Source organism: Ciconia boyciana, chromosome 4 (assembly GCF_034638445.1).
Source record: "Ciconia boyciana chromosome 4, ASM3463844v1, whole genome shotgun sequence".
NCBI classification, from domain to species: Eukaryota; Metazoa; Chordata; class Aves; order Ciconiiformes; family Ciconiidae; genus Ciconia; species Ciconia boyciana.
Genome location: NC_132937.1, coordinates 19,925,664 through 20,069,842, shown reverse-complemented (window position 1 = coordinate 20,069,842; position 144,179 = coordinate 19,925,664).

Here is a 144,179-nt window from a genome sequence, read left to right as displayed (position 1 = left end):
TTCTGCAGAACTGAAAGGCCAAAGAATCAATGTTTTAAACCTGAGTGAATGAAATTAGGCTTAAAAAAATACACTATTTTTCATGCTTTTAGGCAACTAAAGATTTTCAAAGTAAAAAATAACAAGCTCTGTATTTAACTGTATTTTTGGTTTTGCCTGCCTCATTAATCTCATTTAAGAGACCCAGGAAACCTGGAACTTCAGCCTCACTTTACTAAATATTTCTAGTTAAATTTGAAAGTTTTCCCACCTGGATTTTGGACATTGTAGATGTTTGTTTGAGCTGCAAACAAGGGTCTGAAATGAGCTCCAACTCTGAGCTTTTCCATGACATAAGGTCATTCTCCTGTGGGACAGTTTAATCTTTCTTAAACATGAAACTTGCTCTGCTATCAAGTAAATTATTAACTTACTAACCGATGCTGAAATATGTATCTTATAATTTTAAGAATTTTAAATAGGTAAATGTTCAATTTTTTATTTATTTAAAAATAATTCAAAGTACATAAAAGCTTATAAGTAATTTTAAATTTGAAAAATAGGCAAGCATTCTGCTATCAAGCAGTCAGCTGGATATAATCTTAACATGAACTGCACTGCTAAAAGAGAACAATTCCTTTTTTATTTTACAGGGATGTGATTTCTTCCTCTGACTACATAATAAATACTCTTTTAAAACTATATATAAATTTTGGCAAGAAAAAAAGAAAGAAAAAACCTGCTTAGCTTTTGACTGATCTTGGCATTTCCTTTACTTATTGGATATCAGTGTGAAGAGCAGATTGCAATACTTAACTGTCTAATATATGCTGTGAAAGATTTCATTGATACTGCCATGCTGAATTGTTAGCCATTAAAAGTCTTTCATATTACATGCATTTCTATACATTGTTACTAGAGGTTGCTTTGTACAAGAGTGCTTTATTAGAATAGGGCAATTTGATGGATGTCAAACAACATGGAATATGTATTACATATATTGTATATATCTACAATTAAACAATAAGTACAATTTGATGACATATAATAACACACTGTGTATTTGTGAAAAGTATATCACAATTAGTACTATAGTTTTAGAACATTGTATGCTGTTATAGCTTTAATTCCAAAAATATACACAGTGTAATACAGTAGTTGTCATCCTGGAAATATACATGCCGTGATAGTTGTCATTATAGAAATATACATACTGTGATAGCTGTCATTGTGAAATACATACTCAGTAATAGATGTCAGCAATGAAATATAATAATAATAATAACGTCTAGCAATTTTTCATCCCGGGTCCAAAAGAGCTTTAAAAATATAGTATCATGCCCAATTTTCAGATGGAAGAACTGCTGTCCAGAGAGGATAAGTGATTTGCCCAAGGTCATTCAGCAGACCCATGGTGGAGGTGGGAACAGAACGCAGATTTCTTTTCCTCTGGCCTGGACATTGTGCCACATCTCATCAAAATCACTCCATATGTGAAAGAAATGGATATTCTCCCACAATGGGACTTGAGACTGTTTAGAAACTGGCAGGACTGGCTCAGCACTTTCCAGAATCAAGGCTCATTCCACTTGAACAGAGATAACAGAACAATTCACAACAAATCATTTATCTGACAAATTAGCTTCCTTCTACTTCCCAGCAGATCACAGCCTTCTTAGATTTATTTGCTATCTGAAATGATTTGACAGACTTTTCTGCCTTATTTTTTTTATTATTAAGTCTGTGGAGATACAGTGTTTTTCTGTTTTTTTAAATGTGGTGCTTATTTTCAATTGGTCAGAGAAATTTTATAATCTTAATACAGTCTTCTTTACTGGGTAAAAGGGCAAGCATATCTCACTGAAAATATTTGAATCTTTAAAACTATTACTGCTAATAGTAATAAGTGTTTGATAAACACATTCCTGGCAGGAAACCTCAGTGTCTTGAATGTTCATAGATAAGTGGGTATCAGAGAAATTAATTCACATAGAAATTCACATAAGACTTTTTACAGTGTTTGTTGGACTCCAGAAATTAGCTATATTAACTCCTAGGATTAGTCTGCACAGAAAAGTGATGCAATTAGGAACATTCAGTACAAGAAATACTGGTAACAGAACATGAATGTGTGAAAGTTGTTAGAAAAAATAATATGATTTAATAATAGCAATGATGCCATTACAAGTCTTGGTCATTGTGCAAGGCACTGTACGAGCATAGCATGGAATGATACACTTATTCAAAATAGTCTTTGAGATGTGGATATTTTTTGTCAATGATTTTTGTTTCCACACAGAATACTGCTGCCAGGTCAATTCTTTACAGAACAGGAGTGGAAGTCTTTCTCTCTCGGGAATTTAACAATGTACAGAAAAGACAAGTTCGAAAGGCCACAAATTTCTAAAGTAAATACCTCGAGAATCAACAGGGAGAAAGTTCGAGTAGCAATCGGTCTACAAAATGTTTTTATTTAGTTTTTATAGAACTGTTTAGGTCCAAATCTCAATCTTTGCCCTTTTCCATCTATGTGCAAATCGGTAATGACTGAAGACAACCCTCAGATAATGAGTAAATCAGCCAAAAAACTTACTTCAGCTTTTGCTTTTCCATCTTCACTTTTTAATTGTACTAAACTTCTGAAATTATTATTACTACAAATTAAAAGCAGGTACTTGCATTACTGATACAGACAATAATAACATGAGACTAATACATTACAGTGGAAGATCATAAAATATTGTATGAAGTGATGAAAGTAGAAGAATTAAATACATATGTAAATGTTACCACCAGCAGTAACTATATAATTAAAATGTAGACATAATGGGGAAAAAAATCCCCCTAAAATGGAAAACATTAGCACATCCCCACATTAAACTCCAGAGGAGATGAGTTAGAATCTAGAACAGTCAAGGAACATTTTGCCCAAATAAGGAAGGAGAAAGTTCAGTGACACTTTTAAGTCTTCTGTGCTCTCCTCCTAGGCCATTCAGGAGTGTCCTAGCAGGCTGATAATAGACCAATTTGGTCTTTGGAGACTAAGGGTACTGCAGGTACTTCAGAAGTTATGCTGGGAGAACACTGCAAAGCTTTTTTTTCTAGTAACTCTTTGCTCAGCCATATTGATGTGTGGGATCTAAAATCCTGGTTTTCTCCTGGACAAAGTCTATACAGCATACAAACATTGGACACAACCTTAGCTGACAAGTAAGCTAGGCAGCTTTCAGGTCTAGTGGGAAAAAGAAAGAAAAAAAGTGTGGGGGGAGGAAATCGAACATTTTCTCAGCTCTACTGTGAGTAATACTCATGCAAGGCCATGCTAGCTTTGCACCTGGATTTCTCATTTTCTATTCAGCTTGTCACATTTGTTTACAATTTGTCTTATTTTGTCATTTTCTTTGTGCCTTCTACCCTATGCCAAACACACTTGGAATTTATTTGCAATTCAAGAAATGTATTGCTGGTGAATTGGGACAGTTTTTGATGGGTACCACAAAGGGAAAGGAAGAGACTTCTGAGCACAGCAGAGGTGAGAGAAGTGAGACAACAGGTTGGGCAGAATCAAAATATTCCCCCTTGCTCTTCAGCTGCAGTAAGGGGAAAGCATTTAATGCTTACAAGAAATTTAATCCTCATATGACAGGGAAAAGACAAATTCACTCAGGAGAGGAAAAAGAATTATAAAATCCCTCTTCATCCGCTCATACCTTTGACAATAATCTAGCATGGTCTTTCATGGAATTGGGAAGAACCTGGTACAGGCCCTTGCTCTTCCATGCACGTAGCATATAGGAAAAGACCAGAAATTCTCTATTTTAATACCTTAACATTCAGCTATGCAATGGATTTTCTGAGATATTTAAATATGTTTTTTTGAAGTAGTGTTCTGCCTGAAAAAAGAGAAGAAAGAAACCAACAAAACCGCCAACAAACAACCCAAACAAACAAACAAAAAAGCATGGAATTAAGGGGGAAAAAACATAAAGCCAAATCCCTAGTGGTATTCATTTATTTGAAGTCTGAGAAATATGCCAATTTACACCAGCTGTGAATCAGGCCCATAGGATTTAATACGTTCCAAAATCATTTAGAAACTGTTTCTATTAACTCACTTCTCTGGCATATGTTAGATTTCAGCAAAGAACTGCTCTGTTTTTAGAGTTTATTTTAGGAATTAGTCATGGATTTTATTATTGAATATAAAGGTTACCAGATCTATAATGTAACATGGTAAATGAAGTGGTAAGTGAATTCATGTTTGGTAATTTCCCACTTTAATTAGTATGTATTAAAAGTGGTACTTTGCTCCATATTACCTTTTTTGTATACTGTAATAATATTGAATTTACACAAAAGCCTGTTTTGGTGTATATTTGCATTGTTTTAACTGTTGTGTGTACACGACACATCAGGCTGGTGGAAGGGTTGCTTTACAGGGTCATTATAAAATAGTGGCCTTGGCCTCCTGCGATCATTCCCATCCATCTTTTTGTGAAGGCTGGGGGGGATCACCTCCAGAGCCCATGGCCATGTGCCAGTAAGGCTTAGTGCACTCCTTCCCTCTGAATTTCTTCTGCACATTCAGCTGGCTAAATTATGCTTCCCTGCTGTTAGCTTGATCCAAACTTGCAGAAGTCAATTAAAAGACACATCTATTTCAAAAAGGACCAGGCCCTCAATTTGCTGTTGGTGATTTCACCTCAGAAGTGGCTTCCCTGTCTTGTTCTGAGTTTATCACTTTGCAGATATTTGGCAGTTTATTCAGATTAAAGACACTGCAGCCCCTCTGCTCTCTCCATTTACATGTCTGTGAAAGTACCCTTGCATCATGCTACGTATAGCAACGTTAATTTGGCTGCACAAGGCAGCACAGAAACTCTTTTCCGGCTCCTTCTCCTTCTTTGTGGTCATCTTTTAGCTCTAACTTTAGGCAAACCATTGTGCTAAAGAAAATGCACTTTGCTTGGAATTTCCTGAGTTACCTTCAATATTGCTCTTAATACTGGACTTTGCAAACCATTCCTGTTTCAAAACAGTTGAAGTACTGCACTGGTACCTTCAGTGATAAACTCCTCTGTGGAGTAGAATGCATCACAAAGAAACAGAACAGGCATATGTTGTTTCGTACATTTCTGATCTTATGATCAGGATCTAAAGATATTAATCTGTTTCTGAATGTGTGTGACATCTAGAAAATAAGGCTGGATTTTAAAAGGTGACTCAAACAAATTTAGTGCTATTTAAATGTGTGTGGGTTTTTTCTGCAGAGTAGATCTAGCTGAGTTAAGGTGTGTTTATTTGTATATATATATATACACACACATACATACACATACATGCAGACCTATATATACATTTAAACATATGTTTATATTAAAAAATGCTTGAATTAAAAATATGTCAGAAAAAGTATGTAATGCATCATATAATGTATCATATGTTTATAATATCATTTAGTATATATTTAGTGTAGTTTACATAGTGAAAAGAATAGTGATTGCTTATCAATATTACCATTGTTTATTGTTATTGTGATGGTTGTTCTATTATTATTATTACAGCATTGTTATAGCATCTATTTCACTTCCTGATCCCAGAACAGCTATTTTTAGCTCACTTAAATTAAGATATATGAAGCAGCTGAAGATTCATAAAGTTACAGAAGGATGAGCATGAATGATTTGTGATAGCAAAACAGTTTAGCATTAACCAACAGAGAAATAAGAAACAGAGGTCCTATGAGGCGAGTGGGAGATACACTCTGGAAGTCACCAGTGCAGAGACCTGCAATTTGCCCCTTCGATATATACAGCTGAGAAAAGCAGGACTGCAGAACGGAGTTCAATGTGGAATGGGAACAAGTATTTTGCTGAAGTCTGTTTCTGTTTTTTACTGAAAAGTCAGGAATTGATTTAATAAGAAGTCCACATTTAGAAAGAAAAAAAAAAAATAAAATCTAAATAGAGGAAAAGATCTAAATCAACAGTGAACTAGGAGAGTCAGGACAATCCCTTGCCTCAGTTCTATATCCCTATATATCCTTTGGAGGCCTGTCATCTAGTAAACTCAAGAAAGAAGAAAGCAACTTAATCCAGAGTCTGTTTCTTGAGATTAAGTTTCCCTTAATAGTAAAGGCAATAGCAATGCAATATTGTTAAAAATCTACATTGTGCTACTGAGTGATGCAACATTTAACTCACAGTTTAGCAATAAATGAGCAGGGTTAAGGTGGTTTCAAATTACCTTTTTTTTTCTCACAATCACTAGGTTAAACCAGGGGCTGGAGAAGATTTCAACATAATTTTGAGATGCCTGGATGAATTAATGGGACCCTCCTTATGGTGCAATACAGGCTGCAGCACTGACCAGAAACTGTTAAACCCTAGTTCTTCATCTAATGCAGAAATGATTGTGCTGTTCTAGGTCTGCATTACACTGGAGGCCAGCAAAGATAATCATAATAGCTTCTACTAGTTTTAAAATACAGGATTCAACTGCTTATCTCTCTGCTTATATAAGCTTGCCATATTATAGGGATAGTCTGGGGAACATCTATACACTCTGAAAAGGATCTATCTCCATTGACTTTTTTTATTTAATAATAAAATTATTTAATCTGTAATTCACAGCTATTTCAGTGATTCTATTCTCTCCCCATAAAGCAAACTGAAACAGAAAAGCAAATCTTTTTCCAAAGCCCTCCCTAGCACTTTACATTAGGATTTTCTTTCTCGAAAAAGAAAACATCTCATTCTCTTCCTCCTGACCAGAGTATTTCTACCTGCAGTTTGGCTTGGACCCAGATATTTTCCACCCTGCTAACTTATGTTTTGATATTTTCCTTTCCTGTCTCTCACATGATAATTATCGCTTCAGCTGTACTTTATCTGTCATTTAAACCATAGTTCCTTATTTGATTTCTCTTTTATCAAGCACATGTTAGTTTCCTACTCTCGTCCTCTGTCTCACTGCCTCTCCTTTTCTCTAGCAAAATCTTCAGGGCCAAAAGTTTTTGCCTTTGCTCCTGAGCATTAGGATATTCTACAGAACTTCCCCTCCCCCTTCAGACCTATCCATCTTTATCTTTCACTGAACAACAGCACTGCAAACTGAGTGTGAGACAACACAGCTGAATGATTGATGCTCTCCAAGTCCTGAGTTTCTTTTCCTCGTTTATTCACACGGTCATCCTCCTGAGTTAAGGGTTTCAGTTGGTACCTGCCATGGTGACTAGAAAAACAAGGATAAGCTGCCAAATCCAGCGACTGTTTTCTTGTTCTCATATTGCATTTCCTTATCGGTTGTGACAATGTGCCACAATTAATGATAGCAGAAATACCTATGTTTGATACCATATGCATCATACTTAGTGGTGATGGATTAGCAATCAAGAAAATTAATTCTGCCTTTACAAAGTAACATCTGCACTTTTAAGTTAGGCAAAAGCTTTATAGAGTAGTGGAGAAAAAAAATTCTCCTGGAAATGGGATTGCCGTGTTTCCATTTTACCTACATAATTTGTTCTGGACTGAGCCCAAGCAGAATGGTGTATTTCCCAAGAAACAGCAAGGATCACTTATAAAAAATTGAATTTCATGTAGCTCTCTGATTCTCAGGCAACATTTTAAATATGAAACCAGTCCCAATGAGTAGGAGTCTGAAAAAGGGGTTCAGAACAGCAGAATTTGATGCCAGGAGCACATCCAGGTCTCCTGGATGACCTTGGATAAATAGCCATAGTTATTCTGAGCCATAGTTTTTATTCTACAAAGTAGATCCTTCCACAGTTCATAAATGAATTTTGTGAATAAAATTTGTTAATAAATTTGAGAAACTTCCATATTGTAGAGAGAACTATGCATGTATCTTGATTGCTAGAATAACAAAAACCCAATGATGGAAAAAGCTAGTCAGTACATTCTCCTTACTTCATGGTCTGTAATGTCTTTAAAGAATCCCATATAGAACTAAGCCAGAATGTAATGTGGTGTTGGACACTGATTTATCTAGGTTCCACCAAACACGGGTCATTTACCTTACTGGAAAAAAAAACATAGCAACTTAAATTGTGGCCCAAAATGATGTACAATATTTCTGTTTCCAGATATCACAGTAATCTTACCTCTTTGAATTAAAGTAATGAAGGTTATGACCATTTTATGGTCTCAAATCACTCTAGAAAACAGAATAGATGCTTTCAAGAGGCTGAGACCCCTTGGAAGCTCATTGTCCAATCATGACAATGGTATTGATTCCAAAAAATGCCTTAGAGCTCACTGTGCTCTTTGGCTTGTTGCTGTCTTTCTTTTGATGCTAGGGCTGGAATTAATTTTTACCTTATTTCAGACAGGTACAAGCTAGATATCACCATTGCAGGCAGCTATTCCTCATTGTCTTTGTTCTTAATGGATTAAACCAGTAATTTGAGGAGGGCATAGCATATATATTTGCCATATTTTATACGTGCACTTGAGGATGAGAGGGATCTCATCCTAGACTGCAATAACTGTAATAACAAGATCCTTATTGGTTATAAATGCTGAGGGCTACTTCCTCCAATTAAGACATTCACCTTTCAAGCATCTACACCTGTGGCATAAACCTCAACTGTTGTATCTTTATTTAGCTATCTCTAAAATGAGAGCAATATCTTGCTTTATCAGATATAAATAGAAACACACGCACAGAAATGCAACAAATAAACTGTGCAACATCCAGTATTTTCTTAGGATAAACAGTATTTTTCAAATAAACTGAAGACTGTGTTCATGTTGGAAGTTTTGAGAAGGATCCAAAAGAGTTTATATTGTGATACAAAACTGGTAAGAGTAAGAAGAAATTTTTCCAGAGAGAAAAATATATGCCTGAAGATGGAAGACCAAACAAGTGGATGTGATGCTTTGGCAAATAAGAGGGCGCCTCTTCTCTTTCAAATGAGAGTTTGGGAATGGTTTTACATGAAGATATAATGCCCTTTAGAAAACACTAACAGGAGACTTGAATTTTTCATATGGTGTGACTTCATGTATATATTTATTTATTTGATAAAAAGTCGTTAAAATGTATGGTTCTTTAATAATTAGGCATGCTTTTTTTTTTTTTTTGTCATATAAAAGTTCTGTTTCTGTTCCCTTCCTGACATATTTGTTTAGTCAGAGATTACTTTTATATAGACAGACATATGGTGATTAGAAGTTTCTAAAGGAGTTTCCATTCACTATAAATACTGATAGTTTTAACCTACTGAAAGGTTGTTTATAGCAGTTTATTTTCATAACTGTAGTCTGTAAGTCTGGCTTTTAGAAACAGCAGAGCTGATAAACCATGAAAGAGCAATTTATGGAAGATCATGTAACCTGGATTGCTGGAAAGAAGGGGAAGTAAAAAATTTTAAGAAATGACCATTATTGATGGCTTTATACAGTGGATGGCACTTTGCCTTCATATTTGGGATAATTGGACCAGGGGATTACAAATCCACAGCAAAAGAAGGCTTTCCTTACTAGACAGTTAATGCACCATAAATCAGCTAGTAGGAATAGCTCCTATGTTGCAGTCTATGTTTTCATTCAGCTCATTTGCACTTCAAAGCTGAAGTCGATAATTCAGCTCCAAGTAGGTGCAATTGGAGGATATTTACCTTTTGTAGAATATGAATACAAGCTGAGAAAATCTCTAAATTCATTTGCACAGGACATTACCAGTCAGAGTCTGCTACTCAGACAAGCAACCCAACTTCTAACTGAAGTCAAGAGGTGAGCTTGTAGCTTCTCATAAATCCCTCAAGGTCTGTGTGCTGTGGCTAAACAATGTTTAATCACTATTGGTGATCAATTGTTTTTTGCTTAAGAGGTAAGCATAGCCTTTGTTTTTTAAATGCTAAATAAGCAGTCCCTTTCCGGTCTTATCTCTGGCAGGGTGACTGGAGGTAGGTGCCTTGAACCCAGTTTGTGCAGTGTCCCTCAGAGGGGAGGAGGGAAGGCAGTTCTAGGAAGGCACAAATGAGCTCCTCAAATCATGTGTTAATGCTAGGTAAAGTTCAGCTAGGTTTGAAATCAAGGAAATCAAGCCATCAAGGAGGGGAAAAAAAATATAATTGAAGCTGATTCTTTTTTTTCACCCAGCATTTTATGACATTTCTTCCAAACAAAACTCCCATCATAGCAGCAATGAAGAAAATCCTTAATTTGTCTTTCCTTCTGCCCTCCCTCCCACACATACACACACTCACATATTAGATTACTTAGTCTTATGCAGTACCTGGACAACGTTATATTGCCACACATTGTTTTGTGGGTTTTTTCCTACCTACGTTAGGTCTCAGAGCACAAAGAAATATGCATCCTTTTCAGTGCAGCTTGCAGCTTTGAATGAAGTGAATGTATAGGCAAATTTATCATTCCCATCTGGCTTCATTTTCTACTGTGCTAAAAAATGGAACTGAATCCAGGTTGGGCAGAAATGGTCTGAAGTATCATCTCCAACAGATGAGGTGGGATTTTTTTCCTCTGTGGTGATGCTTTTCAACATTAGAATGTTTCTCAGGTTTAGGGGATGAGAAGGAAGATGAGAATGGGACTTTACTCCATATTTTACAGATGGGAAATGAAGCTCTTCAGCTCAAACACCATACCTTTCCCTCAGAACCTGGCTCTGCACCAGTACAATCTGAAGCTCACTTCAGTCATTACGGCTGGTACCCGAACATTAGTTTTCAACAATCTGTTCTAGTTGCTGGCCTTTAAATTTTTTGCCAGGAGAGCTATAGCTCCCAGTGTCAAGAAATCAAACTTCATGGCAATGAACTTGTTTTTCTTACCAACTATGTAAGGGACCCTTTTTGAATAATCCTCTAACTCTCCCAAGAGCTAAAGGTCACAAACAGAAAACGTCAGTACTGAACTCCCATTACTCCAATCCAGTTTATAATGGAGTGAAAGTATTGCCTACGTCTGGAAGTTTCCCTTAAGAAACAAAAATGGAAAAGTAAAGGAGACAAATTTTCTGCTAGCATGGCATCAGTGAGTTACTGGACAGAGGGCCTTGCCTAATGGATATCTAGGAAGGAGATAACTATGGGTCAAGCACTACTAGCTGGGCACAGAAGAGGAAGGAATTCAAGCTTTGGGAAAAAATACCAAAAACTTAGCGGAAACTGAGTGCTCTCCATCTTGATCCACTGAAGAAACTAATGTCTGTTGAGAAAACAGTTTCAATGCCATTGAGTTTGACAGGGTATAGGTGGCATGCTTAGGTATCTCTGTGGAATCTGGTCTTGAAAAGAAACCCAGGGAAGTCTCAGGAGGCTAAGTGGGTAAGTAATACAATATATTATTAATGTAAAAAACCCCACCAAAACAACAACAAAAAACCCCGCACACCACACAAAACCAAACATGAAAGACAAGTCAGTCAGGTGCCAAAAGAAATGCAGTATTACTTGAAAAATATTCCAGCGTCTACCAGAGATTGCTACACATCAAGTTTTTTTAAACTATTTTGCTACATGCATTTTTTAGTTTTTCTTCCACAGATGTTTGCATCATTCCAGGCACAACTCAGCAGACCTGTTTTAAAGTGAATCTAGATTATGTGGATATGTAGCCATTTGACTTAGTCTCCATTCTGCATCATTTGTAGGTACCTACCAAATGTGCAAATAAAAGCCTTATATTATACTAACCAAAATCAAATTAATTTGAAGCAATTTTGAATCAAAATGGTGTAAAAATGACAAGTAACTTTGTCTCCAAAAGAACTATCTATTTTATTTTCAAGATTGAAATTGTTTACCTATGAATTGCTGTTCAGTTGAGCTAATCTCCATGGGTATCAGTGGTAGAGTTTGTACTTCATTCAGTAAGCCAAAAATATAGTTTTAATCTAATCCCTGTTTGACAGAGATGTCCACATAAAAAAATTAATTATTTCCTATGTATAAAGTGTTTGACAAGAACACCCAGACTGACAGCTTCCTCACAGTCCACATAAAAATGGAGGATAAACTAGCCTGTTATTCCTAAAATCTTTTTGGCAAGGGTCATTTCTGAAACAAAATGTTGTTTCAAGTGCAAATCTAGGAGCCTTGGATACTAAAATCTATCATCTGGCTACTTGTGACAGGTAACATTTCACTGCTCATTAACCATTTTGTCCAATGGTACTGTGACAAAGCTTGGAGGAAGGGAGGGATAAATTTAGGCCAGCTGGCAGTTTATTACTGATTTAGATAAAATTGCAATCCCTGAAGTGTCTTTTTACTAATCTTAACCATCATCCTCAGTGTATCATTGTGAGAAAACAGTGGGGCAATGCACTCTTCGAACCGCCATTATCTCCTCCCTGCCATGTTACATGCACAGGGCTCCAAGTATGAGCAGATCCATCTCCTGTTCTGCAGTACTTTTTATCCAAAAGGGTCTGTAACCTTCAGTGATTGCAGTTCAAGCTCTGGGTAAGCAAGCCCTCTCCAGAGTCAGCCCTGAGCTAGGTTGCTTGTCCTTAGAGCTTCAATCCAGCCAGGGCCAACTCAGCCCAGAGACTCATAGCACTTCCCAAACAGTCTCAGCTCTCTCATAGCCTCTCTGATGGCCTCACACCAGCCTCCAGATTGTGTTCAAAAGTGCATGTAGCATGTTCCTCCTCTCTGAATCAAAACTGACCCTGTATCTTATTTTCCAAAAATTATTCTGTGTCTCAAAAATAAATCACGCCTTGCTCATTCTCCTTGTTCTCCAACAGCAAAAAGCTCACTCTCTTAAAGAATATATATCCGTTTGATATTCCAATCACTTTTTAGACCTCACCCTGTGTTCACCAACCAGTCACAAAGACAGATCTCTTCTTTTAGGGTTCAGTCTTGTAAAGGCTGAGACAGAATAACTTGAAGGGAAGACAGCACTATCATTCTACCAAAGATTTCAGGGTCTGCTGTTTCCAAGACTCTAACCTAATTCTTAACTTCTTCCCCCACGCCGGCTTAGGTTATTTCTCTGATCCTGTTCACATGTGGAGGCAAATTTAGCGAATGAAAGAACAATCCAGATTTGAGCATATGTGTGACTTTCCTAGCCCTCTCCACAGGCTTTGGTTATGGCACATAGTTGATAAAGCTTTTATGTTTTTTCCCAATGGAGTTGCAAGTGAGTATAAAGAAAAAATAAATAGATATATAACTACAGTAGTAATGGAGGTTATTTACTTTGCATAGATCTTTTAAATTTAGGTCCAGATTATTCAGTTACTAACTGCCTGAATTCTGTGTAATTTAATAAGCAGGTTTGCTAAAGTAGGATCCTAATTGGAATGGCCCAGTACAGAAAGGGTAAAAATGCTGCCTTACATAGAAAATGGATCATTTAGTTCCCGATTTTTAATGTGTGGGTTGTTGTTTGTTTTTTTTTTTTTTTTTAAGCAAGAAAGTCCTGATCTAACAGTAAACAAACAAGTTATATTGATTATCTCATAGGACTATGGTACCATTATAGGTATACACATAAAAATCACCCCAATTTCTCTGCACAAAAGAGTAAACCAACATGTTTTAAGCTATTGGGCCGCTATGTTATAACTGAAAAATCTTCTTGACCTTGGAAAACATATCCTTGTTATATAACTTAAAGAAGTAAGGGCACATGGAATTAGAACTTGTTCAAAACTAAAAATTATTTATACAGGTACATTTGTAAAATATATATTATTTTAAACCAACTAAGAATACTTCTTACCTTTTATGGATCCCTTCATTTATTTGCTTCATTCTCCTATTTCCTGTATATATTTTGCTTCTATGTAGACCACATCTCACATGAGACCTCACAAATTCATTTTTTAAAGTGTTTCCATGTATATGATAGATGCCACACTATATTATGGGATACTGCTTTAAATTATAGACTGCATTCTCTCCAAGAATCTCAAATTTGGGGATTTTCACAACTTCCCTGAGAGACTATTTCAAGCCTAATATGCCCGGTTGACGACAGTGTTCTTCCCAACATCCCACTACAATTATCCATTTCTTTGCTATGATGACTTACAGGTTGTCAGACCATCTGCTCATCATTCTAATTATGGGTCCTACCTTTGGCATTTAAAAACTTCAGACATTAAAAATATCTGGTCAGAGCTCATATTGGCAAACTTTCACTCAATCTCTGATGATGGGGCAAAGCTTTCTTTATAAAATCCCCATGAAATCATTTGCGATTGGTTCAATAGAGGTGTAGACAACTATCTGTGAACTTTAGTAGCCTTTGAGAAAGGGTGCAAATATCTCTTTAAAGTCATTCCTTCCAGTGACATTGCTAAAACAATTTTAATACACATAAATGCTGATCAAAAGTATATTTTTAAATATTTATATTCCATTACTAAAGGATGCATAATTATTAATGAGTTATACACACGTCTGTATTAAGATGGTCTAAGATACACAGAAACTATTTTGTTTTAATCCAAAATCTTTAAAATTGTAATCTAATCTATAAACAGATCCTGATAAGGAAGAATTGTTTGGAGGCAATGTACTGGGAAGCAATCCTTACTTTTCACTGAGTCATCTTTAGTGCAAAAATTCAATATTTTATTCTTTTTCATTTTTCATCTGAAAATTATGCTTACATTTGAAAGTTACATTTTAAGAAGCAGGAATACATTTCTGGAAAGAGTTCTACTTCTTTCTTCCTAAGCATCTACTAACACACACACCTTGTAAAGTCTTATTTCAGTTGTCTAGAAGAAGAAAAAAAATTACAGAATCACAGAATCGTATAGGTTGGAAAAGACCTCTAAGATCATCGAGTCCAACCGTAAACCTAACACTACCAAGACCACCACTATACCATGTCCATAAGCACCTCATCCAAACGTCTTTTAAATACTTCCAGGGATGGCCACTCAACCACTTCCCTGGGCAGCCTGTTCCAATGCTTGATAACCCTTTCAGTGAAGTAAAATTTCCTAATATCCAGTCTAAACCTCCCCTGGCGCAACTTGAGGCCATTTCCTCTCGTCCTATCACTTGTTACATGGGAGAAGAGACCGACCCCCACCTCGCTACAACCTCCTTTCAGGTAGTTGTAGAGAGCAATAAGGTCTCCCCTCAGCCTCCTTTTCTCCAGGCTAAACAACCCCAGTTCCCTCAGCCACTCCTCATCAGACTTCTGCTCTAGACCCTTCACCAGCTTCAATGCCCTTCTCTGGACACGCTCCAGCACCTCAATGTCTCTCTTGTAGTGAGGGGCCCAAAACTAAACACAGTATTCAAGGTGCGGCCTCACTACTGCCAAGTACAGGGGGAAAATCACTTCCCTAGTCCTGCTGGCCACACTATTTTTGATACAAGCCAGGATGCCATTGGCTTTCTTGGCCACCTGGGCACACTGCTGGCTCATATTCAGGCGGCCGTCAACCAACACCCCCAGGTCCTTTTCTGCCTGGCAGCTTTCCAGCCATTTTTCCCCAAGCCTGTAGAGTTGCATGGGGTTGCTGTGGCCCAAGTGCAGGACCTTGCACTTAGCCTTGTTGAACCTCATACAATTGACCTCTGCCCATCGATCCAGCCTGTCCAGGTCCCTCTGTAGACCCTTCCTCCCCTCAAGCAGATCAACACTCCCACACAACTTGGTGTCATCTGCAAACTTGCTGAGGGTGCACTCGATCCCTTCATCCAGATCATTGATAAAGATATTAAACAGGACTGGCCCCAACACAGAGCCCTGGGGAACACCGCTTGTGACCGGCCGCCAACTGGAGTAAACTCCATTCACCACCACTCTTTGGGCCCAGCCATCCAGCCACTTCTTTACCCAGCGAAGAGTACACCAATCCAAGCCATGAGCAGCCAGTTTCTCCAGGAGAATGCTGTGGGAAACTGTGTCAAAGGCTTTACTGAAGTCTAGGTAGACAACATCCACAGCCTTTCCCTCATCCATTAGGCGGGTCACCTTGTCGTAGAAGGAGATCAGGTTGGTCAAGCAGGACCTGCCTTTCCTAAACCCATACTGGCTGGGCTTGATCCCTTGGTTATCCTCTACATGCCATGTGAGGCCACTCAGGATGATCTGCTCCATCAGCTTCCCCGGTACTGAGGTCAGGCTGACAGGCCTGTAGTTCCCCGGGTCCTCCTTCCGGCCCTTCTTGAAGATGGGCGTCACATTTGCTAACCTCCGGTCAACTGGGACCTCCCCAGTTAGCCAGGACTGCTGGTAAATGATGGAAAGGGGCTTGGTGAACACTTCTGCCAGTTCCTTCAGTACTCTCGGGTGGATCTCATCAGGCCCCATAGACTTGTGAATGTCTAAGTGGTGCAGCAGGTCACTAACCATTTCCCCCTGGATTATGGGGGCTCCATTCTGGTCCCCGTCCCTATCTTCCAACTCCGGGGGCTGGGTACCCAGAGAACAACTGGCCCTACTATTAAAGACTGAGGCAAAGAAGGCATTAAGTACCTCAGCCTTTTCCTCATCCTTGGTCACTGTGTTCCCTCCCCCGTCTACTAGAGGCTGGAGATTCTCCTTAGCTCTCCTTCTGCTGCTAATGTATTTGAAGAAGTATTTTTTGTTGTCTTTTACAGCAGCAGCCAGTTTGAGCTCTAGCTCAGCTTTGGCCCTTCTAATTTTCCCCCTGCACAGCCTTGCTACACCTTTGTAGTCCTCCTGAGTTGCCTGTCCCTTCTTCCAGAGGTCATAGACTCTCCTCTTTTTCCTGAGTTCCAGCCAAAGCTCTCTATTCAGCCAGGCCGGTCTTCTTCCCTGCTGGCTCATCTTTTGGCACCTGGGGACAGCCTGCTCTTGTGCCTTTAGGACTTCCTCCTTAAAGAATGTCCAGCCTTCCTGGACTCCTTTGCCCTTTAGGGCTGCCTCCCAGGGAACTCTGTCAACCAGTCTCACAAACAGGTCAAAGTCTGCCCTCCAGAAGTCCAAGGTGGAAGTTCTGCTGACCTCCCTCCTTCTAGTTTAAAGCTCTGTTGATGAGCCCTACAAGCTCCTGAGCAAAGATTCTCTTTCGCCTTTGAGAAAGATGAATTCCATCAGAGGCCAGCAAACCTGGTACTGTGTAGGCCATCCCATTATCAAAAAAACCAAATCCGTGGCAATGACACCAGCCATAGAGCCATGAGTTAATAGTTTGGGTGTCTCTGTTCCTTCTAGTGTCACTGCCCACAACTGGAAGGAGAGAGGAGAAAATAACCTGTGCTCCGGAATCCCTTACTAGCCGTCCCAAGGCCCTGAAGTCTCTTTTGATTGCCCTAGGACTTAGTGTTGCAGCTTCATCGCCCCCCACATGGAAGAGCAGTAGAGGGTAATAGTCCAAGGGCCATACCAGGCTAGGGAGTGTCCTAGTGATATCCTTCACCTGGGCCCCAGGGAGGCAGCAGACTTCCCTAAGAGGAGGGTCCATCCAGGATAAGGGACCCTCGGTTCCCCTTAGAAGGGAGTCACCCACAACTATAACCCATCTTCTCTTCCTTGTGGAGGTGGTGTTGATATGAGAGGTACGCTTTTCTGACCTAGGTGACACCTCTGGTGTAGATGGACTGTCATCCCCATCCTCCATTGACTGGCCTTCCACCTCCAGGGCCTCATACCTGTTGTACAGAAACACCTGGGAAGGCGAGGTGGGCAAGGAGGGCATTCACCTATCACCACGAGCATGGACTTGCCTCCATTCACTCTCCTCCTTTGAGCTGCTGCCTTCAGCCCGGTGGGGGGGATACAGGATCCCCTTAATCATGGGTTCTTACTGGTGGCTGCTGCTGCTCCTGTTCCTGTCTCGGGGGGGGACAGAGCATGGCACCACCAGTCTATCTCTTTCTCAGCCTCCCTGATGCTCCTTAACCTTTCTACCTCCTCCCATAGCTCTGCCACCATGCAGAGCAAATCATCCACCTGGTTGCACCTCACACAGCTGTCCTCACAGCTGCCATCCATGAACAGGGAGAGGCTCTGGCACTCCCTGCAGCCTGAGACCTGGACAGCTGCATGCTTTCATGGGAGCTCTGTCTGGGTAGCCACATCCACTCTGGCGAGCACAGAGGGCATAGCTTTCTGCCGAGTGAATACCATAGCTAAGTTTCTTTTGAAAGGATGAGGACTACCGAATGAACTCACCTCTTGAGGTGGCAGGGTCACTTCGCCTTCCCTGCCTGCGTGAACTGCCACGTCACTCCCTATTCACTACCCTCCCTGGGGGCTGCTCTTGTACGGGAAGGGAATTGCCGCCGTCACTCTTGTCCCCGCCCACGCTGAGTCAGAGCCGGGCCCTCGTCAGGAGCTCCCTCCTTCCTGCTCGGGGCGGGGGGGGGGAGTGGCTGCGGTAACCCTCTCTCTCCGTGCCTTAAACCACAAAAAAACCAACAAAAATACCCAAACCCAAACCAAATATCTGTTTAATATCTCTTGAATAAGCAGTAGAATCATTATGTCAGTACTCACTGATGGGTACTGTTGTGGTTTAGCTTCAGTCACCAACTAAGCACAGCCGCTCGCTCACCCTCCCCCCCCCGGTTGGATGGGGGAGAGAATCGGAAGAGCAAAAGTAAGAAAACTTGTGGGTTGAGATAAGATAAGATTTTAATAATCGGGAAAAAGAAAATAATAATAATAATAATAATAATAATAATAATAATAATAATAATAATAATAATGAAAACAACAAAAGAGAGACAGAGGAACAAAACCCAGGGAAAAAAAAAACAAGTGATGCAACTTCTCACTACCTGCCAACCGACACCCAGCCAGTCCCCAAGCAGCGATCACTCCCCCCAGCCAAGTCCCCCCAGTTTATATACTGAGCATGACATCATATGGTATGGAATAGCCCTTTGGCCAGTTTGGATCAACTATCCTGGCTGTGTCCCCTCCCAGCTTCTTGTGCACCTGGCAGAGCGTGGGAAGCTGAAAAGTCCTTGACTAGTGTAAGCATTACTTAGCAACAACTAAAACATCAGCGTGTTATCAATATGATTCTCATACTAAAATGCAAAACACAGCACTATACCAGCTACTAGAAAGAAAATTAACTCTATTCCTGCTGAAACCAGGACAGGTATCTGCAAATAATGAAGACAAGATAAAGAGGTAATAGACTCCAGGGTCTTACATATTAGCCTTCAAGTCAGAAAACCTGACTTCTTGGCTAGACTCTGTTACTGATCTACTCTGACACCATGACTCTGTTTCATCTCCCACATTTTATCCAGTTTGATTATAAATTCTTTGGCCCAGCAGCTCTTTATCCATATATAGAGAGTCCAACAAGCCTGTGAACTTGCATAAGGCCATTAGATACTGTTATAATAATCCATTACTCTTTTGAGGTCAGATTGGTTGGCCTAATGGACCTTCCCAGCCATCAGCTCAATGAATAATGACTGCTTAATAACAATCAGTACCAGTTTGCAAAGGATTTTTAAGGAATAAAAGAGGCTAAATTCATAGCAACTGCTATCTACATAAAATGGTGTGACCAGCACTACCCTGATCATTTTTATTGCTCGTCTCTCCAATGTGATGATGGAATCATTATATTTGCAAAATTGTTGCTGACATTTCCCTTTGCTGTGTCTGACAAGCTCTTTTGTGTCAATACCATTGCTTTTCAGGGATGCACAACCAGTGTTTCCTTTTGTAGCAAGCATGTTTCTAACGTACTCTTTGATGTATCCAATGATAGTGTCATGCATACTGACACATTGTACCACTTCAGCAGTGGAAGCTATATCTGTCTTAAAGTTTTGTCCAAAGCTTTTTGACATTCTCCCTCCCAGTGGTGTTTTCAGATTTTTTGCTTTAATTTTTTCCCATCAGGGTTGCATTTAGTAGGGAGGGGTTTGTTTGTTTGTTTGTTTGGGTTTTTTTAAAGTTAGGTTAGCTTGATGTTGTGTTTACATGCCATGGACAGATGAGAAAGGTGCTCTTGTGGTTCACTCATAGCCTGGCTCCCTCCCAGGAGTCTATCCCTGTCCAAGCAACTGACTCACAAGATGCAGAAGGATAGATGTTTAGAGACTAAATTTAAAGATGTTGAACACTCATTGCCTATTATAAACAATTCACTTGGTTTACAGCTTCTCTATAAATGAAGGGGACATCCATCCCATGATCCATTTCAGGACCTGCAAAATTGTTTAGATAATATAAGCTGCTTAAACGCCTCAGGCAAAGAGGTGAAATCAAGTAATATTTCCCTCAAAAATAATTGAAGTTCTCATAGGAATGAGACTGAACACATCTTAAAAAAGTTGGGGAGAATTGATGGTTGCAGGACTGTAGTAACAAGCAGCCCCTGGGTTTGGTGATCACTGTTCCATACAAGGCTAAAGGATGTTCTGGGTCTACTAGTTTGTTATATAGATAAAGGCCATTTAATTCTCAAATGCATAATGAGACAGTACTTTGGGTAAAAGGTATGTCTGTAGGCATATTCACACTAAGAACACAGCACAGAGGGCTCAAAATTAGCCACCAGAGCTGACTATAACTGAAAGCAGTCCTTGCTGCTTCAGCTACTGAAGAGAAGGCATTTATAACTCAGGTCCAGTTTGTGCTAATGCAACTTCTAGGACACAACCAAATAGATATGAGTTGCACTGCATCATGCACCTGAATCAAGCTGAGTAAGGCTGTATACCTTTACATCACACTCCCCATGGCACAACAGAAACACGTCCTAGAAAACTGCTTCACCAGAAAGTCTACCCGGTTATGAGAAACTTGCCCTACAGCTCTCCTGGAATGGTCCTCACTGCTAGCGTCACTCACTGCTAAGCATCCCTCTGTGAGCCTGAACCACAGAGTATGTGAGTTAGTTACAGTTCCTGATTGTGGTAACTGGTTCTTATTTCAAGCTATAAAGACTTGTGCTATTTTCCTTTCAATAGACCATCCTGATCTAAATCTAGTATCACCCAAAATAGTAGGCAGACACCAGCAGTACTAAGGGACATACCAGAGCTGTCTGAAGGTTACTTTAAAATTTGCCCAAATGCTGATCACTTCTCTGAACCACCCCAGGACTTACAGGGTCTGTCCTATTAACCCTGCTCCAGACATGGAATGGGACAACTAATAATTGTGCTCTGTATTTAGAAACAATCCTTGTGTAATTTCTGCCATTTTTCCCCTCTCGTCCTTTTATTGTTCACAGCATTTGCATGAAGACAGGATCTTCATTTCAGAGGAGTCCATCTGCTCTGGCTGCTCATTCTCTTCCTGAAGTTATAAACCTCCATTTGCAACATCATAATCCTCTCACTACGGCAACCTGCAGTGAGGTCACAAGTGGAGGTTTGCAACTTCAGGTGGGGAAATGAGCAGCAGCGTAGTCTAACAGCGTAGTCTAACAGGAGCTGGTGGAAGGCCAAGGCTTATGTAAAGTTGATAAGAGGGATTCAGACGGGAATGCGGAACGTCTAAATAAGAATTACTGTCCTTGGGAGAGAAGCACATCCTGGAGAAATATGTAAGCTAATTAAGATGTTTTGGGAACCATCTGAAACTACTAGTAGAAGTGTGATAATAAGCACCCTCACGCAAACTATCCTCATTATAATAGTAAAAGTCACACCCCTTGAGCTGGAGACCCCAGCTCAAGCAGAGACCCCTCACCTTTGAGCATGCGCAGAATATTAAAGTAACACTGTAGCTTTAAGTTGAAATAAGAGAAATGTAGACCAATAGAAAACTGCTTTGTGTAATTACTTATGCATATGCATAACTGGACTGTATAAATACTGTACCTGCATGACCGAACTTTGTGCTAGCTTTGTGGAGCTACCACCTGGCACCCATCTCTGTGCAGACATGAAATAAAATACCTCTGCCCTGTGTGTATATTGGCATCTCGCACATCGGGTAAACGACCTCACACTTGTGGGATAACAGCAGGAGCAGATGAACTGTTAAGAAGCAGAGATCCCACTTTCATTGCAAATGTCCTTTGCATTAAAGAATGAGGCTAGGAAAAGGCAGCCAAGGGAGGACACTGAAACAGAAAACCATGCACACAGAAAGCATATTCAAATGCTTTAAACAGTTGCATATGGTGAACTAGCTCTTGGAAGAGCAATATCTTAAGATGTAAAACAATTAGCTTCTTCCAGTCATGCTGAGAATTGAGGATGAACAAAACAAAAAAACAACCCTTCCTTAGAAACCCTCTTCTTTTCTTTTCTTTTCTTTTCTTTTCTTTTCTTTTCTTTTCTTTTCTTTTCTTTTCTTTTCTTTTCTTTTCTTTTCTTTTCTTTTCTTTTCTTTTCTTTTCTTTTCTTTTCTTCTCTTCTCTTCTCTTCTCTTCTCTTCTCTTCTCTTCTCTTCTCTTCTCTTCTCTTCTCTTCCTGGCCTTTCATCAGGGGAAGGTAGCTGATGGACAGAGTGTGAAAGCCCTCCTGTCATGTGGAGCAGCGGTTTAATCGTAGGCAGAAGCCCAGGCTTTTCCCTCACTGCCATGCAACAAACCTTGCACTGGGATCTGGCAGACCACATCTTGGCACTGAGAAATACCACACTGGCAGAGTTTCTTGTAGGGAATAAAAGAGGAACTGCTGCTAAATGAGTGAACATGAAAGACAATAAGTAGAGACCACCTCTGTGAACTATACGGCACCCTAAATTACAAGATAATAATGAGTAAATAGGTTGTGTTATGATCAGGTCCATGATTGTTAATTTTTAGCTGTTTCTTATGTATTTTTGTAAATAGAAATAGTTTTTCTGTGTAGGAAGAAGAGCTCACAGTTGGATTTTCAAAACATTGAATAGTGTAAATATGAAATTCATGGGAACTAGGCCTTTAATATTCAGAAACAATTTTTGTCTGTCTTGCCTGGCTTCTTTTGCAGTCTTGCAGGCCCCATTTGAGTCTAAGCAGCACATGTAGCAAGGTGGGTGTCGGTCTCTTTTCCCAAGTAACAAGTGATAGGACGAGAGGAAATGGCCTCAAGTTGCACCAAGGGAGGTTTAGATTGGATATTAGGAAAAATGTCTTCACCGAAAGGGTTATCAAACACTGAAACAGGCTGCCCAGGGAAGTGGTTGAGTCACCATCCCTGGAGGTATTTAAAAGATGTGTAGACGTGATGCTTAGGGACATGGTTTAGTGGTGGACTTGGTAGTGCTAGGTTAATGGTTGGACTTGATGATCTTAAAGGTCTTTTCCAACCTAAATGATTCTATGATTCTATGATTCTATGATTCTATGTCTAAACCCAGAGTAACTTTAATTCTGCAGAGGTGCGTTGTGTTTACTTTGGTGCATCTGCAGTCCAAATGCAGCCCTCCCATTTTGCACAAGAAATCTGCTCTGCTCGGGAGGAGGCAGGTATCTCTCACATGAGCACACCACAGACAGCAATGCAGGCAAACACTAGCACGTACACATATGTACAAATTCCAAGTCCAAAGCAGCTGGATAGGAGCCCAAACCCACTCTGACAGTAAGGTCAGAACTTAACTGCTTTTCCATTTTACTACTCAAGGACGAGGGAAGTTGATCTATGAGATTCAAGAACCATAAAATGTCCCGTGGGATGTTTACTTCATCATGTCCTGGTACGAGGTGCAGAGTGAACCCCACTTGTCGAGAGTGCTACATGTGAATTTGGTGGCCTGGAAGAAAAGGTTTGCAGCAGGGAATATCATGCTGGGAAGTGGCTCTGCCTCTTTTAACTTAAAAAAGAAGGGGGAGGAGTGGGCCAGAGAACATCTGACATTTTTCCCTGGCTCTTTCGAATACAGGGTACATTACCCCTCGTGAAAACTCACCCTGCTTATGTGAGTCCTGACACACTCCCTGATGGGAGAAGGTGACATGGCTGTTTGTTTGACATTCAGGGCTACAAGGTTGCTGGGCTGTAATCTCTAGTTAAAATTGAATCCTGTACATTGCACCCTGTCAGCACAGCCAGACTCCTGATAATTATTTGGATGCTACTGTCTTTGGATTTTATTTTCCCAGTGAAGAGAAGGGTTAGTTGGATTTATAGTTCATCACTGGTTGCAGATTAAAGGAGGGTAATTTTTTTCTTCTTCTTCTTTAATAGTTAATGTGGCAGAGACAAATAAATCTGTGGGTTGTTTTTTTTTTCCCAAAGAAAAATCCTCTGTAAAGGCAGGGAGGAAGAAATTTTATGTCAACACACTTTTCAAGAATCCACTGCAACTGATGAAAAGAACTTTTTTACTTACCTGTCAATTGGTAACTTACTTGTTCACATGATATAAGGAAGAAGAAAGTGCTATACGGATGCCACAGTCTATAACAACATAAGTAACAGGAAGATTTTAGACAGAAGGAAGGGAAGGTCAAATTCACTTAAGCAAACAGCCAAGGCAAAGAAACTGATTTAAACTTTACATTAAGACCTGGTGTGTTATTGCATTTTAGGTTATTGCCATTTGATGATGGTTTATGTATATACACACCATATATATATGGTGTAAAGGAAAACTTATCAAAAGGAAGACAGGTCTGAATAACTCCTTAGGTGCCACATGTTATGTGTCTTTACAGCAAGGAATTTATATGGTTTGAAAAAGGAAGACCTTTGGTCCAAACCACTTGTATTAATTACTGGGACAGATAAGGATCTTGCCACCGGATTTTTTTCATCACAATACAAGCCTGTTCAAATGGTTAGGGACCTGAGGATCTGATTCTTAAAAGGTTAGTGACAGAGAGGGACTAAGTGATGCAGAAGGGTATTAAAACCACATTCAAAGCATGGTCGAAACTGATAAGCCTTGGTGTTGCTTGTCAGCCTGTATTTGACCTAGTATTAGTATATTGAACTTAACACCTATGAAGGTGGAATCTACATTTGTTTAAGTGGTAGATAATGAATGCTGTTTCTTGACTACAGCTTTCCAAATACGCTGGTAAAGGCAATGCTCCACTGGTGTATGTTTTGAAGCTTGCAATGATGGGCAATATACATTGAACAGCAGGAAATGCTGAGCACAAAGAACAGCCTGAAGTCCTAGAGGCATCCACAAAGGTAGATTTGATCCCTTTATACCACTTGAGTGAGTTAAAGGAGAAATAAAGGATGGAGAAATTACTCATTAAAGAAGCCACTACATAAAGAACTCCACTTTTAGTAGAAAATATCCATAAGAGGCTTGTAACAGCCTTAGCCCCAGTATATGGAAGTTCCAAGTAAATGAGGAAGAAGGAGGGAGATGACATGGAAAGACTGTCATTCAGCTTTTCTCTCTGCCCCAAGGTTTCTAAGAATTGAAAGGAAAATAAAGCAACTCAAATTGGTGTGAAGGCCCATGAGGCCTCTAAATAGCTCTTGAACACCATGAGTACCAAACCTTCCACTTCTCCTGTGGTTCATGAACGAAAGATGAAGCTCAGAATTTCTATTGTCATGTCATACCTGAACAAGCAAAACATATTGTCACGTAAGCAGGTCTCAAGATCTTCCCCTGTATGTTATGCCCTTTCAGTAATGTGCTTTTTTCTTATTCTTTGTTTTAACTTCAGAATAAAGAACCAGCCTCCCCTTTTCTTCCCATCCTAAAATCTGCATTGTTTTGCAGTATAAATCTGATATGTTTAGAAATCGAAATGAAAAACCACTCTTCAGGTGTCTGAAAAAGTATGTCTGGTGTGCTGGTCCCTGCAAAGGGATCCCAAGTCATTGGAAAAAATTTTTCCCAATTTTTTGGAAAATGCCAAGGTGGCCTTTCCAAGGCAGGTTGTCATTGCTGTGTCAGTAGAAGCTTATTCCTTTTTCTGATATACATACAGCACTTAAATTAGTATTGACAGTGACATTTGAAATGCTATATCTCTTTTCCTCAGCTGGAACTGTGCTGGCAGTTCTTCCTGTGGACAATTTTGTAGCAAACTTCTGAAAGCCCTATAAACTCTCTAATTTTTTGACACAGAGTCTGCAAGACACACACACACATGCACATCCTTCTTTTATAATGAAGCCAGTTTTCCCACTCAAAGAGCAATGTTACCAAAATCAACATAATCTGAGTCACAAAGCAGTAAGTTAGCAGGACATCTTCTTCTGCCTCACCAGGGGCTTTTTTTACATGAAAACTTCTAAGAAGTAACTGATTTCTTGTTTCTTTACCGTCTGTTCTATGAGTATATGTGAATATCAGGACATGCTCGTAAGCTTATATGCCCAACAGTACACACATCCCTTCTGGTTTCATGCAAAAGGCACTTCCTACACAAAAACAAAGTAGTCCATCATGCTCAGAATTCTTGCTTGAAATCCTAGAATATTTCACTGATGGGAACAGAAGGTGGCTTTTTAAAATGTATCAAAACATGAAAATAAGCACCTGAAGGTGATCTAGAAATGCAGTTAGAAGAGTTAGGCTCCTAATTCCATTTGCTCTCCAAAAGTGGTTAGGTACTTTTGTAAATCCTATTAGGTGCCTCCCTGCACCTTTGGAACATAAATGCAGCTGTAAATCTGACTGTCAAGGCCTACTTCTTACAGGAAGCTGGAAAACTGCCTCTTCTATTGTATAATTACTTCCATTCCAATCAATGAGGGGGGAAACACAAGTCCCTAATTCTGTCAGTGATACATATCCCAGCTTGTATGTCAGACTTGGGTGACACTTTAAGAGAAAATTAGGAATTCTGTTGGTAGGGGGAAAAAAAAGGAAAAAGAAAAGAAAAAAGAAAAGAAAAGAAAGAAAAAAAAAAAGACAATTGCAGCAAGATTTTTTTTTCCAGGTTAAGTGATCATCTTTTTTATAAATGCATATCTGTCTATCCATCCACCTCTTCATAACTATTTTTGAACTGCCTGATGTAGTGATGACAAAATATTCAATTCCTAGTTTTTATAAAATTGTTACATAATAAAAAGAGTGAGAATGCATTATTTACCCCTTTGAGGGAGAAGCAGCCATGCAAACTTGCCTCTTATGAGACATGAGAAAATCAATGCTGAGATCCAAATTTTATTAATGTCTCATGTTCAGGAAAATCTTCAGTCAGAGCTCATCTCTTGTTAGAGATTGCTACAAAGCTGTAGGAAACCAAGAATCACATGCTCCATCACCAGGGGATGATATGGTTTTCATCTGTTTGAGGTTGTTCAGGATTGTTGCCAGATGTTTTCAGAGCAGACAGGGCAGTCAGAATCAATGCGCTTTGTCCTCTGCTCCTGTGATGTACCTCAAGAAGGTTCTGTAAGGTTCCATTTAAGTTAACATACTTACTTGGCAAACAAGTCAACTTTCATGACTGCCAGAGCAAATATGTGCCATGAATGTTTTTATATGCATCTGCTTTCCATATTCATTCACTGGCCATGATCCTAACTCCACTGGTGTCATTGAAAAGACCTTTATTGTTTGGGACTCAGCTTATCTGTCAAGGAAAGTGGGATCTTTCTCAAGGGTAGAGATGTATCTAGCCTGACTTTTAAAGGAAGTTGGACAGACATCTTACAAAATCCCCCTTCATGCCACTGTGGGAGAGTGGTTGAGTGACAAAGGGCACGATTTGATTGATGTGAGCATTCCAGCCTTTGATATGGCTGAAGAACCAGATGTCACGGTGGAATGTCCTTGAGATAAGGAAGAAAGCAGGAGGAGCACTTGGTAAACAAGATAAGCGGAACCAAGCCTGGGAAATGTCGACGGACCCCCTTCGCGTGAGCAGCGCGTGAACAGCAGCTTTGTACCAACCAAGTAACTGTTTTAGGTGCATGGACAAATGTAGTTATCCAATAGTATAGTTGTTATTAGCGCGTGCTTTGCTTGGTTGTCTATATAAACCTGTCGAATAGTCTAATTAAAGGAGAACGACCATACTCATATTGAGACTCATCGTTACTCCGGGTCCGTCTCCCACTCCGGCATTTCCCCTTTCCCTTTTCCTGTGGTCAGTACTTTCATCAAGAAGTATTACTGTAAGACTAATGAAAGCAAGTCACTCACATTTCTCTTTGGCAGAAAATGGCTCCTTCATGTCCCATCCGATCACCCCCACCCTGCTGTGAAAAGCAACCATTTTCTGCAGATTCTTTATTTTACATTAGCTTGACTCTAAATATTTCGACTTAAGCTTGAAACATTTTCATTAAATAGTTTGTTTCACATATCCCACCTCAGCTCATGCCTCAGTCTGTGTTATAGTTCAAAACTCAGAGCTGTACTATGCCTCTACAAAGAGCAATTGCCATAGTACAAATAGCAGTACAAGAATGGGACGCCATTTTGTGTACTGGAAAGTGTCAGCTGACCTAAAATTTTTATCTAGAAAGAAGTGGAATATTTACAAATGTTACCAAAACTTTTCTTAAAGAATTTTCAGGTAACATTTGGATGTTAAAAGAAGAAAAGAAAAGAAAAGAAAAGAAAAGAAAAGAAAAGAAAAGAAAAGAAAAGAAAAGAAAAGAAAAGAAAAGAAAAGAAAAGAAAAGAAAAGAAAAGAAAAGAAAAGAAAAGAAAAGAAAAGAAAAGAAAAGAAAAGAAAATAGTTTTCAATTGTCTCAGGAAGATTTCCTGTGAGAATGGGAATAAGGAGGAAAACACATCACCCTTTTTTATTACTATTATTTTTAGTAGCTGTTCTAATGTTCAACATTCTGTTTCTCACAGGATTTGGGAGTTTCCCATTCTGTCCTGCTTGAGATCTTAAAGTGAAAATGTACTCTATAAAATGGACAAGAAACAATAAAACACCCATTACAGCAAGCTTTTAGCCTACTGAAATGAGATATTGATAGTACAGTTTATATGCAAATGTCCTTATTGGCATCTGAAATATAACATCTGACCAGGCTCAGCAACCTATATTTAGACTTCAAATCTTCCCACCTTCTGGTGTTTACAAGTGCAACTGGAAACTTATCTATTAATATTGAACAGCATCTAAATGTTCAGAAAAATATTGTTTCGAAACTGCTGAATAAAAAACAAACTAACTCTTAAATTTAGAATTTAAAAAGTCCCAACAGATGGAGCATATTCAAATCTGAAAACACATATGCACAAAGGTGGAATAGGAATGGGGAATGCTGTGTCAGCATATGGAATGGAAAGCTTCCAGGAAAGATTAGTTAAAGTTTTGTAGAAAGTAGAAGAGAGAGAGAGACCAATTCCACATCAGAGACTACTTGTGGGAATAAGGAATACTCAAAAGACTAAACATATATAATAAGTAATTTTGGGGATGAGCCACTGAGCACTTGAAAAAAGGAAGGCTCCTATGCTTATTTCTCAATATGAACTACAATAGTACAACACAGTCTGAAAAAAATTTGAGATCCAAAGTACAAAACATTGTACATGGACATTTTTAATTTTGCAGCTCGTGGAATCAAGGCAGCTGAAGCATAGAAGGAAAGAATCTCAAAAAGTTCCTGCATTTAAAAAAAAAGAAATGTAGGGTTAATCATCTTGCAAAGTATATAGGAGTTTTGACAGTTTTAGTCAGGATGATGATCACAAGGAACTCCTATCACTTTTCAAAAGGAATTCTGTCAAAACCTTGAGTCCAGTCTAAGACTTTCGACCTTCTCTCTCTCTATTTCTTTCTCTTTCTTCCGTCCTTTCTCTCTCTCTTTCTCTCTCCCTCTTTTTCTCTTGTTCTCCTTTTCTCTCTCTCTTTCCCCTTCTCTCTTTATTTCTCTTGTTCTCTCTTTCTCCCTCTCCCTCTTGCTCTCCCTCTTCTGCTTCCTCTTTGTTTTTCTTTCTTTCTCATTCGTTCATTCATTAATAAGATGGGGAAAAACTCACTCTGGATGTGGTAATTTCTATATTGACTGACAGGTGGACAGAAGGAAGGACTTCAGTACTAAACTTTCCTTCTGGCAATGAATATTCACCAGTGTATTGTTCTAACCATTTTTAAACAGTTAAAGATTCCATCTTTGCCCTTGGGATGACTGTTGAACAAGGCAGAACATATCCCTGTCATAAAGATTTATCTGGTATTCAGCCAAACTTTATTTTATTTCATTACTTGAGCTGAACCCTAGTAGTACTCTTCTAACCTTAGTGATTGTCCCATTAACAGGTCCATGGTCTGGCATGTCCTTCTATCAGGGACACTTAGCTCAGATTTACTTCTTCAAACCTCCCCCCTCAAATTTGTTCCTTTAACCCAGAGACAGGCTGAAGAACACTGTTCCAAAGCCAATTAAGTCAACAGGACCCCTTCCAATATCTTCTGAATTTTGAAAAAGCGGATATTGAGAAAGAAAAGAACGGTGCATATAAAAAGAGGAATAAGTAGTGAACAAGTGAAAGAAGGAAAAGTAGAGAAAATACATTAGAGAAGGAAGGACAAGAAAAGTAGAGAAATGTTCTCCCATTCCTAGGTCCTTGTTTACTCAGGCTAAACAAATTGCATTCTTTGCATCTGATAATGTCCGAATGTGAAAGAGGGGGATGGTGACTCTGGAATTGTTTCATTCAGAGAACAAGATTAAAAATATATTTCTGAGTATCCTGTTTTATTAATGGTGCTTAATTGATCATGGTGGAAAGGCATGGTGGAATAGTCAAGTGGAGGAGGGTGTTACCTTCCAAAGCATTTTGCAGCAAATTTACTTAATTGTTTCTGTTTACTGCATACCCATTAGTGCTCTATCACGCATTAAAAGCAATGGGCAAGATTAATAACAGCCTGCTCACCCCCAAAATATCAGAGCCACTTTATGTATTGATGGCAATAATACAATAAACAAAAAACCCCAGAGATTATTTGCACCTGTGATCTGTGCAGTGATCAAGTGAGCCCTGTTTTCTTCCTGTGTCACTGTTTAAGGGAGAGAAGAAGCCACGAGACTTTCTCCCCTCTGTCCTCCATTCATTGGTAGCTCTGCATATCTCTATTTCTGCTTATAAGACTGACTTTTTTACACATGGCACTTAAATTTCTACATCTGGTGTCTAATTTTTCATATAAACTCAGAGTGGTTCTACTGACTTAAATGGGGTTAATCCTAATGTAATTTGATGTTACAAAAGAGAGTGCAGTGTATATTAATATAGCTATGCACAGTTATGCTTAGCAACATCTTTCAACACTTTTAGTGTAAAAACACAACTGAAAATCCTGCTTCATTCTTCATTCTTCCTCCTATTCTTCCTGCCCCCTTATTCACACTATGTATTTGTCCTTAATGCAAGACTGCAAAATGTATTTGCACACAGTGAAAGCAGCAGATTTGTATTTATCATCTGTTTAAGTCAGATAAGATCCTCATTGTGTACATAATTTCTCTTTATCTGAAGACTCTTTGTGCCTCTCACTTTTTCTTTCATTTTAATGACTTTATTTTCAGCTTTGATTTCAGTATCTTTCTTAGTTACTGGATCTTTGGGACTGTTTACCCCTTGGAAAGCCAGCTGATTAATTTTAGGACTCACAGAGACAGATTCTCAAATTATTTTTATGGTCACCACTCTTCAAGTTTTATGTTTTCAACAATACTGATAACAGAATAAGTAGCAACAGTACCAAAACAATGATATCTTTCAGTTTAATGCAATACCCAGTGAAGCTCCTGAAACTCTTCCCAGTAATTTGAAGATAAGTCATTTTGCAGACAAGAAAATGAAAAAGATAAACCTTTTTTTTTTTTTTGCTACTGAGTGTGCGTTAAAGGTCTAATTACAGGACCTTGTCTTGCAAATATTTAATACAAAATCTCTGTTAAAGAGGTTAAACTAATTGATTAATTGGAGTGTTAAACTTTATGCTTACTAACAAACATCTGTACAAGGGACCTGTATCCCTTGAATTCCCTTGAATTGTTTGTTATGTTAGTGTCAATTCACAGGAAAGGCTGCCTTTTAAAGCCTGTCCCCTTCACGTGTGTCCCTCTAGGTTCATAACCATGCATTTGTACTTGCAGACTGAGTAGATATGCTGCTTGATAGCATAAAAATTGCCCTTTGCACAAAGCAAGTGCATGTGTGAACACAGCTGATTGAATCGTTGATCCAGAATTTTGTTCAGTTTCAAATCACCCTCTTGGTTGCAAGAATCTCTTATTTTGAACCTCTGATAAAATATGCATACATGTCTTAATGTAGGTGCAACTTTAACAAATGCTCAAGGGTGAAGTTCAAAGCAAATTATCTAACAAAACAAACAACACACCAATATTTCATTGTAATCAGTACAGCTTGTGCTTTGAGTGGTGTGAGTGTGTTAAGTAAAAAAAAAAAAAACAAAACCAAAAATGAAGCCAGCTACTGGAAGGTATATGTGACAGCAGATCCTCTTGGATAATAAACCTCCTTTTATATACTTACTGGCTTCTTTGTGAAGCTGTGATGACCAGCTGGATAATCTCCAGAGTTTTGCAACTGGTGACTACCACAGCTTCTCTTCTAGGAGTTATTGGAAAGAGTGTTCTATAGCACACAACAGTTGGTAGCTTTGTGAATTTCCTGCAACATCCATTCAGCATAGTACAAGCTCTAATTTACATCCATTATATATTCCTATCTATCCACCTTTCTGATGCAATGACAATACCATTTGTCTGAAAAACATGGTTGGCATCACCTAATGTGGAGTTAAGCTATTTTTTTTCATTACTTAAAGAAATCTTTCATGTACCTTAGCACTGGACACCAATTTTCAGTAGACCATGCTTGTACACTGACACCTTCCTGGAGTTTGCGTAACAGGGGCTCATTGGGATGCATTGATGTCAGGGGTTTTAACACTCTGCCTTTAAGAACAGTTGTATGGCTCCTTATTTCATCAAGTCCTTTAAAAAAGTTATGAGCAATTGCACCCAGAGCTTTATAGCATAAACTAATTTACTGTCCAAAGTACAGATTTCCTCTAATGTGATTGCCAAATTATCCTTTAACCAATGAAACAATGTGAAAGAGACAGATTTATGGAGATTATCACCAAACTAAAAGGTTCTCCAGCTATGTTGTACTGATTACCTGTGAATGATTTCTTTTTATAAATCGACTAGTCTAAATTTTCAGAAGCAACTTGTGATTTTGTTGTGTAGCATTGCTAACTCCATGCTCCTAAAAACGAGTTAAAATTTTCGAAAACCATGAAGTTTTCGTTAAGAATCTGTCCATACTTGACATGCATATATTATTATAGATATTTTCCTATGATTTCTTCATATACTCAGGTCTTCTATACTGTTCTTCAGAAATATGGGCTAAAACCATCTTTATAAAAATGAAATTGATTTTTTTTATTAGTCATACCTGAGAGCTTGTGCTTTAATAATATGTCAAGTACTCTAAAAGAATGCACTGAGATAGAAAAAATTGAAGAATGCAAGGAATAATAGAGAATAGAAGGACTTTTTGAGATTCCACCCTTAAACATGATAATGTGAACTATCTTCAGTCACATAGTTGCTCATTACTTCCCATTGCTTCTGAACACTCTTTTGCCCATTACATTCTGAATTTGGCCTTCCAAATATTATTACAACTAATATTAAAAGTCACTTTTGAACAAGAAAAAGTACTGGAAGATCTTAAAACAGAATGAAATAAATTGATTTTGATTCATATAAATTAAGCTTCCTTACTATAGTAATTTATGAATCATGGAATGAAATTTATCTAACCAATGTTAATCTTGCACCAGATAATTGTGAAGGTTCTCTTCTGACCCAATACATAATTAAAAATCAAAATAATAAGATTTATGTTCATTTGTTTATTCATTTTGTAAATCTATAGGCCATTTTGCTGGCAAATTCTGGAGTAGAAAGATCCAAGAAATATCGATTTTTTTCTTCTTCATGACTATTTAATTGGTTAAAGTGTGCACCATTCACACAAGCCAGCAAGTTGATGCTGGTTACATTTTAATAAATGTACTCCTCACCCGATCAATACATCCCTGGGAAAAAAGTGCTGCTCTATAATATGTTAATGGGAAGAAAATCATTTACTATAGTCAGTCATCATGACAAACAAGAACATGAAAAGTGTTAATGAAATGACCAGCTGTCTATAAAATGAAAGACTCACAAGACAGTTTCCTTTCTTCCTTTAATTCAATGAAACAAAATGGAAAATTACACTGGAGCTTGTTGAACAGGAGGTAATGTTCACAGTCAGAAATCAAATACCATTAAAAAACTCAGAAGTGGACTTAATATGCTTATGAGCCAGAGACTGGAATTCACTATAGTTGTGTCAACATACAATATATTCAAACATCCATAACGGGGCAATTCAGGCCCAGTCCCAAAGTTGGATTTAGAGTTCTGACTCCTATTTGGGTTTCAAACTGCTCATTGATTTAATTGATTTCAGGAAATCAATCTGAGGTTAGGAGAGTTCTAAGCAGAATCTGAGAGCCTAAATGTGTTGATAGATGTTACACTTAGAACCATATTTTTTTCCTTTATCACTTTTATCTCTTAAATATTCCCAATGGTGGCAGTGGGACTACCTGAACCATGACATCTCAGAATTACAGAATCACAGAATCGTATAGGTTGGAAAAGACCTTTAAGATCATCGAGACCAACCGTAAACCTAACACTGCCAAGACCACCACTACACCATGTCCCTAAGCACCACATCTACACATCTTTTAAATACCTCCAAGGATGGTAAAACAACCACTTCCCTGGGCAGCCTGTTCCAATGCTTGACAACCCTTTCAGTGAAGTAAAATTTCCTAATATCCAATCTAAACCTCCCCTGGCACAACTTGAGGCCATTTCCTCTCATCCTATCACTTCCTACATGGGAGAAGAGACCAACCCCCACCTCGCTACAACCTCCTTTCAGGTAGTTCTAGAGAGCGATAAGGTCTCCCCTGAGCCTCCTTTTCTCCAGGCTAAACAACCCCAATTTCCTCAGCCACTCCTCATAAGATTTCTGCTCTAAACCCCTCACCAGCTTCATTGCCCTTCTCTGGACACACTCCAGCACCTCAATGTCTCTCTTGTAGTGAGGGGCCCAAAACTAAACACAGAATTCGAGGTGCGGCCTCACTAGTGCCAAGTACAGGGGCACGATCACTTCCCTAGTCCTGCTGGCCACACTATTTTTGATACAAGCCAGGATGCCATTGGCTTTCTTGGCCACCTGGGCACACTGCTGGCTCATATTCACCCAGCTGTCAACCAACATGCCCAGGTCCTTCTCTGCCTGGCAGCTTTCCAGCCACTCTTCCCCAAGCCTGTAGCGTTGCATGGGGTTGGGGTGGCCCAAGTGCAGGACCTTGCACTTGGCCTTGTTGAACCTCATAGAGTTGGCCTTGGCCTATCGATCCAGCCTGTCCAGATCTCTCTGTAGACCCTTCCTACCCTCAAGCAGATCAACACTCCCGCACAACTTGGTGTCATCTGCAAACTTACTGGGGGTGCACTCGATCCCTTCATCCAGATCATTGATAAAGATATTAAACAAGACTGGCCCCAGCACAGAGCCCTGGGGAACACTGCTTGTGACCGGCCGCCAACTGGAGTAAACTCCATTCACCACCACTCTTTGGGCCCGGCCATCCAGCCACTTCTTTACCCAGCGAAGAGTACACCCGTCCAAGCCATGAGCAGCCAGTTTCTCCAGGAGAATGCTGTGGGAAACCGTGTCAAAGGCTTTACTGAAGTCTAGATAGACAACATCCACAGCCTTCCCCTCATCCACTAGGCAGGTCACCTTGTCGTAGAAGGAGATCAGGTTGGTCAAGCAGGACCTGCCTTTCCTAAACCCATGCTGGCTGGGCTTGATCCCTTGGTTATTCTCTACATGCTGTGTGATAGCACTCAGGATGATCTGCTCCATCAGCTTTCCCGGTACCGAGGTCAGGCTGACAGGCCTGTAGTTCCCCGGGTCCTCCTTCCGACCCTTCTTGAAGATGGGCGTCACATTTGCTAACCTCCGGTCAACTGGGACCTCCCCAGTTAGCCAGGACTGCTGGTAAATGATGGAAAGGGGCTTGGTGAGCACTTCTGCCAGTTCCTTCAGTACTCTCGGGTAGATCTCATCAAGCCCCATAGACTTGTGAATGTCGAAGTGGTGCAGCAGGTCACTAACCATTTCCCCCTGGATTATGGGGGTTCCATTCTGGTCCCCGTCCCTATCTTCCGACTCGGGGGGCTGGGTACCCAGAGAACAACTGGCCCTACTATTAAAGACTGAGGCAAAGAAGGCATTAAGTACCTCAGCCTTTTCCTCATCCTTGGTCACTGTGTTCCCTCCCCCGTCTACTAGAGGCTGGAGATTCTCCTTAGCTCTCCTTCTGCTGCTAATGTATTTGAAGAAGCATGTTTTGTTGTCTTTTACGGCAGCAGCCAGATTGAGCTCTAGCTTGGCTTTGGCCCTTCTAATTTTCTCCCTGCACATCCTTGCTACACCTTTGTAGTCCTCTTGACTTGCCTGCCCCTTCTTCCAGAGGTCATAGACTCTCCTCTTTTTCCTGAGTTCGAGCCAGAGCTCTCTATTCAGCCAGGCCGGTCTTCTTCCTTGCCGGCTCATCTTTTGGCACCTGGGGACAGCCTGCTCTTGTGCCTTTAGGACTTCCTCCTTAAAGAATGTCCAGCCTTCCTGGACTCCTTTGCCGTTTAGGGCTGCCTCCCAGGGGACCTTGCCTATGTAACTCATTATGAGTCTAACCTAAATAGATCAGATGCCGTCTCCTGGATTTCATAGATTTAAGAATTTTAACACCAGTAGAACCATTAGATTATCCAGTCTGATATCACAGGCTCCTGTAATAAATAAATTACATTTATTGTTTGATCCTGTTGAGCTACATTTGCCTAATCAAACCTTCAGTGGCTGCAAGAACAGGGTTTTTTTAGTTATGCATTTACAGTATTAGTTTTATAATCCTGTTTTGAGTACTGAATTAAGTGTGCTCGTAAGGCACCAAAACTTTATACTTGACTATCTGATTGGATGTTGAAGAGTAGATCCAAAAAAGGTATTTAAGTATCTCATAACTTGGAATGAGTAGGCCAGTCCCTAGAAGACATTTTAAGTGTTAACTAACTGAATGGGTTGGGGCCTATACTCCCTACATACCAGCCAAAAAAAGTATAAGCAACTGAAGAAAAGAGTCCACAACAGCTGATATATTGAGCATGGAAAAATCTCTGTGAGGCAATAAGACTCAGTAAAGAGAGAGGGCCATGCTTGAATCTTTATTTCTTTTTGAGGTTCTGGCACTTGTATCAAAGGGATAGTTAGGCCACCATGTTAATATGGATTTTCAGAGATAAATGAACCCTTAAACATCAGGCACCTCAGTCAATCATTTAAGAACAAAGCAAAGAGTCTGTTGCTTGATTTATTTGTTATGGATCATTATTTAGGAGCTGAAAAATCTGTGTTTAATATCCTTTGTAATTTGATTTCTGAAATGGGTATTTCCTAAGCTGAAAACTTTATTTTATCTGTGGAAGGTAGAACATGACACTGAAGCCTACTTCTGAGGAAACCCATGTAAGAATGGGAAGAAATCAATGCGGGAGCTTGTTGACAGTTGAAACTGGGGTTTATGGGATTTTTTGGATACTTATTGTCTTTGGTTTTGATCCAATTTGCTTCCTTCCAGTGCAATGGCCAAAAACCAGCTTCGTTCTTCCCTTTGGCTGTTCTTCTCTTGTGATTTTTCCATATCTCATTAAACATCAGCCTATGTGTGGTGAAGACTATGCAAAGGTATGCCAGCATGCACTCTACTAAATTCTGAATACATGCTGGAGTACCTCTGCATAGTCTGAGTAATTTGGGTTTCTTCCTCCCAAAACACCAATATGTATGACCAGTTCCTTCCTTTAGAGTCACTTTGGTTTGAGCATTATTCTATCAAAAGCGAAAGCCATTCCTCAGGCAAAAAACTCAGAGACGATGGGATGGTCCAGAATGGGAAAAACAGCAGAAAGTCTTTGCTCTTAAGATCTTCAAGAACCTTCTTTCAAACCTCTATTGTAAATCACAGAAAATTCTCACATAAAATAAATCTGAGTCCCTATATCCCCAGATAATTACAAAGGCAATAGCTACTCTTTCCTTTTGGCCCCTCCCCCAAAATCCCTCTTAATTCATATGTTCTCAGCAAACTGTTTTTCTTTTCCTAAAGCTTTGTCATAAATTTCTTTCCGACTCCAATAAAAATCTCTTTCTTCAAATACCATGATTCTGGATTCAAACTAGAATGTATTTCAGAATCACTTGCATTCCACCAACACAAGTATCTCCCCCACATCTTTTAATAAACAACGTTATTTCTTCATAACACTAATTTGAAGTTTCCTGCTTTATTATTCAAACCCACTGGGGAAAAAATGTCTTTTTTCTGTTTCTTTTACTTTCTTTCTGCTCATCTTACATTGACTTCCTTTTAGCTTTTCCACACATTTTTACCTACTAGTAAGATAAGTTTCTTCCACCAAGACACTGCTTCTGTAACAGCATCTCTGGCTCATTTCAATTGTTTTGAAAATTCGGCTAATAAGAGATCTCATTTTAGTTCCTGTCTATCTTCTGTAGTTTTAAAAAGTTTTGTTTTGCTTTGTTTGATTTTAAAGATAAAAAAGACCACAAAACCAAAAAAACAACCCACAAAAGAACTCTGAATAAACAAACCAAAACCCCATGTGGTCAAGTTTGACTAGCTGATATAAGAAACTGCATACGACTGAATCTTTCTCTGTGCTACTTACTTCATTCCATTCTTTTATTACCTCTATGATCTTAACAGATGAATGCACCAATAGCTCATTTTGGTCCTAACTCAGCTGTGCCTGTCTGGTTTACTGTCATCAATATTGCAGATACAATATTACATCTGGAACTTAAACTCAGTGAATGCTTTAAACATTGCTAAGGTCTTGATCCAATTCTCACTGAAGAGACTCACTGAATGTGGATCTTCCTACTGATTTCAATAGGCTCATCAGGGCTTAACTGATATGTTACATCAGAGATTGTTCACTAAATTTAGGTCCAAATGCATAGTGCCTGTTAGTTTATAACTCATAGCAAAAGAACATGGATAAGAAGCATTTATACTTATGAAAGTGCAAAAGAAAGAGAAAGAGCTATCTAAACAAGGGACCATTTGCAAAACTTAATGAACCAGATTGTTTAAAAGCTGACCTGACCAAAGACCTTAAGAAGTTGAGTTAGCGGAGAAAAATTGGTGGGGGTCCACAGGGAACATATTTTGCTGTGAGTTGTTTTTTAAAGCGTACTTTAACTTCTCTCTAAGTTAGGAGCATTATACACTATATTATGTATTCTGAGAAGATAGCTGTGTAAAACAAATTCTTCCTTAGTTATCTTATTGCACTTTTTTTCTCTCTCTCCCTCACCTTTTTTTTTTCTTTCTTTCTTTTTTTTTTCTCCTAACTGTTGCTACTTTTAAAGGAACTCCATGGAGACAGACTGCAGAATGTAAAAACATCTGAAAACCTCAAGAGTTTCTGAAGCCTCAGTCCTTAAGTGAGGCTTTAATCACAAGAGACACACAGGTGATTTTTTTTCCATTTCTGGCATGTGAACACAATGGAAGAAGAAACCTAAAGATTCTAGCCTAAAGAGGTGGTAATTAATGAAAATAGAAACAAGTGCCTCAGTATGTTGTGATAAATGTTGATCTTTTGGGGATTAGTCTTACTACCTGAAAGAATTTATTCCTCTCTTTATTCTCAGAAACACTGCAATTGTTTAAAAAAACCTTTCTCACTTCACACATGTCCATACCACCACCCAGTAAAATCATTCAGTCCGTGGCTCCATTTTCTGACTCAATATTTTATGCAAAGAAGAATATCAGCAGGAGCGTTCTTCAGGTGGTCTCCAGATATGCCCACTCAGTGAATAGGTTGGCAAACAGAAAACTGAAGAAGAAGGAAAAATGAGTCTTGATTTAAGAGACATTAGGGACCTACTCTTCCAAATATCGAAGTTAAGTGCTATGATGTCCTGGATTAGTGTTGGATTGTAAATGAGCAAAGGGAGTTCCACACTGCAACATATACATTTCTGAAAATGGTATGTGCCCAAATATAACCACTGTTTTATATAGGACTTTGTGAGATTCAACCTAATTCCTTCTGAAACAAGATGGGATGTCACCATGTAAGAGTGCTATATTAATGATCAAATTCCTCTTTACAACATCTGAGAAATGAATGGGTTACTGGGTGATGGGGACAGGTAATTTTCATTATTAGAGGTAAATAAACTAGATGATTCTCTGAATGTTTTGGTCTTTCAAGGAACCAGTTAAAGTCTTTTTGAATTGAAATGCAGAACATCCAAGAATATGTGATCTCAGAAAAATACACTAGAAGCTGAGTGATTACCAAGAAATTTGGCTGCTATCTGAAAACTGTTAGGGATCATGTTAGTGAGCAAGAAGACTGTTAGGGGGCACGTATGTAGCATAATTTATAAAATCAAGAATACTGTAGGTCACTTATAATTGTTTGCAACATTCTCACTCTTTCTTTTTGATTATATGACTATGAGACAACTATTTTTATTGTATAACAAAATAAAAGTAATTTTCCCATTAGTTCAGCCTATGGTTCTGTGATGGAATGGGGTCTTTGTGTTGCATGTATCATATAGTCCCCTTCTTAAAGCTATTTGTTGTTTCCAGGGTAGATATTATCAATGGATGGCAACTAGATGTTTTCCCCTATGGGAAATGTCAATATACATACTTTTGTTCTTGTTACTGAATAACTTATTTAGTTTACCATATGCTAATTTGAAATGGTAGTCATTATATTTTGAAATCTTGCAGAGAATGAGTTTCTTTTTTGTTATTTATTTATGGAAGTTGATGTCTAAATTTCTCAATATATTTCTGAATGTCTGAAGCTTCCAAGACTCACAGTGTGAAATTTGGAAACTTTGGTAAAGTCTGTTCAAAACAAGTATCTCAAGGATTCCAAGGTCCCTCCAGCCCTGACAGAGTATTTAGTACCTGCAGCTGTCTGTTAGCTTGAAGACCTTTAGATCAGCTCCTAATTCAATAGCAGAAATGAACTTTGACACTTGAAAGCTTGTATACCACAACTTTGGGCAGGCTATATAGCAAGGACGCATTGGATCAGTAGTCTTTGAAAGCCAGAGTATCTTGTGTACCAGTCTGATGTATGTGATCTAATATACCTGAAGACAGGGATCCTGGAAACCTGAAATCTCTGCTGACTCAATGGTCAGTACCTGACACAAACTTCTTAGAATCACAGACTTTGAGTTGCTAAAACAAAATAAAGTAGGTTGTTAAAAGCCCTTTGGAAAAAATGTTAAGGAAAGCAGTATCTCATCCAACAGAAACTTGAATGTGTTTTGGTGTTGGTTAGTGGAAACTGACATTTAAATGAAACATTTCAACTTTGATGAATTGGGATTTTTACATCAAAATCCTATTTCATCAGAGAATTCCCAGGCAGCTCTAATCAGATGCTTCAATCAGTAGTAAGCAGTAATTGCCTTTAATGATTTTAAAAATAAAATAAATACCTTCCATGTTAAATTCATATTATGGTATGATGTGAAGTCAGAGAAAGTGTGGAACAATGTAAAGATATTAAAGATATAATGAAGACATAAAAGGTAAAATTGGAAGCTGACATTGCACATTACAAAATCTAAATCCTACATTTCTCCAATGATATAGTTTTTGAAAAAGACAAGCCATCAAAGTGCATATTATTTTGTGGGGGGAAAAGGGGAAAATGCTAAACTATAACAACATACTCTACTTGAATTTATTTTATCCAAGTGTTTAAAATGACTTTTAATGAAAAACATATACAAGGATTTTTTAATATTAATTCATTTTTAAAAAGTGGTAATCTGAATCTTAGAGAGCGTGGTTTCACTATTAAGCAACCACCTCTAAGTGGAAAAGAAGACCTTGAAGTTCTGTGTCAAGAAAGAGCCACTGAATAAGTACAGTGTGTACTGAAGAAACTGTAATACAAGCCAGATGTAATTGTAAGAGAAAAGGAAAGTTATCTGTGATAAGTGTGTGTGTTTCATCACAAAGATCAGCTGGGATTTCATGTGGGGAATTCAGCACCAATGTCCTTTCTATTTGATCTAAGCAACAGTGCTTTAAAGAAAACCACGGGTTTTTTTCCTTTTTTTTTTCTTTTTAGAAGAAGACATGGTCCAGCACACCAAAATGAGATATATTAGAGGTAAAATATGGGAGATAAAGAACTGGAAAGGAGGAGGGAATGAATGTCTACCCCTTCCAGCTTCTAGATCTTTACAGCCTTATGGTTTGCTGAGTTAGTTAAGGGGAATATTTTTTCCACAAATTAATTGTGAAATTAATCTATTCTAACATCAGCCATCTGGGTAGTAGACTCCCAAAAGACCCACAATCAAGGGGATCCTCTATCCCCCCCCCACCGAGCTGAAAGCAGCAGCTCAAAGGAGGAGAGTGAATGGAAGCAAGTCCACGCTCGTGGCGGCAGGCGAAGGCCCTCCCTGCCCACCTCGCCTCCCCAGGTGCCTCTGTACAACAGGTATGAGGCCCTGGAGGTGGAAGGCCAGTCAATGGAGGATGGGGATGACAGTCTATCTACACCAGAGGTGTCGCCCAGGTCAGAAGAACATACCTCTCGTATTAACACCACCTCCACAAGGAAGAGAAGACGGGTTATAGTTGTGGGCGACTCCCTTCTGAAGGGAACCGAGGGTCCGATATGCTGGATGGACCCTCCTCTTAGGGAAGTCTGCTGCCTCCCTGGGGCCCAGGTGAAGGATATCACTAGGACACTCCCTAGCCTGGTACGGCCCTCGGACTATTACCCTCTACGGCTCTTCCATGTGGGGGGCGATGAAGCTGCAACACTAAGTCCTAGGGCAATCAAAAGAGACTTCAGGGCCTTGGGACGGCTAGTAAGAGACTCTGGAGCACAGGTTATTTTCTTCTCTCTCCTTCCAGTTGTGGGCAGAGACACTAGAAGGAACGGAGGCACCCAAATTATTAACACATGGCTCCGTGGCTGGTGTCATCGCCACGGTTTTGGTTTTTTTGACAACGGGATGGCCTACACAGCACCAGGTTTGCAGGCCTCTGATGGGATTCATCTTTCTCAAAGGGGAAAGAGAATCTTTGCTCAGGAACTTGCAGGGATCATTGAAAGAGCTTTAAACTAGACTCAAAGGGGGAGGGGGATAATATCAGGCTTGCCCGAGGGAAGCTGAGGGACGACGTGCCACGGTTGGAGGGAGCGGGTGCCAGCGAGGGCACTTGGCCTGCGTCTCTGAGAAGTGCGGGGTACGCTGGGGCACAGCTGAAGTTGAACAGAGTTGAGCTAGGGGATACTGAGGCAATAGGAGCCAAGAGGGAAATGCCAGTGAAACGCCTCAAAGCACACAAGGGGTGTTCTTCTATAAAGGAAACACGGACGACAGCCCAGCTGAAGTGCCTCTACACCAATGCACGCAGCATGGGCAACAAGCAGGAGGAGCTGGAAGCCATTGTACACCAGGAAAACTATGATATGGTTGCCATCACGGAAACATGGTGGGATGACTTGCACAACTGGAGTGCAGCGATGGATGGCTATAAACTCTTCAGGAGGGATAGGCGAGGCAGGAGAGGCGGTGGGGTAGCCCTATACGTTAGGGAGTGTCTGGATATTTTAGAGCTTGATGATGGTGATGATAGGGTGGAGTGTTTATGGGTAAGAATCAGGGGGAAGGCCAACAAGGCAGATATTGTGGTGGGAGTCTGTTACAGACCACCCAACCAGGATGAGGAGACAGATGAACTATTCTATAAGCAGCTGGGAGAAGTCTCACGATCGCTAGCCCTGGTTCTTGTGGGGGACTTCAACCTACCGTATGTCTGCTGGAAATACAATACAGCAGAGAAGAAACAGTCTAGGAGGTTCCTGGAGTGTGTGGCAGATAACTTCCTGACACAGCTGGTGAGTGAGCCAACTAGGGAAGGTGCCCCGCTGGACCTCTTGTTCACGAACAGAGAAGGACTTGTGAGCCATGTGATGGTTGGAGGCTGTCTTGGGCAGAGTGATCACGAAATGATAGAGTTTTTGATACGTGGAGAAGCGACGAGGGGGGTCAGCAGAACTGCCACCTTAGACTTCCAGAGGGCAGACTTTGTCCTGTTTAGGAGACTGGTTGAGAGAGTCCCCTGGGAGGTAGCCCTAAAGGGCAAAGGAGTCCAGGAAGGCTGGACATTCTTTAAGGAGGAAGTCCTAAAGGCACAAGAGCAGGCTGTCCCCAGGTGCCAAAAGATGAGCCGGCAAGGAAGAAGACCGGCCGGGCTGAATAGAGAGCTTTGGCTGGAACTCAGGAAAAAGAGGAGAGTCTATGACCTCTGGAAGAAGGGGCAGGCAACTCAGGAGGACTACAAAGGTGTAGCAAGGATGTGCAGGGAGAAAATTAGAAGGGCCAAAGCTGAGCTAGAGCTCAATCTGGCTGCTGCTGTAAAAGACAACAAAACATGCTTCTTCAAATACATTAGCAGCAAAAGGAGAGCTAAGGAGAATCTCCAGCCTCTAGTAGACAGGGGAGGGAACACAGTGACCAAGGATGAGGAAAAGGCTGAGGTACTTAATGCCTTCTTTGCCTCAGTCATTAATAGTAGGGCCAGTTGTTCTCTGGGTACCCAGCCCCCCGAGTTGGAAGATAGGGACGGGGACCAGAATGGAACCCCCATAATCCAGGGGGAAATGGTTAGTGACCTGCTGCACCACTTAGACATTCACAAGTCTATGGGGCCTGATGAGATCCACCCGAGAGTACTGAAGGAACTGGCAGAAGTGCTCACCAAGCCCCTTTCCATCATTTACCAGCAGTCCTGGCTAACTGGGGAGGTCCCAGTTGACCGGAGGTTAGCAAATGTGACGTCCATCTTCAAGAAGGGTCGGAAGGAGGACCCGGGGAACTACAGGCCTGTCAGCCTGACCTCGGTACCGGGGAAGCTGATGGAGCAGATCATCCTGAGTGCTATCACACAGCATGTAGAGAATAACCAAGGGATCAAGCCCAGCCAGCATGGGTTTAGGAAAGGCAGGTCCTGCTTGACCAACCTGATCTCCTTCTACAACAAGGTGACCTGCCTAGTAGATGAGGGAAAGGCTGTGGATGTTGTCTACCTAGACTTCAGTAAAGCCTTTGACACGGTTTCCCACAGCATTCTCCTGGAGAAACTGGCTGCTCATGGCTTGGATTGGTGTACTCTTCGCTGGGTAAAGAAGTGGCTGGATGGCCGGGCCCAAAGAGTGGTGGTGAATGGAGTTTACTCCAGTTGGTGGCCGGTCACAAGCGGTGTTCCCCAGGGCTCTGTGTTGGGGCCAGTCTTGTTTAATATCTTTATCAATGATCTGGACGAAGGGATCGAGTGCACCCCCAGTAAGTTTGCAGATGACACCAAGTTGTGCGGGAGTGTTGATCTGCTTGAGGGTAGGAAGGCTCTGCAGAGGGACCTGGACAGGCTGGATCAATGGGCCGAGGTCAGTTGTATGAGGTTCAACAAGGCCAAGTGCAAGGTCCTGCACTTGGGCCACCCCAACCCCATGCAACGCTACAGGCTTGGAGAAGAGTGGCTGGAAAGCTGCCTGGCAGAGAAGGACCTGGGGGTGTTGGTTGACAGCCGCCTGAATATGAGCCAGCAGTGTGCCCAGGTGGCCAAGAAAGCAAATGGAATCCTGGCTTGTATCAAAAATAGCGTGGCCAGCAGGACTAGGGAAGTGATCGTGCCCCTGTACTTGGCACTAGTGAGGCTGCACCTCGAATTCTGTGTTTAGTTTTGGGCCCCTCACTACAAGAGAGACATTGAGGTGCTGGAGCGTGTCCAGAGAAGGGCAACGAAGCTGGTGAAGGGTCTAGAGCAGAAGTCTTATGAGGAGCGGCTGAGGGAACTGGGGTTGTTTAGCCTGGAGAAAAGGAGGCTGAGGGGAGACCTTATTGCTCTCTACAACTACCTGAAAGGAGGTTGTAGCGAGGTGGGGGTCGGTCTCTTCTCCCATGTAAGAAGTGATAGAACAAGAGGAAATGGCCTCAAGTTGTGCCAGGGGAGGTTTAGACTGGATATTAGGAAATTTTACTTCACTGAAAGGGTTATCAAGCATTGGAACAGTCTGCCCAGGGAAGTGGTTGAGTCGACATCCCTGGAGGTATTTAAAAGATGTTTGGATGTGGTGCTTAGGGACATGGTGTAGTGGTGGTCTTGGTAGTGTTAGGTTTATGGTTGGTCTCGATGATCTTAAAGGTCTTTTCCAACCTATACGATTCTGTGATTCTGTGATTCTGTGAAAACTTAGCTAAGCTCCCTGTAAAGTAATAACCTCTAAAAGGTGATTCTTTTGAATGATTCAAGACACCCATCACAGAATCCAAAACTTGCCCTCTGGATAGGCCTATTTCTGCTCACTGAACTAGAAGAGGAGCAGGCCATGACTAAGTCACACTTACAGGGTGATGCAGTGCTTATCTAAATGGTGAGTGGCACTGGTGCACGAATATGTCCGAATATGAGGTGCATTGGATCAGTCGGCTGGACCTGAAGGTCAGTCAGCACTCTCCTTCCATGGGCCCTTCAGAATGATTCTTAGTAAACTTGACAAAATATTTAATTGCAACTTTTTAAAAAAATCAAACAGACATTTCTGCAGAAAATGCTCATATCCAGACAGCCAAGCAAATAAAGAGAAATCAACTTTATTCTTTCTAAAAAAAATCAGTTAGTAAAAAGGAATATAAAAGTTTTGGGTGAGTTTTTTGGGGTTTTTTTTGTTTGTTTTGGGTGTGGGTTTTGGGATTGTTTTTAATTTGGGTGGGGGTTTTTTTTGTTGTTGGTTTTGTTTTGTTCTGTTTTGTTTTCTTAACCAAGAACCAAAATATCCAACCATCCATGAGTTTTGAGCAGGAACCAAGAAAAAAATTAGCTCACAATCTTTTTTCCTTTGTAGAAGACAAAAATAACTGACAAAAACTGAGTTTCAATAAATACCAGAAATTCTATAAGATAATGACAAAAGTGATGGTTTTGTTTTTATTGCATTTTCTTTGAAAGTAAATCATAATACCCAAAAGATCCCAATTCTAATTATAGAGAGTTGATAGTGTACTTCAGGTAGAATGGTCAAAGAGATGTGAAGAATATTGTTACCTTAATAAACAGTCAAGGCTAGGGAAGAAATTATCTGTTCTGTAGTTGGAGTAGTATACCTGTGTGCCCTGTTTACTTGCCAGCTGATAGTGTATCAAACCTGTCCTTCAGCCTTTATGCATCTTGTAATAAGTATTTTATCTGAAAGAATCTTTATCCTGTAGTCTAAATAAATTTAGCTGTATAAATAAGTTAAATCCTATTTTTGAACAATGCACTTATTTACATCTATTCTTTTACAGCACATCACTGGAAAGTATCTCATTTGATTTGAGGAGAGAGCAGACTGACTGCAAAATACAGAATTAACACACAGTAGCATTCCTATAAAAAGCTATCTTTTTTCACAAATACTTGTGCATTTGTGGGAGTGCTCTGTGCAGCCAGGAAATGTCACTGCAGATGAATTTAAAATAAAGTGTTCATATTTCTTTGGGGACTTTCAAATCAGAAAAGGAAATGGAATGTTTACAATTTGGTGCATAATTTATTTTCTGGGGGTAACTACCAGTTTTATTTCCACCCCCAGCCTGAATGCATTGAAATCTTGTTAAAAAATAAAAATCATAAATATTCAGCCATAAACATGAAGGCTAGGCAGTAGTAGTAGTAATAATAGTAACAATTGTTACTAGTTTAATTATTTTTTTCTTTAGCTATCCACATAAAATAAAAGAAAGGAATTGAAATTTCTGACATATGTCTTGCATTATTCTTCGAGGAAAAAATATGGTTAAGCAAAATGTTGCCACTTTGACATTGTTCAAATGTGGATTTTGTACACCTGTAGATTGTATGTCTCTCTCTCATCCTATCACCAATTTTACCTTATCCTAGTACCATTGACTTCAGTAAAGCTGCCTCAGATTTACATCTGTGTAATTGCATAATCATTTGGCCAGCAACTGCCATTCTACCATGGCATTGGCATTGCACTGAGTAGAAACAGTCTTTTTTTGTGAGTTGTTGGTACAAAGCTCAGTAAAGTAGAGCCCTAATTCCTGTCCTGTATGCCACCTCAACAATGATAATGCGCTAATAATTAATTACTTTGATGTTTATATGGTTCTTTAAGATGAAAGATGAAGAGTGTGGTATGTGTGCAAAATACTCATACGTTTTGTTTTTCTCTTTGGTGGAAAAAATCTAGCAAAGGCCATCTCATCTCACCGCTAACCTAATATACAGCAGATAAAAAGTTTCAGTCTGATTTCATGCCTGTCATAGCCCCTATATCACTCTGCATTTATGGAATATTTCAAAGTTGCATTCATTTCTATCCCAGTCAGATCTCAGAGAGGGCTTTGCACTTGATAACAGAATGAGGCTGCCAAGTTCCTTATAAAAGAGGTAATGGCAGGAGTGCATTTAACCTATTTTGAACAAATTGCATTGGCTGACAGTCAAATATCATTGATTTTAACATTGCTCACTTTATAATTTGCTACATGGTCCTAGTCCAGCATATCTCACTGACCTTCTTATACCCCTGCGTTACAGGCGGCTTCAGGTTTACTGAGGTATATTTCTAACTTGTTTTAATGATGGAATACGCACTGCCTCTGCTGAAATGCCACCAAAAGGCCTTCTGTTTTTTTCCACACCAACCTTTCTTTCTTCAGACTATGTTGTCACTTGTATTGGACATATGCATGATTTTGGGGCCTAAACTTTAGTGATGTAGATGGCTCAGTTACACATTTTAGGACTGTGAGAATAGTTATACCAGTTAAGTTTTTGGCCATTCCAAAGCCTTATTGGGTGCTTCTGGCTTGTATCTCCAATGTCAAACAAATCTTGTACTCAGTGTTTAGGTTCACTGTGCAATCACACTATTAGCAGAAGTTAAAAGATTTTTTCAGATAATAGCTGTCTTTTGGAACAGTCTATCAAAATGCATTTGGAGATACTAATCTTGCCTGGCTTCAGACATCTAAAATTTAGTGTTGTAGTCTAACCTACCAAAATAGGTTTCTACTTTAGTCCATGGAGGGATATCAAGACTCCAGAAGGCAATTCATCCCTTCTCAGAAACTTGTCTTAGGATGAGACAAATTATGCTCTCTGTCTGCCTCTCCCTCATTCACTAGATCTGTTTCAGACTGTGTACATAAACTTAAGAGACACAATTCTCACCTTTAAAGCACACAAGCATCCAAATGAAATCCATTCTATGTATTTAAAATTAAACAGTAGAGCTTGTTCTTATTTTTCTAGATCTGATATTTTTTGAGGATGTATTTCTTCAAAAGCTATTCTCATTTATTGAATTATGAGTAAGCCAATATGTAAAAGGTCAGCATGCCTTTGTGATTTTATAAAAACAAACAAAAAAAAATCCATCCCCCAAACCAGAAACCACAGACCTCTCTGCAAAACTACACCTGCTCCAACTGCAGCTCTTTCCCTCCTTCTCCTCTCCCAATTGACAATATACAAGTTTAACACAGAGAGCTTTGCTTTTCCTATGTGTGATCAGAAACTGTTCTGTTTTGGACTGTATCCTTGGCCTTTCTTAAACTTACTGTACAGAATAACTTTTTGCATTGCCAGGAGAACTGGCAGATTAACCTCCCAGGCCTTTAATAGCTCTACTTTCCTGCCTTCCACTATATCAGGTTGCCTGGAGGTTGTTGGAAAGTGCTAACCTGGAGCATTAACTCATATTAATCAATGACTGTGCTACAACTTGAGGAAGATGCTGAGGGTTCTCGTAACAATATGTCACATGCCTTCACTAATCAGATGGCTATGTCATTAGGCACATTGCTCTTTGACAGAGCTTTTTTTTAGTGACATATTAGTAGACTACTTGATATGAATACGGACATTTTCCCTGTTGTATTTCTTTGCGATTTTAAATGGTTAAATATGAAAAATGTCCCGCCCATTTCAGGTGAATTTCTTAATTTACCTTACATGTCTTCTCCAAGGGAAAAAGCTGTGGATAATTCCAGAGATTAATTACTGAATCCACCTTCTGTGGGGGCACATATCTTGAATCCTGCTGCTTACTGCTATTCATGTCTTCATTCCTAAGCACTTGCCTCTGGTTTGAATATAATGACCATTTCTGTTTGCAGAAATGGTCATTATACAGGTCATTATACTCTCTCTTTAGCAGTACAGGCTGCTAAAGAGAGATGTTTCTGATGTGCAGAAAGCCTTGCCTCACAGAGTCACCCGTGTTTTGTCTTGGTTTTTTTATGGTAACATTTCTGTCTGAATATAGCTTTTTTTTTTATTTCTTGCTTTATGTTTACATGGTACTTGCTTTAGGTCAGAGCTTGTCTTTTGATCTCTTGTTCAAGCAGCACAACAATATTCTGGTACATAAGAGCTGTTCTTAAATATTGTCATAACTGTTACTGAGAAGGCAACATGGCCATATTCATGGCCTTAAACAACTAACCAAAATACTTAAGTCAGGGAAATTATTATGTTAGGCTCCCCCTCTAGTCATTCAAAGAGTATATGCCTTGTGTATCTTATTTCTTGATGGAATATATACTGAATCTAAGCCAACAATCACAGAATCACAGAATTGTATAGGTTGGAAAAGACCTTTAAGATCATCAAGTCCAACTGTTAATCTAACACTACCAAAACCACCACTATACCATGTCCCTAAGCACCTCATCCAAAGGTCTTTTAAATACCTCCAGGGATGGCCACTCAACCACTTCCCTGGGCAGCCTGTTCCAATGCCTGACAACCCTTTCAGTGAAATAAAATTTCCTAATATCCAGTCTAAACCTCCCCTGGCGCAACTTGAGGCCATTTCCTCTCATCCTATCACTTGTTACCTGGGAGAAGAGACCAACCCCCACCTCTCTACAGCCTCCTTTCAGGTAGTTGTAGAGAGCGATGAGGTCTCCCCTCAGCCTCCTTTTCTCCAGGCTAAACAACCCCAGGTCCCTCAGCCGCTCCTCATAAGACTTCTGCTCTAGACCCTCCACCAGCTTCGTTGCCCTTCTCTGGACACGCTCCAGCCCCTTAATGTCTCTCTTGTAGCGAGGGGCCCAAAACTGAACACAGTATTCGAGGTGCGGCCTCACTAGTGCCGAGTGCAGAGGCATGATCACTTCCCTGCTCCTGCTGGCCACGCTATTCCTGATACAAGCCAGGATGCCATTGGCTTTCTTGGCCACCTGGGCACACTGCTGGCTCATATTCAGCCAGCTGTCAACCAGCACCCCCAGGTCCTTCTCTGCCAGGCAGCGAATGTTCTCCACATAGGTGTTTTGGTTAGGTGCCCTGAGTTTGGACCGTTGTTTTCTCTCTAAGATATTTTACTGCTGCTTCTCATTCAGTAATTCCTCTAAATGGGAACAAAAATAACACTATTGATTGAAGAGACTTTTTGTTGAAAATAGGAAGATTCTGCAGTGCTTTTTTACTTGTTTACCCATGTCCCATAGTGTTTGCTTTATGAATGTGCCCCTGTTTCTATATGTGCTGAGAGAGATCTCTTGTACTAATAAACATAGAATAAGGGAGAACGCAGTGCTGAATATTTTAGCTTAAAATTGTAATGAACAGAAATTTTATGCTGACCAATAATAATAATAAAATTTATGTGGAAACACTTGGTTAGTTCTAGGACATGAATTGTCTTAATAGTAGACAGACTGAGAAAATTAGCCTTATTGTAGACATAAGTAAATTAAGGTTAAATTAATAAAAATCAAACTTTTTTTTTCCAGTATTTGCACTGAGGAAAGTGTTTAGTTTCATGCCTTCTTCAGTATGCTTTAAAGCCTCATCTCTAAATGCTTCTTTCCTAGAGTGGCCTTAGCACTTGTCAGAATAATTCTGTAATCAGACAAAGCACTTCTGTTTGGTTTGTTAAGGCAAGGACTGACTGCAAGTCACTAAATTCAATTATTCACAAAACTCTATTTTTCTTAATATTCATTTCGGGAGGGAGTGATAAAGTTTTTGGTTGACTCAAACAGAAATTTTGAGAAAAAAATAATCAAAGAAACCAAAACATTTAAAGTGTCCACGGATTTTATTTTGGGACATCAAACCCTTTGTTGTGTGTTTGATAATAGTCCTTTTTTTCAAATAAAAAGGCTTTAAATTTAAAATATATAAATAAACCATATTTTCAACACTTTTCTGCCAGTACACTGAGTTTGAGTTAGTGTTGCAATAGTTTGACAATCAGAAAAATAATTTTCTTAGCAATTAAATCACAGTTATCAGCTATAATAAAGATATTTTAAAATAATCACACACTTAAATCATAGCAAAAAAATCATGGTTAGCAAATTTGCAGAATCAGGGAGCACTACTGACTCCTGATTTATCAGGGCCTTCAAGTAGTTTTTTGTATTCCAGAAGCCTTAAGCATATGTTTAATTGCTTCCCTGAACCAGGCCTGAATCATGACTCACACTTATTCTTTCTCTACCTGCATCAGCACTGAAACATGAACTGTACTTCTACTTAGAATTTTTTGTGACACTGTAAATGCATGAACAAGATCTCTGTAGGTATTTTTTTTTCCCCTTGCCTGCAAATAGTTTTCATCAAAAAGGCTGAATCAAATAACTATCCAAAATAATGCAGATATTTGTTTATCTTACCCTAAAAAGAAATAAAACACACATTTATACACTCTCAGAGACACACACAGATGTGCTAAAGGGATGAAGCGCTGCCTTCATTGCAAATGACAAAGAAACCAAATGGATTGCTAAAAGCAATATAACCTCTTCTCTCTCCGCAAGGGTAAATGGCTGTAGCTTCTGTATGTTAGCTGTCTAGAAAAAACTTTATTATGCTTTCTCTGTCTTGCTCTTTCCCCTCCTCTCTCTCCCTCCTTTTCTCTCTCAGTTTATCAGTTCATCACATAGCAAATGCAACGTCTCCTCAATATATCTCCCTTTCAGATTTCATTGACCTATGACCCATAATGTCCCAATTGGCTTCAAGTACTTTTATTTATGTCATTCCTAGGACCTATACATTTTGATCTAAGAAACAGTATTCTCTCCTCAATGCCTATGGAGCACACTTTGCAGGTACCATCAGTTCAGAAAAAGCAGTCACCCAATATATGAGATTGTGACAAGGTATAATGTAATGGTAGTTATGTGAACCTCCAATAAACTAGTGGTACTTCACAGATTACTTGGAGAGAAAGTCTTTTAGTGTGCTTGAAGAAGTATGAAATGAATTTCATTTCCTTCTCATTTGCCTTGCTTTTGAAAGGTTTCATGCAAGATATGTGACCAACTATTATAGTACTAATCCATCCATGACAGAGCTCAATTTTCCCTGAGAATTTACTTCTGAATGGGCTGCAGAAAAACTTGAAAGCTCCGAATTAAAGTACATTGAACAGAGCAACCACTGAGCTGTGGGCAGCTGTCTGTCAAGAAAACCAGTTGGAACAAAAATGTAAATTACATTTTATTTTTATTTATGTTTTTAAAGCATCTGCAGAGGTAAAGTTTTACAGCCCTGTATGTAAACAAGAGCAACGAGATGGAAGTGATGACAAGCTGCTGTTGTGAGTTATTCTCATTAAAGTAAATATAAAAAAAAAGGACTAACGGTTACTGACAGTTTTAAAACAGAGCATTGTACTGCATTTAGTCATCCATTATGAGCAGAAACTCAGTGGTAATTTGGGCACTGATTTTATTTTTTTTCCCTTTGTGTCACTAGCCAGATAACTTCAGTATGTTATAGCCACAATTCTTGAACAGGGACCTGAGAGTGGCTAAAATGGATTTTAAAATACATAGTGCAATTTAAGATAATACTATATAAATATAGTGCTCAAAAGAGTGAAGTAAGCCCATTACTGTTAAGGCACAGACAAGGCTGTGATGGTGCAGTGATGTAGTACTCGCCTACCCCATGATGGAGACAGTGCATGTCACACCGCGCAGTGCAGGCAGGAAGCCTGCGGTCCTTCCCACTCCTGCTTCTTGTCAGAGGAACAGGGGCGAGAGGGGAGATGGATGGGATGCCAGTCAGGGAAGGTAGCATGTTCAGCCCATTCCACACCAGGGAAGACACCCCGTAAGGGGATATTAAATGTGACTTTTTTAATTGATGCCAAAAGCTGGTCTGGCTTCATATACACTGGGAGCAAGATAAATGAATGGGAGGCTGATTTCACACACCTGCTTCCCATCTACACAGTTTATATAGATATCATCATATGTGAAACTCAGGGTGGTATTCCCTTATTTCTGACTGTAGATGCTGGAATATAGATGTTTCTATGTGAGGTAGTCACATGGTCAAGGGGAAAAATCAGACCCTTTTAGAGCATGCTTCATTTGACCCACCTTAGATGTGGGCCTGAGATTAGTATTGTCCCCAAAGTTCCCATTTTTCTCCACTGGATGTGAAGGAGTCTGGGTGAGTAGCTCAGATGGAGAAGTCTACATGTAGGCAGAGCAATCTCATCCTGATGCGTATCCTTACATTAACAATATAGTGATTCTCACTTTGCAACCGCCTGTACATGAGGACTAATTTCTTCACAAATATTGACAAATTTAATCTTGGCCTAAAAAGCTCTCTAGTTTGACTGTGAAAAGAACTATTTTTGTGGCACATATGATTACATTCTACCTCTGCCCTGCAGCAAAACTGCAAATATTTGTGAATTTGCCTGAGGCAAAAAGTCACTGTTTTCCAAATTACATGTTGTCTTCAACATCTGATAATCACTGCCCTGGAGAATGAAAGGTGAAATGGAAGAATATTTGGTGAAACCAGAAAAACATGAGATTCCCTCCCCCCGTACAGAATTGCAAGTAATAGGACAGATCAGTAGAGCTGCAGCAATTTATGCCAGTTGAGAATATGACCCAGAGCCCATTTCTCAAAAATACTCTCTTTTTTTTTCCAATATATGTTACAGCTAATATAAACTAGAAGAGGAAAATATGTCCATCCCCTTGCCACTGTATGACATTGAAGAAATATTCCTGAAAATATTTTTCAGTGCTTTAGCAAGTTCATTGTTCTCAGACCCCTACATAAAATTTTCAAGGTGTTGGCCACAGGGAAGCTCACAGCATCTATGAAATAGCTGTCCATAAAGTTGGCCAGTAATGCAAGAACTTCATTGGAAGGAGCGGGATTTTTGTGAAGCTTGTCCATATATCAAAAGGCATTTGATGGGCACTGGGCATGTCAAACTTTTTCATACTCAAGTTGAAATAATTACTGCCAGTCCCATGATTGATCCCAAAATATCGAGAAGATTTAATGAAAACATTTTTTCCCCACACAAGTGATTTACTTGCTGTTCAGTACACAGTTACGCTTTATTTCATTCTAGATACTTTTCTGTACTTAATTTAATCCTATCACAGTTCCATCCACATTCATACAGACTTCATGTCGTGGTTTAGCCCCAGCCAGGAACTAAGCACCATGCAGCCGCTCGCTCACTCCCCCCTGGTGGGATGGGGGAGAGAATCGGAAGAGCAAAAGTAAGAAAACTCGAGGGTTGAGATAAAGACAGTTTAATAGGGAAAGCAAAAGCCGCGCACGCAAGCAAAGCAAAGCAAGGAATTCATTCACTACTTCCCATGGGCAGGCAGGTGTTCAGCCATCTCCAGGAAAGCAGGGCTCCATCACGCATAATGGTTACTTGGGAAGACAAACGCCATCACTCCAAATGTCCCCCCTTCCTTCTTCTTCCCCAGCTTTATATACTGAGCATGACGTCATGTGGTATGGAATAGCCCTTTGGTCAGTTTGGATCAACTCTCCTGGCTGTGCCCCCTCCCAGCTTCTTCTGCACCTGGCAGAGCACGGGAAGCTGAAAAGTCCTTGACTAGTGCAGCAACAACTAAAACATCTCTGTATTATCAACACTGTTTTCAGCACAAATCCAAAACATAGCCCCATACCAGCCACTCTAAAGAAAATTAACTCAATCTCAGCTGAAACCAGGACACTTCATTTAATATATCTTGTTCTTTTTTTTTCTTTTTTTTTTCTTGTACTAACACAAGGAATGGCAAGTACACATCATAGCTGGTTTATATTGCCTATTTCAACATGTACCACATAAAACCCCATCTCATATTAAAAAAAAAAAAAAAGGAAAAACCAAAAGACTGTTGTAATTAAATAGTTAAAAAATGTTTGTCACAAACATTTTACTTCCTTTACAAATTAAATATTTTCACAAATATATTGTTTATTTGTATTTAAAATATATAAATTTTCATGAAAGGTCTTAATATTGTATTGAAAAGGCATCTGTATTAAATCAGAAGTTAAAAAATCCCATTTATTTCTAAGACTCTGAGGTCCTGGAAAAGATATTCTGTCTCTTTTTTCTTGCAGATAGCTTACATCATTGGCAATAAAGAGTTGCTTCATTATATGATAAGGTACGATATTATTAAAAGGAAGCATAGTGTGCCTGAGTAAAACTGTCCGCATCTCAAAATATTTGTTCTCCTTGAAGGGAGGATACCTCCTGCGACTTTTCCTTTCAGGATGCTTTACATTTAATGTCAGTGTTGCAGGATCTCATCTATCAGAATCTATCAAATGCGACATTGGTTTTGCTGTAAAGGAAGAGAACTTGCCAGGTCTCCAGCAGCGACCATGTCTTAAGGTTTTACTGGCAAATGATTGTTTAGGATCTGCCATGCTGAATCTGTGTTGGTTCTTCCAGCCCAGTGTCTTGCCTTCATTAGTGGCTGGTGTCCAGTACTCAAAGGGTGGTGCAAGATACCCCGCTCCTGGAGTGGTCTCTTTGCAGGAAAAGTACTTCCAACTTCCCAGAGCCTCTACTGGCAGTTTAGAGAATGACAGACTTGAATATTCTCTCCTCTTTTCTATTTATAATCCAGGCTGTGGAATTTCATTCAGCAATTTCTGTCTTTGGTGAGTTTACCTGAAGACAGAGGAAGGCAGAAAAGCAAGCAAATCTCTTCAAAAAAATTAAGTATAGAAAGGAAACTACTTCTGTCTAAAATTCCATTTATTTGAATACAGAACTAAAACTATACTATTTTCTTGTGGAAACAAAGAAACAAACAAAAATTCTAACACTTGGCCTTCTGTCATTGTATGTTACTGACATCTGTTTACAAGTTTCTTGGGCAATAGGTCATAAAGTGTTGGAATTTATGCCAATCCTAAGTGACATCATATGCATTGCAGAGTTCAAACCCCAGCTGCTTTCAAAGAATTTCCTCTACCTCCTGCCACGTCTGTTTTTGTTATATGTCTTTCTTGCCATGAAAAAATATTTTTGGCAGCAGAAACTTGCACCTTTTTAGATTATTGGTATTTTCACTTACTAGTCTAAACTAGACATTTGCAGCCACTTAGGGGCAAGGAGGGTAATAAAAATCCTAAGAGACAGACACTACTTCTGCTGCACAGATAGACCATGTGATAAAAGCTTGATTTTGCTTAGTACCAAATGCTTATTGCAGCTGTTTCAGGTCTTTTTTAAATTTTGCCATCACTAATATTCTTAAATTTATCCTGTCAGTTCAGATTCTTCCAGTAGCATGAATGACATTTTGACATAGTCACAATGAAATACACTTTCATTTTCTTCTGAAGTGACTTTTCATGTTGGATTATTATTTTTGTAATTGTGCATTAAATAAGACATATTTAAATCAAAATATTTTTTAAGGGATTTTTAAATAAAAATTTGAAAACTTTCCCTTTGCAGGTTTTGTTCCATCTCTGTCTTTCTCCCTGCTTCTTCACAGAAGATGAATTCTCCAATTCATTGGAAAATAATTGTTAATTTCAAATTTTTCTAAATTTCTTGAGGGATCACTCACATGATTAACTCTTTCTTTTGTTCCATCACTAGGGAGAACTCAGTCCTTCTTAGACTGTAAAACACAGTGCTTACCAGTGTAGGGTATTAATGAATTAGCTAGCAATGGTAAAGCATTTGAAATGCATTAGTTAATGAAGCATCTACAACAACAGTAGTGTAGTGTATTCTCCCTTTTCCATCAAGAGTGGCTATATGCTTGCACACATGTGAAAGACAAACATAAGTTTACACAGGGGTAAGTGGATGAAACATAATATATTGTGATTTTGAGGACTCTTCCCAGCCTAAATTACTCAAGGTCTAATAACAGCCATCCCTTTGCATCTATAGGCACCAAAATAGATAAAATTTTAAAGTCTCTCTTTAGAGCATAAAGAAGTTTCATTTCAAGCTTAATCACTGAGCTGGGGTGTGACAGAACTGTATTAATTCCCTGTCCTGGTTTCAGCTGAGATTGAGTTAATTTTCTTTAGAGTGGCTGGTATGGGGCTATGTTTTGGATTTGTGCTGAAAACAGTGTTGATAATACAGAGATGTTTTAGTTGTTGCTGCACTAGTCAAGGACTTTTCAGCTTCCCGTGCTCTGCCAGGTGCAGAAGAAGCTGGGAGGGGGCACAGCCAGGAGAGTTGATCCAAACTGACCAAAGGGCTATTCCATACCACATGACGTCATGCTCAGTATATAAAGCTGGGGAAGAAGAAGGAAGGGGGGACATTTGGAGTGATGGCGTTTGTCTTCCCAAGTAACCATTACGCGTGATGGAGCCCTGCTTTCCTGGAGATGGCTGAACACCTGCCTGCCCATGGGAAGTAGTGAATGCATTCCTTGCTTTGCTTTGTTTGCGTGCGCGGCTTTTGCTTTCCCTATTAAACTGTCTTTATCTCAACCCTCGAATTTTCTTACTTTTGCTCTTCCGATTCTCTCCCCCATCCCACCAGGGGGGAGTGAGCGAGCGGCTGCGTGGTGCTTAGTTGCTGGCTGGGGCTAAACCACGACATTCCCAATTCTGCCATAAAATCTTAGTGTCATCAGAATTGGAAATAAATATGAACAGGGGAAGATTCAGCCAGATGCACAAAGGGATTTCCATTTTACCTACACACTAGACAAAGATAGCCAAGTTTGACCATGGATGTTCAGTATAGTTTTCAGGCTCTTCAGAGTAAGGGACAATATATATATCATACTGCCTTAGCTCCAAACACAGGTTTCTCACTAATTTTGACACAAACTGCTTTCAAGCAATGTACTGTATGACTTGTGGTTTGGAAACTTCAAGAGGAAACAACTTTTATACTGTACCTAATAAATCAGCTCTGAGAGAAAAAAAAAAAAAAGAAAAATATTTTATTGGGGTTTATGCCATTTAATTAAATCACACATTTCTTTTTACATAAAAAAAGAACAAACACAATTTTATATCTTATAAATTTTTTGCTGAAATACATTCCCGTGAGGAAAGAAAAAGTGCCAGCACAGTATTTTCAAGTAAAAGCTTAGAAATATACTCCCGGAAAACAACAACAACAACAACAAAACAAAAACAAAACACCAAAACAAGCTAGCAAATGTAATGTGAATTTTGTCTGACATTATACTAGTTGATACTTATTTTGATATGGCTGGAGATTGGGGTGGAAAATAATGACACACAGACCACTCAGGTATGTAACTTGCTGAGATATTTTAAGAAAAAAAATCCAAATAAGAGTTATTTTTGCTTGCATGTGTGCCTTTGAAAATTTAGTTAATTTCTTTATGTATCATTTCACTGTGTCTTATAAAATGGTAGTGTTGTCTCTCTCACCTTTTGTTCTAACAGAATAATTTCTGTGTTTAAGCAGCACTTAGAACATGTGACTCTAGATTTAAGACCTTGAGCTACTACTGTGATGAAAATAATTTGTAAGTAAATCCAGGTGGGAATCTGCTATAGCCATTGTCTGTCTCTTTACCTTTGATTCAAATGGGGAAGCAGGATTATTTGTCTTCCAGCAGAAACTTTGGAAGCTTTTTTTCTGCAATATCTTTTCATATTTTTGCTCATACATCAAGGCTGAAACCAGAATATTTGTATTAATCATAAGAATTCCTTGAGGTCTTCCAATACTAGATATACTGAAAAAAAAAAAGTTATTTAGTTTTCTTCTATTTATTTATTTTTTTAATGGAAGCTTGATGCAAATGGCTAAGCTTTCCCAGCATGGAAAAACAGATATTAAGGGAAATATAATTTCAGACTCTATGGTTTTATTGTAGTTCCTACCTACTTGTAGTTTTGAAGCCCATATTGGAGCTGTGTCTAGAAATCTATTGATAATCATCTATTGAAATGAAGTTAAAAAGAGAAGGAAGAACCTACAAATAAATATGACAGAAGCAGGGAAGCAGGAAGAGAGAGAAGACTACAAAATATTAATATAAAAACCAGCAACAAAGATAAAGGACCAGGGGAAATAGGCAGCTCATAGGAACTCATGCTGGGGCTTTTGTTACAGAAGGAAGAGCCTGGAAAACAAACACAAACATAAAGTCTGCGCTCAGTGTGTGCCTTTAAGCCATTGGCATTAATTAAGATTCTATGGCTTACAAACAATTATGGCATAATTAAAGTAAGATTCTTTCTACAGTAAAACAATAAGAAATGACTTTTAGAAACCGTGGGAACTATTAAAACGGCACATCAGTACCAAAATGAGCGATATTTACTAGTATTAGCACTATTAAAATGCCTTTTGAAGACAAACTTAGGCAATTATTACTCAGAAAAAACTCACACTTCGAGATATAGAACAGTGATAATTAAATCCCTTTATATATCTCTGGTTTTGGTGTTTCACAGAATGGAGTCTTTAAGAGAATCTATTTTAATGGTCTTGAATTAGCAAGATTTTCAGAGAGAGTGCACTTGGCAGGAGGTTGATATCTACTGAAAGCTTTATTATTGGTATTATTATATAGGTTAGGGAGCTGTTTTAAAGGCCCATTCTACAGAGAGATACCCATGATGTCTAAGTACTGTAATATCTTGCAAAATTTCAGAGGTTGGATATTGTGCATTTAGGCTCAGTCTCCACTTACTGCAGGAATTTTGGAGCATAATTCTTACATTTATGCTATTAAGATTATGGGGGAAAACAGGTTACTTCTACCTTTAAATAAAGTCTTATTTTGCTTGACATTGTAGATGTCAAACAAAGAAAATAAACATACTACTGCAGCCTTGGCTAAAGAAAATTTTGGGGAAGGAAAAAAAAACCAACAAAAATACACATTAAAAACCCCCAGATAACAGAAGCAGCAAAGAGTGAAAGAGTGATTTGACTTGAAATGAGTGGGCTGCTGAGTCCAGTGTTAAGAAGCAGAAGAGATCAGGTTTTTTTGTCATTATCCTTTGCATTGTTTATTATACTATAGTGTTCAGCTTTGGAATATAATTGCATTAGAAGAGAGAAAATACTGTTCTTCATCCCTATTTAAAAACAGATAAATTTGTTAGAAGATCATGGAAAGGCAACAGAACGATTCCTGTTTGTGATTGACAGTGGGTGAACATCTCTATTGCACGTATTATTACAGGCGATTTGACACTAGGTGCCATGGCATGGTCTTTTCACAATAAAATTCAGTCCTTAATGCTGTTTAATTAAATTGATGCAGAATGAATAAAGAGATGTGCAATATCATTTAAGTAGGTCGATGCAAATTTGGGTTATATAGAAAAGAAAAAGTCAAAGTTTGGTATGCATAATAATATTTTTATTATACTTAACCATAAATGAGAATTAAAAATGTAGATAAGAATAATTATAATAATAATTAAAAATACAAAAACATGCTTCTGAAGTTAAACTTGATGGAATTTCTTTAGCAAAATATTTTCGTATTAATAAGCATGATTTATGGAAAATAATAATTAAAAAATGTTCATAGACAAGTCTTTGGGTCACAGTGATTTGAGTTTTCCTGTTTCTCCAAACAAAGATGAAGTGATTCACTTCATGTCAGTTCGAAGTCAGAAAGTATTAATCTCAGCTGCCCTGTAAGCAGTTGTTGTAAAGTTCATGACAATCTTGGTTCAGATGAGTTGGCATCTTCTGCTGAATTTTACATCCCACGATACATTTTTATCCTGTAGTCCCAATCATAGGAAATTTACTCGAGATACAGACCTGAACCATAGTTACGTGAGACATCCGTTCTGAAAATCTCATCAGAAATTACCTTGCCTCAAGTGGATTCTGGTCAATTTTGAACAAATTGACAATTAGATATGTTACAAAGCATTTTAATAGTTTGACTGTTTGCTTCAACACAAGAATAGATATGAATATGATGAACATAAATTCTGATTCTCAGTCATTTATATGCTACACTATTTCAGGAATGGTATCTTTGTCACGAGAACCCCACTCTACACAGATCGTATAGTACAAGATAATGCCCTCATTCTATAAGAGTTTTTAACTCTAATACTGAGGGCGTGTTCTCCTGCAAAAACAGCTGTCTGAAACTGACTGAATTTAATCAAAAGGTCCTACTTCATCACAAAAGGCTAGATCTGTTGTGCATAAACCTCAAATGAGACTGCTGGCCCTATCAGCCTTGCACTTCAACTCAGCAAGGCTGAGTAAAGCCCTCCTTGAAATTCATGGCTAGACAAAAGCAGTATTAGGCACATACTATTTCACAGAAGCTAACTCAAGCACTTGTTGACCTATCTGGATCCCCGTGTTTTGATCCTCCAGGAAATAACAGAACACACTGGCATTAGTTTTTCAGATCAGCCCATCCCTTCTTCAGAGACCACAGCCTCCTGAGAGCTATTCCAGAACCAGCGATAATGTTTTTGCCCTTCACAGACACGAAAAGGTTTTGTTTCAGCTCTGTTCCATATCTGTGAAACATGGAGCTTCTTTATTCCATCAAGGAACTTGGTATACTACAATTTTATTATTTACCACTAGGTCTTGACCATTTCTTGTTTAAAGTGTTAATCTGGCAAAAGTAGTGGACCTAGTTTTCTTATTATTTATAATTAGGAAATTAGCAAAGTCAGCAAAAATACTCCTGCTTATATATAAATTGGTCTAAAGACTAATAGTTGGGCTCATCATCTTATCAGCGGACTAAAAAATGTACTCTGCTTAGCTTTTCCTTTTTTCTTTTTTTTTTTTCCTGGCTGAAACAACAAAGTTCTGAAACTTTCTTTAGATGGCTGGATAATTTCCCAGGTACTCTCTTATTGTAGAAGGGGAAAGAAAAGCATCTTGCACAGAGTTCTTCACAAAGTAGGATATTTCCGAAAAAATTCCATTGTAGTGAACACAACATAATCTTGGCTGGTGATAGTGCATAGTGTCTGGATCTAAAATAAATTAATCTACAAATTCAGATAGTGGGCCATTTCTAAGGCAATAGTTATTATTAGTAGATTAAGCCTGAAATACAGACTGCATTAATGGACTACCATAAATTGGGCATATCATAAATATATGTCTAAGAATCATACATACTCCTTAGATTTATTAAACTTAAGGTTTACTCTCACCTCATTCTTCACAACAAGACTATTCATTCTTTTCTCCCACCTAATGCAAGGAGGTTTTTTCAAGAATTCTCTTAATATATATTTAATCACTAAAGAAATCATATGATCACAGAAGGAATTAGGTCTTGTAACTAGAATAGGATGTCATGGTCATAAAAAGTATTGAGGTGATTCCAATCTACTAAAAAAATATACTTCAAAAGACGGTACCTTTCCCCTTTCTGTGCACTAGCAACTTTAGCTAATGGCAATCTACAGTAGCATAGGAGCCAGGACTTTGACATTTACCGTATTATGCAGAATAAGAGTCACATCTGGGTACAAATTTTCCCTGTTGCTTTCCTGCTCATATTTTCTCTTTGAACTCCACTTGCCAAGATGATGAGTCCTCATTAGACGTGTCCCATTTGGTCCCACAACCAAATAAAAGTGAACACAAACCCTGTCGAAACTCTTCTTACATCTCTCCCTTTATTTGATGCCTAGAAAATGATGTGCCAAGGAATTTCTGCCCTTGGCTTCTGAACTTCATTCAGTACCTGGGTCATCATTCTTGTAAAACAGTATATTAACGCATACAGAACAGGAGTACATTAGCAGTCATAATTTCAGGTACTAAAGGCAGTTCATTTTGTTGGTGCAAAAATATAGTTTATTGATACAGAATAGGGAGTTAACAAAGTTCAATGTGACAGTGTTTTAACAAGATTCGATGGCGAGGCACACTTGATTATTTACTGCACAGAGGACAGGGTCAGACAAAACTGTCAGGGAGACCCTCCCATTGAGTCATGAGGTTCGGAAGGATCCCCTTGCTTTCTAAACTCCTTCTCAGAGAGGAGTCTAGGTGTGGCTAGATCCAGTCCTAGTCCCAGACTTGGTCAACGGTTTATTTCTAAAGGATTATATATGCGCAATCAATACTTTATATCACTTAGCTAAGATTTCAAAGTTTAGCATGCTATTAGTCGCTTACCGAGGATCTGTTGCAGCAAGGAATCTCTCAACCTCGAGGAGTAACCTTGAGAGGCGTCCCTGCTCAAGGGGAGATCCTGGCATGCAGCCCGCTGCCGTGCAGGAGAGCTCAAAGGGCTCTTGGGCTGCTCCCTATTTATGGGGATAAGATGATTGACCCATAGTCATATTTGCATGCCGACCACCGGTTTTAGTTTCTTCGGTGGGCACATTGCACAATAGCCCTAGGCTATTGTGTTGTTATCTGTCTCCTGAATGCACTTTGAGCTGATGCAGCCATCGTGACCAGATGCATCCATTACAATCACCGCTGGTGGTTATCACCTAAGCAGGTTACAGGTCGGGGGCAGGGGAAGCACACCGTCACACTAGTGGCTATTGGGGTCCGGGAGTTTTCTTAAATTTAGGACCTGACCCGACAAATACACCTCATTCTATCACGAGCCGAGTAGCTTATTGGGCTGGAGGAATAGACAGCATGGAGCGAGGTGAACCCTCCATAATTCCCATTAAATCTTTAAGTGAGCTCTCTACAGCCGTCACAAAAGCCGCCTGTATACAAGCCATGCACAAACGAGGGTCCCATGATGTCCCACTGTCTGCTACAGTAGATTTCGCAATGTTAAAACCACTGATTAGAGGAGCCCCGGCAATTCTTAAATCCCATTTAGTTGCAAAACGAGATGAGATCAAGAAAGACACAGAACACAATGAGGGACTAGGTGATAATGCTCAAAATGCCCACAAGCAGCTCCCTACCTGGGCAGAACTGATGCACGGCATTGTTAACTACAGCCCTGAGATGGGCTGGGACGATGCACCAGCTGAAAAACAAAACCTGAAGCCCCGGGGAGGAGATCACAAAGTAAGACACATAAAACGGGGAACAGAAACGAGATTGAAGGGAAACAAATTTAAAAACCCCCAAACGGAATCTCGAGAACAGAGGAATGAATTGTGGAGGAATGCATTAGCTTTAGGCATTCCCAGAGCTGCAATTCAAGGTCAGCCTACTGGCATAATTTTGAGTCTAATTGAAGCATTTCAAAAATGAGATAACGGTGAAAGGAAGGAGCGTATCTCAACTTCTCCTGCACCACACCCCAGAAGGGGAGACAACCCCTTCCTCCCCCTTAGGGAGGAATTGCAGGACATGAAGTCAAAAAACGAGTAGTGTCCGGAAGGCATCTGGGCCTGCCTGTCCGGAAAGTGGAGGCTTATCAGTGGATAAGTGATAATGGCCCATACATTTTAATTCCAGTTGGTCCTCAAAGACAATTGGTAAAGTTTTTAATAGATACAGGAGCACAAATTTCACTATTAACACAACAAGATGCCGAGAAGCTGGGTGTACGACCCAGACGGCAAAGAGTTAAAATTACTGGTGTGAACGGAGTGAGTGTTCAGTGCCAAACTGCCAAGGTCAATTTATGGCTCCCGGGCGAGAAGCGCATGTCGAGTACTCGCTTTGCAATTAAAGATCACCATGAAAATATTTTAGGTTTCGATGTTTTAAATGGACGAACCTGGCGCCTGCCAAACGGCAGCGTGTGGTCCTTCGGCTCAAACATCGATCCCAACCCTAGCAGAAGCCAGGAGGCTGCAGTGCGGGCACTGCGCGCAGCCCCTGCGCTCCCCGAGTCAAAAATCACTAACGTACCGCAATATCCCATTTCTGCTGCAGCACGAAATGGAATTTCTGAAGTCATAGCTGATTTGGAGAAGCGACAAATTATCTCCAGAACGCACTCCCCATATAACTCACCTGTCTGGCCTGTCCGGAAACCAGACGGGAGGTGGCGTTTAACTGTCGATTATCGGCGCCTGAACGCCAATACAGCCCCGCTCACAGCTGCTGTGCCAAACATTGCCAACTTAACAGCTACTTTGGAGGCAGCTGCACACCCATGGATGGCAGCCCTAGATGTAAAAGATATGTTCTTTATGGTTCCCTTAAAGGAGGAGGATAAAGAGAAGTTTGCTTTCACTTGGGAGGGAATACAATACACCTTTAACAGACTCCCACAGGGGTATAAACATTCACCCACGATTGCTCATGCTGCGCTTGCTGAACTTTTACAGACAGTCTCACTCCCCCAAGAAGTGAAACTGTACCAATATATAGATGATATTCTGATTGGAGGAACTTGCCCTGAAAAGGTTGGGGAAGCAGCAGCAGCAGTATGGCAAGCACTAAATAAAGCAGAAATTGAGATTCCACCTGGAAAATGTCAGGGACCAAGCAAAGAAGTAACATTTTTAGGTACTTGGTGGATAGCAGGCAGTGCAGTGATTCCTCCAGATACCTTAAGAAAAATTGAAGAGCTGCAAATGCCCCAATCAAGGAAGGAGTTACAACAATTAATGGGAACTTTAGGATATTGGAGGAAACATGTGCCTGGATTTTCTATCATTTCCCGTCCCTTATACTCACTCTTACGGAAAGGCAAACCCTGGGAGTGGAAATTAGAACATAAAGAGGCAGTCAAAACTCTAACTGAAGAGTTAAAACCATATCAGTCACTGGGACCAGTACACCTCCGTGACCCTATTATAGCCGAATGGGGTTTCGCCGAACACGCTACTTACCTGTTCCAAACTGGGCCCAATAGTCCAAAAAGACCTTTATTGTTTAGCTCAACCGCATTTAAAGAAACAGAACGACGATACTCTGAATGGGAAAAGGGACTTTTATCTTTAGTCCGAGCAGTTAAACAAGTTGAGAAAATACATCAGGGACAACCTGTGCAAACTAGAGGACCATTTAATTTACTAGAAGCAATCCTAAAGGGGACTGCTCCCCCAGAAGGAGTTGCACAAAAACCCACTGTCCGAAAATGGTATGCCTACCTAACAGGAGTTGCAGAAAATATGCAACTAACTGAAGGACACACTAAGGTTTCCAAATTCCAGATGCCCATAAACACAGACCCTTTAGCGTTACAACAACCTTTTAAACCTTCACCCATTCTGGATGCACCACCCCTCACTGAGGGTACACCAACAGAAAACATTTGGTTTACAGATGCTTCAGCAAAAAGGGTAAACGGTAAATGGCAATATAAGGCTGTTGCATTAGACATTACCACTGGCAAACAAGTAGTAGAAGAAGGTGAAGGCAGTGCACAAGTAGGAGAAATAAGAGCAGTTGTTTTGGCAGCACAGAATGGAGCAAAAATCATATATGTAGACTCCTATGCTGTGTGGGCCGGTGCCACACAGTGGCTCTGTCAATGGGAAACCTTGAATTGGGAAGTAAATAGATCCCCAGTTTGGAGAAACAAAGATTGGCAATTATTACTAGATATAGCCAGGAAAACACCTTTCAAGATGGGATGGGTAAAAGCTCATGCTAAAGATAATCAACCAGCCACAAAGTGGAATCAAAAGGTAGATGAGCTAACTAAAATTAGGAAAATCACCTTAAATCCTGAGTGGTATGGACTGGGAGAATGGTTACATCAAAGCCTAGGCCACACAGGTAAAGAAGCACTTTACTTTGCTGCACAGAGTAAAGGCTGGCCTATAAATAGAAAAACTTGTGAAACTATTCTTACAGAATGTCCCCAGTGTAGATTGAAATTACAAGCAGATCATCCTGCTAAAGCACCACCTTTACATATCAATGAAGGGAAAACTTTATGGTCTACATGGCAAATTGATTATATCGGACCATTCAAATCCTCTGCAGGATATCGATACATCCTTACAGGAGTGGAAGTAGTCTCCGGCTTGCTTATGGCGACTAAATGTCGGAAAGCCGATGGGCGAAACACAGTGCGAGGGCTATCATTTTGGTTCTCAAATCTACCTACTCCTGATGTTATCCAGAGTGATAATGGCTCACACTTTTCGTGTAAGGAAGTGCAAGATTGGGCAAAACAAGAGGGAATTAGATGGGTATTCCACACCCCATACTACCCTCAATCAAATGGGATGGTAGAAAGAGCTAACGGCTTGTTGAAAAGGAATCTCAAACCACAGGAAACTCAATGGGATACGAGACTTCCCAAAGTACTCCATCAATTAAATAATCAATATGGGCCTACTGGAAGCCCTGTAAGCCGAGCATTCTTTGTAAAAACTGAGCTTAGCGCTCCACCTACTAGGAAAAGAGAATATCCAATGACATTACAGCCAGGACAGCCTGTGATGGTCAACTTACCATCCATCGGTACTGTGCCTATGACTTTAACTAAACCTCGTGGCCCACTTGCCTGGGAAGCTACTGATAGCAGTGGTGCAAAACACAGAATTAGTTCACGATGGATTTTTCCTTCTTCTTAATGGGGTAACCTGTTCGGACTCTCCCCACCGAAACAAATCTCTGTTTTCTCTTACAGCACCCCACAGGATGGCAGACGGAAATGCTGGAATAGTAACATGAACACAAACCCTAACAATGCTGCTCTTCTTAGCCTGTGGTCAAAGAACCCTAGAATGGTCATGGTCCCAAGCTCGTGTTAAGTACACTGGAAGTATGGGAATACACTCTAGTAAGGGGGATTTAAAGCTTTCCACCGTGGTCATGCACGGAACTGAAACATACTTAGAAAATGAATGGAGCTGGGATAAAGATGAAGCTGATGATAAAGTTCCCCGGCTCCGAGGAACAGCAGGGAAAGAAATTAAAATAGGATGCCGGATGATCAATGGGTCTACCCATGAGAAGGCATCTCAGATTTCTGTGTACAACATTACATCAAAACCAATAGCCAAAGATACGAAACTTTGCGCCTTTGAGAGACTGGACTGTTGGTACAATTTTACCTTAGCACAACCTGTTTTTGTAGTCTGCCTCTGGGCTCACCGTCGTGTGGGATTATCCTTTAAATTTAAAATAGACATTATTAAGCCTAGCACAACATCCGCCCTGACTGTAAAGGATGAGACAATTCTATCCCCACAGGTTTCTGAAGTTGGACTGTATGTGATCAAAAATACAGGCCAACAACAAGTGTTATTTATTCCATCATGGTCTCTTAAACGAGTAGAACTACTGATGCAAATTAATATGTCTGCAATCAAACCGACATGTTCACCATTCCTAGGTACGTCCTATGCAGGATGGTTAGCATGGTTACATGGGCGAACCCTCAGCTCTCCAAGACGAACAAGGAGAGATGTGACCGGTATCATAGGGACAGGATTGGGAGTCTTAAATAGTATCGATGCCGAAGTACTCGTAAACAAACTGAGCACAACAACAAGTGATTTAAACAAATTAGAACACCCATTACGGTCTTCTCTATTAGCATTGGGAACTAACCAATGGCTCTTATCTGATATATTACCTCAGTGGAAAAGAATTAATGAAAGGGACCACCAACTGATTGTGGATGCACTTGGTGTAGCCCAAACCAATGTTGCTCTAGCTCTTAGTTGTATCCAAGCTCAACTGTGGATGCAATCTATGGTAGCAGCAATTATAAGAGAAGGCGAAGAGGGCACCTTACCCACTGAAATTCGAAAGGTAATTTGGGATAATGCAACTAAATTTGAGAAAGAATTCCAGTCCTGGTGGTATTTAGTCAATTTCACTTATGACCCCATTAGCAATAAGGCCACAGCTTTTGTCTTAACAATACACAATGCTTCGGTATACACCATATACCCAATCATTGCATTAGGATTAAATCACAATGGAACTGTACTCTATCCATTAGAACACAGAGTATGGGCCCACCGAAATGGAAACAAATGGCAAACTGTTGATGTTAATGCATGCGTTGTACGGGAACAACAAGGATTTATTTGTGAGAGTAACACCCTCAAAGCCCAAGACATCTGTCTTGACACTGAACAAAATGTTTGTCATTTTGAAATACAGCCTGATGAAGCCCCTGAAACTGTACTTGTGTATACTGGAAAAGGATGTGTTTGTATGAGAACCCTTTGTGATTTTATATTTGTAGATAACGTTACTGTAGATACAAGCAATCGCTCAAATATTTGTGTTTGTAACTTTACAAAAATTGTGGGATGTGACTTCAATTATTCAGCTCCTGTTACGTCTTATCAATTGTTACAATCTAACTATACATTGAGTCGAGATTTATTGCCTACCCCCATCGGAATGAATCTTACATTGGTGAAGAAACTACTACAACACGATAACCTGTGTCAACTGCTAGAACGCATACGAAACAATGGACACAAAACTCTGATCACCGTTCATCATGATGCAGAAGAGATACACCATGTCTTGGAAAGAGTGAAGAAGGATGGAGAACACCATTGGTGGGAGACTCTTCTTGGATGGTCACCGACAGCAACGGGAGTGTTTAATCTTATGCTTCACCCAGTTGTTATTTTACTAACTCTAACATTAGTGTGTCTATTGCTTATAATTATATTGTATATAAAGGTTTGGCACATGATAAAACAAATAACCCAACTTCAACCACCCAAAACATACAAATTAATGCATAACAAATAGCAGTGCTTCACTGTCTACTTACTGTGGATCTATAAGTGCATAAATTATCAATATACTATTTATGGCACAGAGGCAAGAGGTGACCGTACCACCACTCTGTGAAGGTAAGATGAATTGACTATAGTCACGGGGTGGAGTGTGGCGGTGTGCTTCCCCCGCCCCCGACCTTTATCTCCTGTAACCCTGCTTAGGTGATAACCACCAGCGGTGATTGTAATGGATGCATCTGGTCATGATGGCTGCATCAGCTCAAAGTGCATTCAGGAGACAGATAACAACACAGTAGCCTAGGGCTATTGTGCAATGTGCCCACCGAAGAAACTAAAACCGGTGGTCGGCATGCAAATATGACTATGGGTCAATCATCTTATCCCCCATAAATAGTGAGCAGCCCAAGAGCCCTTTGAGCTCTCCTGCACGGTAGCGGGCTGCACGCCAGGATCTCCCCTTGAGCAGGGACGCCTCTCAAGTTTACTCCTCAAGGTTGAGAGATTCCTTGCCGCAACAGATCCTCGGTAAGTGACTAATAGCATGCTAAACTTTGAAATCTTAGCTAAGTGATATAAAGGATTGATTGCGCATATATAATCCTTTAGAAATAAACCGTTGACCAAGTCTGGGACTAGGACTGGATCTAGCCGCACCTAGACTCCTCTCTGAGAAGGAGTTTAGAAAGCAAGGGGATCCTTCTGAACCTCATGACTCAACGGGAGGGTCTCCCTGACAGTTTTGTCTGACCCTGTCCTCTGTGCAGTAAATAATCAAGTGTGCCTCGCCATCGAATCTTGTTAAAACACTGTCACATTGAACTTTGTTAACTCCCTATTCTGTATCAATAAACTATATTTTTACTTCTCTCTTACGAGTGAAGTGCACTCTCACTCCATCCGCGACACCATAAAACCTCAGATTCAACCGTTTTCATAGCTAATGTTTTGCATATCCTGTAATATAACGTATTTTTTTTAAATCACTACAGATGGGGAAATGAAATGGCTCATGAAATTGGTGAGGGAATATAAGGTCTTTGGATCAAATCTGCTCTTACACAAGTATGAGTTTGTAGCTATGACTGCAAACTCCAGTCCTCTGGAACAAGGCAAACCTTAAACCTCGCAAGAAGGTCAGTAGGAAAAAAATGAAAGAAGAAATACACTTTCTGTCGATCCTCTCTGCATTGGTAAGTAGCAGATCCTCAGCCATTTCCAGCATAAAGTGAAGAACTCTCTTTAGGTGCCATGGCAAGCTCTCTGAGTCACAGCACTGACAGAGGTTGCATGAACACAGTTGAATTCTTTCTTGCCTGTTCTCCTTACAGTGGGAGTAAGGTTTGGACAGATAGACAGATATATGCCAGCCTGGCATGGCTAGCGTTTATAATGTTAGCTTTAGGTTGAATTGAGTTACCTTCACTCTGCCTGTGAAGCGCCACAAATACTGCAAACCAGGATCTGTCTCAAACACGGGAAGCAGATTTTTTAGTGCTGGTTTGTATCTCAATACAGCTGGGTCTGCTGGCACCAAAAGGAAATATTTTTGTTGGTTTTAGGGAAAAGAGGTGACATTCAACACCATGTATTTTTCTCCAAAACACGTATCACAGTGCATTACATCTGGTATCTTGTTTTTCCTCATGAGAGCTAACAGGGTTTCTGGTCTGTAAGAATTCCTTCATTACCAGAATTAAAAGCTATATATAAAGGCTAAATATTAATTGTTACCACTATTTTGCTTCAGCATATGTAATATTATCTTTTGAAAGCATTTCTAGAAATTAGAGAAATTAATTATAGAACGTAATAGTGGCTACTGAGTGGCCTTTATCACAGAATCGTATAGGTTGGAAAAGACCTTTAAGATCATCAACTCCAACCGTAAACCTAACACTACCAAGACCACCACTATACCATGTCCCTAAGCACCTCATCCAAACGTCTTTTAAATACTTCCAGGGATCTCAACTCAACCACTTCCCTGGGCAGCCTGTTCCAATGCTTGATAACCCTTTCAGTGAAGTAAAGTTTCCTAATATCCAGTCTAAACCTCCCCTGGCACAACTTGAGGCCATTTCCTCTTGTCCTATCACTTGTTACTTGGGAGAAGAGACTGACCCCCACCTCGCTACAACCTCCTTTCAGGTAGTTGTAGAGAGCAATAAGGTCTCCCCTGAGCCTCCTTTTCTCCAGGCTAAACCACCACAGTTCCCTCAGCCGCTCCTCATAAGACTTCTGCTCTAGAACCTTCACCAGCTTCGTTGCCCTTTTTGGACACACTCCAGCACCTAAATGTCTCTCTTGTAGTGAGGGGCCCAAAACTAAACACAGAATTCGAGGTGCAGCCTCACCAGTGCCGAGTACAGGGGAACAATCACTTCCCTAGTCCTGCTGGCCACACTATTTTTGATACAAGCCAGGATGCCATTGGCTTTCTTGGCCACCTGGGCACACTGCTGGCTCATATTCAGGCGGCCGTCAACCAACACTCCCAGGTCCTTCTCTGCCAGGCAGCTTTCCAGCCATTCTTCCCCAAGCCTGTAGTGTTGCATGGGGTTGCTGTGGCTAAGTGCAAGACCTTGCACTTAGCCTTGTTGAACCTCATACATTTGGACTCAGCCTGTCCAGATCCCTCTGCAGACCCTTCCTCCCCTCAAGCAGATCAACACTCCCGCACAACTTGGTGTCGTCTGCAAACTTACTGGGGGTGCACTCGATCCCTTCGTCCAGATCATTGATAAAGATATTAAACAGGACTGGCCCCAGCACAGAGCCCTGGGGAACACCACTTGTGACCGGCCGCCAACTGGAGTAAACTCCATTCACCACCACTCTTTGGGCCCAGCCATCCAGCCACTTCTTTACCCAGCGAAGAGTACACCAATCCAAGCCATGAGCAGCCAGTTTCTCCAGGAGAATGCTGTGGGAAACCGTGTCAAAGGCTTTACTGAAGTCTAGATAGACAACATCCACAGCCTTTCCCTCATCCACTAGGCGGGTCACCCTGTCGTAGAAGGAGATCAGGTTGGTCAAGCAGGACCTGCCTTTCCTAAACCCATGCTGGCTGGGCTTGATCCCTTGGTTATTCTCTACATGCTGTGTGATAGCACTCAGGATGATCTGCTCCATCAGCTTCCCCGGTACCGAGGTCAGGCTGACAGGCCTGTAGTTCCCCGGGTCCTCCTTCCGACCCTTCTTGAAGATGGACGTCACATTAGCTAATCTCCAGTCAGCAGGGACCTCCCCAGTTAGCCAGGACTGCTGGTAAATGATGGAAAGGGGCTTGGTGAGCACTTCTGCCAGTTCCTTCAGTACTCTCGGGTGGATCTCATCAGGCCCCATAGACTTGTGAGTGTCTAAGTGGTACAGCAGGTCACTAACCATTTCCCCCTGGATTATGGGGGTTCCATTCTGGTCCCCGTCCCTATCTTCCGACTCGGGGGGCTGGGTACCCAGAGAACAACTGGCCCTACTATTAAAGACTGAGGCAAAGAAGGCATTAAGTACCTCAGCCTTTTCCTCATCCTTGGTCACTGTGTTCCCTCCCCCGTCTACTAGAGGCTGGAGATTCTCCTTAGCTCTCCTTCTGCTGCTAATGTATTTGAAGAAGTATTTTTTGTTGTCTTTTACGGCAGTAGCCAGTTTGAGCTCTAGCTCAGCTTTGGCCCTTCTAATTTTCTCCCTGCACAACCTCGCTACTCCTTTGTAGTACTCCTGACTTGCCTGCCCCTTCTTCCAGAGGTCATAGACTCTCCTCTTTTTCCTGAGTTCTAGCCAGAGCTCTCTATTCAGCCAGGCCGGTCTTCTTCCCCGCCGGCTTGTCTTTTGGCACCTGGGGACAGCCTGCTCTTGTGCCTTTAGGACTTCCTCCTTAAAGAATGACCAGCCTTCCTGGACTCCTTTGCCCTTTAGGGCTGCCTCCCAGGGGACTCTGTCGACCAGTCTCCTAAACAGGACAGAGTCTGCCCTCCAGAAGTCCAAGGTGGAAGTTCTGCTGACCTCCCTTGCCGATTCTCCAAAAATTAAAAACTCTATCATTTCGTGATCACTCTGCCCAAGACAGCCTCCAACCATCACATCACCCACAAGTCCTTCTCTGTTTGTGAACAAGAGGTCTAGCAGGGGCACCTTCCCTAGTTGGCTCACTCACCAGCCGCGTCAGGAAGTTATCTGCCACACACTCCAGGAACCTCCTAGACTGTTTCCTCTCTGCTGTATTGTATTTCCAGCAGACATACGGTAGGTTGAAGTCCCCCACAAGAACAAGGGCTAGCGATCGTGAGGCTTCTCCCAGCTGCTTATAGAATAGTTCATCTGTCTCCTCATCCTGGTTGGGTGGTCTGTAACAGACTCCCACCACAATATCTGCCTTGTTGGCCTTCCCCCTGATTCTTACCCATAGACACTCCACCCTGTCGTCACCATCATTAAGCTCTAAACTATCCAAACACTCCCTAACGTATAGGGCTACCCCACCACCTCTCCTGCCTCGCCTATCCCTCCTGAAGAGTTTATAGCCATCCATCGCCGCACTCCAGTTGTGCAAGTCATCCCACCATGTTTCCGTGATGGCAACCATATCATAGTTTTCCTGGTGTACAATGGCTTCCAGCTCCTCCTGCTTGTTGCCCATGCTGCGTGCATTGGTGTAGAGGCACTTCAGCTGGGCTGTCGTCCATGTCTCCTTCATAGAGGAACACCCCTTGTGTGCTTTGAGGCGTTTCACTGGCATTTCCCTCTTGGCTCCTATTGCCTCAGTATCCCCTAGCTCAACTATGTACAACTTCAGCTGTGCCCCAGTGTACCCTGCACATCTCAGAGACACAGGCTGAGTGCCCGCGCTAGCACCCACTCCCTCCAACCGTGGCACGTCGTCCCTCAGCTTCCCTCGGGCAAGCCTGATATTATCCCCCTCCCCCTTCAAGTCTAGTTTAAAGCTCTGTCAATGAGCCCTGCAAGCTCCTGAGCAAAGATTCTCTTTCGCCTTTGAGAAAGATGAATCCCATCAGAGGCCTGCAAACCTGGTGCTGTGTAGGCCATTCCGTTGTCAAAAAAACCAAATCCGTGGCGATGACACCAGCCACGGAGCCATGAGTTAATAGTTTGGGTGTCTCTGTTCCTTCTAGTGTCACTGCCCACAACTGGAAGGAGAGAGGAGAAAATAACCTGTGCTCCAGAATCCCTTACTAGCTGTCCCAAGGCCCTGAAGTCTCTTTTGATTGCCCTAGGACTTAGTGTTGCAGCTTCATCACCCCCCACATGGAAGAGCAGTAGAGGGTAGTAGTCCAAGGGCTGTACCCAGCTAGGGAGTATCCTCATGATATCCTTCACCCGGACCCCAGGGAGGCAGCAGACTTCCCTAAGAGGAGGGTCCGTCCAGCATATCGGACCCTCGGTTCCCTTCAGAAGGGAGTCACCCACAACTATAACCCATCTTCTCTTCCTTGTGGAGGTGGTGTTAATACGAGAGGTACGCTCTTCTGACCTGGGCGACACCTCTGGTGTAGATGGACTGTCATCCCCATCCTCCATTGACTGGCCTTCCACCTCCAGGGCCTCATACCTGTTTTACAGAGGCACCTGGGGAGGTGAGGTAGGTAAGGAGGGCATTTACCTGCCGCCACAAACATGGACTTGCCTCCATTCACTCTCCTCCTTTGAGCTGCTGCCTTCAGCCTGGTGGGGGGGATACAGGATCCCCTTAATCATGGGTTCTTACTAGTGGCTGCTGCTGCTCCTGTTCCTGTCTCGGGGGCGCAGAGCATGGCACCACCAGTCTATCTCTTTCTCAGCCTCCCTGATGCTCCTTAACCTTTCTACCTCCTCCCATAGCTCTGCCACCATGCAGAGCAAATCATCCACCTGGTTGCACCTCACACAGCTGTCCTCACAGCTGCCATCCGTGAACAGGGAGAAGCTCTGGCACTCCCTGCAGCCTGAGACCTGGACAGCTGCATGCTTTCATGGGAGCTCTGTCTGGGTAGCCACATCCACTCTGGCGAGCACAGAGGGCATAGCTTTCTGCCGAGTGAATACCATAGCTAAGTTTCTTTTGAAAGGATGAGGACTACCGAATGAACTCACCTCTTGAGGTGGCAGGGTCACTTCGCCTTCCCTGCATGTCCTGCCTGCGTGAACTGCCACGTCACTCCCTATTCACTACCCTCCCTGGGGGCTGCTCTTGTACGGGAGGGGAATTGCCGCCGTCACTCTTGTCCCCGCCCACGCTGAGTCAGAGCCGGGCCCTCGTCAGGACCTCCCTCCTTCCTGCTCAGGGGCTGGGCCGTGGCTGCGGTAGCCCTCTCTCTCCGTGCCCTTTTTCCCCCCCCCCCCTCCCTTCCCTGCGCGGTTTTGCCGCGGTTTAGCCGATCCAGCAACGGTCCCCCGACGCGGTCCTCTGTCTCAGAGCTGCTCGCCTTGGAGGCTTCGTTGAAATCCTTTTATGAAATCCTTTTCACAGTCCTTTGGCTTGCAGGCATATATTCATGTGAAGAAAAAACATGCTGCTGTAATCAGGTCTAATTGGAGTCCTCTAACACTATGGGCCTGAGTGAGTCCCTTTGAAGTCAAAGGGAGTCAGCTGAAGGAGAGACTTCAGATCATGTTGTAGCTCAACAGAGAAGTTAGCTTGCAAGCCTTCCATTCCCCATGGCTAGGAAACTCTCCACCAGCCCTGAGGAAAGAAGAAAACAAATAAGTAAATAAGAAAGAGCTGTGAGAAGGGAGTGAGAGAAGAGAGATGGAGGTAATGCTGGCAAAGATGAATGCACTGGTTCTTATCCATTTGAAAACACAGTCTGAAAACCTACTCCAGCTGTCCTAGACCAAATAAAAACTACAGCATCCCCACCACATTTCTGCATAAAGCAGTTCAGCATCATGCAGATATCTGTAAATGCACTGTTTAGAATGTTCAATTTGGGGAAGAAAAAAAAAGGTGGGAAATGTGGTGGTATACAGCTGCATTTGTCATCCCAAAAGAAAAAGGTCTTTCCAGATGAGGAGAGAAATTTGTTGTTGGAGGAAGGCCACAGGTCACTTCCTCCAGCTATACAGAGCAACATGAACACTGCTACTGCAGGAGCAGGCATTCATCATCTGTTTAAAAAATAAACAAGGGGAAAAAACAAAAGGATATCTGAAAAGTGAAACAAATCGGAGTCTAGAAAATCTTGGTAGTGTCATCAATTTGATTCATTTAAAAAGAAAATGCAACAGCTCCTGCAATAACTGTCATTCCTTTCATTAATATACATGCAAGGAAAACAGGAGGTTTTTTTGTCTGAGAAATGCATGCACACACATACACACAAACAAGTTAGCAAGACCTTAACCTGACCACAGGTATTCTAATACGACTGATTAGGAAGAAGCTGGAGGATCAGTCTCAAGTTTCCACTGGAAATAATGAGGTACAGCATTTTAAAAAAAAAAAGGGGGGAAAAAAAGAAAAGGAGGAAGAAGCTTTATTTACCCTGTTTTTAGCTGAATACACAGCCATGGTATGAGACCACTATGTGATCCATGCTGTAGTCCTAAAAGAACCTAGGGATTGTTTCCCTGAACATTTCCACCCATCTTCAGGTGGCTGGAGGATGCCTGAATATCTCATGCCAGTTTTCCAGTTCCCATTTCCACGAATGCTCAAGTCAGACTCCACCAGTTGCTGAAATCTGTGAAATAACTGATGCTTTTTACAGACATACCAGAGATATTAGCTGAGATGCTGCAAGCTGTGTGAGTATCCCAGCACCAAACCAGTGCAAGCTCTTAAGTCCACTTTGTAGGTGAATACATACATGGAAAAATAGTCCACATTTAAATTTCAGCTGCTGTGAGCACTATTGCAGTCAGTTCTGGAGTTTGTTGATTTAAAGCTAATTTATGCTTCAGATAGCTATGTGACTGCAAGGTATTCCTAGACCTTACATCTGCTGAAAAGTGTGGCTTCACCAGAACTATTCCCAAACTGTTTTGTCCAAGTACAGCTGGTGGAAGAGTGAAAAGGTGACTCTGGGATCAGGCAGAATCAAGTGCATCTTCAGGCTGCACAGTGAGCTGGAAGAAAACTCTGTGAGCTCCCTAACAGGTTCCACAGCACAGCCTAACATCACCCACCTCTACTGTGCACACAGTCACCCTCAGCCACTCCTTGAGGTATGCAGAGACCATAAACTTCACCAGTGTAATTTCATTCTGCTTACATTTGTCAGTAAAATAATCCAGCCAGGCTGCTGGACATAACTGAATTCCAAAAACCTACTTAGCATCTCACAAGTGCATTCAAATTAGATGTATTTTAAGGTGGTCAAATGTAAGGTTTGTCCACGTACTTTTGTATGTGTGTCTACTTTCAATTTATATATATAACAAAATGCCAAATATATATATGGCGTGCACATGCATACTGACATACAGACAAATAAACAGTTATAGATACAGATATAAAATGTGAAGAAGAAACAAGGGCATATTTACAGAAGGAGGGAGATCCAGCCTCAACAGCTCAAACACAAGCTCTTACTAAAGGTGTGACAATGTAAAAGGTTTGTGTGATTCCTGAGCATGCAGTCAGGAGTATGCTGTAACCACCAGGTGTGAGGCTTGTGATGGAATGCTCCACCCTGTTGCAGTACCAAATTTTTAGCAAATACATTAAAATCAGAGAAGACAGAGAAAAGAGACATAAGAAATATCAGGTGGAGAAAATGATATGTATTGTTACTCCAAGGACTCAGACTGTTAACCTTACTTATGAGGAGATCAAGAACGATCTGACTTACAGTATATAAATACTGCAATGAGAAGATATGTGAAGAACTTAAGAGCCCTCAGAGAAAAGGCACTGGATCAGGGCAGGGTGAATAAGGCTACGACAGTCCAATTCATATTTTTTTCCTGAAACCTAAGAAAGAACCCAAGAATATTGAATTCAGCTATTTATAGCAAGCCAGTCAATACTCGTGGAAGGTGATGGAAAAGATGCATCCTCCACTTCTTATCCAAATGCAGAATACAGCCCATTTTTGCTACCCCTTACTTATTTTCCTCAGTAGCACTGCTTCAAGGAAAATGAACTTAACTTCTGAGCTTAACTTTATATTTCCATCTTTGCTGAAGATCTAGCTGGCTGTCAGTATGAGACCATGGGATGGCTATCACCTTTAAAATGTTTGTTTTCTTACCATAGGGAAATACATGCACATCTGCCCCTTCCTCCTCTGTCTCTCTCGCTCTCTCTCACACACATACAAAACCAAACCCCTATGTTAAAATAACATCATTAAGGTTGCAAAGTCAAGTCTGCAGAAATTAGAGAATGTGAAAATTAAGTTTTCCTGTGAACCTTAATTAGCTGAAGGTGGCAGGCACCCTGTGGAAAAAATAGCATGTGATCATGTAATTAAAGACTGTGCCATAATGCCCCGACACAAGGGTGCCAAATTAATGTTGTGCGGGCAAACTTAATTCAAGCATTCCCTAACTTGTTTTGAGTGCTTGACTTTGCAACCTTAATAATGTTCCTTTAATGCAGTTTTGTATGTGTAATTTTAGACAGAACTACCTTAAAGAAGCTTTTTGTCTGAAATATTAGTCACTGAATCTTATTTAGACTCATTATATTATCATGATTTCATGGCATTTTAATTTATATTGCATTATCGGACTGTTAACTTACTTCCACTACTCAATTAGGCTGGCAATATTGTTTCACTTCTAATATGCTTCTCTTGGTATTCAACATATAATTATTAGAAAGCTATTTATATTTACCTAATGCCAGTTAAACAAGATTCTGTTGAGTGTCACCATGATAGCTACAGACCTTGATAAGAAAGAAATTATCTTAATACAGTCATATAAACATTTTTATAAACTTCTCAAGCTTATGTTCAGAACATAATAGTACAAATAAAAATAATAAAAAGAGGGGTAGCGTAAGACTGAATTTAACATAAATAGAGTCTGACATTGATTAGATCTTTGATTATTTGATGGCATACATTTGAGAATATTGCATGCATGCTTTTATTGGTATCCCTTATAACCTCTCATAATGCCATGACCATTTAATAGATTTTTGTATATCAAATACTTTTTATAATAAAAATTCTTATAATTATACCTTTTACTAATATCTTGTTGTTTGAAGCAACACCTCTAAATTCAGAAAGCTGTACAAATTAGAACTCACTGATACATAAACTCAGAAAACTGCACTTGCATTAATGGGTGTGCTTTTTTGGAGATGCTGTGAGCTAGAGATATCTAAAATAACCTACACTAGCTTAGGTTTTTAAAATGCCTGTTTCTCTCTATTGATTACATAGGATACCAATACAATACGTTAGGTAGTAATTACTGCTGGGATCCAATCACATCAGTCTTCTTCTGAAGATTGATTCCTAATGGACCTCATCCATTAAAAGAAAATATTGGGGACAGCCCCTTCCCATTTAATCTTTACTCAATGGTTTAGAAGTGAGCAGGTCTGTCACCAGAATTCTTTCAGTCTGGGTGGTTAATGCCATCACTGCAGCCTCCCATTTCCTGTGCAAGGACTGAAAGCAATAGCCTGTTTTACAAAAAAGGACAAAAGTGCCTCTTCCATTCTGGAGGGCTCTCTCATGACTTCAGCAGATTTGGGCAGCCTGGAACGCAACAGAGCTCTTAACAGGAGGAAGGTGAACAGCTTTCCAGAGCAAGCTATCCTGAGCCTCCGTGTGTGCTGTAAGTTAAATAGCTGGAAAATACACTATAGTCAGAGCAACGCCAGAAATTTCAGCTAGGCCCAGCTTGTACGTTGTTAGGTCCACTTCCTAGGATTTATGTAGGCATAATATGTTGGAGGATTTAGTCCAAAAGTTCTGTGCCATGCTATTGCAGAATTCAATTCTCTCATTCTTAATATTAGTTTTAGTAATGCCTTCAGGAACAAAAAAGTGATTCAATCCCTCCCTGGAGTTTAAAACACACACTGCATATATAGGTAATAATATCAGGTGCCTTCCTCAGTAATCAATTAGCAAAGCTGTACCTATTTGTGTGTGTGTGTGAGAGAGAGCTTAACTCACCTAATTTTGCAGCACAGGTTAATAGCTTTCTTCCTCTAATTAATTTTGCTGCTAGTCTGAACTCACTGTAATTGGTATATCCAAAAGCAAGGATTTGCAGAATGGACCAGGCCATTGGACTGTTTATTTCAGCAGCTTGCTTCTGACAGCAGATAGTTATAAGAATTCAGGAAGATGGTACATGAAACCCTGCAATGAACAGCTGCCATATAATTTCCTTTAAAGCTCATATCTTCCTCAAGCATTTTGTTTTTGCTTGCATAACATTTTGCAGGCAAGGGAGAGCTTAGACTTGCAGTAGTCCAGACATAACCCGTTCTTCATCAGAATCCCAATAAACACGTATTTGCAGACTTATACATCTTGAACGTACATCTGTGCTGAACATGGCTACACAGTTGATCCTTCAAACCTGGAAAATTTAAACTGACTAATATACATTTTAGGCAGTGCTTTCTTGGATCTCCTTGGGAAATTCTATGGATATACACTCTGCTAGGATTCAGTTACTTTCTGAAGCACAAGAACTTCCCAGTATCTCCTCCGTAGTGAGGTGCAAGAAGGGAGCACAGAGAACACTAATTCCAAATACTGGAGGGGAAAAAAGGTAATTTGGGAGGCGGGTTGGCCATTTGCATCACAACAGGCAATCGGTAAGTGCCATGTGCCAATATTGCAGAAGGAACAGCAGAACAGAAAGCAGATGGCTAAGGCTTGTCATATCACTGTCTTCCCATTGACAACCATTATTTCCCCTGCTCCATCACCATTTACATAGAGTTCTGCAGACTCTTAGCTCATTTCTGAGGCAAAGCTGACTGTATCTTCTGACACTTGTGTTTGACCACAATTTGACAAAAAGTCCTAAACTCTTCTTTTTAGAAGTCTTCAACAGCCTAAAGAACAGGTCTGAACTCCACACAGAAGAGGAGGTGGGTTGAAGGAAGATCCATAGCTCTTGACTTGAAGAGTAATAATTTTTTTTCAGCTTTGCTGCACTCCTTCTCAGCCCCACCCTATGGTGTCAACAGAGGAAGTTTTCCATTCTTTCCCACTAATCATCTCTGACATGTACTTAGCAACCTTGTCTATGAGAATCTGCCTGTAATATTCTAGGCCAGTCTCAAGGAGAAAAAACGCAGATACAGCACCTTTGAATAATAAGATCTAAAAGGCTTTTTTTTAATTGTCATTTTGCTTTGCAATGTTCTAAACAGGGACAGGATGAAGACCAAAATCAGTGGATAAGAAAGATTCACTTGGTGTGAGGCAGGGCACACTGATCCTTAATAAGAGAAAAAAAATCCTCTGTTATTTCTTAACAGTAGGAGGGAGTCTCAGCTTAAAGTTATGTGCTTCCTTTTATGACAGGGCTCTCATCAGCACTCTGTAAACTGCAGGACCAAATTCTCCACTGTGATTTCAGTGGGATTGTGAGAAAGGAGAATTTAGCTCCCTGTTGATAGATGGCTGGCTGTGTATGTGGGAGGGGGCTGAGAGGAAGGCAGTTAATTAAATTTGAAGGCGAGATTCTGCTCTTTGCAGCTGAATTAAAAATAAAATACCAATTCAAGTTTAATTACTGTCTTTGCTTACTTGTGCATTCAAACTTGAAAGATGACTTCACACTCCGTTTTTAAGCTCCTGTGGCTCAGAGATGATTATGGAGTTTGAGTGCTATGTGACACACAGTCTTATCAAATACCCCATGCTACCACAGAGGCATTTATGCAGCTGATAAGGTAAGCAGTGAGTGAAGTCTCTGGGCCAAATTGAGAGGGATGTTACCCTGCAGCATGCAAATAGGAAGGGGGCCTGCTTTAGGGAACCCCAAGCTCCCATTGGCTTCAGTTGAGGTAATGATTACTCATTAACCAGTAACAGTTATTCATTACTGGTTAACTATAAGATAACTATTGCTGTCCTGCAGTGGGAGAAAAGATTTAATTAAGGCTAAATAAGAGGAAGAAAACCTGAAAATACTTCTGAAATAGTGTTTTCTGTCCTTTCTGTCTGTGAAATAGGGATATTTTACATGGTAAGGACTGCAAGACTATAGGCTGGATCAGTGTTGTTTCTATTAGGAAAGGGAGAATGTGAAGGGGTATAATTATATGTTTTTATATTAACATTTGCCAGTTAGTAGCATTTCTGGTGGTGCACTTTTGTATTCCCTTTTCTTTCTCCCAAAGCACAAGACTTCTGTTATTTTTAACATCACTGAACATTATTCTAGAATTATCCTATATAGGCTGTATCTGAAATAAAGCACAGGTTTTTTTGAAGAGTCTTAAGGAGTTTTAAGCACTCAAATAAGGAGAAAAAAGAAATGCAAGTATCAAACCCCTCTGAGTCCTTTTTATAAAAACCTTACCTCTAAAAAACTTACCCAGTACCTGAGGGTACTGCTGTGTTTGAGTAAGGGTGTCAGAGTTGGTCCCACACACTTCTTTACTCCCCCAGCTGCGTCTGGTCTCCACCTCTCCTTTTCAGTAATTCATTGGAAGCTTAGATGGAGTTGGTGGCCTATAGCTATAGTAAATCAAACTAATCACATTTGCACTAAAACTGAAAATGTCTGCAGTGCATTTTTTTCCTTTCTTTTTTTTTTAATTCAATGTACAGACTGTTAATACATCTTTATTTAGTATAAATTATTCCTTTAATGTAAAGCTAAGCTGAAGCAACTGTAGTTGTTCAACTGCAGCAACTGCAAAGTCTGAATACCATTTGCAATGCTGAATTGTTAGGATACTTGTTCATCCAAAACTCTAAAAATGGTGGCTGATGTCAAAGGAGACAAGCATATGATGCTGAAAAACATGATGCAGGAGACCTATAACCTTCTAGAAAGCCAGCTAGAAGCAAGGCAAGTTCTGCTGGGGTGTCTAAAATGACAACAGATATCCATGTTTAGCCATGTAAATCATGCCCTTGAGAACTATTCAGTTTATCCTAAAGTTCATACAAATTTACCAAACATAATAGCACTCCAGCATTCATTGACTATACCAGGCTTGATTCAGCTGTGCACAGGCAGATGTTTCATACTACTTTCAGAAGTGATGGGGTGTTCTGTCTGTCCCCAGCTGCCACTCCAGGAAATCACAGTTCCTGTGTTGTAGCTTTCACAGCACTCACTGGTCATCTGTCAACTTCTTGGTCAGCTCTTGGTACCTGGAGTGCTCTTAGAAATGCCAGACACCTACCCATGGGCAACTGAGCTGAGCTCATCAGTGACTTCTTCACTGACATGAAAGACACTGAAGTGTAGGAACCTATATGTGGAATATTTTACCCCATGAGTTCAACCTCACTCCTCATCTCTACGAGGCTTCTTTGGGCATCTTTTGGCCAGTGGACGATCTGCTAAAAAACATAGACACAGAACCACAGTCTGGCATTTGTAGATATTTAAGACTCAGTCACTGGCTGCCTCTATGGTAACAGCCTATTCTTGCAGTTGGACTTCTCATGTTTAAGAGATCTGGGGTCCCCCTTTTAAGGAAAAAACATACTCTGTATATCCAAAGTTCATCTCCAAGAATTATTCTTCTTACAGACATCTTCTAGTGTTGCACAAGTAGTGGTAGTAACAACTGGAAAAAGGAAAAGATGAAATGTAGTTTTTCAATACTTTCATTATTCAATGACATTGTTTAATTGGCGAAATACACAGATAATTCAGGAGTAAACACAGTCCTTTCAGTGTATAAGACTAATCAAACCCAAACATTTCTGTCTTTCTGTGAAATAGTTAAAGTTTGGAGCAGGGAAGATAATGCAAATGAAAACTATTATGCAGAGTTAGTTTAACGATACGCAATTTAAAACTGTAGCAATTGTTTTTGGTCAGTTTCTTGCAATCTGCAAGGTAATTTTTTTCAATTTATTTGGAATTAGTCAAGTGCACTGTTGAAAAGGCAGAGTGAATTGATGTTAAATAGTTTTTGGAAGATGTAATTGTCTGATGATTTGTAAATAGCCAAGCTTATCAAAAAAGTAATTTAAATGTTATGCTGACAATTTTCTTCAGTTTGGTGTACTCTGTAAACTTGTGAATCCAATTTTTAGCCCTCATTAGTATCAGAATTCTCTTTGCACTGCCGAATTATTTCAGGTATTTCGTGTGTGTGCCCAAAGCATCTGGTGCTGAACTTTTACTGATCCTTAACCAGCACAGAGAGCATATAGTCAAGTTGTAATCAAAAGTGCTTCTGTTTTCTAGTCACCATGATCTAGATATTCTGTTAACAGAGAGAAGAAAACTTAACCAATACTAGTCATTTATATTCATGTATCATAAGCCACTGTGATGAGTTCAACTAAAAAATGAATGCAGTTTTTTAAATGGTTCCTTTCATTCAGCTTTTAATTGCTTAGCACTTTTTTTTCCATTTTTCATGTTTTTCTCTGCACCATAAAATTTGAAAATTTCCCTTCCCTTCCCTGTCATTCCCTCCAACTATTAAAGAAAAAGAAAAAAAAATTCACAGGTTACACACACCTCATAGCCATAAAGAAGTTGATATCACTGTGTTTTCAGAACTAGTAATAGTTATACTACGGTATCATGAAATTATGGGTGACAGAGGTTTCATCCTTAAAATTATCCAGTCTAATTGTTACCAGTCATTCCATTTTGCCTGACATTTCTGCATTCACACATTCCTGCATGCATTTCAATGTTTTATTATATCCAGCTGTAATGCATTAAAAGAATACTAAAATATAAATGTAAGCTTTCAAAATTAGGAAACATTAAAAAAAACAGCATTGCTCATTTAATTTTAATTCATCTTTCTTGCACATATACATTCTGAAAGAGTATTTTTATAATAGAATCATATCCCATTTCTGCTACTGGACTCTTCCTGGGTCACCATATGGCTATAAGTCATTGTTCTAACATGATTAGAAATAAGACGAAGGGGAAGAAAGACTGGTGGAAATTGTAAAACATAGTGTGAAATGAGTTAAATTTAAGAAATAGGCATCTTGGAGAAATATGAAGGGAGAAGGATGCTGGATGACCCTTTGATCTGGACTCACAAAAACATCTTGAAAAGGGGGATTAAAAAGAAAACCCCCAAAATCTTTTAACTGTCTCTCTTAAAAGGTAGCCTGTCCCCTTTCAAAATATAAAAAGAAAATAAAAAACTTTTAATAAAAAATTAATATAAATATAAAATATAAAGCCTTTTAATACATAACTGCTTTTGACAAAAACTGAAAATACAAAACATTCTAGAGGAACCAATCATGCCCTGTAAATAAAAGCATCTTTTTGTCAAAAATCACTACAAAATACTGATATTTTGGCAACGAAGCTTATGTTTGTGGAGTTCCATGTTCTTGGTAAAAAAGACTTTGGCAAAAGAATAACAGGTCATATTTTTGCCTTTGCAGAAAAAAGAAAAATACAGTGAAAGGAAACTCAAGTTGACTATTTCTACCAGCAGCTGGTGGTATGTGCCATTACCCATCTACACTGGCTTGGACTTTTCTGCAGTACATATGTGTCCATCTGAGCTAATGCCCTTGGCTCTCCTTTTAGTTCATGGAGAGCAGCAGACATTTTGAGGAGCAATTAATTTCCTTCTGATTTAGAAAACAGACTAAAGAGATGAATCATACCTTATATTGTTTATTTGGTTACATCTCTCTAGTACTATGAAGATAACTAATTTCTCATACTCTGAAGAGTTGTCTTGGTGGAGATGTCGGTATGCTAAAGCCCTAGAGTTAAAGGGCATGCCTGTACCCTGACCAAATTAAAGAATAATTCTAAGTTTATAACCATTCAGATATTTTTAACATATGAAAAAGAAAAAAAAAGACAAGAGAAAAAAGAGAGAGAGGGATTGGGGTAATTTCACTGCAATTTACACATATCTTGACAGGAAAAATATTAGCTAGTAAAGTGCACTTTCATTTAGCAGAGAAAGCCCTAAAAAGTGCTGGGTGTCATACAAATTCAAGCAGTAAAGCAGACATTTTCAGCAGTGAGAAAGACTGAACAAGCTGTGCAAGGAGTTCTAGATTCTCTGTCATGGATGTCTCCACATTAGGAGTGTAAACTTCTTGAGAAAGATGCTAAACATATAAAAAAGGGTTAAAAACAGGGGCAGTTGTGTTGTGCAGGAGGCTAGAGAGTCTGATTTGGTAATTTCTCATAATTTAGAAAATAATAATCCAAGTATCTATTTCTTGCCCTTTTTTTTCCACACATTATTTCCTTATATAATATATACCAAGTTGGTGTGGAATTGTTTATTGCTCCACACATGCAACGGAGGTCTGGTAGTCCCTACAGATATGTATTGAAGAGTCTTACTCTATACATTTCAGAAATAGACTTGTAGCCAGGAAAAAAAAAAAAAAAAATCTAGCCCTCATCACTTAAATTCTCTGTAAAAGATTCATTATTCTGACTTCAGAGCACCAGGCCTGAACCTGGTACACCATCTCTTAAGATCACACCCTGTCTTTCCCATCAAATGCTACTGCTTCAGGACAGCACTAGGAACACAGAGCAGCTCAGTTTGTTTTACTTTGCAGGACTATATTTTAATTAGAGTTGGCTAAATCTTCCTTTCTACCCCTTCTTTCTTTTTCTCCCTGTTTCTCCACTCCCCCCTCCTGATGTAGTAGAAGGAGAGCACATGAAGCACAGGTATATATATATATATATATATATATATATATATATATACTGCAGGCATCACTGCTCTGCTGTTATGTTCTACTGCACTGGAGAAAATGAATCTTTTCAAACAGGTGAATTTTCCAACAGAAATGGACCAAACAGACTCAGTTCATTGAATAGAAAATGTAATGGTGATCTAAACCTATTACCTTCAATGGAGTCTGTGACATTTTCTTCAAGCATATTGATCTGCTGGAGAGAGAGGTGGGAGACCGAGGGAGAAAGGGAACTTTATTTTTTTACTCACCGTGTTGCGTCAGTCATTGTAATGCTAGTCACAATGTACAAAAGACTCATAGAATCAACAGGGCTAGTCCTTTTGTAGGAGCTGCAATAAACACTTCTGCGAGGCAGAATTAAAAAGCTGGTTTAGAATCAACTCTATGTATATTTTAAAATTGTTAAGAATAAACCTCGTTTTCCTCTGCACCCCTCCAAAATTTTCCCTTGCACAAAAGCCAAACTGATTTCAGCCAAACACACCCAGCACTTGTCCAATGGTCCATTCTTCTATTGTAATTTGTAATACCTTTCAGCCAGTTAATCACATTTCTCCCCATGCATATCTCTTTCTACTAGGCTGTTAATAGAGACTGAACTAATTTAAAATCTTATTTAACCTAATTTGGATTGGCAACATGTCCTTTAGGAAGGAAAAAAAGAAAAACACCACCAACCTATTTCTTGTATATTTTCTAGGTTTTTATTTTATTTTATTTTGTTTTGTTTTGTTGTAGAATCGTGTCTCCAGAGATTAGCAAAGCAGCAGAGAATTCTGCCTCATTACAGAACTGACATTTGTGCTGTTGTAGTTAAGGTTATGTCAGTGTTTCTATTATAATGTAATTCCTCTGCTTTACTGAATAAAATAGCCTCTTATTTGGAAATTTTTTACATGAACAAAGTGAATTCAGATTTTGCTCTTATACTTGTGACAATAGATACGCCATCTTTCCATCATATAGATTTACTTTTGAATATGCTGCAAATATTTTTGTATTTAGAGAATATTAATAAGACCTTCGAACTAATACTTTGCAGGCAACATCACCAGTAGAGATAGAAGGCACATTAAAATTCCTTGGCCGGATCACAGTGCTAGTAAGTTCTTTAATATTAACATAATATTGAGTCCATTTATTTTGGCATTATCTTAATTTGATCCATTTTACACCTTGTCCATGGTATATATATTTTTTAATTTGTGCCAGCGCATGAAGCTATTGCATTTTGTTGTAATCTGAATTTTATAATCTTGCCTATTACTTACAAGCAATCTGCTGTTACAGTTGTTCCTAGGTGTTTTTATAAACTAATTTAACATCTGTTTGTACTGTGTAACTGTATCAACTTACAAATGGGCAATAGAACTTAGCATTGTTGAGAATTACCATGCAGATAGATGGAGTTACATTAGTAAAAGTAAAAACCACTCAGTATTTCATTGTAACTTCCTAAATAAGCTTTGTTATCAAGATTGTTTTATTTTCAGTAGGGTTCCTGAATTGAATGGCCAGGTTATTTACAATAAAGTATCAGCCAATATGTTTTATTTAGAAATAAATAAATAAATACTTTAAGTCATAGCCAAATTTAGTTTTAAAGTTCCAAACCATTCTTTATTCATAATGTGATTCTGGGATCTGAAGGCATATATACAGCAACGTGTTCGCAAATGAACAAATGCAAAGTGGGAGTTAAAAAATTGCTCTGAATCATTAGAAAGATTTAATTAAGATACAAAGCCTGTAAACTTGTCTGGGCTGCACTGAGAGTAGAATTTAGCTCCCAAAAAGTATCAGCCCAGAGCACTGAGTGTACATGCTACAAACACCTCCATTCAAATCTGTTTACTTACCTTGGCATATTTAATAGGAAAAAACATTGTCTCGTGCTGCTTATTTCCTTCAGGTCCCTACCATAAAATGTTTCTCTTTAAATATTTGCTAAAGCTGCTCCCACTACATGTGTTAAGAATTGTATCATTAGCAGAGATAAGATAGGATCTCCTAGATGTCCACTAAGATTGCGGTCTTGTTTACCAACGTGTTACACATGTAAAAAGAATAAGGCTCTGCCCCAAAGAGGTGAAAGGAGATAGGAATTGATTCCCGTCTTTTTGGAGATAAGGTTTGATGCACACAGAAAGGTATTTTGTCAAGGGTCATACATGTCTGTAGGGCAAACAGGAACTGTAATCCCTAAATTCATGTGTACTCAAACTCAGAGTCTACAGAACATGGCACAGAGCCTTCAGAAGGCTCAACTCAGCCTACCACATTCCCATGATCCTACATTTTGGCTAGTGAGAATTCCCAGTCTTCAGAACTTAACAGTGCAAGACATCAAAGCTAGAGTACTTCTGGAGCCAAGATGGGGCAGTCAGCTGGATTAGCTCACAGATCTAGCAAAGACACAAAACCAATATGTTCTGCTCAGGTTTGTCTCTAACAGTCAGTGTAAAAACCTACGACAAGATTTTATTCGGCAGAAAATGCCTAGTCTGTGGTATTTCCTCAGATAAAGGTATTTTCTGTGTTGGTATACTTTATCATCATTGACCAGGTAGCAAAAAAATCATTCAAGGACATTTTGGGGGATATAGAAAAAGAACACATCTTCTTTTCCTGAATTTTGCCTTTGACCTTTCATTGTTGACTATTGCCAGAACGATAATAAAATTGTAGGTCAGGGTTTGCTTTAATGATGTTGTTCAAGTTCAAGAAATAGAAGGGATGGTTGTTTGTTTTTTTGTTTTGTTTTGTTTTTGTCCCCTTGCAACTGAAAAGAGATAACATAGAGGAACAAGAAAGGAAGAATGTGACAGAAGTGACATACACACACACACACACACAAATAAAGGGAGGTTGGGGGGGGGTATTATTATTTTTTTTCCTGTCGACTTTTTGCTTTCTATTTGTAAGGATGGGTACACACATCTTTTTATTTTAACATGTATATATGCATTCAAGTCATCCGTGTGATAAAGCTAACAATGGCTGTGGAAGAATGGAAAACATTTCTAATGCTATTGCTCATGTAACATGCATGATCTTCTTTAAACTATTCTTAAATAAATAGTAAATTAAATGCCTTGAGACAATAGAAAATGTGCTGAATATCTCCAGCAGAGAGAATATCTCCCTTCAGAGAACTAAACATGGCATGGAAGACCACCAGCATCACCTTAGAAAGTGTGACAAGCAAATGATATTCAAGAAGTGGGAAAAACAGGAATGATAGCTAAAAATTTGTAGAGATATCCAACCATTTCACATAATGGTGTTTACTTTTTTCCCCCTTTGGCCAGACACATTCTCAAGCTATGAGAGAAGTATATTGTCAGACTATGAGAGAAGCACATCTCCAAAGGAGTAGAGGGAAATGCAGGATTAAAAAGAACAACAAAACAAATTATTGCTAGTGACTGTACCGGTCTTAATACATCATTACTCTGCTTTGCTTCTGCATCTGGAGATGTGACTGTGAAGTACGAGCCCCATGCAACCCCATTGTGCTGGTTTTGGCTGGGATAGAGTTAATTTTCTTTATAGTAGCTAGTATGGGGCTATATGCTGAAAACAGTGTTGATAACACAGAGATGTTTTAGTTGTTGCTAAGTAATGTTTGCACTAGTCAAGGACTTTTCAGCTTCCCATGCTCTGCCAGGTGCAGAAGAAGCTGGGAGGGGACACAGCCAAGACAGTTGATCCAAACTGACCAAAGGGCTATTCCATACCATATGACATCATGCTCAGTATATAAAGCTGGGGAAGAAGAAGGAAGGGGGGGACATTCGGAGTGATGGCATTTGTCTTCCCAAGTAACCATTACGTGTGATGGAGCCCTGCTTTCCTGGAGATGGCTGAACACCTGCCTGCCCATGGGAAGTAGTGAATGAATTCCTTGCTTTGCTTTGCTTGTGTGCACAGCTTTTGCTTTACTTATTAAACTGTTCTTATCTCAACCCACGAGTTTTCTCACTTTTGCTCCTCCGATTCTCTCCCCCATCCCACCCAGGGGGGAGTGAGTGAGCAGCTGTGTGGTGCTTAGTTGCTGGCTGGGGTTAAACCACAAGACCCATCTAACATCAGAATTAGCCCTGCTATTGACAGGGGTTGGATGGCCTACTGAGGTTTGTTCCAAATCAAATTGTTCCATGAGACTAGAAATACCTGATACCTTCAGTGTCTCTAAGATGGGTAGTAATGTCAATGAAGATGTTGTGACAGACTTTAGCAAGACCTATCAATCTTAATACTGATATCAAGGCCAAGGGGACTTTATTTGCGTGAGATAACTGCCAATTGGTCTAGCAAACCAAGTTACTTCTTAGAGAAGCTTGTGGTGTGATCTTCTACTATAATGGTCCAGATTGACATGCAACTGTAAAACACGCTGTGAGATAGCTCACTTTACAGTTCTAGAGAGTAAAGGGTGCATTTGTCACTTTGGTCTCTATTATACATAGTGCAATAGTTTGTAGGACTCCTAGTCATGGACTAGAGTTCAGTTATGTTACATCTGACATTTCTGTAGACATTACTTAACCGTTTTTACATCCAAACTCACAAAGAAAGTATATCCACTACAAATACTGTGTTCAGTTTTTGGCCCCTCACTACAAGAAAGACATTGAGGTGCTGGAGCATGTCCAGAGAAGGGCAACGAAGCTGGTGAAGGGTCTAGAGCACAAGTTGCATCTGAGGGAACTGGGCTTGTTTAGCCTGGAGAAAAGGAGGCTCAGAGGAGACCTTATCACTCTCTACAACTACCTGAAAGGAGGTTGTAGCGAGGTGGGTGTCGGTCTCTTCTCCCAAGTAACAAGCCATAGAACAAGAGGAAATGGCCTCAAGTTGCACCAGGGGAGGTTTAGATTGGATATTAGGAAAAATGTCTTCACCAAAAGGGTTGTCAAGCATTGGAACAGGCTGCCCAGGGAAGTGGTTGAGTCACCATCCCTGGAGGTATTTAAAAGATGTGTAGATGTGGTGCTTAGGGATATGGTTTAGTGGTGGACTTGGTAGTGCTACGTTAATGGTTGGACTTGATGATCTTAAAGGTCTTTTCCAACCCAAACAATTCTATGATTCTATGATTCTATGATTCTATAATTTGTAATTGTTAATGAAACATTAAAAATCTGACTGATAGATGCATAATACTCAGGAAAATATCACCAAAATGTTGACCACTTACAGAACATATTTGTAACTATGGAAAGCTTTAAAGTCTGTACTAAAACAGTTTTGCATTAAAATGTCTTTTTTTTTTTTTCTTTTATAGTGAAGCTTTTCTTTGGAATGGATTGAAATTTGATTAAATATTTACTCAGAGAATGTTAAAGTGAGTCATTTTGACTTTTCCATTTCATGCTAATAGGGTTGAAACATTCCATTTTCCTAAAGGAAAAATATTTTAATAAAAGGAAACAAATAAATATGTATTTCTAATGTTGATTTTTTTTGTTTCTGTTAAAACATTAATGCTAACCCCCCATGATATAGATTTTATTTGATAACAGTAGCTGTATAAATATAATTACTATGTGGGTATACATATAAAGTTAATCTAAGCAGGGGAAACTAAATACATCATCATTAGAAAGTAGAAATAAAATTATTTAACCAGCTGAAAGAAAAGTATTTGACTATATGGAAATTAAATATTTCCACTTTAAAGAACAACTACAACAAAAAACACATCTCCCATCCTGCACAAACCCAGCCTTTTGTTCTAAACCGCTTGCTTTACATATTTTTCCCTCTAATTTCCACTTTAGGAAGAAATATTGTCATTCATCTCAGTACATTCCTAAAAAGGTCTTGGGATATACTATAAATGTCCCCATGATTAAGTAACTGCTCATCAGATTATGTAAAAATGAGATAGATTGTCACATTATGATATTCTGATTAATCTGCTGTGTGAGAGAGCTCATTGTGGCACAGGCCTCAGCTGCCAGCATCTTTTACTACACTACTAGGATGGTGCTATGTCCAATGATTTTTGCAGAACAGTCATATTCAGATGTCCATGCTGTGAAGTCTGTAAAACCCTAAAAGTACTATAGCAAGATGGCTCTGCATGTTGTCATGAATTATGCCCAATTATCCATAATATTAGTTCTTAATTTAGTGAGGGCCCATTCTGGTAAACTTTGACTACATTAGCTCTGCTTCTACATTGAGGAAAGCCTGCTTAGACTCCCATGGGAATATGGAGCTGGATCTGCACCAATTTCTCCTCCACTTTCTTATGTATTTTCCTGAAATTGATTAAATTACAGTGGAGTCACATGATCAAAGAGAGAATCAGACTCACAGGAACTGTTCACATGAGTGAAACACTGTTGAACTTTTCAGACAATGATAATTACGATTCATTGAATTAACATCCAATTTCAAAATATCTGGATGGATGAGGTCCAGGATTTTGATTTGCCTGGATTATAAATAAGGACAGCTCTGAAATGAGGCCAGAAACCTTAATCTAAATGATTGTAGGCAAGTTTCAAATGAAAAACTGTGGGAGGAAGCTTCATTGATTCAGATGTGTGCAGTTCTATTGTGAAAGAAGAAAGAAATGGGTCTGCAAGCTTGTGGGGATTAGCAGGAAAGAATAACAGAACCCACATTGACTGCATACAACATGTTCAGAGTAATAAACAACAGTGTTGTTAGCAAATATAAAGCCTGCGATAAACAATGCCGTGATGTTTCATTCACGCTAATAGGCAGGAGCAGATAATTGGGACAAATAAAGTACTGAAATCTGTCTCTAACCACCTTTCTGAGCTGCTCTTAGAACAAGTGAATCAGATCCTGGCATGCTGCAGAACTCAGCAGTAGCTTTGGAAACTAGCTTTTGTGTTTCACTAAAAGAGTATGTTCCTGTTGCTAATGGAAAACAACAGAAGCTAAAGACGTTTGCTGAATTGTCAGGTCTTCTATTTTTTTCTTCTTCCTTTTCTTTTTTTTTTTTTTTAAGTTGTACTGAGAAGACAAGGAGACAATTTCACACATTCATCAAAGAGCTTGCAGAACTATTTGGAATTTATTTCCCATTGAAGTCCCAAACACTTCTAACTATTGTCCCTTTCAAAACTAAACTGAAGTTATTTGTTTTATCTTGCAACACTCCTCTCCCCCTGCCCCTACATAGCAGTTTGTGCATGGAATAGGTCATTCTATTTTATTTTCATCCCATCTGTCCTTATCTTTCTTCTTCCTTTTTCCAGTCTTTTTTCGGTCATTACTTGAGAACCAGCTAGAGATTTGCCTGAAACTAAGAGTGCTAAGGGAAATGCTGGAGTTGTTCTAACGCATTTATGTCTGGGCTATCCTCAGACAGTAGGGGGGCTTTGTCATGTCAGCCATATTTTAAACTTATGATAACATTAATCTTGACATTGAATCATAATTACTCCCCACCTGGGGTTTGATGTACCCAGAATTGCCACTTGCTGCTGTGAGCAAGTGTTTCACATTAGCAGTGATATAAGCCCAGGTAATGCTTAAAGTGGGAGGATAGGGGAAATGGGTCTTGGCAATTTGCTAAAGCTTTTTATATAGTCTTAATAATGTAAAATGACAGCCTAGATTTCAGTAAACTGTGTAGTCAATCAGGAGCTGGTAGAAGGCCAGGACTTATGTAAAGTTGATAAGGGGGATTCAGACCAGAATGTGGAATGTCTAATTAAAACTATTGTCCTTGGGAAGTGAAACACATCCTGGAGAAGTATGTAAGCTAATTAAGATGTTTTGGGAACAATCTGAAGCTACTAGTAGAAGTGTGATAAGAAGCACCCTCACATGAACTGTCCTCATTATAATACTAAAAGTCACACCCCTTGAGCTGGAGACCCCGGCCCAAGTGGAGACCCCTCACCTTTGGGCATGCGTAGAATATTAAAGTAGTAGTGTAGCTTTAAGAATAAGATGAGAAAATGTAGACCAATAGAAACCTGCTTTACATAATTACTTATGCATATGTATAACTAGACTGTATAAATACTGTACCTGTATGAATGAGCGGGGGGCTAGCTTTGTGGAGCTACCACCTAGCACCCAGTCTTGTGCAGAACTTGAAATAAACTGATATCTCAGCTCTGTGTGCGTATTGGGTGTTGCACACCGGGTAATGAACTCCATTTGTGAGACAACAACTGCACACGCTGAAATGCTACTGCTACAAATGCAGAGGTTTGGCAGCACCCGCTGACTTTCAGATCAAATAGATAGCAACACTTTGTAACATTTACATGAAAGAAAATCTTTTTCCACTGCACTGACAACTCAGATCAAATGACAAAAACTGTACTCTAAGAGACAATTTTACATGTGTGTGGAATATGTTTTGTCACTCTTCATTCATGCGCTGTCCTCATTTTCATTCAAGAGTTGTGCCAGTTTTACTTTAACGAAGACTCCAAATATTCCTGCTGTATAAGCACAGCCATGAAAGCATATAAATTGAGACAGAGAGATACTAACAAAGTGTGTGTGTGTGCAGGGGTAAGTTAAAACACTGAGTTTTGAACTCCGTGAGCTGACTTTGAATTCCTGTTCATCACAAAGTTCCTCTATGACTTTCAGCAGTAAGTTACTGATGCCTTGGCACATTTCACCTAACCTTAAGTATTAAAGTCATACCTAAAGAACACCTACATCTGAAAACTTGTTCTCCCTGGGTTTCTCCTGCAGTCAGTTGACAAAGATGGAGAACTCAAAAGAGTGATTCAGATTACAGGTGGCCTGACTCTCCCTCTATCAGGAGCTTAAGTGACTAAGCATGTCAGCTAAACACCTCGACTTAGTGCAATGCATCAAAGACTTAGGACCCAATGGGATATAAGGACTTGAGTACCTAATCTAGGACTTACACAAAATGTACAGTAAGCACTTAAACTGTCATCCTTAGCTGACCCCTAATGTCTGAGGAGCTTAAAATCCTTTGCCACCTGACTTCTTTAGTTTAAATTTCCCCAGGTACCTATAACCATATTAAGCTTTGGCAGGGATGAGCAGCCTAACTAATACCTAATATTGATTACAATGCAGCAACTAGGCTTTCTTCTGCTCAAGTCTCCTGGGGGATCTAATTCCAGAAGACAATCTTAAAAAGGCCTAATAAGCATTTATAGTAATAGGGATATCTATGCACTGCAGTGGTTTCCACCTCTCTTTTTCAAGCAGATTAATGGTTGTCATCTTTTCTTTAAATTAACATCTTAGTAGTTCAAGCACTTTGCAAAGATGTGGGAGACATGTTCATTTCCACACTTTAATGGGGCTCAAACATTTCTCCATCAAGCATGTACCAAACATGACATTCCAGCTGGAGGCAAAAGATAGAGAACACTGATTTTCACTCTATCTGCTGAAGTTATAGTATTTAATAATCTGAATTTTGGTGGGGGGATGAACACAGAGGTGGAGAGAAAAAGAGGCAAAAAGAACACTGTGACAGGAAAGTTAGGACACTCAGTGGAGGCAGCGATAAACCACCTTGCACTTACTGTGCAGGCACAGTATATATTCCAGCAGTGTCTATAAATTAACATATACACTGTATGTTTGCATTCTAGTTTATTCTGCAGTACTTTTTTGCATGCTGGTATCCAAAGGATCTGAAAAGTTAATCATAGACCCAATAAGCAAAGTGCCTAAATACTATGTATTCTGTTCAAAAGCCTGAGTTACATGCTTAATCTTTTTATTTGTTGTTTAAGATGCCTGAAAACATACTCAGTTTTGCATTCTGTGGTAAGTCAGCACTGTGTCCAAACCCTGAATCTCCAGCTGTAATAAAGTGGTGTTAGCATTTGCATACCCAACAGAGAAGAAAAGATGCATGAAAAGATATATCTTATTCAGATACCAAAGAATAAGTATTAAAATGACTAAGAGAGAGAGACCTAGTTTTAATCACACAACATCATGATTACATTTATAACCCTTAATGACAGCTAAATCTGCAGAGATGCTTTCTTGACCTTACAGGTCTTTGTGTCTGCCATATGACTCCATGTGTTTAAAGGGAAAACACTACTCAGAGTCTGTTAACCTAGATGAATCAATAGTTTGGGTCCACTTTCTACTGGACGTATGCTCACACCGAAGCTGTCAGTATCAGCTAAGGAGTGAGTGGGTATAAAGTGATGAGTTATTTCCATTATTAGAAACAGCTTTCCTATATTACTCTTAAGGACCACTGGTGAGATGTGGGGAAAGGTCCTACTGATACCGATGGAAATCCAGGTCAATGTTAGCATACACCAGCAGTAAAACCATGTACATACACAATTTGGTTTCATGCGTGTGTGTGTATATAGACACACATACACATGCATACACAATTGTTGCTCTGTTAAGCTGCCCCTTGCATTGCTTTTCATTTCAGTAAAACACATATGTAAAATACCACTCTACTTAGGAAAGCAGATAAGTCAGAGAACAAATAGTGAGGAAAGCTGTTGATAACTGGGACCTTAAATGTTCAGTGATAAAACCCAATGATAAACCATAATAACTCCTTGAGACATTAGTACTTGTCTTCTGCCTTGCAGAGAAGGATAAATTCACTAAAAGCTCGTGAGGTAGTGTGTCTAGTGCATATCATAATAAATATAATCAATAAGAACAAAAATCTCTGAGAAATTAGATATGATTTTTCAAGATTTCTGTGATCTCTAACTTTAATTTATTGACCAATCTTACCCAGTTTATTTTGATAAAACCCTTTCTATATGTGTTTAATTTTGCCAAGTTTTGACTGAAAGACATATCTCACACAGCTCATATAGCCACATTTGAGCAAAATGAGTGCAAAATGCATGAAAATGTTGCATTAGACAGGTGACTTCCTGAGGGGAGATGAATTACAAACCATAAAAGGCAGTGAAGAATTGGACTCATGGATTTTTCCATGCTTATGTGAGACATGGCAGTCTAGAAAAAGGCAGGTGAGATGTTTTGCTGGGAAGTAACTTTATCCTTCTCAGATTCACACTGATACTCATTAGCTTTTTGGCTGCAAAGTTTTGCTTCTTTGGTTTTTTTTGTAAATGTCATGCTTAAAGAGAAAAGGAACATCTCAGAACATGTCCATACAATATGAAGTTTTTCTCTTCAGCATGATGTGTTTGTATTTTAAAGAAGCACCATAAAGTTTTCAAAACCCTTAAGTCGGCTAAAGAAGAAAATCCTGCAGGAGCACTATGATCCATAAACAAGATCCCCATCTTTCTGATCATTATCTCAGATCTGCACCATTACATTGCATCACACCAACTATCACCTTATCTTCCCCAAATTTGCCACAAATTCCCTCAAGCAGTGGGAAGGATGGATAACAGCAAACCTTTGCACTAAAATGTATGCCCTATTGTATTACTTTAAGCAGATCTTTCAGATAGTCCTTCTATTCTGTTTCTATTATATCAAAACTTCAAAAGCACAGAGTTACTTTTCTTCACAAATTGGATGAGATGTGGAATTACTGTGATGGCAGCTGAGCCACTGGAGGTTGTTATACTTGTCTCAGTCAATATAAAATGCCACTCTCTCACACACATACACTCAATTTACAATCCACAGGAGAATGAAAGAACTAAAACCAATAGCCACACGCATATCTTATGAGTGTTTACTTATGAAAAATCTCCAAGGTTATTCAGCAGAAACACAAATATTGGACATTTGTTGTATATAGTTAACAATAAGATATAAAAATATGCTGAAGCAAGCAAAGGAAATTTATCAGCCAATTTAAGGCTTCACACTTAAAACAAAATTCCTGCTTCTTTTCTTTGTAACTTCCCTTTTTGTGTGTATAATTCAAAATGTGCATAACAACAGATTAATATAATTCTTGTTTGGAAAGCTACTGAATAATTTTGTTAATTGTTTTAAGAGATTTTTGCCTTATAATTTAAAATAGAAATAATCCTTTTTATCAAAGAGAAAGTAAAGTCCTAAATAAAGATTTGAATTAGATTTTACTGGCACGTGTTTGGTACCAGAAGTATCCTTACTGCCTTTAATGAAACCTAATCCTAATTTACATCCCTTAACATTAAAGCAAAAGCAGACTTTTTCATCACCAAAGAGACAGTTGCTCACTTCATGCCCCAAACTTTTTCCTTTCTTTCTTTTCTGGGCCTTGATTTAACACAAGTGCTAAATTTAGCACTTGAATACTAGTGTTATTAGTTTTATGTAAATGAGAAAGGACTTTCCTCATAAGGACAGTTTCTGAAGTACTGAAGTCACTTAAAACACTTAATCCCATTGACTTTAAATTAAACAGTAATTGGATAAAAGATATTAAACACCTATGAAGAAAGGCTGGAAAGCTGACCTTACTCAGGTAAGAGTTCTAACCACTACTCTAGGGAATCATATTCATAATCTCAGTGACCAAAGAAAATTAACTTAATGGAAAGGAAAGTTGTCAGAGGGATGCACTTGAAGTAAATTACAACTTGATATGTTACATTTTCTTTGAATGTCCAGTGTGACAAGGTTACTGTTTCACTAACAAATGTGTTTTTCCTACATTTCATGGAAATGCTGAGAAGAGAAGCTGGTTTGGTCATCTCTCATATTTTTTAATCACTCAACTTAGAACTCTGGTATTCAGAACGTTTAAGTCACTGTTTTTGATCTGTATTAAATTAATGTAAATAGAACAGCACATATAGGATGATGATGATTCTTCCTTAATGATTAAAACGATGAAAAAGATCTCAAGATCAATGAGACTGAAGGGTTTTCAAAATGGAGAAGCCATCATTTCCCTTCTCTCGAATTTTTGGAGAAATTGAAAGGTTTTCAAAAGCATGCATTTCATTCTGATACCCTTATTTTTTGGGTGCTTAATATGAGGCAAAATGGAAACTGTGATCCCCTCTAAAAAAATGAAATGTGGAATTTAGCACAGAACTGTAATCACCTAGATTTGACCAGATAAGTACCTCTATGGGAATTCTGCACAGATCACCTCAAACCTGACACCTACATGTGGGCAGATGGGTGCCTCTCCAGTCTCTATTAGCCGTATTAGCTGGATTGTCACAGACTATAACAGAAGCTTAGACATACAGTTCACGCAAGTACCAAAACTTAAGTGTCTAAAGTCTCCAGATGCTTTTGAATTTAGCAACAATATTCAGTTGCTCAGGAATCACAGACTAGCTGAGGTTGGACAGGACCTCTGGAGATCATCTGGTCCAAACCCCTGCACAAAGCAGGGTTTAAAACCATGCTTCAAACCAGGCTCAAAGCCTGGTTCAAATCCCTACTAGAGCAGGTTGCTCAGGGTTATGACCAGTGTGTTTTGAGCACACTGTAATAAACTTGAAGAATTTGAGTAGCAGTTCAGGAAACTTATGTGGTTTTGGCATGCCAATTTTCTGGAAAATGTAGAGTCAGTTGGGGCTCACTTGGGAGCCCATCACAGTAGGGAGGGAGTAGGGAACTGATGAGCAGGTAACTTTGCCTAAAGCAAATTATGCGTTTGTATAGTCAAAAATTTGGGATAAACTGACTTCACTATGAATTGAATGATACATTAAACAGACTAATACAAAACTTTCAGCCTTCAGAAAAAGGTGACAGCATCCTCATTGAAAGTCAGCCTAAATTAGCGGTTTGTCAGTTTATCCCGTTCACAAATGGAGAAAGCAGAGATTTCTTGCTTTCTACATAGTTTGCTTATGATTAAAGAACAGTGAGGCTAACACCACCCTTATGATCAGCTGTCAGAATACCTATACAAAAGCATAGACTTCCTATACATCCTTTATTTGTGCCTGAACAACCAAGCACCTAGATCAGTTGCAAGCGAATAATTGAGGTCTGTAGTTATCTCAGTGACAATACTATATTACATCTCAGGAAGTCTCAACACACTGCTGAAGCAGGTCTTGATAGTGCTTTGTAGATGGAAGAAGGATCTGAGGGCCACACTTGGATTTTGATCTTTCTTGCATCATTGTTTGAATGCAACCTTATGCAACTAGAGCTGTCAAAAACTTTCTGTCCCTCATTTTACTCAACTCTAACAGATGTATTATAATATCTTCTAAGGTGTCAGAAACTAATTTAACTATTTTTGTAAAGGTTTTTCTTTATTTATTTGTCTGATCTTAATTTGGAAGAAAATCATGTCGTGGTTTAAGCCCAGCCAGCAACTAAGCACCACACAGCTGCTCGCTCACTCCCCCCTGGTGGGATGGGGGAGAGAATCGGAAGAGTAAAAGTAAGAAAACTCGAGGGTTGAGATAAAGACAGTTTAATAGGGAAAGCAGAAGCCGCGCACACAAGCAAAGCAAAGCAAGGAATTCATTCACTCCTTCCCATGGGCAGGCAGGTGTTCAGCCATCTCCAGGAAAGCAGGGCTCCATCACACATAACAGTTACTTGGGAAGACAAATGCCATCACTCCAAATGTCCCCCCTTCCTTCTTCTTCCCCAGCTTTATATACTGAGCATGATGTCATGTGGTATGGAATAGCCCTTTGGTCAGTTTGGATCAACTATCCTGGCTGTGTCCCCTCCCAGTTTCTCCTGCACCTGGCAGAGCATGGGAAGCTGAAAAGTCCTTGACTAGTGCAGCAACAACTAAAACATCAGTGTGTTATCAACACTGTTCTCAGCACAAATCTAATTCTCTCCCCCATCCCACCCAGGGGGGAGTGAGCGAGCGGCTGTGTGGTGCTTAGTTCCCGGCTGGAGCTAAACCACGACAACCAGCCACCACAAAGAAAATTAACTCTATCTCAGCTGAAACCAGGACAATCAGAACAGTTTTATAACAGCTGAAATATTTTCAAAGTAGACTTTGAATTAGCTCTACAGGTCAACAATAAAAAGTTAATAATTAGTTATTGGTAATTAAGACTCTCAAGATTACAGCCATCCATTTATGAATAGTAAACCATGAATATGGTAGAACTCATATTCTGTATTTCTTTTTTGTTTTGTGTTTTTCTTCCAAAAACTTTGGTAATTGATTCTAGTTTTCTTTAAAACCATAATCTCTGTTGTCTATGTTATGAATACATATAATGTATTGTGTACTGTTTATGAATTATTTTTTTTTTAAGGTGGAATCCATTTCACCTTACTTTATTATTAAAGAAGTTAGGTGTCTGTCTCAAATAATCTGGTTTTTTTTCTGTTGTAAAATGAGGAAAAGTTAAAATCAGTGCTAAAATAAGTGTCTTCTTTGGAGCTGACTATTATTCCATTTCCTAATGAGGGAGAGTAGACAACTGGTTTAGAATAGATACCAAAGTTTTGGAAAATTAAAACTAGGGTAGATTGATCTACCCACTCATGTTAGCTATTATTAATTTATTATGTATGATAGGAAAATAAATCATGTTATTGATTCTGGATTATGAGTAGGTTGTGTTTAATTACTTCTACAGCATCCTTTATATCTTTTCCAACCCTGGAGAACAAGAATTGTCATTACATATTACCTTCTCATCTTCAGGAATATAACGATCTTTAGATTTCAAGTATAAGGATTCTCCTGACCAGAGAGTAAAATAGGTACTTGAAGATCTCTTAAAGGTTTAAAAAACACCAGGTTTATCTGATACAGCTCTTCTTCACAACTGTGCTAATGATACTTCAGTGCTGGTTCAAAAGAAAAAAAAAAATCTACGTTTTGAATCAGCATCTCAGTTTTTTTCTCTATGAATGAAGATATCCTCTTCTGACAAAGTTACATTTCATTACTGTCATCACTTACCGCATTTCACAGCACCACACAGCAAAATCATACAACATCCATCACAGTTCCTACTATGCTGCAGCAAAGTCCATAACAAGTGAAGTCTAGTTCTGCAATGTAGCTAGACTTTATCACCCTGCAGAATTTGTTTCAAACTATAGTCTGAACAGTAAAGGTGAAAAAAATAGAGTGATTACAAATGAGGTCTCCAAGGAAAAAGGTAGAAATATTTAATGTAGATAATTATGCAAACAAGATTTTCATATCCTAAGTTTTAATAAAATTAGATTTAACAAAGCTCTCCAAGGAGGTGGCCCTTAGGAGTTTATCAAGATGAGCATTCTTAACCGAAAAAAAATTGAGCTTAAGGCTAAACTGAATTAAGGGTAAAGAGCTAAAAAATATCACTGATGTACTGGACAAGAGTTGTGTACAACTTCACCCTTTTTTTAGACTAATATTTAGAAAGTATAAAAAGTAGTAGAAGAAGAAGAATTAGAGAAAAAAGGGGACAGAAGAAAATTAGTCTTTTGATGCATTTCAAAATTTGTTTCCTACAGTAAGTACAAACAGTGGAACTGAGATAACTTCAAGGTGAAATCATATGCACTGAGTTGGCCAAAGTTAAATTAAGTCCCATTTTTTAAAGGTGAAATCTTAAGGGACTTAGGTTCCCATATATTATGGGGCATTTCAAATTGAGTTTTTTTCTCTTAAGCTGCCTAGATGCTTCTGAAAACATTGCTCTGGGTCAGTCTAATTCATAATTAGATTTTGAACTACTGGCTGTACTGGGAAGATCAGACAAAATTCAAGTTTGCTCCATCTCTGCTAGAATCCCTCCAGGACTGCTATATGAAAAAAGGAACAGATATAGTACAGGGTACAGTAAGCTGCAGGGGAGTTAAACTCTCCTGTTTAATGTCGAGTGGAATCAAGGGTCACGCACCATTTGACTCTTGACCTGTCTTCCCATTCCTCTTGAGGAGAAACCATGTTCACCTCACACAGAGCCTGAAATTCCCACTTGCTAAGCTGTGCTGGCTTTTAAGCAATGACAAAACTGGTAGGGGTCTCTTGTATTTGTCTTGTGCCTCTTTCATAGGTAAACCACACAAATAACAGCATTATTAATAATTACACAAACACACATGATCAGTTAATGTAGCATTTAACCTGCTTATCAAATCACATTCTTACTCCCCTATTACCCTCGTATTGTTTTGTCTTTTTACTACATATCATTTTATATGTGTGCAGGTATATTCATCTTTCTCCGTTATGTCACTTTTTCCAAAGTTGCTTTCTACAGTGCTCAAATTTGTAAAGCACTGCCATTGAAATCCAGCTGCATACTGCTTTGGTCTAGCTGCCAACAGCGAATCTAGCTCTACTGGTAAACCTAGTGTGTAACCCACCTTAGCTGAAGAGAGATGACGAACAGATATCACGGCATGAGATCTGTACCTGGTGATATGCAGAGGTTACAGTGCTCTACTCTTCATTATGAAGGGATCATAGAGGTACTTTTCTAGCCTTAAAACCTATGAACTTAAGATGAGTGGAAATATTTTAGATTTGATAGATCTTCCCTTTCTGGAGCTGATATTACTACAGTATGTGTTTTTTATGTGTTCATATTTCTATAGATATTTCTTATCAAATGCAATTCTCTATATATTTTTCCCCCATATTATATGGCCCTGCATTTTATAATCCTACAGCATGAACTGCATGCTTTCTTTGTGTCTACTCTCTTTGATGCAAATATCAATACGCAGTTGCCATTAAAATGCCATTTCTTTCCTGTTTAAATGTAATCAATACAAGGAAAAAAGAAAGAAAGGAAGAAATCATATTGTTCCCACATAGAATATTATCATTTTTGTCCAGAGGGACAACTTTGATCATGTTACCTTAATTCCTGGGTGAACAGAATCACAGAATCGTATAGGTTGGAAAAGACCTTTAAGATCATCGAGCCCAACTGTAAACCTAACACTACCAAGACCACCACTATACCATGTCCCTAAGCACCTCATCCAAACGTCTTTTAAATACCTCCAGGGATGGTGACTCAACCACTTCCCTGGGCAGCCTGTTCCAATGCTTGATAACCCTTTCAGTGAAGTAAAATTTCCTAATATCCAGTCTAAAACTCCCCTGGCACAACTTGACGCCATTTCCTCTCGTTCTATCATTTGTTACCTGGGAGAAGAGACCGACCCCCACCTCGCTACAACCTCCTTTCAGGTAGTTGTAGAGAGCAATAAGGTCTCCCCTCAGCCTCCTTTTCTCCAGGCTAAACAACCCCAGTTCCCTCAGCCGCTCCTCATAAGACTTCTGCTCTAAACCCTTCACCAGCTTTGTTGCCCTTCTCTGGACATGCTCCAGCACCTCAATGTCTCTCTTGTAGTGAGGGGCCCAAAACTAAACACAGAATTTGAGGTGCGGCCTCACCAGCGCCGAGTACAGGGGCACGATCACTTCCCTAGTCCTGCTGGTCACAGTATTTTTGATACAAGCCAGGATGCCATTGGCTTTCTTGGCCACCTGGGCACACTGCTGGCTCATATTCAGGCAGCTGTCAACCAACACCCCCAGGTCCTTTTCCACTGGGCAGCTTTACAGCCACTCTTCCCCAAGCCTGTAGCGTTGCATGGGGTTGTTGTGGCCCAAGTGCAGGACCTTGCACTTAGCCTTGTTGAACCTCATACAATTGGCCTCAGCCCATCGATCCAGCCTGTCCAGGTCCCTCTGTAGACCCTTCCTCCCCTCAAGCAGATCAACACTCCCACACAACTTGGTGTCGTCTGCAAACTTGCTGAGGGTGCACTCGATCCCTTCGTCCAGATCATTGATAAAGATATTAAACAGGACTGGCCCCAGCACAGAGCTCTGGGGGACACCACTTGTGACCGGCCACCAACTGGAGTAAACTCCATTCACCACCACTGTTTGGGCCCGGCCATCCAGCCACTTCTTTACCCAGCGAAGAGTACACCCATCCAAGCCATGAGCAGCCAGTTTCTCCAGGAGAATGCTGTGGGAAACAGTGTCAAAGGCTTTACTGAAGTCTAGATAGACAACATCCACAGCCTTCCCCTCATCCACTAGGCGGGTCACCCTGTGAAGGAGATCAGGTTGGTCAAGCAGGACCTGCCTTTCCTAAACCCATGCTGGCTGGGCTTGATCCCTTGGTTATCCTCTACATGCCGTTTGATGACACTCAGGATGATCTGCTCCATCAGCTTTCCTGGTACTGAGGTCAGGCTGACAGGCCTCTAGTTCCCCAGATCCTCCTTCCAGCCCTTCTTGTAGATGGGTGTCACATTGGCAAGCCTCCAGTCGTCTGGAACCTCCCCAGTTAGCCAGGACTGCTGGTAAATGATGGAAAGGGGCTTGGTGAGCACTTCTGCCAGTTCCTTCAGTACTCTCGGGTAGATCTCATCAAGCCCCATAGACTTGTGAATGTCTAAGTGGTGCAGCAGGTCACTAACCATTTCCCCCTGGATTATGGGGGCTCCGTTCTGGTCCCCGTCCCTATCTTCCAACTCGGGGGGCTGGGTACCCAGAGAACAACTGTCCCTACTATTAAAGACTGAGGCAAAGAAGGCATTAAGTACCTCAGCCTTTTCCTCATCCTTGGTCACTGTGTTCCCTCCCCCGTCTACTAGAGGCTGGAGATTCTCCTTAGCTCTCCTTTTGCTGCTAATGTATTTGAAGAAGTATTTTTTGTTGTCTTTTACAGCAGTAGCCAGATTGAGCTCTAGCTCAGCTTTGGCCCTTCTAATTTTCTCCCTGCACATCCTTGCTACACCTTTGTAGTCCTCCTGACTTGCCTGCCCCTTCTTCCAGAGGTCATAGACTCTCCTCTTTTTCCTGAGTTCTAGCCAGAGCTCTCTATTCAGCCAGGCCGGTCTTCTTCCCCACCAGCTCGTCTTTCGGCACCTGGGGACAGCCTGCTCTTGTGCCTTTAGGACTTCCTCCTTAAAGAATGTCCAGCCTTCCTGGACTCCTTTGCCCTTTAGGGCTGCCTCCCAGGGGACTCTGTCGACCAGTCTCCTAAACAGGCCAAAGTCTGCCCTCCAGAAGTCCAAGGTGGCAGTTCTGCTGACCCCCCTCGCCGCTTCTCCAAAAATCAAAAACTCTATCATTTCGTGATCACTCTGCCCAAGACGGCCTCCAACCATCACATGGCTCACAAGTCCTTCTCTGTTCGTGAACAAGAGGTCTAGCAGGGGCACCTTCCCTAGTTGGCTCACTCACCAGCCGCGTCAGGAAGTTATCTGCCACACACTCCAGGAACCTCCTAGACTGTTTCCTCTCTGCTGTATTGTATTTCCAGCAGACATCTGGTAGGTTGAAGTCCCCCACAAGAACAAGGGCTAGCGATCGTGAGGCTTCTCCCAGCTGCTTATAGAATAGTTCATCTGTCTCCTCATCCTGGTTGGGTGGTCTGTAACAGACTCCCACCACAATATCTGCCTTGTTGGCCTTCCCCCTGATTCTTACCCATAAACACTCCACCCTTTCGTTACCATCATCAAGCTCTAAACTATCCAGACACTCCCTAACATACAGGGCTACCCCACCACCTCTCCTGCCTCACCTATCCCTCCTGAAGAGTTTATAGCCATCCACCACCGCACTCCAGTTGCGCGTGTCATCCCACCATGTTTCCGTGATGGCAACCATATCATAGTTTTCCTGGTGTACAATGGCTTCCAGCTCCTCCTGCTTGTTGCCCAGGCTGCGTGCATTGGTGTAGAGGCACTTCAGCTGGGCTGTCGTCTGTGTCTCCTTCATAGAGGAACACCCCTTGTGTGCTTTGAGGTGTTTCACTGGTGTTTCCCTCTTGGCTCCTATTGCCTCAGTATCCCCTAGCTCAACTATGTACAACTTCAGCTGTGCCCCAGTGTACCCTGCACATCTCAGAGACACAGGCTGAGTGCCCGCGCTGGCACCCGCTCCCTCTAGCCGTGGCAAGTCGTCCCTCAGCTTCCCTCAGGCAAGCCTGATATTATCCCCCTCCCCCTTCAAGTCTAGTTTAAAGCTCTGTCAATGAGCCCTGCAAGTTCCTGAGCAAAGATTCTCTTTCCCCTTTGAGAAAGATGAATCCCATCAGACGCCAGCAAACCTGGTGCTGTGTAGGCCATCCCGTTATCAAAAAAAACCAAATCCGTGGCGATGATACCAGCCACGGAGCCATGAGTTAATAGATTGGGTGTCTCTGTTCCTTCTAGTGTCACTGCCCACAACTTTGACTGCCCTAGGACTTCATGTTGCAGCTTCATCGCCCCCCACATGGAAGAGCAGTAGAGGGTAATAGTCCAAGGGCCATACCAGGCTAGGGAGTGTCCTAGTGATATCCTTCACCTGGGCCCCAGGGAGGCAGCAGACTTCCCTAAGAGGAGGGTCCGTCCGGCATATTGGACCCTCGGTTCCCCTCAGAAGGGAGTCACCCACAACTATAACCCATCTTCTCTTCCTTGTGGAGGTGGTGTTGATATGAGAGGTACGCTTTTCTGACCTAGGCAACACCTCTGGTGTAGATGGACTGTCATCCCCATCCTCCATTGACTGGCCTTCCACCTCCAGGGCCTCATACCTGTTGTACAGAGGCACCTGGGGAGGCGAGGTGGGCAAGGAGGGCATTCGCCTGCCACCACGAGCGCGGACTTGCCTCCATTCACTCTCCTCCTTTGAGCTGCTGCCTTCAGCCCGGTGGGGGGGATATAGGATCCCCTTGATCGTGGGTTCTTACTGGTGGCTGCTGCTGTTCCTGTTCCTGTCTCGGGGGGCCAGAGCATGGCACCACCAGTCTATCTCTTTCTCAGCCTCCCTGATGCTCCTTAACCTTTCTACCTCCTCCCATAGCTCTGCCACCATGCAGAGCAAATCATCCACCTGGTTGCACCTCACACAGCTGTCCTCATGGCTGCCATCCGTGAACAGGGAGAGGCTCTGGCACTCCCTGCAGCCTGAGACCTGGACGGCTGCATGCTTTCATGGGAGCTCTGTCTGGGTAGCCACATCCACTCTGGCGAGCACAGAGGGCATAGCTTTCTGCCGAGTGAATACCATAGCTAAGTTTCTTCTGAAAGGATTGCGACTACCGAATGAACTCACCTCTTGAGCTGCTAGGGTGACTTTGTCTTCCCCACACACCCTGCCTGCGTGAACTGCCGCGCAAACTGACGTGCCACACCCTTCTGATGTGCCACGCCCTGTTTTCCCATCCTGATCGCTCCAGCTCCCTGGGGGCTGCTCTTGTACTGGAGGGGAATTGTATGGGAGGAGCTCTTGTACGAGGGAGCCCTTGTCAGGAGCTCCCTCCTTCTTGCTCAGGGTGGGGGGGTGGCTGCAGTAACCCTCGCTCTCCTTGCCCTTTTTTTCTCCCTTCCCTGTGCGGTTTAGCTGATCCAGCAAGGGTCCCCCGACGCAGTCCTCTGTCTCAGATCTTCTCGCATCGGAGGCTTCGCTGACACATGGGGGAGAATTTCACCCAGCCATTTCTGCTTAGAGCCTATACCTTCCAGTTGTTCTAAAATACGCAAGTGCACATCAGTAAGGGCAAATTGAGGCTTGATCTGAATGATGGAGAAATTCCAGAGAAAAATTTGAAAGAACCTACAATAAATCAGGCACATTCTGAATATATCAGACATACTGCACATGCACATGTTGACTCAGTGGCGCATGGATGTGGCACAGAGTTCATAAGTCTTCTCTGATGAGGCTTCTGTATGTTCATAAATCCTTGACAAACTACACTGCAGTGAGTGGAGCTAATGGAGTAGGGAGGTAAATTCCGTTAAGCCAAAAATTGCAGTTTTACAATGTAACCTGTGCCAGAAATGTTGTAGGGACCTTTAGCCCCCCCATGGTTGGCTGTGGGATCTAAGATGTCTTTTCTTGGCTAATTCCACTGAATGTTCTCTCCACAAGATTTTATGCAACCTGATGCGGAAAGGCAACTGAAAAAAAATCTTCCAGCCAAGTCTGGAATGAAGCTCTTGAATTAGCCTTAACTGATGATAAGGACCTTAAGCATTTATGACTCCAGATGTAGCTTAACAGTCTAGGAATTGTAATTCCCAGACAGAATCCTACCTAAAAATTTACCACTGGCCACGAGCACACATGATTCAGGACAAAAAAGATCCTTCTTTTAACTCAGTAAAAGCTACGTCTTAAATCACCTTGCTTTTTCTTCATCTAGACACTTAGACATACCCACATGCATTTTCCATTCTGACAAAAGAAAATTAGTCTTGCCCCACCACACCAAGATGTTCATATTGTGAAGTACTTAGAAAAAGTGTTATTATAAACAAATGTTGAATTGTATTCACGAGAAGTCGTCATAGGTATCTTTAGTGTGGAAATCATCTAACTACCCCAGAGACAGAAGTAATGTAATGATCTGAACAGACGAGAACTGCATATTTTTATATTCACGTTACAGATGGCCTTGAGACTTAGGCATTAAAAATTTCTGTGGATTCCAGGAAAGTTCAGTTTTAAATCCCTTGCACCACATTTTCCCCTGGAATGTTGGATTCATGTCAGATCAACTCTTAAAAGAAACATTACTCTCTATATTATTTAAAGTTTCAAGAATCTGTGAGAGAAATAAGTGATCAGTTAATATCTGAAGCCCCACAAGAAATACTCACAAGACATGAATTAACCACAGCACAGATCCTAACCCTTATTTCACCTTGATTCCCTTGAAGAATGGAAGCTGGCAAAACCAGAGAGCTGGATTTAATGCTGTGTTTGCTACAAATGCCTTATTAGGCCTCATGTAAGTTACATTGGGCACAGTTCAGATGGTTGACTTGGTTGTGACTACTTGACTTGATCGATAATGCAGGGAGCCAGGGTCTGCCATACACAGACAAGAGATACTCTGAATCGCAGCGTTGTCTTGGACTTCAGATGAGTCACCACGCCTAACTAAGGCATCTGTACTAGCAAGCTTGAATACATTTCCTAATCTTTTCAAATCTCCATGCCCCAAATGCAAAGTGGAATGATAACATCTTCCCTAACTGACAGGCCTAGTACAAAAACAAATATATTAAACTTGCTGAGTGGTTGACAACTACAATAATCATTAGGACTTTCCAAACCTCTAAAATAGTTAACCAGAGTCCTATTGTGAAACCAGTCTAGTCAAAACAGTTTCTTGTTTGCCCAATAAAAATGAGTTATTTAATCTTATCTCCTTGTTATTTTCTTGGCATGAGACCTAACTAGAGACGAGAGGAGAATAGAAGAGAGAAGAGAAGAGAAGAGAAGAGAAGAGAAGAGAAGAGAAGAGAAGAGAAGAGAAGAGAAGAGAAGAGAAGAGAAGAGAAGAGAAGAGAAGAGAAGAGAAGAGAAGAGAAGAGAAAAGAGAAGCCTGGCAGCATGACTTCTCCCTTGTTTTTTTTTAGCTTGTTTTCAAGCAGGATTTTTTTTTTTACTATCAGATAGTGTCCTATTTTTACTCACTTTTAATGCCCTCCATTGTACATAATTATCTATTCACATAGACTCAGAAGCAATGTGAGCTTTTTATATTTGCAGATGGACTTGGCTTGCCAAAAAGGTATTTTTATCATGAGTTTCCACATATAGGCAACCAAAGATCTTTGCAAAGATAGGTGAATACCATTTGGAGGAGTCAGAAGGGAACAGCTCATGACAAAGCCACTGGCAGTTCAATGCTTACCCATATTGGGAGGCAGTGGGCAAAGAAAATAGAGTATGTTATACAAGTAGTTATGAATGCATTATGGAAAACACTTGCACCAAATAGATGCAAGGGGTGGGATTTATTTACAATGCACATATCTACACCTGGATTAGTCACCCTAAACTCCTCTATGAGGAGAAATAAACAATTTTAGAATTCAATTCATCTGGCCTCTCCAGGTGAATTGTATTTAGGATAAGACTTTGGACTAAAAAGACCTATTTTTCTCACTTACTGCATTTTCTGAATTATTACTACTGTGTGGAAACTTGGGTGATTATCTCAGACACAGACCTTTACACTGTAAAAGATCCATAGCTAGTCAGATGAAACTTTCTCCAGGGGTCAGAAAAGTATGAACATAAAAATGTAGAAATAAGATGAGAAAAATAGGTGTGCTTTTTCAAAGAATGGAAGGCAGGCAGTATTTGGAGTCTAGTGACCTGTGTATATCCTGAGATTGTGTATATGCATATGTACATATATAATGTCCGTCATAACAGGTGGTGTTCTTTGAACTTCCATGCCTTTGTATACATAGAAGCTATTTCTTTTTGTGGGAATATGAAGAGTAGGGCAGCTATATCATGCAAAAGTGCCTTGGACTTCACATTTGGGCTTGTTTCCTTTGCATTTATGTTTATGCTAATTTTAGGCTTTTCTGATAGCCCCAGGAGCAATTTATACAACTAAAATAATAAAACATTTGGCCCTCTTGCTGAATTTCAGTACCCTGAAAGATGGGAAACCCACAAAAAGCCAAGCTTCCCTGTTATCTCAGCTGCAGAAATTGCCACTTGAGGCAAAAAGAAAAGCCTGTGAAAAATGCGAAGACAGATACAAATGATGAGATCTTGAGGTTTATTTGGGTTCCTGTGGAATCAAAACACTCAGCCAGAAAGTAAAGAAAGAAAAGAAAGAAAAGAAATAATAAAAAAATCTAAACCCTTACCATCATACAGGACAGAAACTATCTTCCTTTTGTTTCCAAATTCACAATAAATGGTATTTAACACTGTGCATTTAAGTCACTTTGTGTTTCATTTTAATCTGGTAATTAGTTTTTCCATGAATCAAATACTTTTTAAGGACACCAAACTGAAATAGCATTTAGCTTAATTCTGATGAGGCTGAAGCTGTGCTGCATTTGACCAAGGGTGTTTAAGAGTTGAACAATAATGTGTAATACAGAAAGCCTTTAGCAGCAACCTTTTCCATTCTAACTAGCGCATAATATTGGTTTTGGAATCATTTAGTAATTGTATAAGGAGGACACATTTATTACGAATTATTGATTTTATAATTACTGCTGCTGGTGTTCACATTATTACACAATGAAAATCTTTTAATATACAATGTTCTTCACCCTCAGCTGGCAAGCAGATAGTGCAATGCAATTTACTGAGTAACCAAGAGTAGATTTTTATCGGCACTTTTTTTGCCAACTACCTAAGTGGCTTGCTTTCTGAAAAAAATATTGCTAATGGCACTTAAACCAAGAAGAATGTCCAATCTCTCAAGGTCATTCCTGGAAGATTATTATAGTCAGTCAACAAAGAAAGAGAGAGAGAACGAGAGAGAAATTTGTTTAATTGTTGAATTATTTTACTGCTAATATCACCAGGAATTAAAAGTTATAGCTTTAAATTTGCTGTAAGCTAAACAGACATAAAAGGCTACTATCATACACTGGATCATGACACATGAAGATATATCTCTCACAAAATTGATTTTTCCATGTATGCAGGCTGACTGTTCAGTGCAGCTAACCTGCCTGTAGAACTGCAGGGAAAAGTTATATTTGGGCTAGTGTATAATACTCAATATGTTTTATATTCTTGAGCAAGGGATTTTTCTTCAAGATGTGTACAAAAGAGGTTGTCCAAGTTCACCATTTGATTGGTCTGCAGCTGCTCACTAATAGCTGTTGCTAAGAAACCGTCACCCCAAACAAAGAGGAGTTCTGCACCATCAGGAATCTTTGGAAATAGGGCTCTCCATTACTGGCATCAGAATTTAACACCCTGGTTACAGATTTTATACCTGGCATATGCGGGGAAGAGGATTCAAGTACCTTCCACAACTTCCTCTGCACTTGCCAGGATTGAAACTTTGACTGGAATCGTGCAAGACTGGATCTCTATTCCCTACAGACACACGCGCACATACACGCACGCACACACACACACATACGCACTTAAACTTATATGCAAATTTGGCAATGGGCCCAAGGTTGGATGTGAGTTTGAATTTTGTTGCTTGATTGCTTTCCCCTCAGTAAAATGATTTTATTAGGATATAGTTGTCATGTAATCTTTTTGTGAAAGAAAAACTAATAATAAAACACATCACACTGAGATCAGCCTGTTCAATGAGAAGTATTGGTGTTTCATTCCAGTATAGACTCCAGATCATCCTAGTTACATATCCTGCTCAGTGTCTCACCACTTATATATTCACACATGCAAACACAGAAAGGAAGCAAAAATATTCAGACTGGGATCTTTGAAATGGCAGAAAGAAGTTGCTGCTATATGACAGACCTGATATGGTCTGGCAAGGAGCATACTTTGGATTTTACCACAATATGAACACACATACAAGAAATCTAAACAGAGGAAGTAGAAATGCACATAAGTTCTTCACAGGCATTTGACTCTTCAAGATGGGGGGAAAACCCTGAGACATATCAATACTGGAAAATGTTATCTTTTCTTTTTTTAAAGAAAGAAAGGTGAAATAACATTATGCCTGTAGTGGTTTATGGAAAACAACACACACACACAGAGAATAGAAATAGGAAAGATAACCTTTGTTTTTATAAGGGATACATTGCCACAAAATTATAAATGAGTTGCTTTTCTGAGGTTCATGAAATATAAAAGGATGATTGCAAAAGTACTATTGTTGTCATTCAGTCAATGGGATTGGGGCTATTTTTGAATTTGAGTATTTTAAGCTTTGTCTGGTATATCCCCAGGTTGAGACAACATTGTTCTAACACCTTCCACGTAATTGTGTCTATAACTAAAATAGAAGTGTCAGGAGCATGTCAATACCACATGATTCCACAGTAAGATGACATCAGCACACAACACTTCACCTTGTTCCTGCTCACCCTACATTTTAGTTTCCAAAAAGAAAAAAGTGAGCTATGGACTTTCTAACCAGGTCCAGATGGGTTAGAAGCACTCTGGGATTGGTTTGCTTTTACTATGTGAAAATCTGGTGTTATAAACAATTACAGGAGTATATGCAATGTATCATAATGATTGTGATATGCTGGCCATGGCAAGTTTCACAACCAGGTGTGCTTCATCATGACAAATGTCTGAGCGATGCAATGTAAGGATCAATCAATCTTGACTCAGTGTTAAGACGGACTGGATGGTCTAATGAGTCTTTTCTGTCTCTTATGGTAAGAGGAGATCAATCAATGCAGAAAATTAGATCAGTGATTTAAAAATAATGTTTTTTCAGTGTGTATACCCAGAAGTTTTAAACTTTGAAAAGTCTGTGAGCTATGAGAACAATAACAACAAAAATAAACCTGTTACTCCCTGATATTTTTTTTTCAGCAAAACTAGTAGGCAAGCAAACATTAGGACTTTCTCATTGTGTTATACTCTACATAAGTTTTTGAAATGTGTAAAATAGTACAATCTTAAAAGTATGATTAACTGGAAATTTAACACAACTTTTCATAAAATATCTTTGATAAAAGGTTTCAGATAAGATTCACTCTCTGAAGTGCCTCTTTCTGTTTCTGCTGCCTTTTTCTCTCTCCATTGATAATAGAATAAACTGAAGAAGATAAGTTTCCATATATAACCATTTGAAAACTTAAAGAGGGGTTAGTCTGAGCTGCAGATATTCTGTGATGTGTGGGCACAACCATGACAGATCATTTAGTAGTGCAGTAACTTGGGCATTTAAAAAATAATTTGATCAACACACCTGCAGAAAACATTCCTGCATGAAAAACTCATTAATGTTTTCTAGTTTGGTTGAATAATATTACATAATTTTCAGAAACCAGTAGCCAGGAACAAAATATTTAAAGGTAAATTTTAAAAAGAAATTCAATTCTCCTAAATCTAGACTACCAAAAATTAAAAATTTAGTGTATGTTTATAATGTCAGCTATAGTCAACAGAGATGAAGAGTCTGCTTCAGGGTGTGATTCATCCTACTCTGCCTAGGTACATGTTGTAGGAGGAGATGATGCTTCCACTGGAGGTACCTAGCTCTCTCTGTTGATTAAGGTAGGGAGTCCAGATGGCAAATTCAGATTGCATACAGGACTTTTAGATTAATTACTTTGAGATTCTCAAACCTGAGAGAAATAAACACATTATGCTTCAATGAAAATTTTTTACATTTCTAAGTTCTGAATATTATCATTACCTTGGCTGAAATATGCAAATGGCTGTTTGGATTGAGTGTCCAGTTTTACATGTAAGACACTTTAATTATCTAGGGAAAATGCCCTGTAGATGTCAAACCCCTTTAACTGCACAGTATTTCAAGATTGAAACAAGCAGATTCCAAAACTATGGAAAAACTTTGTCCTGCATCTTCTTTCTAGTTTACTCATCTTCTGTGGTTCAGTCTAGGAGTCCTAGTCAAAGACAAATTCCTTGCTCTGTCTGTACTAATAATACTAATACTAATACTAATACTAATACTAATACTAATACTAATAAAAATATATAAAGATTTTTACTGCCCCAGAGATGTTACAATTTATGTAAAAGGTAAGAAACAACAGGACTTATAGACAAATGGAAAGTGGGCATCTGTTTTTCTTTCAGGTCTTGCATTTCACTGTTTGTTCTTTTAGAAACATTTTAATTAACAAAATTGAAAGCAGCCTCCTTGTCTTAAGGTGACCAGCTATGGCTCTCACAAAATCCTTTGTGCCTTTTTTTTTTCGTGAAAATATCAAGGAGTGCAATAATAGCAACTAATGATGATGACACTTGCTTCAAAGCCAAAGACTATGAGTTTAATAAGTTCATAAGTCCATTCCTTGCTGTGGAAGTTGATTTGTGACATCCTGTCACAGGCCTGTTGGTCATTTTGTTAGTGCTGGTACAGAAATATTTTATTTTCCCTGCAAAAAAAGTAAAAATAATAAAAATTATAAGAACCATTTTAAGTATTCTTCAACAATTAAAGGTGGTGGGTTTTATTTATTTTGTAAGAAAAAAGAAATTAAGTGCAAAATATATTTTATCCAAACACAAAAATGCAATACTCTTTGGAAGAGAGACATTAGCAAAGATAAGTATAGTAATTAAAAAAATATTTTTTTCCATAGAATGCAGGTGAAAACTACCGATCTCCACTGGAAAAATAAGAAATTTACAAACATTAACATGAAATTCTGAGACCACTTCAAATTTTTCTTCTGTTAGTTTGCTTCAGTGCTAAACTAAGTGCCAACTGATCATTTATCTATCCATCTTGAAAGTCATTTTCATGCCATCAGCTGTCTTTCACTTATAAAACGTATACAATTTTTAATGTAGCTTCTGCTTTAACCGAAGACCATTGGATGTAATTGCATGAGGGATGATGGGCTGAGACCACCATCATTGAGCTGAAGGCCTCAATGACTTGCAAACTTCTTATAGGCTCAGCTATTAAAGAGACAGAATAATTACAATCTGTCAGTACAAACACAGCGAAGTGTTTTTAAGTGGTTTGGTTTGTTTGTTTGTTTGTTTTGTAAGACAGCTAAACTAAGCATCTTCCTCTAGTTAATCTTGTAAACTACCTCTTCAAAAAACAAAGCTAACCATATTTAAAGGCTGAAGGTTAGAAGCCAAGCATAAGAGATGGCCTTGTTTCTCCATCAGTTACAGAGGAAGCCAAGAAGACTGACAAGAAATCTCACAATTCAATAGTAATATTGAGGTGAAATGGATCTCTTTTTCTACAAGCACTTCTTAATTTATTGGAAATAACGCAAACTGAAAAAAAAAAAAAAAATCAAACCCATCACTTTGGCAGTCTGTAAATCAGTATGACTTCACAGTTGTTGTTTAAACTTTTTCAGAGGTTTCTTTACTTTTAAGTCTAAAAGTAAAACGTTGATTCATTCTTCAGCTTTGTCTAAGCAAAATGCTTCAGCTGGTGCAGCATAAAATCAATATATATAGGAATAATAATAATAATATTGATAATAATTACATAATAATATTGTTATTAATAATTACACAATAATAATATTGAATAATAATAATTACACAATAATATTGATACACTCTTATTTTTACTTTTTTCTTGAATAAAAATGGACTTTAATTCCATGACAAAACCATAAACTTTCTTTTTTCTCAGATGTAATTATGATTTACACCCTTATTATCAATGAATTTCTATAAAAGAAGAATTTTTATCTTTCATGGGGTCAGATAAGAAATTGAATATCCTAGAATGAAGCCTGCATTTTTCTAGAGACTAAATCACAAGTTATTTGAAAGCATTTCTGTCTGTCATTTACTTTCAGCTTCACTTAATTGGAATGGCAAATAAAGCTTTACATTGCTCCATGTCACCACTATAATGCTTGTGACTTCTTTCAGAGAATACAGATGCTGTCTTTTCTTGTTAGCTATCTGCTTTTCATCAACTACTGTATGGCAGACAAATCACTGGTGAACCTTTATAGGAGTCTTAGATTTTGAAGTTAGACGATATCACTGGGTTTATTTAGTTTAGCTTCCTTCATAATACAGAACATAGGATTTCTAATTCCTGCTTCAAAGTCAATAGCAGTGCTTTGTAGAGAATAATCTTTTAGAGAAAAACAAAATCCAATCTTGTTAAAAAAATTTCCAGTGATGGAGAATCCAATATAAATCTTGTCATTCTAACAGTTAATTACTCTCACCATAAAAATGTAAATGTGTCTACTCTAAATGTTCACTCACTTTTTCTTTTCTCTTGTCCACTAGATTAGCTCTGTAGTATTATTAACTTTATTTCTATTTTTATGTTTTTACTGTGGCATTTCCCCATTTTGTAAATGTGACAAACATGCTTTGCTTCCAAATATATTACTTGTTATTAGCCACACTGAAAATAGACACCAGGCTTAGACACAAAACCTATTATCGCATGTCAGCTGATCTCTACTGTCTGTTCCATTGTGTACAATAAATCTGGGTTAAACATAAGATAAGCTGAGTTTGCTTAGCCCTCTTTTCACCGAGCTAAACTAATTTGAACAGCCTTGATTTTCTGCAGGGTAGACTACTCCCATGGATAGTCATCATGAATCAGCTGACTTGTTATATATGATGCCAGAATAACTTGTTCATATATCTGAGTCTAATAGTATCCTTGTCCCTAGACTATTGGAGACAGACAGCACTGTGTATCAGTGGCCTGTATTCTTCGTTATTTATCATTCCTTTAGCTTTTGTATCAACTCCAAGCTTTACTGGTAATGATTTTATGTTTTATTCCACCTTGTTGATAAAATGTTTACTAGCATAGAGCCAAAAATCAATCCCAGGGGGACCCCAGTCAGAATACACCTTATTAGTATTAATTCCCAATTTGCAGTTACGTTGTGGGACATATTTATCAACCATTTCTTAGTAATTCGATGTGATTTGAAAAACAATGGGGTTTTAATTTTTTTTAGTTTCTTGTATACAAGTCAACTTCTTTAAAGGAGTTACATTATTATTCAACATTATTACTTTATTGAATTGAATCAGTCCTCTCATCAAAGCATGGACATGAGCTGGTTTGAAAAGATTTATTTCCAACCTATGCATATTTACTGGCATTAATATGTTACTTTCCTTTAATTCATTGCTAATTCAGGCTCGTCTTAAATGGTCCATCATTTTATTTCAAATCTAAATGAAACTTGTAATTGTTTGGATTATCCTATTTATTCTTTCTTTAAAAGTTTGTTACTATACATTCTTTCCACTATACTCCTGGCATGTCCAGAAGTTTGTCCTGAATTTTTAAAGACTGGATTAAATCTACTTTAATAGTCTGGGTAACTCCTGAGCCAGGTCTTTAAAATTCTTCAATACAAAATTACTGAGTCCTAAAGATTTAAAAGGGAATCTCACGTGAACCCAATACAATTTGAATGGAAAGTATTTCATCATGATGTGACAACCAAATACTGATTGGAACCCTTCACTGATCATTTCTAGGGTTTCTATTTCCATTATAGATATTTCTACCAATCCCATACATTACCATCCCAGTCTCCTGTTGTCCCATGCAATATATACTATTTTGAATGACACGTTGTCATAGACTTTGGAATGTTAATTGTTCAGACAACTTTTTATTAGCAGTTATAAACCAAGGTGTCTTCACTGGAAGAATTTACCCTTCATGGGAGCTACGTAAGTGAGTTGTAGTATTCCCTGGAGAAGAGGGATGTAGTAAGAGTTCCTAGCTCTTTTGATAATTAACACAAAAAGTCAGATCAAGAGATTGTCCCAGCAGAATCTAACCTCTGCTTCCAGAGCTGGGCTACCAGTTGTTTCCTTTAACATTCTGGAAAAGGAAAGGGAAGGCAAAAATGGGGTGAAAAGGCACCTGTCTTCAATACCATCCGTGGCAACAAAGAGATCATATCATTACATCTTCAGTCACATCTGATCAAGCCACTGTAATGATATCCCCTACTGTCATTCCCATCCTTTGCTCATCATTTTTAGAACTGTGGTAGTTATGCTACCTCTGGTGCTGTTTGCCATCTAGAATTACTGTTGGGGCTGCTTCAATCTCTGTTGTGTTGTTAATAGTAAATTTAGCCATCTGAGTAGATCCTCATATTGGTACTTAATGGCTTCTGAACTAGTTCCACTGCAATAGAACTGCTTTGTTGCTGTCTAAGGACATGGAGAACAAACACACATGCACACAACTTCCAGGGAGAGCAGCCAGGGACCATTTGCAAGATCACCCTTTGTTAACCAGCCAAGGAGCAGTAACTCTGTAATCAGCATGAATGTAGAAACCAGATGATATTTAGATGCTTAAATGGTTAGAACACTTAGTGGGCAAGGATAAGCCTTAACTTCTGGTCTTTCACTGGAAGTCCATGGCATCTTTCATGGCAATTTGCAAATTTGAAGTCTGTTCTTTTAGGTAAGACTTCTGATGATAGTCATTCAGAAGGCCTGGGTTCAATATAGACCTGCAGCTGCAATCTTGCTGCTCACTAACCTATGCCCATCAATAAAAAGGAGATAATGATGTCTCCTCTACCTTCATTATCTATTTAGATCATAAACTTCATTACAGAAGGTTGTGTGGGGGGTTTTGTCTGTTTGGGGTTTTTTTGTTTTGTTTTGGTACTCTGAGTATATACAGCACAACAGGACTCTGATCAGTTGAACAGGTAACCATACCCTGCTAAGAATATTAATATCATTACATGGCCTCATAATTTCTTTGTCTTTCTCTGGAGTTTGCAGTACTGCATATATGTGGGATATCATCTTATATATCTGTCATGGTTTAGCCCCAGCCAGAAACTAAGCACCACACAGCCGCTCTCTCACTTCCCCCCTGGTGGGATGGGGGAGAGAATCGGAAGAGCAAAAGTGAAAAAACTCGTGGGTTGAGATAAAGACAGTTTAATAGGGAAAGCAAAAGCCACACACGCAAGCAAAGCAAAGCAAGGAATTCATTCACTCCTTCCCATGGGCAGGCAGGTGTTCAGCCATCTCCAGGAAAGCAGGGCTGCATCACGCATAACGGTTACTTGGGAAGACAAACGCCATCACTCCAAATGTCCCCCCCTTCCTTCTTCTTCCCCAGCTTTATATACTGAGCATGACGTCATGTGGTATGGAATAGCCCTTTGGTCAGTTTGGATCAACTATCCTGGCTGTGTCCCCTCCCAGCTTCTTCTGCACCTGGCAGAGCATGGGAAGCTGAAAAGCCCTTGACTAGTGCAGCAACAACTAAAACATCTCTGTATTATCAACACTGTTTTCAGCACAAATCCAAAACATAGCCCCACACCAGCCACTATAGAGAAAATTAACTCCATCTCAGCTGAAACCAGGACAATATCACTCTCTTCTTACCTTCCCCAGGAAAGAAAACTTTAAAAGTGTTTTCATTTTATTGATTTTATCAGAACAATTCTATTGGGCAATATCTGAAATCATAAACCTCAAACTGGCTGAGGAGATGGCAGGTAATAAGTATAGTGATGTATTCATTATGTTTTTCCCAGTGACTGCACACATGTTGAATACCAGAAACGTACCTCAATTTTAGACAGTAAATATTATTTAAAATGGCATATAAGTTTAATCAGCAATTAGTTAGTAATCAAATCAAGCCAGTCATTCCAGATTCTCATTTGTGTAGTATATATTTGGTCCTGTGCTTCTTGACCGACATTATCTGAAAACATGCAAATGAAAACAGTCAACTCAGTCTTATATGAAGTACAGGAGGAAAAAAGGAACTCTCATTTCATACTGTGTTTACCTATCATTTTCAGGGATTGCCTATATTACGGAAACACTTTAATATTTTTTTTTCCAACTAATACAGAGTACTCTGCCTTAATGCTAAGCAGAGAAAAAGATTCTAGCTTTTTCAGCATTTGCTACTATGTTTTTTTTTTTTCTTCCAGTCTTTATCTCTGCAATAACTCCATTTACCTTGCAAGGCACCACATAAAACATTTCACATTACATGAACTGTGCTTCTCTCAACTGTTTTCCTATATAAGAGAAACAAGTATAAATCTTGTCTTCTACCCAAATGTAATGTAATGAATATGGCTATCTAATGGATACAGCTCTGTCTGATTTTCTGTTGGGGAACAAATTAATTTACTAGGAAGAAAAAAAAGAAAATAATTAAAAGTAACATGATATCACTAGATAAACTTTTTGACTACTGCTGTACACTGTTACATTGTTCTTCTGTCATTTTCATTATTATTAGTCTATTTTCCTATAGACATCTGTCTTTAGTCCTCTTAAGAACACACGAACCAATTGACCAGGTTTAATTTAAAGTGACAGGGAGGTAGCCAGCTCGAACATAATTATTCCTATAAGTCTCATGAGCTAAAAAAAAAAACAAAAACCAAAGAAAAAAAAGACTGATCAAGAAAAGGAAGTCTAGTCATACCTTACTGGTGGCTAGTAGGGAAATAGTAGCAGGTACTTGATCCTTACTTACACATCAATAAATCCATGTGGGAACATACTAATGGCAAGAAGGAAATTAAGTTTAATCATACTTTCTTGAATTATATGGGTTTTGTTGATCCTGCCTTGGGACAAGGATTTTTCTACGTGTTCTGTTGTGGTCCCTTCATTCAGATGTTTCTGTGATGGCTGTTACAGGCAAGTGATGACCAGGATTGTGCTTTTGCCCATCATGGTTGAGAAAGAAGGATTTGGGGATGAAATACCTTGACCAAGACCGGTTGAGCATGAAACAACAAGGGAAATAAACTTCTTATCAAGAACATAAAGAAATTAAATTTTTGAATGGTTTGCATATGTGTGTAATCATCACTGTTAGTGTAAGTGAACTTTGTGTTTATGGATGTGTGTTTATACAAAAATAGAAAATGTAAAGGGAAAAAAGAACTGCATCCTCAGAAAGGATATAGAAAGTTAAGTGCAGAAAAGAGAAAACATGTTTGGGTACACACACACACACACACAAAAAAAAGTTGAATGTCAGCTCTGTCTTAAAATGGAATCATACTAATTCTTTGGTACATAAAATGTATTTAAACAAGAACTTATGTAAATTTCTAAATAAATAATTTCTGTACAAGAAATAGAAACATTCTGAAGTTTATTGAGATGCCTAAATTGGGTTACATCTGTACATCCACTAAAGAGAAGGAAAAAAAAAATTACTTCTCAAAGCTGGATGAGTAGCCCAGATAAAAATTGAATTGCTCTCCAGATATACCTGTCCTCTTCACTAACTACACTCTAGGACAAGAAAACTTTTAACTTCAACTTGTTACTGGCCTAATGCCAAAATGAGATGAATAAAAGCCAAACTACAAAATTCGGTTTGATTCCTTCATTAAAGCCAGGAGAAAGTAGAGGAATAATAATGTTATAAAAGTACCTTCTCCAGGGTAAATCTGTGCTCTTTCAAGTCTCCAAAGAAATAGATTTTTGGTTTCAAAAACATCCACGAATATTGGTTTTGTCATGGTCTCAAAACATTGACTTCAAAACAGGACCCATTTTCAGTCACCTAACTTTGAAATAGTCTTTTCCTCAAAAATTTTTTCCTCAAAAAAATAGTTCATACTAGCTCAGAAATGGAAATATTTTTATTTTTTTAATTAATTGATCACAACAACAACCTTTTATTTTCTAATGGGTTAAATTTAAAGTTGAAACTATCTAAAATTTCTTTTTTTTTCTTCTTTTTTCATATAGTTTGGTATTAAGTTCATCATCCTTCAAAGAATAACTGTGAATTCTAACACCTCTTATTTATGAGGTTAAAAATAGATCAATATGGTGCTTAACTGGAGTATAAGCCATGTGGTGGCCTGACACCGAGTTCAAGGATGGTCTTGTTTTATCATCAAGCTCCCCAAAGATAAGAGCTAGTTGGATTCTGGTTTGGGACCCAGGCAAATCCATCATTTCATTATGAATGTGTTGTACATCTTTGAGTAACCTTGACGAAGGGTATGGATTCCTGAAGAATTTACCAATAGCTAAGTTTTGGTGTTGCAATTTTATGTTGTATCTGTTGCTGCACAGTCACTGTCTGGAGGTGCTCTTTTTTCCAAGTGGTATGTGCACAGGGGGGCACCTGTGGAGCAGTCATAGAGCTTTGTTGACCCAGATCATTTTTTTTCACATACAACATAGAGATAAACATGATTTTCTATGAGGTGTTTTGAGTGTACTCCTACAGAGTATAAGTAGCTACTATTATTATTGCTATTAATAATAATACATTTTCTAATGCATTGAGCAAAATCTTTGCAGATGTGTGAAGTTCCAAGAAAAGTAAGTCTCTCACTCCCTCTATTAGCTCACCCTTTCCTTCTCTTTCCTTCATTAAAATGAAAGCAGTGTTAAAAGGTCTGATCAGGATTGTAGCTGCAAAGAAAGTCAATAGGAGCCAGTCATTTAACTTCTTTAGGCACCTTTGAAAATCCCAGCCTGACAACACTACAAATTATCTGAACCAGAGCAGGTTTTTTCTTGGTAAGTAATATGAAAGCCACAAAGCACTTCTGTTTAACAAATGTTTCCTTTTTGTTACAGAACTCTCAGACTTTTTTGAGCTTGACTCTCAACACGGATTTTTCATATGGAACAATAGTTAGCACTCTGACAGTTAACACAATAATGAACGATTAGGCAGTAATTTATCTGCTACAGTGTATAGCTCCAATGAGATAAGACAACTTTTATTAAGATTTCTGGCAGGGTTTTTTTGGGTCTTTGTCAGTTAATTTTTATTCACACCTGGCTGTAGTTATACTGGACTACTGTGTTATGCAGAATGAACAAAATTTCACACACTTTGCTTATTTTTAAAGGAATGCATCCATTTTGAGATTTTTTCTCCAGATCCTATTTATCTGAATCCCACTACCAGAGTATCTAGTATGGATTAGCTCCATAAAGGTTTTAAATGTTGTCACTTAATAAAATGCAGAATTAGGCATTTAGGTAATGTATCTAATGCATGGGAAGAATCAGACACCAAGAAAGCAGTACATAGAGCTGAAAAGCTACAGTAGGAAATGCACAGGGTAAAATGAGACGCTGATTTCAGAGCTATGGTGAAGACATTTTGATCTGGTTTGATGGAAATGCCTGTTAGAACTGCAGCTCATTCTTGAGCTTGCTGTTAGAAAAAATATGATAGACATTAGAGGTTGATAAAATCTGAACAGGACACCCACCCTTTTATACTCAAAAGCAAATCAGGAGTACATTTCATTTGACCTATCTTGTTTGTCCATCTTAGGATGAGATGAATAAGTTTATTGAGTTTCTTTCTATTGACTTTACAGGATGATTAAGCTATTTTTAAATTTATAAACCTGGGCATATGAATGCCCCCTTAGTTGACCAAGCCTATGCTAGTCCCCTAATCATGGTATTTCCATAAGGTCACCGACAGAACCCTAAGAAATCTTCCAAAGGTAGATGCAATCAGTTGCCTTCCAGCAGTATCTGTCATAGACTGTGGAGAGAGCGTATATGACTCCTCCATTGAAGAATTCTAGAGAAAAATTAGATTAATCCTTCCCCAGTTTATGAATTCCACTGGAGCTTAATGGAACTCACTAACCACGTCAATAAAAGGTTGGTTGGTTATGTGCATATACCACAGAAGAAATGCAGACGTTCACAGTAGAAATTTAGAAGTCTAAGAAATTTTGATATCAGAGTGTGAATGTCTCATAAAGGTATTCTGAAGAATGAAACTTTGGGCTTGGGTATCTAAAACATCAATTTTAGTGCTCATCACTACTTACTCAAAGGATCAAACAACTCTTCAGTCTTACATCTTACTGGTATCAACAGCCCTTTCACACTTACATGCTATTACGAACCTAATCCCCCCTGATTTGCCTCAAGGTCTGGTTTCACAGAATCATAGAATCATAGAATCATTAAGGTTGGAAAAGACCTCTGTCTCGTCCCACTCGGTGGGTTGCGAGAGGGGTGAATCTTTTCTATTCCCCGACTGTTTGTGTACCAACAAAAGCCGATCTCTGCTCGGCAGAGCCGGGTGGTCGGTAGAGTCACGACAATGACCCAGAGGAACAGTCTGGCCAGCAACTTTATTAACTGGCGAATTCCACAAACGGACAAACTTAACGAACTGGCGAGCTTAACGAACTAACAAAGGCGGTTTGGCAATGGAGCTATTTTCCGGGCAACCCGTCACCATTTTTCCCAAACTTGCATACATATTGGAAAGAGCAGAGGAAGAGAGAAGCAAGAAAAGGAAAGGAAAAGAGAGGAGGAAAGAGAAAGAAAAAGTATCACCACCCTTGGATCCCGCGATGACAATGACAGGCGTGGCAATCCTCCAGTGGTGGGTGCGCGCGCCCTTCCCTGGCAGGGGGTGAGCCTTTTATAGGCTAATCCCCGCCTCCAGGTACGCCCCTTCAGGACTTACATGGTTCTTGTTCTAGAAAGTTCTCAATCTTCTGCGCAGGAGCTGGGGGAGGGGGGTGGTCACGAGGGGTCTCTCGGGCAGTTGCAAGCCCCTTCCTCAGATGAACTCTGTGTGACCTCTGGCCATATATGGTCAGGTCCGGCAGAACCTGGAACCGCGTGTCCTCCGACGCGCTCTCCACATCCCGCTCTCGCTCTCCCCCACCCCGTGCTCGCCGACCTGCCGTCGCCATGCAAATAGCACCTCAAGTCGCCACAATGTTTGAGACATTAACTCTTTCAGTCTCTCACACCACCCCGTGGCTCAAACATTGTCTATATAATCTTCGTCCAGGGTGACGATTTTCACATAGAGAAGATCGAGAAGACACAGTTCGCGAATTTTTCAAAGAGAGTTGGCGGAGGGTCCTTGATTTTGTCTTCCAGGGTGGTGATGTGAACATAGTGAACAGCAAGAGAAAAGAGAATGAAAGCAGAAGCAAGCAGATAAACAATAGCTATACCAGTCATAAGGAACAGAAATCCAGCCAACAGGGTTATTCCAATTTGAATTAACCATTTCCCCCACCCCGTGAGTCCCCAGGATTGTAGGAGGGAAGCGAACCAAGATCCGGCTGCATGCCCATCGATCCAGTCTTTCGGCTGGCATGATCAAAATAGTTCGGCAGCTTGGTCGGCAGTTTCTTTCATTTTGGTCCATGCTGCCTCTATAGTAGTACTGACGTTGTGAGTGTAATAGTAGTAGAGTGCAGTAGTACTGGAGTTGTGAGATGGACAATGTTATACAACATTCTCCATCACTTAAATTCAACATCGAGTTTTTTGGGGCTTCTGCCACTTCCCAGCGCACTTGCCAAGGAGGGGCGGTGAAACTGAAAACACGAGATGGGCATAAGGATGGGACGACTAATCCACATTTCAGACCAGCGTGATATTTCAATGTTAAGCAGGAATAAAATTTCCCGTTAGAACATCCCCAAACTAGTCCCAAGGGGGCCGGGGATATGCTAATTTTACTGGTATGTCAGGTTCTGCAGTGAGCGGCAGGCTCTGCAAAGGGTAGTGTGTACGGGGTATGCCACAATACTTGACTCTACCATAAGTCTTGCTGCACAGAACATCCCGGTTTCTATATCCGTGGGAAGGATAACCCCAACAAATACACATGTCCCTTATCAGAACCCTTACTCTCTCCAAGAGCCAGGTTTTTTTGGGGGGGCCCAGGACCAGTGTTATTCTTAAGAGCTTTTCCAAGTTATACATAATATTGGGTAATGCAACAAAACAACCACCACCACCACCACCAAATCTCAATCCTTGTTCGGTTGACTGGGGAAGGGCAACACATATCCTTTGGTTGGTTCTAAGGAATATGATTTCCACTCCCCCGTGTCCTCCTTTCCCGGAGGAGAGGAGGACCACCATCCATGTGAGAAATCGTAGTTCCCACACAAGCTTCTAAGGAATATGGTTTCCACTTCCCCCGTGTCCTCCTTTCCCAGGGGAGAGGAGGACCACCGTCCACATGAAAAATCGTAAATACATATTAGGACTATTATTACAACATTGGCAGTATTCATTGAGGTCCGATGCTCCTCCAACGAGATCGCTATGTTTTAGCAGGTGACGGTCTGGTTCTCGCCCTGCAAAAGAAAAGGAAAACTCGGTCCTCTTTCGGACCGGTTTTAAAAGCAAGGGATTATCAGGAGGTCTTCTGACAGGTAGGCCTTTTAAAAGCCGATTGTCTAATCAGGTTCTCCTAACCGCAGCTTTACCCCTTTGTTCCCCTCCGGAGATTCCCACATTGCGGCTATAATTGATCAGCTCCTGCACAACCCCTCCCCAGGTGAGGGGGAATTCCGCCGGAGTGGGCGGCATTTGGCTTCTCTTTGGTGTTAGCATTTCTGTTAAACGCTCCTGAATTGGGAGCACTGCCCTTAGGCGGTCCTGGATTTGTATGGCGTATAGCTTCAGGGGGTCAGGGAGGCCCTTTATCAGGGGCTTCATTCGATTGGGGTCCGCTCTTAGCCACATCGGGGAGGGCTGATGGGGGATTAAGTGCCGGCCATTCACGGGCTGGAGGCAGGCGGCTTTCTGCACGCTCTCGGTAATCTGATCCAGTCCCGGAGTGGGGATGGTCACCGGATCTCCCCATTCCAAGGGGTCTAGCCCTCCAGCCCAGTATGCCGCCCTTTGAGTGAGGGACCAGGGGGCTCGAGTGTCGGGGACGGTTAGAAACACGCCTGGACCCCAGTATCCCTGCACCTCCTCCTCAGAAAGTTTAATTCTGTCCCCCCCCCGTGAGGGAGACCCTCCACACATATTCCATCTCCGTTTCCCTAGGGAGCCTACTATATCTATCTTGTAATTTCACCAATTCAGTTGCACTATAGGGTATTTCTTTCGTTATGATTTCCGGCGTGGTATCGGCACCCCCTTCATATTGAAATTCCTTTTTAATAAGTGGGCAAAGTTGGGGAGCAGTTCTCTCCTCATGTTGGTACTTTGCCTGTTCCATTTCCTCCCAGGGGTAGTGGCCAGGTACCACCCCGTCAACTAGTTCGCGTTCCTTAGACAGACCGGAGTGCCCACACTCGCTCTCCAGATCCTCCCTCCGCGCCTCTGCTAGCGCCGACAGCAACTCGCGCTCCCTGACAAAAGCATCGTGCAACTGATTCTGCAACCTAGTCGCTGCTATTTCCGATCGCACCCGTTTCTTCTGCTCAGCTTCTAGCTCTGCTTGCAAGCTTTTAACCAAATCTTGTAACGATTCGCTCGCCTCTCACTCAGCCCATTTTACCGTGCACTTATATTTCTGTGCTGCCCTCAGCGCAGCTACTAAAACACCCAAAACAACAGCTTTTAATAACTCTAACAACAAAAGGGAGCAGTCCAGATCAGGCTGAACCCAGGAAGCCATGATCATCTATCTGCCGGAGGACTCAGACTTAGCCGATTCACATCCTCCCTTCTCGATTCAATCGATATTCCCTCCCTGTTCCTCTCACTGATCAAGTCAGGGAATCCCACTCCTGACACCAAATTAATGTCTCGTCCCACTCGGTGGGTTGCGAGAGGGGTGAATCTTTTCTATTCCCTGACTGTTTGTGTACCGACAAAAGCCGATCTCTGCTCGGCAGAGCCGGGTGGTCGGTAGAGTCACGACAATGACCCAGAGGAACAGTCTGGCCAGCAACTTTATTAACTGGTGAATTCCACAAACGGACAAACTTAATGAACTGGCTAGCTTAACGAACTAACAAAGGCAGTTTGGCAATGGAGCTATTTTCCGGGCAACCCGTCACAAACTATCCCAAACTTGCATAGATATTGGAAAGAGCAGAGGAAGAGAGAAGCAAGAAAAGGAAAGGAAAAGAGAGGAGGAAAGAGAAAGAAAAAGTATCACCACCCTTGGATCCCGCGATGACAATGACAGGCGTGGCAATCCTCCAGTGGTGGGCGTGCGCGCCCTTCCCTGGGGGGGGTGAGCCTTTTATAGGCTAATCCCTGCCTCCAGGTACGCCCCTTCAGGACTTACATGGTTCTTGTTCTAGAAAGTTCTCAATCTTCTGCGCAGGCGCTGGGGGAGGGGGGTGGTCGCAAGGGGTCTCTCGGGCGGTTGCAAGCCCCTTCCTCAGATGAACTCTGTGTGACCTCTGGCCATATATGGTCAGGTCCGGCAGAACCTGGAACCGCGTGTCCTCCGACGCGCTCTCCACATCCCGCTCTCGCTCTCCCCCACCCCATGCTCGCCGACCTGCCATCGCCATGCAAATAGCGCCTCAAGTCGCCACAATGTTTGAGACATTAACTCTTTCAGTCTCTCACAACCTCTAAGATCATCAAGTCCAACCGTCAAACCAACACCTCCATGCCTACTAAACCATGTCCCAAAGTGCCACATCTACATGTTTTTTGAACTCCTCCAGGGTTGGTGACTCCACCACCTCTCTGGGCAGCCTGTTCCAATGCTTTACCACCCTTTCAGTGAAGAAATTTTTCCTAATATCCAGTCTAAACCTCTCCTGATGCAACTTGAGGCCATTTCCTCACCTCCTATTGCTAGTTACTTGGGAGAAGAGACTGACCCCCACCTCGCTACAACCTCCTTTCAGGTTGTAAGAGAGCAATAAGGTCTCCCCTCAGCCTCCTTTTCTCCAGGCTAAACAACCACAGTTCCCTCAGCCGCTCCTCATAAGACTTCTGCTCTAGACCCTTCACCAGCTTCATTGCCCTTCTCTGGACACACTCCAGCACCTCAATGTCTCTCTTGTAGTGAGGGGCCCAAAAGTGAACACAGTATTCGAGGTGCGGCCTCACCAGTGCTGAGTACAGGGGAACAATCACTTCCCTAGTCCTGCTGGCCACACTATTCCTGATACAAGCCAGGATGCCATTGGCTTTCTTGGCCACCTGGGCACACTGCCAGCTCATGTTCAGCCAGCTGTCGACTAACACCCCCAGGTCCTTTTCCGCCGGGCAGCTTTCCAGTCACTCTTCCCAAGCCTGTAGCGTTGCATGGGGTTGTTGTGACCCAAGTGCAGAACCTTGCACTTAGCCTTGTTAAACCTCATACAATTGACCTTGGCCCATCAATCCAGCCTGTTCAGATTCCTCTGCAGAGCCTTCCTCCCCTCAAGCAGATCAACACTCCTGCACAACTTGGTTTCATCTGCAAACTTACTCAATCCCCTCATCCAGATCATTGATAAAGATATTAAATAGGACTGGCCCCAACACAGAGCCCTGGAGGACACCACTTGTGACCGGCCGCCAACTGAAGTAAACTCCGTTCACCACAACTCTCTGGGCTCAGCCATCCAGACAGTTTTTTACCCAGCGAAGAACACACACGTCCAAGCCATGAGCTGCCAGCTTCTCCAGGAGAATGCTGTGGGAGACAGTGTCAAAGGCTTTACTAAAGTCCAGGTAGATAACATCTACAGCCTTTCCCTCATCCATTAGGCGGGTCACCTTGTTGTAGAAGGAGATCGGGTTGGTCAAGCAGGACCTGCCTTTCATGAACCCATGCTGGCTGAGCCTGATCCCCTGGTTGGCCTGCACATGCCTGTTGAGCGCACTCAAGATGAACCACTCCATAATTTTCCCCGGTACCGAGGTCAGGCTGACAGGCCTGTAGTTCCCCAGATCCTCCTTCCGGCCCTTCTTGTAGATGGGCGTCACATTGGCAAGCCTCCAGTCGTCTGGAACCTCCCCTGTTAAACAGGACTGCTGATAAATGATGGAGAGTGGCTTGGCAAGCTCCTCCACCAGCTCCCTCAGTACTCTGAGGTGGATCTCATCAGGCCCCATAGACTTGTGAGTGTCCAGCTGGCATAGCAAGTCGTTAACTGCTTCCTCCTGGATTATGGGGGGTTTATTCTGCTCTCCGTCCCTGTCTTCCAGCTCAGGGGGCTGAATTCCCTGGGGATAACCAATCTGACTATTAAAGACTGAGGCAAAGAAGGCATTAAGTACCTCAGCCTTTTCCTCATCCTTGGTGGCAACGTTTATAGCAATTAACACTGTCAATAAGATAGATAAACAATAAAATTTTAGGTTATTATTAATGATTCAATACATTAACATTATTTCAAGATCTACTTCTATTAAAGAAGCATTAACCCTTCTATGATCATGGTCCCAAAAGTCATCTTTGTAAAGCAAAAATAAATCTTCTGCAAGCACCCTTTAATGATGGATATGGCCCTAAGTCATTCACTCAGCTGTTTTATTACTTGTCTTTAAGTCTGATGAGTTCAAAGCAGATGTGCATCACTGAATTCTCAATAAAAGGCCACTGCTTGTCCTGCTGAATAATAAGAACTGCTAATGACACCAATTAAGAGCTGTAAATGTCATTTACACTTGTTTGTTATTTTTCAAGTCAATAAGGCTATGGAAGGCAGAGGAGCCTGAGATCACTTAGATTGGAGTAGTCTGAGGGGACATTTTAATTGAAATATTACATAGAGCAATAATAAAAAAAAGATAATGGAGAAATTACATTTGTGATTGGGTCAGTTGCAGAAGATACTTCAGTCATGTTTTTTTCAAGAATTATGAGCTATAAATAAATAAAAGTCCAAAACTGGGGAAAAAAAGAGGGAACAACACCCCATCCCACCCCACCCACCAAACTCCAAATCCACATAAAAAGCTGTCCTGGTTTCAGCTGAGATAGAGTTAATTTTCTTTATAGTGGCTGGAGGAAAAGGAAAAGGAAAATTAACTCTGTCTCAGCTGAAACCAGGACAAAAGCAAACAAAAAAACCCCCTACTAATTTGCGGAGGATTAAAAGTAAATCTGTTCTAATACTGATTTCCTGCTCTACACTGCATTAGCTCATGGATATCAAGTTTGATATACACGTTCAAACAAACAGCTGGGATCTAGACTGAGAAAGAATCTTAATGCACTATCAGAGCAACTAGGACTGATGACTGCTCTAAAGCTACATTTATTTAATATTATATTGTGGAGGATTGATAACAGGTGTTCTGAATGGAAATTAGTCATCTGGAATCTGATGTGTTTAGTCACAGATCTAGTTCCAGACCTCAGGCTTGGAAAACCTTATTCATAGGTACAGGTCCATATCTGCTTTGTCATCAAAACTTTCATTGGAGTATGCCTAAGAACACTCCTTTAAAATTGTCTTCCAAGGAACAGGAAGCAAATTAGTAAAACTGGAAAATCTGAAGCTTCATGGCCCAAATATGTAGGGCTAGAATAACAAAGATAATTCACCACTTGTCAGCTTGTGTAAGTGCCTAACCTCATGAATTATATGTCACAAATGTACTCAGAACTACTGTTCAAGTGGCTCAAAGGCTACTTGCATTCCCATGGTACTTGAATTTCTCCTGTTGGTCCTGTGCAAGGTCTCCACAGCATCTCTCTCTCTTCACTGTTCAACAAGCTGCAAAGTGCTGCCTTCGTAGTCATGGCCCTCAAACAAGGAGCTTCTTTATCTGTCTTGCATAAGGATCCCAGTGCTGTGGTCATGGATTCTGTTCACATAAAAAGTGTAGGACAAGAATTGCATCTGTGTCCCCACATCAGAGTAGGTCAATGGAGGATTTTGACCTGCTGTATGAGAAACATTGACTAAAATAATTTTCTAGAAACAGAAAAATAGACTTTAATCTCTTACCACCCAATTGACTGCTCTCTCCAATGAGTCATACAATTAATCTCTCTTTCTCTTTTTCTCATTGTCTCTTTATTGTGGGGATTAAGACATGAGTATGAATCTGATTTGAGAAACACAAATTGGAGGCAAAGCAGAGTGAGGATTCGGACCTTTACCAAAGAAAGCTAAAGAGAGGTTTCTTAGTCAATAGGTTGCTAATTAATTTGGGGTGGAATTGATCTTTATTTTGTCTTGTTTTCAGGAGAGTACAGGGCTTTGCTGTGGCCAGTAAGTAACATGTGCTTTCCAGTCTTTCTTCCCATCCCACTCTAGCAAAGCTGTCTGTACACCTAGCTGAACTAAACCTTTAAGCTAAACCTAAACCTTTACCTTTTAAGGGCTTTATCACTTCCAAGTGCAGGACCTTGGTTGCTGAATTTGTGTTGAAGTTGCTTCTAAACATTTAGGAAACTTGGAAGAACCTGTCTTCTTTGTTTTATTAAGAACACCTTTTACACTTTGAATATGTTTCAAAAAAGCTGTAAAGGATTTGTTCTAAGTAATGCAGAAAGCCATATGTACAAAATAATGAATAACATGGAAAAGGTTAACTAGGAAATTATTGTTCCCTGTGAGCAATAATAGAAGAATTGGAAGCATCAGTCGAAACAATCATATCAGTTCATAAATATTAAAAAAAAAGGAAAGACAAAAGAAAAAGAAAAAGAAAAAAAGAAAAAGAAAAAGAAGAAAAAGAAAAAGAGAAAAAGAAAGAGAGAAAGAGAAAGAGAAAGAGAAAGAGAAAGAGAAAGAGAAAGAGAAAGAGAAAGAGAAAGAGAAAGAGAAAGAAAACCAAGAAAAAGAAAAAAGGGAAAGGGAAAGGGAAAGGGAAAGGGAAAGGGAAAGGGAAAGGAAAAGGAAAAGGAAAAGGAAAAGGAAAAGGAAAAGGAAAAGGAAAAGGAAAAGGAAAAGGAAAAGGAAAAGGAGGAATAGGAGGGAAAAAAAAGAAGACAAAAACATGGTTACAAGATTCCTAGCTAAACTGTGGCACTCACTATATCAAGATACTGTGGATGACAAATGTTCATGTGAATTCACAAACTCCCTGAATCACAGACTGCTGAGCTAGAAAAGCATATCTGCAAGCTTGCCTGTATTTGCACTCTTCCCTAGGTACTGCTACTGACTATTTTCAGGGGCAGGGTACTGGTCTAGATTAAATTGTTGTCCCACTTGGTGTAGCACTTACAACAGGATTATGTTCCTAAATGTCTGGCAGCCCAAACCTGAACAACATCCCAGTAAAATGTTATGATGCTGATTTTTGGTTTTTTTTTGTTCCCAGTGCTTTTCTTTGGGGCGAAGCGGGGAGGGAGAAAGGAAAAAAAAACAAAAAGGCAGACAAACAACCAGACAAACAAAACACTTCTACCTTTGCAGACTACCATTCCATCTACATCTGTCTTGTTGTACTCCCACCAACTAGGAGTTATTGAGTGCTTTTCAGTTGGCATTTATGACTGCCTCTAATGGCTTGCTTGTGCATGAGGCTTGCATATCCTAACTAAATATTCAGTGATTTTTTCCTTATTCTAATGTCCTTAATTAGATTTATGAACTCTTTACTATGTTTTATGTTGATGAGGGACTGAGAATAAAATCCCGAAATGCTCACTCTAATAAAATATCACAGCTAACCAACTTGTGCTTTTGCATGTGTTATTTCAGTGAATAATGAGCTTTAAATAATGTTCTGAATATGTTACCAAGGATGGGCTAAAGAAATATAGACTGGTGATCTATTACAATACATTAATAAATACACTGGTATATATAGTTCGCTGTCCATAAGGAGTAATGGATCATGCTGTAAGAACAAGTTAAGCAATAAGGAGCTTGAGGCTTTTTTGGAAAGTCTTGTCTATAACCACCAATTTTATATGGAAGAAATTAATATCTTGCCATTTCTATTCTATTTTGGCTTTTTGTTTTAGTTCTTTGAATCTGAAGTAAATTACTGAGTGAGGTATAAAAAACGGTTGCAGTATGAGATAGCTTTGCCTTATATTTTCATACTTAGAACTAATTAGCTTCTTTTCCTAGATTAGATAGTGAAAATGTTTAACCAACATAAACCATGGTAGCTGTCAGGAAGTAGCACTCTAATCAAATTGACATAAAACTTGCCAAAAAGCTAGTAATAATTACAAGAAAACTTACTATACCTATATGTTTGTCCAGGACATGAAGACTAAGATGAATTTTTCTTACCGGTATCAGATCACTCCAGTGTGAATTCTCTGGGTACTGAGCCTGCTAATGCACTGTGTAGGTAATCATGCCTTCTATTCAGGGGAAAGTATACATTTTTCAGAATTATGTCCAGAGGTAATATATATCAACACAGTCCTATTGACTTCAGTAGATCTGCTGTGACTGACATCAGCCCAGTTAAATAAGCAAAAGCATATTCTACTGGCTTTTATCCTTCTATGAGTCCTTGATGCTGTAAGAGAGACCAGGAGAGTTATTCTGTTTTGTGATGTCTTTGTGTGACCAGGTAGTCATATCACTCTTTATTATACCAAACAGAATAATTTTATAAATGCCTTCCATCATTCCTCCTTCCCTCTTTTATATGACTCTTGCTGGCTTTGCCAACAGACTTGAAACACTTAAGTCTTTCCACTGACTCCATTGTGCTTTTTATGAGAACTTATAATGGTATGTTCTTTCTGCCAGAGACCATTTTTCACTGTTTTCTGAATAGCCAAGGGGATTTCAAATGTTGATTAAGGCATGTTGATGTTCCTGAACCTGCTACTGCAACTAAAATTATCTTGTGAAATAAAAGTGATATACCAAGGGCAGCTGGTAAAAAAGCTTCTAAGAAATTACCTCAGAAATGCCAGAAGGGTATATACATACTTTTCAATTCATGCTGAACCATATACATATACAGAGCAACATGTTTCTTTCCAGTGTTGTTACTAACTTACAGAAACATAGTTTTCCATTAACATATATCTCAAAAATTAGATGTTAAAAGCTTGGAAACTTGCATTTATGTCTATGTAAATAACTGTGTATCTAAACTCCAAAGCACGACCAATGTAAGTCAAGTGGGTAAACCTCAGCTCAAGGGTTCAGGTGTCTCATATCCAAGTCCTAGCTTGACATACAAGTGTGATGTTAGTTCACTTTTACACAGAAATTTTAGTGTTAAAGTGTGAGACAGTAAGTAAGCAAAAGCCACAAAAGATAAGAAAGGTTAAAACAGTCAGAATGTAATTGTTAAGACAGAAAAAGTTATTTAAGGACTCAAGGGGAAATATGTTAACACAGAAAGTTAAAAAACTCTAAGTAAAACTTCAAAAAACTGAGAGATGGCAACCTAGCATTGTTAAGGTACTCATAAAAGCAATGGAAGCTGATCCTTCCCAAACTTACTGAGCAAAGGCTCACCAAATTTCTTTTTTCTTAGCTATTAATGCCTTGCTCATTCAACCTTTGTATCTGTTGCACCTATTAACCAATAAATAATTGCATTTAGGATTATAGAATAGAATCATTGAAAAATCCAGGCTGCATCTCTGGAGATCTGGTCCAACCTTCTCTTAAAGGAAGGGCCTTTGAACAAGGGTCCTGTCAAACTGAATTTCCAATGAGGCGGATTCTACCACTTCTCTGTGAAGCCTATTCCAGCATTTAATTGTTCTCACTGCAAAAAGGTTTTCCACCTCCCTTCATAAATCAGGTTCTGCAATCCTTTAACCATCTTAGTTGGTGGTCCTACTCTGCACTCTATTTTTTCAGAGCAAAAATTAGGGTGGGGAGCAAACTAAAACTGAACATAGTGTTCCAGGTGTATCCAAACAAGCGCTGACCAGAGTGGAGTAATCACATCCCTCCATCTGCTGGCTATGTTCTTGCTCATGGAGCTCAGGAAACAGTTTGCCTTCATAGCTGCAAGAGCACCGTGCTGACTTATGTTAAGTTTTGTGTCCCTCAGGACCCTAAGGTCCTTCCAGCAGATACACCTAATCGAGGCAGACCCCAGCCTGTACTGCTGCTGCTTTTGTCCTAGCAGCAGGATTTTGCATTTATCTCATGTCAAACCTTATGCAGCTCTTGTTGGCCCAGCCTTGTTTGTATCCTACTTACAAAGTTTCTTTGCTCAAAGTAGTAGTTCTCCAAATCTATGTGACCTGTGGGGGTGAAGGTGTCTACAAATGAGAGAGATCACGGTTCAAATTGATATTTAGTATAGTCTATTTGTCACATATCCAGTCTGAGACACTTTTAAAGGATTCTTAGCAAATTCTGAAGTTTGCCAAAGAAGTAGGTAATAAGATACAGCCTGTGCTCTGTGAAGACCCTGTATGTGAAATGGGTTAAAGTTTTTACTTGTATCCACTTTCCATTCAGAACCACAAATTCAGAGCTCCTGAGCCAGTCACTGCCTCTTTCCCTCTTTGCTACCTTTGCTACACAGCTATCTTTAACTTAAACCAATTACATCATTCTTTGATATTTTCTCCTGTATCAATCTCACCTAGTGTCCCTCAGGTCAAACTGATCACTGCTTCCAACTTGTATTCTGTAACTGGGAGGTGGGAGGATGATGAGGATGACTGATCTGTCAGCTCTGTATGGTGATCTGTCAGCTTGTGCTGGTTTTGGCTGGGATAATTTTCTTCATAGTAGCTAGCATGAGGCTATGTTTTGGATTTGTGCTGAAAACAGTGTTGATAATACAGGGATGTTTTAGTTATTGCTGAGCAGTGCTTACACAGAGTCAAGGCCTTTTCTGCTTCTCACACTACCCCACCAGTGAGTAGGCTGGGGGTGCACAAGAAGTTGGGAGGGGACAGCTGACCCCAACTGACCAAAGGGCTATTCCATACCATATGGCATCATGCTCAGTATATAAAGCTGGGGGAAGAAGAAGGAAGGGGGGACATTCAGAGTGATGGCGTTTGTCTTCCCAAGTAACTGTTATGCGTGATGGAGCCCTGCTTTCCTGGAGATGGCTGAACACCTGCCTGCCCATGGGAAGTAGTGAATGAATTCCTTGCTTTGCTTTGCTTGCGTGCACAGCTTTTTCTTTCCCTATTAAACTGTTCTTATCTCAACCCACGAGTTTCCTCACTTTTACCCTTCTGATTCTCTCCCCCATCCCACCAGGGGGGAGTGAGCGAGTGGCTGTGTGGTGCTTAGTTGCCAGCTGGGGTTAAACCACGACACAGCTCAAAGAGGACTTTCCCTACCTTTCCGAAATCCCCAGGTAAGAGCTGTGAGAAGTGCAGGGAGTGTTACTTTTCTTCCTGAAGTTCATCCTGGATTACACAGAAATCCACATCTCCCCTTCATAGGTGTGTTGGCATGAAAATACAACCAAAAAATAGGCCGCAGAAGCATACAAATGGTCAGCCGGAACACTCTCCTTTGGAAAAGAATAATTTCCAAGTAGAAAATATGTTTTAGTCAACACTGCCTTGATTTTGACAATTTTTCTTTTGCTTTTCCCAAATGACATTTCAAATCAAACAAGCGCCACATGTTGAAAGCCACATTAAAATATTGCATTTCAAAGTGTTAATTTGACTTCAAATGGCATGTAAGATGGACAGATATTTCACAATAAATTGCAATTTGGCACATCAGAGTTGGACAGGCTGAAATATCAAAACTGGTTTTGTTGCTGGATTTGTTTCTCATGCAAATATATAAACTCTTATTTTTTGGGGGATGCCCCTCTGAATTGATTTCTCAAAAAAAGACAAAGAAAACCAAACCTCTTTCTTCTCTGTGTAAATTTTCAGTGATTTCAACTGTCCCAATTTGGAGTGAAAGTAAATGTCAAAGTACTGGAACATCAAAACATTGGGACAGATATTTTATTTTCTGATCAGTTCTAATATGTGCATATACCAAAATGCTTTAAAGCAACAGTTTGTAATTTTTTAAACCCCAAATGACCTACAAGAACTTTTGGAAAAATGCAGAATGCATCAGACTTCATGTTTAAGGATTCTTTTATAATATAATGTTTGGGTTTTTTTCTTAGACTTTCTTGATAGTGGATGGAGTATGACATAAATGGTTTTGCCAAGGAAGCCACAATTTATTCCTTGTGAAGATTCCATGACTGAGCACAGAGATATAAACAAGACCTTTGCAATCTGTGCTTCTTATATGAGGTCTGTCCTGCTCTCAAAGCACCAACTCTATATTTATATGTATATAATATTAGAGCAATAGTCTTTGAATCAATATTTATAAATTAATGTTAATCTTTTATAGAGGATTCATTAACAAAATCAAAATTTATTACACCACAAAAGTTAGTCCTGAGATACTGTATTAGCCACTCTTACAGTCCCAACTGACTATGTCTACAGTGCATATCCGTTACTGCAACCTGCATAAATATCAGGAAAATAATGTATTTTCTCTGTTTACTTTTCCTTAGGATAAACAGTGAAACAGTAAAAAGAGGCTAAGACACAACAGGAGATGCAAGACAAGCTGCAACAGCCTACATGGGAGGATATTACAGAATTACGGTTGTTGTTGCAATGGCTACCAGCTGTGCATCTGGAATGAGCAGGTTTGGAGGCCAGGAGTTTTTAATACAGGAAAAAGTTTGCCTCAGATGCTCACTCCTTTACATTTTTGTTTCAGTCTTTACTTCAAATGTTTTAAAGAAGAATATTCCAACAACTTCAGTTATTTCTGTTGTTCTTCTTGTTAACTACTCTGTCAACAGCTACAGGCAAGTAGAAGCATATTAAAATTTGTGTTGCTAATATTTCAGATCACTGCATTTGGTCACTGAGGGTTATCTGCCTGCTTGCTTTGTGCTGCTTTTGCAATGACAGGGAGAGAAAATTTTTGGATGCATGAGCTCTGCAATTGTCCCTTTACTGTTATTGATCCTTACACCAACCACACAAACAAAGCATTTCACTGAACCAGATTTCACATGCCCTGACTCTAGAAGCTGCAGAAGTTTTCTGGGGTTTTTTTGAGGGGATGTGTTTATCCACATGAATAGCCCCCCTGTCAAGACCTAGTCAGCCTCCAAAATACCATCCCTTTTTGCAGTAAATGAGACTGTGGCCACTCTGAAAACAAGAGCTTTCAATTAAAGAAGCGTGTTCAGGAGTGTATCTCCATGCATATGATAGCAAGTGACAGCAAACTCAGATGGCATAATAACTGTAATTCTGGCATTTTATCACTTCTGAGGGCTTGACTTAGCATACCTGTTCATTGCAGGTAATGAAAAAGAGTTCTGAAAAAGCAAAGGGGGAAAAAAAATTAGAAATGTGGTTATGCTGTGCTTATGCTGACAATCTCATGGCTCACACAGCTCTTGAGCACTTGAAGTAAAGGAATAAAGTCAGGCCAGATTAGGAAGTCATTCTCTATATGACACATATTCACTGACAGCTTTTGACTTGTGATTCAGTACTCATCCAGACTTTCACCTGGTCAGAGTGTACCCCGGTTATCACCTGAGTTGCATGACCAAGTTGTCTTTGCTGGGAAACTAGGATGTTTTGGCAGAAATACGAGAACTCTTCCTGGTGGCACAGCCAGAACAGACATTCCAACTCAAAAACTTGGAAGCATCTCCAGTTTCCCTGGAGATCACTGTCCTTGAAAGCCAGGATGACACAAGAATGAGACAATTTATCTGTTGACTGCTATCAGAAAAGGAATAGAAAAAATTAAAATTTTAGGTTCCTCTCCAGTCTCTGAATATGAACATATTCCAGTGGACAGAAACTTTTGTTACCATTTTTACCTCAGTTGGACGAGATCTATCCTGCACCTGATATGAACAAGATTATTACAGCCTAAGATGTTATCACAATAACGATATTAAATCTAATATATTTTTTTAAGTAGCAAGCAAAAAAGTCATTAACAATTTCCTTAGTAATATTTTATCCACTTTCCCCAAATTTCCTCTCTCAGTCAAAGATGGCGAGTCTTTCAGGACTGTGTCTTTTCAGGAGACGAGATAAGTCAAATTACATTGAATTTATCAGAATCAGATGATTTTTAAAGTTATTCTCAGAAGCAAGACTGGAGAACCAATATCTGACTACTAATCCAGCCTGACTACTTTAGCTGTTGCCTGCTCTTATTCTACAAGCCATTGGTTCTTTGTCCTACATCTGTTGTTGGTTACCGCTTCCAGTATTGTTCCTAGAAGCAATCTGGGAAAATAACCATTCCCTGGTTCTTTCCCTTCCTCTCTTTAAAAACTCAAACAACTCAGATAATCTCCTGGCATTCTCCAGTAGCCCTTTCTTTAATGAGAAGATCAGCTGGCTGTATAGCTTTCTTCAGTGTATACTGCCAGCTAATGGCAACTTTATTAGGTATCTGCAGTGAGATGATGAGCCACCTGGGAGTATTAACACCTGGATTTACAGTCACAATGGTAGAGCATATTGAAGTCCTTCACTACACTACAATTACTCAATAATAGCTTTTAGAAACATAAATAATCAAGAAGCATCATTTTTGAAGATAAAAGCCAGGAACATGTCTGGCTAATTGACCATGATGGAGTTATAATAGTGAAATACTGCACACTTTTGGAGTAAAGTTCTCTATTGGGCTGCCTATATCATCTAAAGCATTGACGGTTGGCAACTCTACCAAAGTTTATGGATAGCAACTCTTGCACACTGTTCCTGCCGATAAGATGCACATCAGATTTTACATTGGTCCAATCTGTTGCAATAA